This window comes from Rattus norvegicus, chromosome 16 (assembly GCF_036323735.1).
Source record: "Rattus norvegicus strain BN/NHsdMcwi chromosome 16, GRCr8, whole genome shotgun sequence".
In the NCBI taxonomy this organism is placed as follows: Eukaryota; Metazoa; Chordata; class Mammalia; order Rodentia; family Muridae; genus Rattus; species Rattus norvegicus.
Genome location: NC_086034.1, coordinates 71,621,815 through 71,762,566, shown reverse-complemented (window position 1 = coordinate 71,762,566; position 140,752 = coordinate 71,621,815). Strand labels below are relative to the sequence as shown.

General features: G+C 48.4%; 4 protein-coding genes and 3 long non-coding RNA genes across 16 annotated transcripts; 4 read left to right on the top strand and 3 right to left on the bottom strand.

The window, feature by feature from the left end:
* Positions 1-25,567: 25,567 nt before the first annotated feature.
* Positions 25,568-42,081, top strand: Erlin2 (ER lipid raft associated 2). 3 transcript variants are annotated; one of them, XM_008771324.4, is made up of 12 exons: positions 25,568-25,856; positions 27,239-27,360; positions 29,377-29,458; positions 30,802-30,848; positions 31,252-31,313; positions 31,429-31,554; positions 33,525-33,598; positions 33,741-33,799; positions 34,370-34,461; positions 35,572-35,661; positions 38,472-38,551; positions 38,893-42,081. In XM_008771324.4, the coding sequence occupies exons 2-12, from the start codon at positions 27,254-27,256 to the stop codon at positions 39,091-39,093; spliced, it is 1,020 nt and encodes a 339-aa protein (XP_008769546.1). In that variant the 5' UTR covers positions 25,568-25,856; positions 27,239-27,253; the 3' UTR covers positions 39,094-42,081.
* A 2,759-nt stretch (positions 42,082-44,840) lies between these two features.
* On the top strand, positions 44,841-57,503 carry Plpbp (pyridoxal phosphate binding protein). Of its 2 annotated transcripts, none has more exons than NM_001107320.1 (8): positions 44,841-45,184; positions 47,468-47,575; positions 47,654-47,689; positions 48,212-48,287; positions 52,103-52,237; positions 54,380-54,522; positions 55,330-55,428; positions 56,197-56,434. In NM_001107320.1, exons 1-8 carry the CDS (start codon positions 45,086-45,088, stop codon positions 56,326-56,328), a joined length of 828 nt encoding a protein of 275 aa, NP_001100790.1. In that variant the 5' UTR covers positions 44,841-45,085; the 3' UTR covers positions 56,329-56,434. The 2 variants fall into 2 exon arrangements, with proteins under 2 accessions (NP_001100790.1, XP_063131512.1); XM_063275442.1 differs by lacking the exon at positions 44,841-45,184 and adding an exon at positions 46,359-46,464 and having other exon boundaries at positions 56,197-57,503.
* LOC120097504 (uncharacterized) lies at positions 57,159-60,443 on the bottom strand. Its single transcript, XR_005494962.2, has 2 exons — positions 58,586-60,443; positions 57,159-57,702 (listed from the first exon to the last, which is right to left on the bottom strand). It is a non-coding gene; the product is annotated as an uncharacterized LOC120097504 (long non-coding RNA).
* Positions 60,444-69,614: 9,171 nt separating this feature from the next.
* On the bottom strand, positions 69,615-72,641 carry LOC134482406 (uncharacterized). Its single transcript, XR_010058452.1, has 2 exons — positions 71,386-72,641; positions 69,615-69,862 (listed from the first exon to the last, which is right to left on the bottom strand). It is a non-coding gene; the product is annotated as an uncharacterized LOC134482406 (long non-coding RNA).
* Positions 72,642-88,291: 15,650 nt separating this feature from the next.
* Adgra2 (adhesion G protein-coupled receptor A2) lies at positions 88,292-126,753 on the top strand. 6 transcript variants are annotated; one of them, XM_006253295.5, is made up of 20 exons: positions 88,293-89,003; positions 102,890-102,961; positions 113,712-113,783; positions 114,095-114,166; positions 114,337-114,408; positions 114,912-115,075; positions 115,417-115,630; positions 116,426-116,590; positions 117,122-117,320; positions 117,877-118,026; positions 118,137-118,298; positions 119,053-119,277; positions 119,462-119,678; positions 120,984-121,183; positions 122,302-122,429; positions 122,686-122,809; positions 123,268-123,413; positions 123,816-123,905; positions 124,130-124,263; positions 124,369-126,753. In XM_006253295.5, exons 1-20 carry the CDS (start codon positions 88,612-88,614, stop codon positions 125,400-125,402), a joined length of 4,032 nt encoding a protein of 1,343 aa, XP_006253357.1. In that variant the 5' UTR covers positions 88,293-88,611; the 3' UTR covers positions 125,403-126,753. The 6 variants fall into 6 exon arrangements, 5 of the variants coding, with proteins under 5 accessions (XP_063131953.1, XP_003751665.2, XP_017455865.1 ...); XM_063275883.1 differs by lacking the exon at positions 123,816-123,905 and having other exon boundaries at positions 88,292-89,003; XM_003751617.6 differs by having other exon boundaries at positions 88,292-89,003; positions 124,130-126,753.
* LOC134482405 (uncharacterized) lies at positions 103,016-105,559 on the top strand. The gene is made up of 2 exons (XR_010058451.1): positions 103,016-104,301; positions 104,852-105,559. It is a non-coding gene; the product is annotated as an uncharacterized LOC134482405 (long non-coding RNA).
* Positions 126,658-136,421, bottom strand: Brf2 (BRF2, RNA polymerase III transcription initiation factor subunit). 2 transcript variants are annotated; one of them, XM_063275441.1, is made up of 5 exons: positions 136,287-136,421; positions 131,162-131,499; positions 130,203-130,262; positions 128,903-129,224; positions 126,658-127,902 (listed from the first exon to the last, which is right to left on the bottom strand). In XM_063275441.1, the coding sequence occupies exons 2-5, from the start codon at positions 131,313-131,315 to the stop codon at positions 127,188-127,190; spliced, it is 1,251 nt and encodes a 416-aa protein (XP_063131511.1). In that variant the 5' UTR covers positions 131,316-131,499; positions 136,287-136,421; the 3' UTR covers positions 126,658-127,187. The 2 variants fall into 2 exon arrangements, with proteins under 2 accessions (XP_063131511.1, NP_001019944.1); NM_001024773.1 differs by lacking the exon at positions 136,287-136,421 and having other exon boundaries at positions 126,660-127,902; positions 131,162-131,383.
* Between the last annotated feature and the right edge of the window lie 4,331 nt (positions 136,422-140,752).

The following is a 140,752-nucleotide window of genomic DNA, read 5'->3' as shown; positions in this document are numbered from 1 at the left end:
AGAGCAGAACCAAGCTCCCTCCTGTCTTTCAGAATCTCTTCAGGGAAAAAGATAATTCTTGTGCCCATGAGGCCAGAATAGAAAAACAAGGCTGTATAAAACATGCCTACAGAAAGAGTAGGCCAAGAACAGAATGTTCACCTCTCCTGTATGTCCCCACCCCCAGGACCTCAGCTTCTTTGTCCTGGGGAGACAGGGGGGAGAAGGGGAAGAGCATGCCAAGCCTAGTGACCCCCTGGTCTTTGCCAGACCAAAGGCCATCATAGGTAGGGGGGGTCAAAAAAAATTCCCTGAGGCCGATTACCAGGAAGGGAACTAGGTACTGGGAGCACGTGTGAGCAGAGCCTCGTTTCCAATTCAGGACTGTCAGGCGGTGATTAATGACTAACAGCCATGGAGCGGCCTTGATTGCCAAGTGCCGTATTGTTAAGCCTGACATTTAATGAGGCCGGACACAACTCCAGCACAATTCCACACCATCATCTGCAAATAGTGCTCGACGGACTTAATTGGTTAAGTATTTGTGTGTGTGTGTGTGTGTGTGTGTGTGTGTGTGTGTGTGTGTGTGTGTGTTATGCGCCTGTTCATGGGGGATATACAAGCTGTCCAAGGGTGAATTTGTCTTCAGTGGGCAGTGTGGTTCTCTGTTTTAATATGCAGGGCTGGGATATCGCTGTGAGGGTTGGTATGAGGGCCACAGCATTGAATCTGCCCACCTATACACTATAACCTCTGCCCCTTGTGTGAGGAAACCTGCCTACCCAACCCAACGGTATCAGTGCCCGGCTCCTCCCCACCACCGCACTCTCCTTGCCAGTGTCTCTGAGGGGCAGCTGGGAGCTGGCATGTTTGTGAAGTTAAAATACATGAAAGGAGATTGAAAGGAGAAGTTGTCTCAAAGTGGGCCAGCATCCAGGGCTCCCGAGAAGCTACTTTTCACTGGACTCAGATCAATGGCGCCTTGGCCTGCTTCGCTGGGCGGTTCCTCCTTTGCCAAAAGAAAACTATGTCACCCCCCCATTCCGGAACCAGGGCTCTCTCTCAGGAGATGGACTGAATCCGTCTTATTGTTCTAGAAACTACATCCCAGGCAATCGGGCCTGAGAGATGGGTCTGGCATAGATTCTTTGGGCCAACTGAGAAAGGTGACATGGGGTTTTGGAGAGAAGATGTTGGCTCCGGAGGGCAGATCAATTCCGGGAACCCGTGCCTACAGGGTACCGGCTCCGGTCTCATGTCTTACAAGGACAGATGGAAGTGAATGGCATACAAGGAGCTAGCCATCTAGCTGTGGGGGGATAACAGATGGACATGTGGGACAGCCTAGACAATGTGTGCTAAGGAGCACATGACAGGGAAAGATGGTGTGTACCATAAGGGTGCTTGGGGAGGCCAGCAGCTAGGGCTGGGGAAAAAAAAACAAAACAAAACAAAAAAAAAAAAAAAAAAGCAGATGTAAGGGGATCTGAAAGGTGGGAGGCACTAGGGGAGCTCTGAGAAGGCTGTCATCCGAGTGATGACTTAGGACCATTAGTCCCCGTTTAATTAATCCCCATTAATTAATCCCCACTGGACACCTTAAAACCCTGTGCCCCTAGCTGTAGAATCTGCAGCATCTGCGTGGCCTGGGACCTTGTTGTAAGGCAGACTCCAGGACACTACCCTAGACCCACAATCCCACAGCTGTAATTTCATGTCAGCCCCCAAAGTAACGGTAACAGTGTATACATTGTAGACCGTAGGCTAGAGGAGAACGTCTCAGAGCTCTGGCTGAGAAGCGGTATGGAAGAGAAAGCCTGGTCCAGAGAAACCTGGAAGAGAAAAAACAAAAACAACAACAAAAAAAAACCTCTGTGGAGCAGATGTGGGGTTGCTTGCCTGGAATCCCAGCCTCGGGAGGCTGAGGCAAACGGAATGTTCAAGGACAGCATAGGCTACAGGAAATGGAAGGAAGAAAGGAAACGGGGATGAAGAAGAAAACTGAGCAGAGGGAAGGGAGGGTGAGCGCAAATGTTGGAGAGAAAACTTAGTCCTGCTCCTCTGGCTACACTGAGATTCCACTGAGGGGCTCTGTGAGACAGTTACCCTTTGCGCTGAAGGGCTAGGGTCAGGAGCAGGGGCAAGCGGACTTTCTCCTGTGGGTGTCCGAGCTCTGGCCTTTGTTCCAGTCCAGCGGTTGGAACCTAAGGATCCCATGCTGAGAAATTCAGCTCATTACTGAGGCCTAGTGTAATTACTGCCAGCTAATGTTCAGCCCTTTAGGCATTCCTAGCCTCCGCTGATTACCCTGCTCCAGCCCCTCCAACTGTGCTGTGTGCCTCAGAAAAGAATTAACAGTTAGCATTTTCCAACTGTGACTTGCCTGGCTGCTCTCCCGCTGTGGTTCAGTCTGCTGGTTCCATTGGACCTCAGCCTCTGCTCGCTCAACAGCTGCACATGCGCGCTTAGGGACTCTTCCCACTAGGCAACGCTTGTCTCCCAGTAATACAAGATGCTCCTGGGACTTCCATCCTGCTGCCACGCCCCTTTCCGGAAAGCAGGCTGAAATCCAGAGCCTTGGTTCTAGTTCTAACTCTGAATTCCGAGTGATCACGCCCCATTACTGGCCTCTAGCTTCCTCCTTGTAGGATGTTAGGATTTGATTGAAAGGTATCCCCGCAGACTCGCTGTCCTGGTGACAGGCTTTGAGAAGACGGCCAGACCCTTTAGGAAGTGGGCTTTAGGAGGTGACGAGGAACGAGCCTCTGAAAGTTATAGCCCGGACCGCTAGTTCCAGCCAGTCTCTGCTTCCTGGTCAGACATCATGTGAACAGTTTGGCAACAGACTCGTGCTGCAATTCCTGCCCGGATGAACTGAAATCCTCAGCCTCTCTTCCTTAGGTTATCTCCATCAGGTGTTTGGGGACAGCTTTACAAAAGTAACCAGCCCTGACTTCGTGGATACACTGTAGGGACGGCATGCCAATGGTTGACTTTCAATATCCTTCCAGCAGTGATACCCTGACTTTATTAGGGGATGGGTTTGAGAATACTGAAATGAGGGATGTTAAAATTCACTAATGCATCTTTTTACTTATTTTTTTCAATGGTTTTTTATGTGCATTCCTTTGTGACCTGCGTGTGTGTCTGTCAGATTCCCGGGAACTGGAGTTACAACAGTTGTGGAACTGGAGTTACAACAGTTGTGAGCTGCTATGTGCTGGAAATTGAACCCAGGTCTTCTGGGTGTTCTTAACGGCTGAGCCCTCTCTCTAGCCCCCACTAAAGCATCTTTAAAGAATACTAGCACCGTCCTGGGGAGACTCACTCGCTCATTCACTAGAGTGCCCTTCAGTGTGTGGCTGGAAGAATCCTATTGTTTACATATTTCCATTTTCCTCTCCTTTTGGGAAGGGACATGAGGGCAAAGAGGGCAGTTTCTATGGCTTTATGCACCTCTCAGTGACTGACACCCACAGAAGCCACTCACAGATGTTGTTTACATGAGGCAGACTGATTGCCCTCCCAGCTGCTTGTTCACGTAAGTAGAATCATTAGAAGCTTAACAGACAAGTGGTCAACTTTGCTCCTTAAGAAAGTAGTCAGGCAGTGAGTTCAAGGCCAGCCAGGGGTACAGAGTGAGTTCTGGGATAGCCAGGGCCACACAGAGAAACCCTGTCTCAAAAAAACTAAAAGGAGAGGTGGGGGAAGTAAAGAGCAAAGTAAACACTCATATGTATGTATGTATGTATGTATGTATGTATATGTAATGTATGTATGTCTGTATATGTAATGTATGTATGTATATGTAATGTATGTATATGTAATGTATGTATGTATATGCAATGTATGTATGTAATGTATGTATGTGTGTAATGTGTGTATGTGTGTATGTATGTAATGTGTGTATGCATGTCTCAGTTCTCTGGAAGATGACTACATTAATTTAACCCTCGGAATTAGCTAGAGTTGAGCCATGCTGGTGTGTGTACACGCTGGTGATCACAGCACTTTAAACCATCAGGAACACATAATGATATTTTGTCTTTTACAAGAGACTATGCAATGAATGGCCCCTTAGCTAAAGGTGCCTGCCTTCCATGAGCTGGCGTGGTAAGTTTGATTCCCACCTAGAAAGGTGAAAGAAGAAAACAAACTCCACAAAGTGTGTCCTATACAACACACACACACACACACACACACACACACACACACACACGAAATATACTAGAAATCATTTTATTTTAATTACCTTTCAAACCCATCGACTGGTGCTGTTCCCGTCCTTGGCCGGAGAAGTGTCTTTCTACAGTTGCTGAGACTAAGGGGCTGCCAAGTGCTCCCCAATAAAGAGGATATCTGTACCAACCCCTGAAAGGCTCAGGGAACACCAAGGTGAATGGAAAGGTACTGTGAAATGCTGTCTTCTAGACATGGTGTGGCCAGTGCTCCTATGAGCTCACTGAAGTATAGTTATCTACACAGGGTCAAGCCAACGGTCAGTCAACACTGAGTACACAGGATCAACTGGACTCAAGAGAGTCACAAAGAAGATGGGAGAGCACTTGGGAGGTCGGTGTGTCAGGAGATTCCTGAAGGGGAGTTGGGAGAGAAGAGTCAGGGGTTGAATATGATCGAAATATATTTTATACATGTAATGAGATTACGGAGTAATAAATAAAAGATATTAAAAATATTTTGGCACACAAAAGTGATCTTAAAGCTTTATTAAGACATCCAAATGGAATTTCTAATGCTGCCTTGCCAATTAACATCACACTGGCATGCCCACAGTTTAATTCCGCTCCCCAGGTTCTTACTGAGGGTGCCATGGGCCAAATGCTGGCTCAGCAGTCAGGGAAACAGAGAAGCAATGGTGTCACATGATGGTCTGTTTGTTTGTTTGTTTCAGACAAGGTTTCACTCTGGAGTCCAGTCTGGCCTCCAATGCACTCACTATAGAGCTGAGGCAGGCTTTGAACTCTCTAATCCTCCTACTTCTGCCTCCCAAGTGACCCCATCACTTGTGTACACAGCAGGACATTCAAAACGGCCATTTTGAAGGATGTGTTCTTTTTGCTCCAATCCAACTTCAAAAGAGTGTGGCTTACGGCTTTCTGTACTGACAAAGACAAAACTTCAGGCACTGATGCAGACAGGAAGTCAGTTTTCAATCGCCGTGATAAAATACCGAAGATGAGTTAGCTTACAAAGAAGAAAGTTTCACTTTGGCTCCTAGTTTCAGAGGGTTTAGTCCACGGTCCCTTGGCCCTGTTGCTTGGGCCTGTGGTGCATAGCATACCAAGGCAGGAATGCATGACAGAGGCAGCCTGGTTATTTCATGGCAGCCGTGAAGCAGAGAAAGTGGTTAGGTTCTCGGTTATCCCCTCAATGGGCGTACCGTCAGTGACCTAGGTTCTTCCTACTAGGTCCCACGTCGTAATGTTTCAGCCACCTCCAGTAGCCCCACAGGTTGGAGACCAAGCCCTCAACATGGGGACCTTTAGGGAACATGTCGGGTCCAAACTATAGCAAAAGAGAGTATCTGCTGAAACCAGCCCTGGACATTGAGATTTATCTAGTCAGGCCAAAAATCTAAACGAAGGGCCAGAGAGAAGGCTTGGTGGTTAAGGGCACTGTGTCAGACAGCTTACAACTGCCTGTAACTCCAGGTACATGGACGGGACTCAACACCCTCTTCCGGACTCCATGGGTTACCTGCATATACACAGTGCAGACACAATCACAGAGATATACACACATGTGTATGCCCATAAAATAAACCTTTAAGAGATATAAGTGACAGGTATCTTACAGGGAAACCCCAATGAACACGGACTTCACACCTATAGATACTGAGGAGGCTGAGGCAGGAGCATTCCCAAGAGTTCTAGACAAGCCTGTGCTACACAAGGAGCTCCAGGCAAGCCTGAGCTACAAAGTGAAGCCACGCCTCAAAGAAAAAAAGGATGTGACTGCTCCAAAAGTCAGACTTCATGGAGTTGCCTAAGCTCCACATGTTTGCAAAAGAAAGAGATCAGCTACTGTCCTGATCTTATTATGTACCTCCAAAACCCCTTTGCCTATGCCCAATTTAGCAGCCAAAGCGGTCTTTGAATACCACAAGTTACATCATGCCACTCGCTGGCTAGAAGCCTCCGAATAAAAGCCAAGTTTCCCAAAGTGGCTTCTGAGGCCACACATGATCCCACAACCTGCCCCTTCTCTACTTTCTCCCACCATGGTCTTCTTCACTGGCTTGGCTGCCGGCCACATGGTCTCCTGGCTGTTCCTCAAACCTGCTAGGCCTGCTCAGACTTGAGGCCTCCACTCCAGCTGCCCCCTCCTGGAAAACTTCTCTTGAGTAGCCACTTAGCAATGTCTTTGTTTCCTTCAAGTCTTTCTTCTCAGAGAGACCTAGTCTGACCTGTTTATTACCTCCAGGAACGGCTCCTTCTACTTCACGCATTCCATTAGCTGCTACAGAGCCACTCACCCACACACTGGTCTCCATGCTCACAGACGCTACGGAGTTTGTCTGCTAGTCACTGTGTCACTGTCCCCCGTGTCTCCCCGTAAGAACCTATGCTCAGAAGGGCCAGTATCTCCCTTCATTTAGTAGACACACAAACACCCAGAATTGGCCCTTAATAAATCTATGCCAAATCGGACTGGATTGGATTAAACCAGATTAACTTGCATTGTATTGAATTGCATAACACGGTGTACGGTGGCTGCTTTTCTGTTTTTAACGCCGTTAAGAACCAACCCAGTGGTTCCAAGCACTGAAGCGTCTCCTGGGCAGCCTACGACACTTGGCTTGGGAGATGCGCAGTGCCACTGTGGGTACCCAAGAGGAACTGGTTCAGGACTGAGGAGGAGAAAGGGCAGAGGCTGCCCTCTGCTTCCTCAGTTATACCATCTCCTTGTCCCTAGCCCAAACATTCCAGACCCTGCTTGCTTACCACTGCTTCTCCACGGACTGTGGCACCCTTGCCTGATTGCCCCTTACCCTAACTCCACCCACCAATGCTCAACTTCAACCCCTCCTCCATGCCGTCAGTAGTCCTGGCTTGCTCACAGCTTTTCCCCCTCTCAACCCTAAAGAACCTACACCCTTTCAACCCAAGCCTTAAAGAAAAAACATATGTGGGGGAAAGGAGGATATGGGACTGGAGAAGTAGCTCAGAAATTAAGAGCACAGATCAATCTTTCTGGGGATTCAAGTTCTAATCCCAGTAACCCCCCCCCCCGTACCTCAGTGCTATCAGCAAGTCCTGATCCAAAGGGATTTGACACCTCAGGTCTCTGCAGTCGTTGGTCCTCACGCACACAATCCCACACACAGACCCACACACATAGACATTATTAAAAATAATAAACCCATCTCTTAAAGGTGTGTTTTGTGTGTGTGTGTGTGTGTGTGTGTGTGTTAACTCCCCAGATAAGAAGCACACTTTTTGTTCCTTCCATTATGTAAAGAGAAACAAGCGTGCTACAGGCAGTGGCATCGGTGAGCTAACAGGCAGAGAAAAAGAGGAGATATTTCAGGGGAGGTGATCCCTAGCATGAGAGAGAGAGAAAGTAGAGAAGGAAAGAGACAGAGAGAATTGAAGTATGTCCGTATGTTTATATGTATGTATGGACATATGTATATGGGAATGGAGATATGGCTCAGGCAAGAGTATATTTTCAAAGTTCCCCCAAAGTGATTGTGATGTGTATCTGGGGTCAAGGACGGCCGTGGGATTACAGAAAACAAGGAGCAATTAGAGAAATGAAGTGTGCAAAGGCTTGGGAAATGGGCCTCAGTACTATAGTCCGCCTCGCCTTCCTCTCCATTTTAGTCTTGCCAGAGGAAGCTCTATGGATCAACCATGGACAGAAGCTACTGTCATCTTCCAAAGCTCTGAGGAGTAGCAAGAAGTTGTTCATGAAGAGAGCTGATGCGGCAGAGGCCCAGATCAATGTGAAACTCCGGGACACCAGAAGGTGTGGAGGAGTGGAGGACTATTTGCAGCCACTGGAAACTGGGTTGCAACCTCTCTCCTTCCGGGCGGTAGTCGTCTTACTCTCCAATGCCTGCCGGCAAATCCAGAGCATGATAATTATATGAGGCCAGTGTTTTAGAACCTCTTGGCTAACCCTCACGCCCCTCTTCCCTCTGCTATGCAACTTCGCAGACGTCCGATGTCCTCCCTTCAAGTGGCAACTTGTTCCAAGTGTTCTGAAGTGTCTTCAAGTGACTTTAAGAATAGTACAGTCACCTAGATGGCCTGCAAGAATTCTCGGCTCCCTGCTTTCCTCCTCCGTGCATATAACCCAGAGGGACAGAGGAGGCAGCCACATTGAGTTGACCTGAGGGGGTGTGTAACCTCCATCACCCCTGCTTTCCTTCTTACACACCAGATACCACCCCTCACCATATGCCCCTACTAGGAAGGAGGCTGGAAACAAAAGGGCCTCTGGGAACGGGAAGGATGCAATGGAAACATGGAGACAGTGTTTTCCTGAGAACAGACCCTGTCTATTCAAGAATGGAGGGTAGGGGCCAAGCAAGGGACACAAACATGCATTTGCTGGCATTCTGTGGCCGAGGAGGAGGAAGAGATGGTGCCAGGGGACCCGGGGAAGGTGTGGAAAGGTGGCTTAGAGAGATGATACAAACCCAGACCTCGTGGCTGCCAAAGCCAAGCCCTGTATCCCACCGGGCACAAGGCAGGCTCTGGGGGCCAGCTCCTTTCAACTTTCTCCTTCCCCTCTGATCCCTGGACGCAGACTCACTGCCAGGCTTCTGGGCTCTGACTGTCCTGTGGCTTCTCTACACCGAAAAGGGTCCTGAAAACACCACGGGAGAAGGGACCAGGGTGCCGTAGGGACCCACACATCTACTCAGAGGTAACTCTAAACTCCAGTGGGCCACAGGAGGGGGGTAAGGGAGGGGGTGGTGAAGTTTTTCCACTTCCATTCGAAACTGTCAGGCGGGTGATTAATGACCAACAGGTTTGGAGTCGCCTTTTATTGCCAGATCAGTATTGTTGCCCGTGACAGCTAATGAGGTTGGACAGGCTTCTCCACACTGAGCTTTATGGAGCCTGCTCCCTCCCCTGCAGAGCTCACAAGCCTTGCCAGCTTTTGTGCACAGGAATGTTCAAGCCCTACCCCCCTTCATTCCTTCAACACCACTTCCCCCAACTCCCCAACTACCAGCTCGCCCAGAACCTCGCCCATCTACAAAAGGAGCTGCGTAGTGGGGCACTGGCTTGCCCTGCTGGAGATACCCATCTGTGACACCTAAGCCCCTAAGGCCGTTCCCACCCTAGGACCAGAAGAAGGAAGAGGAATAGAAGACAAACAAACACGGTAGCCTAGGGGATGGAGGTCAGAAGGCTTGCTCTAGACAGCTGCATCTGGTTCTATCACCCTTGACAACCACCCCAGACAGCTGTAAATCTCAAGGCTGACTTTACGTATTCACCATGTCAGTCGGCGATGGCTTAAGGGGGTAAAAATGCAGAAGCAATCGGAGTGGAGAAAGAAGGCTTAAAACCATTAATAAAAATTTCTGGAGCTGGGAGCCGAGCTCAGTAGTTGGACACTGGTTTCGTACGTAACATGAACAAGTCCTTGGCTGCCATCCCAAGAACTGAAAAGGTGGGGGAAGAACTATTTTAACCCTCACCTTAATCTAGGGTCCACAGAGCCAGGTTTAAGTTTAGAAATCAAGATGGCCCTTGTCTGAGGGTTAAGACCTTAACGAAATACCAGCCTTGTTTTCTTCTCTCTTACAAATAATATTTACCTTTGTGCTGGTCCACATCTTGATATGGTTAAGCATGTGCTTGCCTGAGGTTTAATATTTGAAGGAGTTGGAGCAATGTAATAAGCAAACAGCTTAAAAGGACCAGAAAGACCCCCTCAGCCTAAAAAATCTATTACTTTTCAGTGTGATACAAATGCATTTTGCTTCTGCTTAGAGCAATTTCCTAGTTTGCTCTTATTAAACCGGGAGACGGTTTAGCAGAGTTCTTGATTTATGAAACACATACTAGATTCATTAAAACCTTAAAAGATTTAATACATTTTATCAGGACATTAAATCTGGACCGGCTTTTTAAATCAAACACCTGCCATATCTCATTCCCCACACCCTGTACGCTGGCTCGAGAATACTGAAATGCAGACTGACAAACATTATGGGTGTTTCAGGACTGATTTCGGAGTGCATTAAAGTCTTCCCTCCCCAGGATTTACAGCCCAGCCTCTCCCCAAGCTTGATCTTCCCCAAGAACAAGTGATTCCTCTCTTTGGAATTTGCTTCAGTTAGGATGGGCTGAGATACGTACTTGCTACCTCACACTAACGTTCCGTCTCTCCCATCCTCTAGTCCAGTGGTTCTCAACCTTCCTGATGCTGAGAGGCCCTTTAGTACAGTTCCTCACGTTATGGTGACCCACAACCATAAAGTTATTTTGGTTCCACTTCATAACTGTAAGTTTGCTACTGTTGTGAATCGTAATGTAAGTATTTCCGGAAATAGAGGTTTACCACGGGGGTCGCGACCCACGAGTTGAGAACCAATGCCGTAGACTGGGTTCTGTGTTTGCGGGTTCTATAGAAATCCACCCTCTCAATAAATCATCTTCCTCTAGACTTCCTCAGGAGCTCTGTGGATTTGGATCTTCAACACGCCCCCAAAGGCCCGTCGCTAGCTTGTGGGAGTGGGGAAACCTTTTTAAAGCATGGGGCCTTGAAGAATTCTGTCGCTTGAGAAGTACTCTCAGAGTGGGTCCTAGATCCCTGCTCCCTTCCTCTCCTCTCTCCTTTCTGGCGCCATCCCAGCTAGCATGAGGTACAGTGATGTCCTCCCTCCATGAGCGCATGCCCACATCGCAGCCCTTCTCAACCCACGCAGAGCCACATCGCTGCAGCGCATTCCAGCCTGTCTCACTTGAGGCAAGGAGAGGCTGCCTTCAGATTCTTAGCGCCTCACTTTTAAAACCTCTCCACGGTGTTCCTCAGCAGGGACACTTTTGTGACAAGACGTGGGCGTGGGGATGAACATTTGGCAACACCTGGGACATGTTTGTTGTCACAACTGGGTGAGGCAGAGTGCCACTGGACTCTAGGGTTAGACGCCAGAGTTACTGATCCAGGTCTTACACTGGACTGGTCAGCTCCCTACTCTATATTTGTCGATGGTCAGAGAAGGGAGAATAAAGAAGTACCCTGTCTAAAACCGCAACAGTGTGGAGACTGAAGGACTCCACGATAGCATCGTTGCAGGTTCGTTCTTAAGTTTTCCGTTGCCGTGACAAAAATGCCTGAGACGATCAACTCAGAAGAAAGACAGAATTCTTTATTTGGGCTCTTGGTCTTAGAGGTATCCATTGATGGCTACCAGCTCCGTGGATTCTGAGCCTCTGAGAAGGCAAAGTTTTCTGGCAGGGAGCAAGTACATGAGGTAGCACAGCTGCTTACCTTATCACAGTGGTCTGCAAGCAACTAGTGTTTATAGCAGAGCCCCTCCTGGAAAACCCATGCATCTGTGAACCCAGTTGGTGTATGTGGTGACCTGTGGCCATTGCTGGGAGTAGGGTGGCTATCAGCATCTGGCTGAGCCATTGATTATATCAGAGCCTACAGGATCCACTCACCTCCCAAAGGCCTCCACTTCTATACACACAAACTTGGGCAGATGGGAAAGTCTAGCAGCAAGTATGAGGGGCTCGTCTTTCTTAATGTGCTTTTGTGATGTGTCTCAGAACCTAGTCTCTTTTCCTACGCAATGCCACTGTGTAGGAATAACTTCTAGACAGTTCTGGAACTTTTTAGTCAACTGTTAATGGATGGAGAAGAGCTCAGACTCTAAAAACAACCCCCCTCAGAGGTCTAGGACTGAATTTTTGCTAGGAGTAGGTTGTGGGGAGTGTAGTACCCATGTTGTTCTTAAAGGTTCTCATGGTGAAAGTTTTCCAGGAATCAGAGAACCACTTCTTTTCCTCCCCCAGTTCTGGTCATGGTCAAATCTGTTACACCAGTGGCTATGTTTTTTAAATAGCTATAGTTTTAACCACGGTGAGCACGAGATCACGTGTGGCATTGGCAGAGAGCCTAAATCAGATGAAAGTGGTCTGGTCTCACCTGGGCAGCTGGAGTACGGGATAACTTGCTGGTCATTGGTGGGAAATGTGTAGCTGTTAGCACTGGCTTTAGCTTTTTCAAGCAAGCAGTATGGCTGACACAACAGCGGGCCATCAATAGTTTCAAGGTTCAGTCTAAGTGTCAGAGTCAAATTGTGGCTTAAAGCTAGTGCTTGTTTCAATGAACGTTGCTTGAATTAAACCAGATTTCTATCCCGATACGGTGACTTGCTTCCAGGTTACAAGTGTACAGGAGAAAGTATTGGATTTACAATTGAGTGATTTTGCTCAAGATTCTGAAGTATGCCTAAGATGCTTTGGGCATAGAATAATGTTAGAAAGAGCTGTGGAAGACAATAAGAATTAGAATAGACACACACACACACACACACACACACACACACGTATACAAATGCACACAGACACAGACACACAGACACACACATACACAGACACACATACACACACATACACACACATACACAGACACACATACACACACAGACACACACACACATACACACACGCATACACACCTACACACACACGTACACATACATACACAGACACACATACACACACATACACAGACACACACATACACGGACACACACACACACACACACATAACACATGTACACATATGCACACAGACACAGACACAGACACATAGACACACACAATATATATCAAATACATTGAAAAGACTGGAGATGTAGGTAGGGATCACATTTAAAAGTCTATATGATAAGAAAAAGATTTTGAGTTGTTTTCATGGAGAATCTATTATTGCATATTTAAGTAAAAAAAAAAAATACAAAAATTAGTTGAGCTCCAGCCTGGTCTACAGAGTGAGTTCCAGAACAGCACAGGCTATATAGAGAAACCCTGTCTCAAGAAAGAAAAAACATAAAAGATTAAGAGCACGAAGCCCACTGTGAAGGCTGCGTGGACTGAAAGGTAAGAGGCCGAGTGGATCCCGGAACTCTGTTAGTACAGGTGACGGCGATAACCCCAGGGACAAAGCCATGGGCTGAATAGAATAAAAAAATAATTAGAACTCTGTGACTAATTAAAGCAGAGCAGAGCAAGAGAGGGGCTGATAGATTTGGGATGTGGCTTGATGGCAGAATGTTTGCTGCCCATGTAGCTCTGGGTTCAAGCCCCAGCACCACAGGAAAAAAAATCATAATAAAGTAAAATTGAGGATGAATGGACCTTCAGCTGTTGAATGAACAGCAGTGATGTCTTTCATGGAAAGAGTATGGCTGAGGAAAACAAATTTAAGTTTTAGGTAGGATTTGTTCGTTTCTACCCAACTTCCAAAGGATTGGTTTCCTAACCTATGCCTCATGGGTATCAATATTCACTGGGGTAAGGCCCTATATTTAATACCTACCACCACCCATTTTTTTCTAACATCCCCATAGCAGAGTTGGGAGTCAGGATGACCAGAAATGTCAAAGGCCAAGGAAACTGAAAACATTCAGGCCAATTAGCCAAGAACTTCAGGCTAAAAGAATGTTGTTTCTGACCATCTTCAACCTACATTGTAGACCCTGGCTATGCCTGCTTTCTAGACACTTGTTATTCCTTGTCCGCCTGATTCTCCCTGAATACAATTAACGGACTGAGTGGGTTTCATGGTAAGTCTCCAACTCTAGATGAAATTCCCCTCAGCAGTGCTGTCCACATGCAGAACATAGATGTCTCGCGAAATAACTATTGCAGAGCCAAGAAATACAAACTCACGCAAGGAAAGAGTGCATACTGCATAGATCCCTTTCTGTGAAACTCTAGAAACCATAAATACAAACCAAGAAGGACGTAAGGAAATCTGTGAGTCTCTGGGAGAAGGACGGGGCTGCCACAGAGGAAAGTGGGGGAAGAGACTGAGAGAGGGTGTGAAGAACTTCAGAGGCCATGCTTGCCTTCCTTATCTTGATCGTGGTGCTGTTCCACAGACAGTCACGTGCCAAACTGAAATAATACACTTTACGGTCAGCTTCTTGCTACAGTCCATTCACCCTTTGTCCCCATAACAGACAATCTGCGATCATTAACCTGAGGGGTTTACTCTGACTTGTAGTTTCCGTTCCTGGTCGCCTGGTCAGCTTCTTGTTCTTACCTCAACAAGGCTGCAAAAACATATCATGGAGTGATCTCTATCATTTCGACCATGATAACTCTGGGATACCTTTTCACAAGGAACTTCAAGAAACATCACGGTCCTGTGCAAACATCTGTTTGTTCTTGGAAAGCACCAATTGGGAGCTTCCTAACAAGATGTAACACAGTCCGAAAACAGCCTCTTTATAATTAAGAATATTATTTCGCGGTGCTGGGATGGCGCCCAGGGTCTCGTTCACACTAAGCATGATAACACCCCTCCCCAGGCATCCAGATTTTCAGCAATGTTCACCCAAATCTTGACCTGGAGATCAAATGTTCTGAGAGAAAGATGGCTTCTACTCTCTCTCTTTTAGAGCTTACAGAATGAAAGACCTAAATCAGATCAAAAAACTTTTCCTAGCAACTTCTACTTTTTTGTGATGTCAAAGAATGGAAGGAAGACTGTGAGGGTTGCCTTGCCCTTTGGAGTTCGGCCGGTCACTAATTTTTAAGATGAGCTCTGGCTGTGCAAGCAGAGGCTGGCTCTCTCTTAGCAGGGGCCTGCTCACTAGTGCATAGAGTGATAAATGGACCAACCAGACAGCACCCCAGAGACGGGGAGACGGAGACTGCTGGGAACAGCATTAGACTCTTAACCTGTTTGTTCCTGTTTCGACCTTGGGTGTCATCCAAAGGCTGGTGTGTTGAAGGCCTGGCCTTTAACCTGTGGCATTGTCAGAAAATGGTGGAAACTTCAGTAGGTGAAGCCTAGTGAAAGGAAGCTAGGTTGTTGGAGACATGCCCTTGAAAGAGACAGGCCCACACCTTTCTGCCTCATCCACCACACTTTCCCCATACTGCACTAGCCTAGAACAGTTCCGAAGTCACAAAGCCAAGTGACCAGGAACGGAAGCTATAAGTCAGAGTGAACCCCTTAGGTTAATGATCGCAGGTGTTCTGTTACGGGGCTGAAGGAGGAATGGCCTGCAGCAATCTACGAGGACAAGACAAACGCCACCATGTAACTCATTCCCAGGCTTTACAGCGTAATGCTGGCAGTGTCCAAATTAAAGACGCACAGTCTCCGACCACCTTCTACGTTCCTGAAAGGCCGCGTGTGAAATAAACGGTGCGTGTGCCTGAGTCTGTATGTGGATGCCGTAAGCTCAAACACTTTACACCTAGTTTTACTAGAAACAAAGAAACAAATGAAGAGAAAAGGGAAAGAGGGCTGGCAAGATGGCTCAGTGGGTAAGGGCACTTGCTGTGTTACCCTGGGGACACAGGCCAACCCCTCACGCCAATGTAAAGGTGGAAGGAGAGAAGTGACTCTGCAAAGTTGTCTTCTGATCTCCACACATGCACGATGGCACACAGACACACGCACACGCACACGCACACACACATCGTGCACATGCATGTGAGACCAACAACAATTTTTAAATATAGAAGTCAAAATTAAACTAGAGATCCTGTGGAGTCTGGGTTTGCCTCTCGCCAGCTCTATGGTTGTGCTGGATAGTTTTATATCAACTTGACGCGAACTGACATCATCTGAGAGAGAGGAACCTCAATTAAGAAAATGCCTTCATAAGATCCGGCTATAGAGCAGCCTATAGGGAATTTTCTTAATCAATGATTGAGGGGGGAGCGCCCAGCCCATTATGGGTGGTGCCATCTATGGGCTGGTAATCCTGAGTTTTATAAGAAAGCAGGCTGTGCAAGCCACGGGGAGCAAGCCAATAAGCAACACCCCTCCATGGCCTCTGCATCAGCTCCTGTCTACAGGTTCCTGTCCTGCTTGAGTTCCTGTCCTGACTTCCTTCAGCGATGGGCTATGATGTGGAAGTGTAAGCTGAATAAACCCTTTCCTCCCCTAGTTGCTTTGGGTCCTGGGTGTTTCATCACGGCAGTAGAAACTCTACTAGGACACTCTAAGACAATAATCTAGTCTCTTAACTTAAATATTTAAGCTCAGCTCACTCTAGTATGCAGTTTTAGAACTAACCTTAAGATTATGTAAAATAAGAAAGCTTAAGTCATGAGGCCTTCCATAGAGACAGTACCCAAAAGTGTTTCATGAAATCTAATTGGTAAATACTTATTATAGTACAATTGCCAAGACCCTTATCTCTTCTTCTGATAAAAGATGTCATTTTAAATGTCTTAATTTGGTGTGTGTGTGTGTGAGAGAGAGAGAGAGAGAGAGAGAGAGAGAGAGAGAGAGAGAGGTGTTTGTGTGAGAGAGACAGAGAGACAGAGAGAGACAGAGAAAGAGACAGAGACAGACACACAGAGAGAGAGAACACCATGCAAAAGTAAGAGGACAGCTTGTAGGAGGGAAAGGATTCTCTTTCAGAATGCATATTTCAGGAATTGAACTTGGGTCATCAGGCTTGGCAGCAAGCACCCTTACCTGCTAAGCCATCTCTGCAGCCCCAGACACTTTGATTATTACTCAGTAGGACATAACTCTAAGCTTACCCTTCCCTCCTCCTCTGTCCCGTAAGTGATCTGAATGCTTAAGCATGTAAGAACATAGTGAGAGCACCAGCCAATTCCAAACCTGTACTTTACAAACACTTTCCTTCATCCTCAAGGTAATACTAGAAAGTTTGTGCTGTCATTACCCCCATTCTGCAGACAAAGGAATCGAGACACAGATAGGTTAAGTTGCTTTCCCAGGGTGACACAGCTAATAGAAAGTGGAAGCCACAATGTCAAGTGAGATGCTCAGTCTGATGGGTCCCGGGTGTACCTTACTGCTCTGTGATGCAAGCTTTCAGAGTGCATTTTGACCCTGTGTTGAAGAAATCATCAGGCGTACCTGCTTGCTAACCTGCAGTGCTGGGTCTCTTGGGAAAGCGCTTTGCTCTTCGGACTGCTCAGTCCTTTACCACATCCTCCCTCAGCCCACTCACAGTCCACCCTGCAGTTTAACAAGAAATTCTCAGATTCCAGTAAATATTCTGTGCTGCAGACTGAGCCCATGTATTAGGTTGATAAGCCTCAGTATTTTTCATTTTTTATATACATTCACTCAAACTATATTTTGTAAGACAGGGTTCCCTATGTTTGCCTGTACTTTCGCTCCCCCTGCCTCAGTTTACCAAGTGCTGGGATTACAGGTGTGTGTCGTTATGCCAGAGTCTTTCAATTATTAAACGGTAAGCATACCTAGTATATGAGAAGAATATAACTTTCTAGTAGGATCAACCAAGAAAATGGCCGCCTGTGTCTGTTGTGTGCTAGGGCAGAGGGTACAGTGACTGAGAAAAAGACAGGCAATCATGGTGGTGGGCAGTTCCCTGGACAACACCACATAGCCCATTTGTGGGCTTAACAATATAATGCCTGGAGAGGAGAATTTGGCCAATCCCAAATTCATGCCTGGAAAATCTACACTTTGCATAGGAATGTGTAAGAATTAGGTTTGTCAGGAGAAACAGAAGATGAGAATTCAGACAGCCTCAGACAGCCAGAGCAGGCTCTATTAAATGCCAGAGGGACAGAGTCTCAAGTTCTGACTGTACCCTGGACAGGGCACAGGACCCAGTCATTCAGTGACCAGAGTTCAAGAGAATGTGATTGTGTGCTTCAAGCTAGGAGGTTTGTAGCTTAGGGGAGCAGGAAGTTGGGGTTCTTTAGGGCAGAATGTGAAGTTAGCCAGTTCCCTTAGATAAGGATCTGTTGTCTGCTTTTGCAAACACCTGTATCTGGGGTAGAGGGCGGCTGCCTTTTTGCTGTCCCCAAACACCTTGCTTCCTGGAACTCTGAGCTAGGTAGGTTTGAAGACCTTGGCTTTGGCAAGGGATGGGGGTCCTTTATTCTAGACTCTTTCTATATAAAAAAAGATAGTGGCTTCTGTCTAGCTACTTCCTGGCAATGGGGAGGTGTCATTCTAGGGTCCTGGTTCTGAAGTGACTAAAAGAAGTATTGCTTTTATTTTGACTTTTGTAGTAGCCCAAGTGTTGGCAGCAAGATGGTCCAAGAGAAGTTTCTATTCAAAGTTTAAGGGGATGGAGAGGAAGGGGGTGAGTATGGGGAGAGCCAGGATGGGAAGTACCCAAGAGTCCAACCAGAGGACGAGACTCAGTAGAATTTTTGTACCCGTTCCCTAAGCCTTTAGGCCCCCATCCCTTACAAGCTTTGATTTACTAATGTAAAAAGAAGCCTCCTTCCTGCAAGAAAGTGTGGCTCCCTCCGCGGGCTAAGTTAGGAGGTTCAACCCTCAGTGCAGGCACCAGAGTCAAGTTGATCTTGAATGGTGTCAACCAGAAAATTGAGTTAAGCAGGTTAGAATATAAGGCCCCAGTAACAAATCTAGAATAATGGAGAGGAAGGCCCCAGGATTAAAATAACAATCATAATCATAACAAACGACCATCTACACCAGCAGTTCCTAACCTGTAGATCACGACTCCTTTGGGGGTCAAACAACCCTTTCATGGGGATTACCTCACATCATTGGAAAACACAGATTTTTACAGTACAATTCGTAACAGTAGAAAACTGCAAGGAACATAATTTTATGGTCGGGGGAGTCTCACACCATGAAGAACTATATTAAAGGGTCACAGCATTAGGAAGGTTGAGAACCACCGCTCCACAAAGACAGGCCGTTATGGCATCGTCAAGTAGGAACCATTGAAGAGAACAAATAGCTGGGCAGTGGTGGAGGACACACCTTTAATCCCAGCACTCGGGAGGCAGAGACAGGAGCATCTCTGAGCCAGCCTGGTCTACAGAGTGAATTTCAGGACAACCGAGGGGCTAGGCTCAAATCCTAGAGAGCCTGTGATGACTGGCCAGAATCAATAGTAACAGAGTCCAAAAGGGGAGAAGGAGGCACTTTCATCCCTGTCTCCAAATGCCCCTTTTGAGTCCCCAGGAAGGAGACTCAGAGGGGCTGGTGAAGTTTTTTGGGCCACACCTCTTCTCCCTCCGGCAGTGTTGTCTTCCTCACCCAGGTGTGCTGGATCCAGGCGATGATTCCGTAACTTAGTGTTTGAGTGACTGTCCACGGTTCAGTGTGCTGGGCTGACTGGCCCTTTGGGAGAGCATTACATTTACTTGGACCTCCCTGAGAGACTTCTCAAAGAAGCAGCATTGACCTCTCAGTCCTGAGATCAACTTTGCTAATAGGAGGGAAACTGAAGACCGTAGGATAAAGGCATGGCCAACTAGACTGGCATGCAGGACCCAAACCAGTCAGTAGGCTTGGCTACAAGGTTCCTCCGTTTACGGCATCATCATATGTCAGTTTGGGGGTGCAAAGTAATTGTTATTTGCCTCTCCGTTGGTTTAGAATGTGGGTACAGACTCCAAGATCCTGCACTGGGCAAGACAATCCATTCCCCTGTCGTGTGAAACGGGCGAAGCAATTCATCTTCCTGTGGATAAGAAGGGGTTATCACTGGTCCAGCCCACACTACTGGGGACAGGAGCAATAGACTCTGGTAAATCTTATTTCCCATGCGTCCTTCTCCTGCATTGAGGTTAGCATGCAACTTACTCGGATGGGGTATCGGTGTCCCAGCCAAGGGAGAGGGCACTACTTGAATCTAGAGGTGTCCTGTCATGTGAGTACATCAACAATCATTCTTCACGTGTAAGCGGTGTAAATGTAACCTGTCTCACTCAATTGTCTTATTTAAACTCCCACAAGGCTGGTACTCGATCAATTAAAGTAATTTATCTCTAAAAACTTTAGAGCCTTGACAAATAACATTCTTTGGGGCTGGAGACATGCCTCAGTAGTCAATAACACTGCTCTTCCAGAGAACCAGGTTCGATTCCCAGCACACGCACGGCAGCTCACAACTGCCTGTAACTCAAGTTCCCAAGGATCCAACTCCCTCACACAGACATGCATACAGACAAAACACCAGTGCACAGAAGAAGAAGAAAAAACAAAATAATAACACTCTTTGAATCTGTAACAAAATAAACTTTAAATTACACATCCAACCCATAAAGAAGTTGGGAGCCTCACTTTCAAAGTGAAGAGTTTTGGAAGGTCAGCATTTGATATTATCTTTACACCAAGCAAGTGTGTGTGTGTGTGTGTGTGTGTGTGTGTGTGTGTGTGTGTGTGTTACAGGGTTTCTCAGTAGCTCTGTCTCTCTCAGAACTCTCCCTGTAGACCAGGCTGTCCTTGAACTCAGAGATCTACCTACTTTGGCCTTCTGAGTGCTGGGATCAGCGCCAACGCTGCCCAGCATAAGCACTCTCATTCTCATCATAAATAATATAATCATAGGAGAGATAATCACCGTCAAGCTGGTTTTCATAAGGATAAAATATGGGGGTTGTGGGGTAGAGAGCACCAGCTACTCTTCAGAGGACACGGGTTCAATTCCCAGCACCCACACCGCAGCTCACAACTGTCTATAACTCCAGTTCCAGATGGACTGTCTTCCTCTTCTGGCTTCCTTGGGCACTACATGTGCATGGTGCATAGACATTCACACTGACAAAATACCCATGCACATAAAACAAAACTATTTTTTAAAAAGAACAAAAATATGTACAATTAATAATTAACAAAGTTGCCTCAAGACATCCTCCACAGGTCTTGTGTGACTTACTTGGATATTTTGTACGTTTGCTTTAAACTTTTATGGTTTCATTTGGTCTCACAGATCCTGGGTGAATGAGTTTCCATATTAACAAGGGCTTTAGACATACCACTGGTTTTGGATGAAGAAGCATTCTTTAAACTAGCAGGGGGAAAGTTGTCAGAACTAAAGATCTTTAATGCCAACCTGTAATTGTAGCCTTAGATGGCAAGTCACACTGTTCATGGTTTTTAATCTCATTACAAGTCACTACCTCTGGTTTAGCTTTTGTTTTGTTTGGGGTTTTTCTTTTTCTTTCTTTTTTTTTTTTGCCAATTTCTGGAAACATTCAGATGTGTTAGCCTTTTTTTAATACTGTCAGACATGATTATCAAACTTACTATCTATCGTGAGAAATTATCCCTGGAGAAAAATTAAACACTATCTATTTATGTGCAATAGCTTTGTCATTCCTGCATAAGGGGAGGCCCCGTCTTAAGTCCTGTGTGTGTGTGTGTGTGTGTGTGTGTGTGTGTGTGTGTGTGTGTGTTATGTACATTTGTATGTGTGTATGTGTGTACATGTGTGTGCACATGTGCATATGCATATGCATGTGTGTTTGTGTGTATGTGCCTGTGTGTATGTGTATGTATGTGTATATGTGCATATGTGTATATGTGTGAATGTGCATGTGTGTATGTGTGTGTGAGCATGGGTGTATGTGCCTGTGTGTATGTGTGTGTCTATATGTGCACATGTGCATGTGCATATGCATGTGTGTATGAGTGTACGTGTATATATGAGTGTGTGTGTGTGTGTGTGTGTGTGTGTGTGTTAGTTTTTCCCCAAAACATTGAGGCTCTGTGTATTGCACACAACAGGGTGGAATGGCCTTGTCCATTTCTTTCTCCTATGAAGGATTAATAATATATAACCAGTCCAGCTGCAGTCATTTCAGGCAAGCAGAGCTGAAAGTATAAAGATGACAGTTGTTAGACTGAGAAGACACTGAGCGACACCATCTTATTATAAGAAAGCTGGATCTAAGTTATATATGGAAATACAATACAAAAAACTTAGTCTGTGAGGAAATTTGGAGGCAGACGTGTTTTTGTCTGAAGCCTGTGGGTCAACCCCATCTCCAGAGTGAGCTTTTACCAGCATATGACATCATCTAAGTCAGAAAGGGCATGTTTAATGACACTGAACCCAGCAGTTCATATTGGACAGGATACTCAGTGCGGAGCCCAGCGACCACTAGACAGACGTAGAGTTGTCCAAATGACTCTTATCTGTTGGGTCTGAGGGAGATCTTGGTCACAGATCTTGATGACAACAGGGTCACCTCTTCCTGCTTCCTGCTCAGATAGAATCTGTTAGGGCTTCCTTTGTAGAAGGCTCTGACCTGCTGTGCAAGGGGCATGCATGCACAAACTGCTTCTTCAAGCGTTCCTGTCTCCCCTTTGGACAGGTTGAAAGGTTTAATTATAGTCCATCCTTCAGCTGCTCAGTGAGGAAGTGGAGGATGCGTTCACAGTTCAGGCATGAAGTTGCTTTCCTTATTCCTCCTGGTTCTCAGGATGTCGTTCCAGTCCCTTGTCCATCCTTATGAGAAGGAAAGGCGACTACGCTGGTGGTATGGCCCGCTGACTTCTTACCAGGTTGCCTCTCCTTGTAGAGAACGTTTCTTAAGCCCCGCCCCCACGACCTGACGACTAATCTTCACTCTCTTCTCCAACTCTTGCTCCTAAGTGCTTTTCAGAAATGGTGACCTCGCAGGTGGTGCACCAGACACAGTATGTCTGCCCCTGGCCTTCCTGTGCACCTAGATTTTCAGTCTCTTCCTCAGCAAGCATAGACGAGAATTTGATAGAATCGGTGGGGACAGGAAGGACTAAGTAAGGGGTTTAGGAACGAGATTCCCAGACTCCCGCACTGCAAACCAAACAGCAAACTCGAGGCTTGTGGTATGTGAGAGTGCAGCAAGGAAGCTGATGGACTGTGAACATGCAAGCTCAAAGCACCAGGACTTGGTCCCAGGCTTCTTAAACCTGAGCCCTTCGTACCTGTGACACCATCTTGTCAGCCTGTTGGTGTTGACTTGGAAATTGGTAAATGGAGCTGCTTTTACACCGAAGAATAGCATGCTCTCTGGAGAATGCCCTGGCCTACGGGAAAACTGAAACAGCAGAAAGAAGCAGCTTGCCTCAAGGCTCACCATCATCCCTTTCTAGGAGAGAGAGAGAGAGAGAGAGAGAGAGAGAGAGAGAGAGAGAGAGAGAGCAGTTTCTATTCAGGACCTTTTCAGCTGTCCACTGAAAAGAGAGCCAAGGAGCAGCAGAAGTTCCAAAAGAAAATGGCTGAAATGGAAGCCTGGAAAATGCAGTATTTATTGGAAGACGGAGGGAGGAGAACAGAAAGAGGAGAAGTTAGCTGGGCTACGGAAAGAACTAAAGCACAAAGCAAGGCCTATGTATGTCTGTGCACCATGTGTGTACAGTACCTGTGTTGGCCAGCAGAGGGCATCAAAGCCCTTGAACTGGAATTACAGATGTTGGTGACCTGTCCTTTGGGTGCTGGGAATCAAAACAGGGTCCTCTGCAAGAGCAGCTGGTGCTGCCCTTTGATGTTTTCAAATCAGTCAAACCACCTTTCTTCAGAAGTCACATCTTACTGGGGAAGTGGGTAATTTGAGAGGAAGGTACAGGAACTTTCCCAAGCAAGGTTGTCCTCAAAGGAGAGTGTTATGTAACGTTTTCTGTCAATACACCCTTCCACATTTCATTGGCTTCTTCTCCAGACACCATCCAATTACAAAGGTTGTATCTTCAACCAGAGTATCTTTACCCAAACCAAGTGAGCTTTTTAAACATCAGGTTTATATAAAATCTTTTTCAGGGAGAGGGGGTTTTGAGGGACAGCCTGAGTTTGATCCCCTGAACCTGTGGTGGAAGGAGAGGGGGTGGGGAACCTTTGACATTTGTCATCCCATTGCAAGCATTTTGTCAAGATATTTGATTGGAACATGACAAATTGAGGCCAGCAGTTTTGGTTGTCAAGGGGATATCAGACCCAGATCAACATCTAACTTGAGGCCCAATTGTCTGGAAAAATGTTTTTTAAGCAAGCCAAGACTGTCTTTGGGAACAGAGGCATTACTGCCCATGTTCTTGGGTCTAAAAATGGGCCAAGGCCAGTTTCCTGCTCGGAATGTCCTCCAGACACACAAGTTTCACTGGAATTAAATTCCCAAGTGTTTCCAGAGAGAAGAATGAAAGACTCCTGAAGCAGGGTCAAATTCCCAAGACACTGATGCAAACAAATGGGCCCTTTACCCACATGCCTGCTGAGCAGAAAAATGGCTGATGTGTGTATGTGTGTGTGTGTTTGTGTGTGTGTGTGTATGTGTGTGTGTGAGAGAGAAAGAGAGAGAGAGAGAGAGCAAGTGTGTATGTGCATATGCATGTGTGTGTTTGTGTGTGTTTAGCTCCAGAAATAGCAAAGGCTGGCCTCTGGGGTACAGGAGGTCTCATCAGAGGATAAGAGCAAGAAAGTTTACCAGACTGCAAATGAGGGCTCCAGACTAAAGCCTCCATTCCATTCCCATATCAATGAGGCTATTAGGAAATGTGGCTCCAGACTGGGCGATGTCTCCAGTAAGGGGCCTGACCTGCTTTCTGTTTAGCCTTAGTGATCTCTAAGGGCAGAGTGGTGCTTGGAAGGGAAAGAAAGTTGAGAGACCGGAGATAGGATAGAACAGAGGTGAAGAAGGGCTTCTGGTACGGATATGTAAGAATTGTTTGTAAGGAGAAACAGAAGCTGAGAATTCCAATGACTTCAGACAGCTGTGGGAGGCTTTATTTAATGCCTGGGATAGATTCTCTAGTTTGGACCACACTCTGACCAGGGCACAGGACCCAGTCACTCAGGAACCGGAGTTCAGGAGAATACAGATTACATGCGTGAAACCTTGGGTTTTGTAGCTAAGAATCGGGAAGCTGCGGGGGTTCTTAAGGGGCAGAAGGGGGGAGTTAGCCGGTTCCCTTAGACAAGCTGTTTTTGAAACTACAGGGTCTGTTGTCTGCTTTTGCAACCACTGGGTGTCTGGGAGTGGGGGTGGCTGCTTTTTTTCAGCTGTCCCCAAACATCTGGCTTCCCAGAACTTTGAATTCAGTGTCAGTGCCTTGGCTTTTGGGAGAAGACAAAGGGTTCCTTCACTCTCCTTTCCCTGAGTCCTAAAATCATCCAGCATTGACAAATGGCCATCTACTGTATGGAAAAGCCTTCTCATTTACTAGAAGATGGAGTTAAAGTGGGCACTTCCTGGCCTGCAAACAAAATTACCTCAGTAGCCAGTTTAGAAATTTCCTGCTAAGGAAGCTGCTTGGGGATAGAGTGCAGCCACGAAGCCCTTAGTTCCACCCCCAGGACAAAATGGTAGAAAAGGCCCAATATGGATGCTCCAACACCATACTGCTGCAGGATGAGGTCATCTGAGGGCTTTAGGCTAGTAGACATGTTTTCCTCATGGTCCACAATACTCGGGGGTGCAGATGGCAGACAAAAACTCACTGTGGCATGTGTTAAGCAAGACAGGAAGCCCGAACTATTAAGGAAATGCTAAGGAAGTTTTCAACAACTGCTTTTGTCCTCGGCACTCACAGAATTCAGAATCCGTTCATTACAATCGAGACTATAATTCCTTGTTAATTACTTTATGTTGCTGTGGGGACCTCAAGGCCAAACAAAGCTCTCAGAAAAGTATAAAGAGCAATTCAGAATAGGACTGTTGACTGGCGACGTCATAATCTGCACTTTTGGAAGTTTTTTCCCTTCGGCTGGTGCAACAGGAAAACCACGAGCAGAGGACGAGGACGCTGCATTGCACTGGTACCGGCTCCGGAAGAAGAAAGAAATCCAGCTCGACTTGAAGCGAAGGAGGATCTCTAGCAATCTCCAAAACCAGAACCTTGGAAGGCGATACCAGAGCCGTAGTGTCCGGAGCCCACTCTGCCAGCCCTAGGCACCTGTGCCTTGGACATCCAAAAACCAACAATCCCAGGTCTGCAGCCACCGAGCCGGCTCGCGCGCGCCCCCTGGCGCCACCGCCAAACACTACCGCTCGTAGCGCGAGGGGCGGGGCGGCAGGACGAACCCGGGGTGTGGGCGGGGTCTTTCTTGCGCGGACTGATGGCGTCATCGGAGCGACTGGCCTGGAAGGAAGTAGCGTGCTGAGGGGTGTGGCGGTTTCTACGGTTGTACGGGGGATCAGACGTGTACGGAGCGCCTAGAGGGACAGCCTGGTACGCGGCCCCCGCCCCTCAGTGCACGTTCGGCCTCGCTGAGGCTCGGGGGCTGGAGCTGACGTGCTGAGCTCCAGAGCTCTAGCCCCTACAGTCACTCAGCTCGCCCACCCGGGAGCAGAAAGAACCCCTGTCTGTCCAGTCCCCTGTCCACGGGTCCTTAAGCGGGTCTGAGCGGAAGCTCTTAGACGTGTTGCCTCGCGGAGGAGGGCGGGGAAAGGGCAAGAGGTGGCGTGGGGTGGTAGTGAGGACATTTGCAGAGAGGACACTACTGCTGCTCGGTAGCTGAAGGCCGCTACGGTAAAAAAAAAAAAAAAAAAAAAAAGTTAGATCTGAGAAGTGGAATCCGTACCCTGCGCCGGTGTGCCCGTCCGTCTCTGTAGTTTTTCCAGACCATTCAGTGTTCAGGAAATGAGTTTCTACATGTAACTCTGGCATCTGGGTACCTGGACGTTTTGGATCCTTGTCCCCAGGAGTAGACCAAAGTCTCCAACCTGAGACATCCCCAGTTTCCTATAACCGTGGGGCTCGGGGGCAAAGGATATGACAGAATGTGTTTCGGTTTTATTAAGAGGTCTGTCCTGTTTAAATCCAAAGGAGTAACAGGGGCGGTGGATGACAGACCAGAGAATCTTACGTCGGAACTCAATTGCTGCTGTCTCTCTCCCTAGAGTCCCAAGGGAATGACTGGTGGTTTCCTTCGAAATGGCAGGCAATTAGAAGTAGGAGGCTCCGACCAGAAATACATGGCCACAGCTGCCTGTCGTTTGACATCCTCTGTAATTTGGACCAACACACTGCAGCTGCCTCTCTTCCTTACTAGTAAAAGTGGCTCCATTGACAACACATTAACAGAAGTGAGGAGAGGGCTGTGTTTTGAACTCTGCCTAATTGGCACGGGATATCCCTTAGGTATAGCAGTAACTGGAGCTAGTGCCTCTTCCCTTCAGTGAGGGTTATACTCCTACATTAAGGAGCGGAATGGTGACTGAGAACAAGGATCTGAGTTGTAGATCTGGCTAGTAGTGTGTGTGTATGACAACAGGCTCCCAGTGAATCACTTTTCGTGGTGAGCTCCTCACAGTGGTGCGGCAACTGTCCTGTGGGTCAGGCCACACATTGTCGAATATCTTATCTCTAGGATACAGGTTCACTGATGGCTCAATTGGGAGCAGTTGTGGCTGTGGCTTCCAGTTTCTTTTGCGCATCTCTCTTCTCAGCTGTGCACAAGATAGAAGAGGGACATATCGGAGTATATTACAGGTAAGGCAGAGGCAGGTGGCTCCTCTATAGCTTATAAGCCAGTGGCCATGAGTAAGGGTACAAGTGTGTCTTTAAGTTTGTAAATTTAAAATTGTCTTTAGTGTTTTAAGGTGATGCTAATGTAGATTTGTGGGTTTAAAGGCAAAATCTGAAGGAACCCGTGCTCTTCCAAGATCATCTCTGACATACTTTTCTCTTGCATTCCTTGAAGAACCTTGTCTCCACACTGCAAGGCTGCCTCTCCAAAAGTTGGCATAGTCCCAATTCTTGACAGCAACTTGAGAAGTGTCCTTTGCTAAGTTGAGACTATTTTAAAGTGAATATTTCAAAAGAAAAAAAGTTTAAAGGCTCTGCAGGATGATTTGTATCAAGGAACTTTCGGGGAGTGACTCCTAAATAATCTTGAGTTACTTTCTTTCCCATGACTTCTGTGACCAAGGTTTTCATTTTCGGTTTTAGAAGGGGAATTTGCATGACTAATTGTTTGGTTTGTGTTGGTGAGAATCAAAACTCCCAGCTAATGCATGCTGGGTAATTGTCCTACCACTAAATATAACCCCAGCCCTTGCTGTAAGCCTGTATGACACCAACACCCCTTCTGAGACAGGATCTCACTGTGTAGCTCTAGCTTGCCTGGAATACTTTACATAGACCAGACTGACTTGAACTCAGATCTTCCTGCCTCTGCCTCCCAGGTATTAGGATTAAAGGTGTGTGTCGATATGTTCATCTTGACCCCCTTTCTTTATATACTTATTTATGGACTGCCAATAGCAAGCTCTAAATGATCATTAGAGTTGTAGTTTCTAACATACTCAAGATTCTGAATTTAAAAACATATATTGAAAAAGAAATGTAAACTTGTATTGAGTTTCCTCTCTTTGGTAATTTATCTCTAGCATCTGCTTTCATGTTCCCCCAAAACTTTGAATTTTGTCACTCTCATACAACTTGACTAGAAATATATGTCAAATATATATTATATATTTTATATGTATTGAAATGACTAAAATTATTCTTGGATCAAGTATAATGATTCAACACCAGTAATTCTACCACTTGGGTTAAGGCTAAGGCAAGAAGAGTTTTAGGCCAGCCTGGGCAACATAGCAAGTACTAGGCAAATCAGGGCTATGTAGCAATATCTGTCTCAAAAATGGTGAGATATCACAGGCCAGTCCCCAGATAATTCTGGAACTTGGCGAGGTAGAGCCCAGGGAATTAGCCTTTTGCTCTAAGTCGGACTGAAACTTGTAAAGCTCCTTCTCCCTTCAGTTCCACTTGGCTCTTCTAGCATGCATTCTTCGTCACTTCCTACTGACGTATGTTTAAGGAGCAAAGTGAGCTCATAATGTAGTACTCATAATGGTAGAGTACTAGAATGTGTGATGCCCAGGGTTCAACCCTAGCACTGCCCCCAAAAATAATCTTTTAATTGCCCATGTCACCGGATTCTAGCAGACATGATGCTCGTTGAAACTGGGGGGACACTCTGGTGACCACCACAGGCACAGCAGCTCTGACAGACTTCTCCCCAATCAATTGTAGCCAGGGATTCTGCTGTCTTTGGCTTACTTCAACCACGCACTTACTTCTCTAGTGGGAAAGTCTAGCCGATGGTCTTTTGTTTCCATCAGGTTTCCTAGACTGTTGAGACAGAAGAGAGGGGGAAGGGTAAACATGTCATTCTACCATAAATCTTTATAGGAATGGAGATGGGCGGTCCATAAGTCTTGTTGTAGGCAGTGGCTCTCAACCCTCCTAATGCTGTGACCCTTTAATAGTTTCCCGTGTTGTGATGAGCCCAACCATACAGTTATGTTCCTTACTACCTTATATCTGCAAATCTTGCAACTGTTATGAAGTGTAATGTAAATGTCTCTGTCTTAAGTGACCCCTGTGAAAGAGTTGTTTGGCCCCAAAGGGGTTGCGACCCACAGTTTGAGAACGACTGGTCTAATGGCCCTCTCTTGAAATTCTGAACCTGCCTTTCTTGCCTTTCTCCCTCCTCTACAGAGGTGGTGCCCTGCTGACCTCCACCAGTGGCCCAGGTTTCCATCTCATGCTCCCGTTCATCACATCCTACAAGTCTGTACAGGTACAAGTGGCTTGTGTGGTATGGCTGGATCATTACAAATCTGGGTTGTTGACTAATGCACAATGTGAGGTTAGTTAGACATAATGCCTTTTCAGTGACTGACTTAAGGCCTCTCTCTCTCTCTCTCTCTCTCTCTCTCTCTCTCACACACACACACACAGAGAGAGAGAGAGACAGAGAGACAGAGACAGACAGAGAGACAGACAGAGAGACAGAGGCTCCTACACCATATCACTTGATCATTGAAATGCTGAATGAACCCATTGCCTCACTTTGTCAGCCCCAAGTGGAAATTACTCACTTTTGAGGTGGGGCTAAAAAAGAATTTTTTTCTATGAATTTTTAGAAATAAAGTCAAGTGGGTGTGCATATTAAATCACAGGTTACCATGACCGAAATAAAACATGGAATTTTGCTTGTACTTGTTTGAAATTCAAAACTGTAAATATAATTTCATGGGGAGGAAAGTTGGTTGGGTAAGGGCCAATGCCATGTAAATTAGAGTAAGATAAGTTGTAGCCGACCTCCTCCTGACTGAGGTAGACTAAAGTATATCCAGCTAAGATGGGGCTGGAGAGATGGCTCAGCGGTGAAGAACACTGTCTGCTCTTCCAGAGGAGCCTGGTTCAATTCCCACATCCACAAGGCAGCTCACAGCTCATTGATGTCTGTGACGCCTGTTCTAGCTGATCATCGTATTCTCTTACATGTGCAGGCGAAACAGCGGTGTAAATAATAATACAAATAAATTATATATAAAAAGTGTATCCAACTAAGAAACTTTTAAGGCAACCCAGCAAGGGACTGGGAAATGTCACACAGAGGTAGACGCTAGCTTACACCAGGCCCTGAGCTCAATTCCCAGCACAAAAGAGTGAAAGAGAGAAAATTGAGTTAACCCAGCAGAACACTCATCTTCCCTTGCGAGTTTCTTCCCTTTGCCTTGCTGTGTGGACTTCACAGTACTTTGGGTAGCTTTTTCTTACCTGAGTCTCACAGAGATGCTGACCAGGTACTACATTCTGAAACAGCTCTAAAGGAGCCTCCTGCTTCAGCACTAGTAAAGTACGCCCTTCAGGCTCCACACTGTCTTTATTTTGTTTTTAATGATCCTGCCCGTCCATATGTGCTTCACATACAGTGACACAGGCGTAGTCACTTTTGCTTGGTTTCAGGTTACAGCCTGTATAGGGTACTAGTTGGGACAGTAGTCATGTTTAGCAAGAGCAAAGCTCAATCTGATCAAGCCACCAGTTATGATGACAGAAGCTTTGGGCCTTCCAAATAGTAGGGGGCCCCCTTGTCGCTGCCCATTTTACATTAGTTGTTTCCTCTGTCTCCAGACCACTCTCCAAACGGATGAAGTGAAGAACGTACCATGCGGAACCAGGTAAAGTACCAGAATAAGGATGGTGAACCGTAGCCGGTAAGCGAGGAGAGACTGGTGGCCACAGTGAGAGACAATGTGAGGGAAAAGCAGACTGGAGTGAAGCCCGGATGAGAGACAAGCTTCAGGCACCCAGTGCACTCTGAAAACTTATCATTTGCTTTGTCAGAAGATACTAGTGGCTCAGAAGATAGGAACTACCCTTGCTTTCCTGACATTGCAGAGGTCTTACTGTTTCCTCGTGCAGGTCAGAAGTCCTGCACACCTGCTCAGAGGCATGAGCCGCCTCACATTCCACAAACACTGTCCTCCTCCTGTTCACTCACATGTCTTAAGTCATCTCCTTAGGAGAGTTCACCAGATTCCAGCGCCCTGGTAACATCTTTGTCGCTTCTCCCTCCAATAGTGGTGGTGTGATGATCTACTTTGACAGAATTGAAGTGGTGAACTTCCTGGTCCCACATGCAGGTATGTCTTGTCACGTGTCCACACACCATATGTCTGGGTCCCACGAGAACTGAGAAGGTTCTGAGAAGTGTGAAGACTCGGCTTTTCTTATGCTGAGCCCTCTCCTTCTCCACAGTGTATGATATAGTGAAGAACTATACTGCAGACTATGACAAGGCCCTCATCTTCAACAAGATTCATCATGAGCTTAACCAGTTCTGCAGCGTCCATACACTTCAGGAAGTCTATATCGAGCTGTTTGGTAAGAATGTGGTGCCATTCCCTCCTCTCCCTGAGGCGAATCAGGCTTCGGCAGCCCTCTGTCTGTGTGCTTCTGAGTCACCACACCACAGAACGGGGGCACAGCAGCCAGCCACCAAGAGGGTTCCAGATAATGTCAAGAACAACCCAGCATAGTTGTCTATACCTGTGATCCCAGCATTCAGGAGGCTGAGGCAGGAGGAAAGCAAGTTGAAGGCCAGCCTGGGCTACAAAGTAAGACGTGTTCTAAATAAATACACCCCCACCCCCACCCCCACCCCCCAAAAAATAAAAGAAGTTAAGAACCACGGGAAGACTCTTGGAGTAGTCACACATAAGCACTGGAGGAAGAGTGGATATAGCAGCTACTGCTGGCCTGCACAGTGGACTAGAACAGAAGTGTCCTCACTGCCCTGGAATATTCTGTAATGGTTTCTAGACGAATCTTACAAGGCTTTTAGCCTAACATACTCTTTTTTTAAATTTTCTCTTCTCTCATACAATACATCCCATCCATAGCTTCCCCTTCCACTCCTCCCAGTCCCACCCCTTCTTACCCTCTCCCCTAGATCCCACTCTCCAATGAGTCTCTGCCGAGAGAAGAGTAGGCCTCCCTCCCAGAGACATCAATTAAATTCGGCACAGTAAGACAAGTCACAGTCCCCCACTGGGGCCAAGAGCAAGAAAAACAAGAGAGCTGTTGCAAGTAAACGGCAGAGCTGCAACCAGACGCCTTCCTACTCTCCTGCCCTGTCACTTAAGTGTTCCTCCCACTGAGTGCAGGGAATCCAGTGTTGTGTGCTGAGAATGGAGGTGCCTGCTTAGTTCTAGAAGTGAGGAAAGAAGTGTAGGTTCTTAGACTTCCACATCAAGGTCTATCTTTAAGGGAAGTCAGAGCAGGAACCTGGAGGCAGAAACTGAAGTAGAGACCGGGGAGAGTACTGCTTCCTGGCCTGCTTTTCGCGCTTCGATCTGTGCATTTTATAGAGCCCAGGACCACGTGCTCAGGGGTGGCATGCTGCACTGTGGTCTGGGCCTCCCACGTCAATCGTGATCAAGGAAATGCCTCAGTAACAGGCATCGGGTTAGCCTGGTGGGAGCACGTCTTCAGGTGAGGTCCTTCTTCCCAGGTGTCTCCAGTTCGTGTCATGTTGACAAAAATAAACTGCATGGTATTTATTTCTTCTTGTACTCTTAAGCCCATATCAGGCGGAGGTGCTAATTTTATGCTTTCCCTCAATACTAAGAGGCTTGTGAGAACATATTCACATATAGAAACATGGCAAGTCCTTGCCTACCATAGGCAGGTGAGGATAAGTAATTTTAACATTGTAACAATCAAAACATAGTAATTAAGGAGATCTCTCTCTCAGGAAGGGGTGGGGGGAGCCAGCCCAGTCCCAAACCAAAGGCTCATGTTTTGGTTGCTAGTTAGCTTCTGTGGTCCTCAGTTTGAAATCCATGAAAGTCAGGAAGGAAACTCGCTGTTCCTCAGAGGCTGTGACTCTGCGACACTAACAGTGTGATTCTGCTCAGATATCCCAGCCTGGTTCTGCTGACGTTTTCCTGCCTCTCAGTGAGACCTCAGTGGTGGAAGGCAGGAAAAGCAGGCCCAGGCCAGAGAGGCAGCTCTAGTGTTGCAGTTCACAGGAGGTCAGTGATGCCCGTTGAGAAGGCTGCTCAAGGAATGTTGTAAAGTTGGTTTTGTTTCTTAAGCTTAGGCCCCCTGAAAGGTGTGGTTGATGTTTTACACAATGAGGGGATTTTATTTTGAGGCCAGAGTGAGGGATTACTTCTGTACTTCACCTCCACGGAGGACTGCTGTAGGGCCTCACCTTAGGTTTCTGGCTCAGGTGTGTGCACTGTGGGGAAGACTACAGTGAGCTAGTGGTTTTGCTGCTGCTTTCCCCACACTCTTCTCTCCCCACCTAGACAGTTTAACAGCTCCATTTGTGTCTTTCTTGACTCCAGATCAAATCGATGAAAACCTCAAATTGGCTTTGCAGCAGGACCTGACCTCCATGGCCCCTGGGCTTGTTATCCAAGTAAGCATTGCCTCAGTGAGAGTACACTGTGTGCTCTGTCTCACGGGATGCTCTGTTAGCACAGTGACACCCAGAGCTGTCGGAGCTTCTGTCCCTGACCATTTTCATCTTCCCACGAGTTGTTGTTTGTGCCTTTCTTCAGGCTGTACGAGTGACAAAGCCCAACATCCCTGAGGCAATCCGCAGGAACTATGAGTTGATGTGAGTATGCCCTGCCTAAGCCCATGAGCGCCCAGCCCAGCTCAGAGCCACATGCTGATTCCTTCTCCTTCCCTTGCATGTTAGTCTGCTGTACCATAAGGTTGGGTGGGCACTCAGGGCCAAGAGATGCTCTGGGGGGCAGTGGTGCTCTTTAACAGGTGAGAGAGAATCCTAGCCGTGGAGATACAGGGACAGACAAGCACGTTTCCTGGCAGGTCTACCTTATTAAAAGTCATTTGTGCTCCGGTTCTTTTGCTCTGAGAGAGGGTCTTGTTTAGTGTCCAGGCTGTGCAAGCTCCTATGCTTAAGCTCTCCTTCCACCTCAGCTTCCTGAGTTGCTGGGACTACAAGCAACTAAAAGAAGGCCGTATGATGTGTGACCAGTCTAAGGACTGAGCCACTGAACAGCCTTGCATGGGAGAACAAAGACTTCCGCATGTGCGCATGCACGTGTGTGCTCTGACTGAGGAGTCAGAGTTGGGTCTCTGCAGGGAGCACGGCGTTCCCCAGCACCCCGCCCCAACACACACACACACACAGAGTCTCAAAGCTGCATGCTTTTCCCTCCAGGGAAAGCGAGAAGACGAAGCTTCTCATTGCGGCCCAGAAACAGAAGGTGGTGGAGAAGGAGGCGGAAACGGAGAGGAAGAAGGCCCTCATTGGTCTGTACTGGTTCTCTAAGCCCTTTCAGAGAAGAAGGGTTGGCAATGGTGGGATGGCCAGGGCATGGTTAAGTCCCTCAGAATGCTTCTGATGTGCTGGGGTGGCCTTCATACCCCCAGGAACCAAGTGGACTTTATCAGATCATGGACACAGAGAGTGGGTCTTGAGTATTTTGTATCTCTGAAGTAGAAGGGCACTTTTCTTAATAGGAATGACTACTGTTCACCGAGAACTTCATATGTGAAATAATTCAATTGCCATATCACCTCCAGAGGAAAGTACCACCATTTGCTTGGATTTCTTGTTCATTTGATGTCTTAAATAATATTTTATTTATTAGTCTGTGGGGTGGGGTGGGAGCTGGGGAGATGTGCCTTTAAGGAGGTGCTCGTATGCCCTGGCACAATTGTGGAGGCGAGAGAACAGCTTCCAGGATGCTCCTCCCACTGTGTAGTGAGGTTGCACACTGCCTGGCAAGCACGTGTACCCACTCAGCCATCTTGAGGTACTTGCTTTGTTTCACTGAACTCAGATTTGTACACACATCCAAGGCCGTGTGGCAAATAAGAGAAAGCATGGGGGCTCCGTCAGCCTGAGCATTTTCTAAAGAAGGGTCAGATAGAACTTATCTTTAAAAGGCCGACAGGGGAGAGAAGTCGGGTTGTCTCCCTGACTTCCCCAAAGCATGCTCTTCTCCTGGGTCAGCTCCTTTGGTTACTGTTGGATGCTGACACTGTGCTCCTGTGCTCACTGGGACATTCGTCTTTGCTCAGGTGTGCCCATTGCAGCTGCCCTCTGTGGACTTGGCTCTGTCTGAGCAAACCCATTCAGGTATTAGGGCACTCAGATCAGGAGCAGGTACAGTCATTCAAGGTCTTTTGTTTTTACGTTTTTGTGTGTAAGTGTGGGCACATGCATGCCATGGTGCTTCTGTGGAGGCTAGCGGACAGCCTGTGGGAACCAGTTCTCCTTCCACCATGTGGGTCCTGGGATTGAACTTGCACCAGCAGGCTTGGCAGCAGGCACCTTTACCCACTGAGCCACCTCACCTCCCTAGCCAAGCTTTTGACACGTCAGCACTAAGTCATGTCTCCACTTTATTCACTCAGAGGCAGAAAAAGTGGCACAGGTTGCAGAAATCACCTATGGGCAGAAGGTGATGGAGAAGGAGACTGAGAAGAAGATTTCAGAAATTGAGGGTGAGTACTCCTGATGCCGTGCTCGCCTGATGGAGCGTGTGGCTGAGTCACTTCTATTCCTGAGCTCTTTAGTCTCTGTTTCGGGCGTTGTGGTGTCTATGAAATACTAGCTGTCCTCTGCTTAGACTCAGGGGCAGAACTTTGAACCAGTGTTGACAGAAAGCAGCGGAATACAGTGCTGGCTGTGTTGATGATGCACTGGGCATTTTCTTGGGAATGAAATGGCCCAGTAGGTAAACGTGCTTGCTGACAAACCCAAGGACCTGAACTGGATTCTAACAAGCCTCAGGGTGGAAAGAGAAAGCCAACTCCTGAAAGTTATCATCTGACCTCTGCACACTCACCTTGTGTGTTTGCACATGCGCACACATTAAAGGTTTATAAGTAACTACCGAGATAGGGCTGGGAGCACGGGTGTCTGTCAACCCGGCATGGTAACAGTTTCCGAGAGTCTCGGCACCTAGGGTAAGGGAGAAGGGGTGGTGGGTCAGAAGACATCTGGGCTACAGAGCAAGACCCTGGCCCAAACAAGAAAAGAGACAAGAAAAATAAGAGGAAGAGAAGGAAACCGTCCCTATCTGTTGACCTGGAGCTTAGTCTAACAAGTATCTTCGTGCGCTCAGACCCTGGACCCAAGCAGCAGCTCTCCCCGTCTCTGTTACCTCTTCTTTTTTTTTTTTGGTTCTTTTTTTCGGAGCTGAGGACCGAACCCAGGGCCTTGCGCTTCCTAGGCAAGCGCTCTACCACTGAGCTAAATCCCCAGCCCCGCTGTTACCTCTTCTTAAAGCCCCCTAGAGCGGGCTAGAGAGATGGCTCAGCAGTTACGAGCACTGACTGCTCTTCCAGAGGTCTTGGGTTCAAATCCCAGCAACCATATGGTGGCTCATAACCATCTATAATGAGATCTGATGCCCTCTTCTGGTGTGTCTGAAGACAGCTACAGTGAATTTATATATAATAATCTTTAAAAACAAAACAAAACAAAACAAAAAACCCTCTAGAACCAAGCACGTTGAGACACACTGTCATCCATAGCAACACCTTGCAGGGGAGAGGGATCAGCTGGTTGCATGTTTTCATCTTAGAGTTTGCTCTCTCGGTCCACTCAGACATTAAGTTAGCCTTAGTGCATGTGCAGCTCTGGAGCTGAGAAGTCTTGGTCACTAGCTTCCTGGCCATTGCTCAGCTGTAATCCCCTCCCAAGCCCTCACTTCCCCACTACCCTCACCTTGCTTGAAGTAGTGCATTTTGTCAAGTGACTTCCAGGACAAGGTGGAGCCTCATGGACATCTTCAGGCCACATTGTTCTGTGTAATTATACACTCACTGTGGAGCCCGCAGACTCTGCAGGGACCTACTGGGGAGCTGATTAGGATATCACAGATCCGTGGGCTCTCACCAGGGAGCTCTTGGTAAAGCAGTGCTTTCATTTCCTGTAAATGTTTGTCATGTGGCTGAGAGAGACGCAGCTGCTAAGAGTATTGCTCTTGCAGAGGACCTGAGTTCAGTACCCAGTGCACAGATTGTGCAGGTCACAGCCACTTATAAATCCCACTCCAGAAGGACATCTGCCCTTACAAGCAAGCACATTATCTCACACCGATACACATAATTACACACAGATACACCCTTACTGGGGTGAAGTAAAACGCCCCAAAGGAGAGTTCAGGGTCTTTTTCAACAGCCAACACTGTAGAACTTAAGGACTTAAATTTTCCTGGCATGGCGACCCCCATAATCCCACTACTGAGGAGGTGTAACGAGAAGAATTAGAGTTCTAAGCCAACCCAGATTGCATAGGAAAACTGTCTCAAAAACACCAGCAACTAGCCAGCAAGGTGGCTTAGCAAAAGCTGTCACTTCCAAGCCTGGCAGCCCGAGTTAGATCATGACAGGATCTCTTCTCCTGATCTCCCTAAGCTGTCCTCACACCTCCACACATGTGCCAGGCTGTCCATGCCCTACCCCCTCTCAATAAATAACGTAACAATGAAAAGGTTTTAGTTTTTTTAAATGGTGGAAAAGAAACAAACAAACAAACAAACAAAAAACCCATAAAACAGCATCCCCAAATAGTGTCCCTGAATATTTCCTTATGAATGTGACTAGAGTGGCTGGCACATTCCCAGCCCATGGGGCTCAAAGCAGAGCTGTGCATCATCTCTGAGCAGGGAGGGAGGGTTACTACTCCATGATGCCATGAGGCAGGTCTGAACCAAACGGTATCCCTCTGGACCAGCATGCATAAATCTAGAATTAGCCAGCCTTATCACTGTTAGAAATTTGGGGAAAATGAAGTCAGAAAGGGACTTGAGCTCTTTTACATTTGTGGTATTGAGTCTTGGACAGACCCATGGCAGGCACAGCAGTGCGTGTTTGTAATGCCAGCACTGGAAGGCAGAGTCAGGGAGACACCATATACCTATCATACCGTCATATACTGTGAAACCATAATGTACTAAACTGAAACTCTTGCTACATTGTCGCAAAGGTCTCAGGTTACTTTCTTTTAGAGAAATGGTTTCTCTGTACTAACAGGAAGTCTGCATAGTCCAATGCTAACCAAGCTATAAGGCGAGACCATTTCAAAAACAAAACACACATACAAAAAAGCGATCTCTCCAAGGTCATGGAGACCAGAAAATGTCTTTGTTGGCTTTTTGTTTTCTGCAGTGCCAGGAATGGAACCTGGGCTTTATGTATGCTGGGCAAGTGCTCTCTATACCACTGAGCCAGCCCCCAGACAACAGGCTTCTGTACCTTCCCATGGTTTTGTGCTTGATCCAGTTCCCTGCACCCTTCACCCCTAGATGCTGCATTTCTGGCCCGGGAGAAGGCAAAGGCCGATGCTGAGTGCTACACTGCTCTGAAGATCGCGGAAGCCAATAAGGTAAAGGCCTGACCCACCGTCCTGAGGGTGTGCTTGCCTTTGCCACCCACTACCCGAGCCTCACAGCAGAATGAGGACCCCTCTGCTGTGGGAAACAGGCACTTCTCTTGTGTGGGAAGCCTTAATAGAAGCTTCATTTTTGTGTTAAACACGAAAACTCTTGAAATTGTTGCTACTCTGTCATAAGACCTTAGATTATTTTCTCTTGGAAAAAAAAAGGTTTCTGGGTAGCAGGAAGGCCATCGAAAGTGGAAGACACATATCTGTTTGACAGTTATCCTCTCCAGATGAAATTCCTCTATGGTGTCCTCTCCCCTAAGCTCTCCACTTTTACTTCACAGCTCAAGCTGACCCCAGAATACCTGCAGCTGATGAAGTACAAGGCTATTGCTTCCAACAGCAAGATTTACTTTGGCAAAGACATCCCCAACATGTTCATGGACTCCGCAGGCGGCCTGGGCAAGCAGTCTGAGGGGCTGAGTGACAAGCTGGGCTTTGGCCTAGAAGACGAGCCCCTAGAGACAGCCACAAAGGATAATTGAAGAAAAAGACATGTGTGCAACCTCTGATTGTGCAGCTTAGAGAGATCTTTATTTTTTAAGATGAGACAGAGTGCTCCTCCTCTCCACACTACCTTCCTTGACTCTTCGTTACTATGGTTAAAAAAGGAAGAAATGACACAAACTTACCCCCTTCTGGGAAGGGGGGAGCAGATGGAGAATTGGCTTTGGTTTATTTTTAATTCAGGTAAGTAAGTTGTATGACTCCTGATAAGGTGTGTACACCATAGATTTGACCTCTGACCTGCAGACACCAACTTTGTCACTTTGAAGCTGGCTTAACTGAGGATACTGTCAGTAGGAAGAGGGAGAGTTGTCGTGCTGCCTCCTCATGGCTTGATTTCCTTCATGGGAAAATGCACTCCGTAGTTCTCTCCCTTGCCTCTAATGTAGGCAGTGTCTGCATGTGAGGTTCATAACAGAAGGGGTGTCTGCTGTGGAACATTGGCTGCAAAGAGCGTTGGCCTGCTGGGCTTTGACTGTGAGTGGATTACTCTAGAGTTAAGCTGTCTTGAGCCCTTTCTAGGAAGAACTTGGTGCTAGGTTTTGCAAGGTTTTCTACACACTGTACTCTGCCCTAGTGTTTGCTGACTACGTCTCACCGCAGCAGGGCTCAGTCACTCCACACGCTCCTTTTCAGTACTTCCACCTGATCTGTGATTTGATTTCTTCTTAAATAATCTATTCATCAGTTCTACTCAGCATTAAGATGGGAACAAACAGGCGCTGTACTAGCTGGTGACCTGGCTCTGTATTCCTTCCTCATTAGCACTGTAGTACTGTTTGGCTAATTATGCATATACTTTTGAGACCAAACATCTTTATCATTATGGAGGTTCTTCACTAAGAGCCCTTAACACTGTGGAGCAGAAGGGCCCAGCCAGTAGACATCCAAGTAGTCGTGCCTATGGCCTGTGCTGGGGTTTGTCTGACACACTTGTAAGAGCTTTTAACTCCGGCAGCAGCCACTTGAGAGTCAGCTCCAGAGTGGCACAGTAGATGTGAGGCAGAGCCGTGCCCATTCCCTGTGGGCCACATTGAATCCCCGAGTTTTGTTTTTTGTTGCTCATTAGGAAAGCAGTGAGCCACCCTAGGAAATTGAGAATGGGAAGAACAGATAGGAAAGAAAGGTATTTCTTATCCCGAAATTGGGCTGGGGGCAGGAGGCTCCTCCATGGCCTGTGAGCACGCACAGAATACCTTTGTGGAGGGCAGCTATCCAGTTAGTTTGCAGACATGGCGGAACCCTGTACAACCATGACTAGCTCTAGCTTAGGACTTGGCCTTGTTCACTAGTCCTCTACCCAATCCTCTCACACACACAAAACACCTACTGTTCTCTTAGGTGACTACTATAAATGATATTTTCTGGCATCAATTCCCATCTCATTTTTGGTTTTGTAAGTCAGGCCAGTTTGCTCTGAAGTGACACCAGGCTTGTCAGGCTTCAGGTATTTGGGAAGCATCCAGTCTGCCCAGAAAGAGGCAGAGTTCATTGTGCTTACTTCAGATGTCCCCTTCTTTGCCCTGACCCCTCAGACTGAGACTTCTCAGGCCACGGACCCTGGCCACACTCTGTACAAAGCTCTTACAAGAGTGTTTTTTTCCTCCCAAGACCAACTCATCTTCCTCCCACTTGTTGCTGCTAATCATTTGAAAGCAACATGCTGTACCCAGCATCCTCTTCTGCATGAACCTCAGAACACTACTTGAGTGGAGTCAGTGCAGGAGTCAGGGTATCCCAGCAAACAGCACCCTCCTAGCCTGAAAGTCTTCTGTGACTGACATTCTGATAGCTCATCCCTCCATCACGAAGAGCCACGATAAAGTCCTGCTGCAACTGCTGCTTCCCCGCCCCTTTGATGTCACTTCTTTAACAAAACATGAATGTTCCCATGTCATAGCATAAATCCAGTAGCTGTTCGTATCTGTCACAGCAGTAAAATCATGGACCGCAGATGTCTTTTAGCTTGGGATACCTAGCCCATCTGTCTTTGTGACCTTGTTTTTTGTAATACTATAAAATCTGATTGTAAAGAATTTGAATTCTAAACATATAAAATGTGATAAGCCTGCAGTTTTGTAGGCAGTGAAGTCATGGCTGCTATTTTTAAGTAGAACTTCTATCAAAATAAGTAACTGTTTGTAAAATTCAGTTTTTGTAGGACTTTCCCAAGGCACAGCCACCTTGGTAGAATGCTTCTCACTCACTAAATGTTGCAGAAGCAATTCATATTCCATAGTTTTTACTCACTTTTCAATATATGGTTAGAATGTTTGTAAGGAAGCTGAAGTTTAATAATTTTTATATAACTAAAAATAGGTGTGGAGGGCTCAGTGTGGTTACTGAGGAGGAGAAGGGGGAGGAGGGAGAGGAGGAGGAGGAGGAGGGGGAAGAGGAAGAGGAGGAGGGGGAGGAGGAGGAGGAAAAGGGGGAGGAGGGAACCTGACTGAGGCCGAGTAATGAAGTGCTCTGAAAAGGGAAGTGTTTGTTTCCTAACCGATCTGTGGGGCTGTGTATCTTGGGAGGTGAGCTAGCCACGCTTACTGACCTGGGCTGTCATCAGTCAGACTTGTGTAAACTGTCCCTGGACAATAGCTACTCTCTCTGTGAACTGTACCTGCTCTATTGTCTTCAGTGGGGTTCCAGCCACTGTTTGTTTCCTTATAAAAGCTGTAACGGGCAATCATGTGTTTGTAGTTCCATTCCTTTTTATCTCTACTTCTGTGTAAACTGGTGATTGAATAGTTAAAGCAATTTTTTCAGTGTGCCCCAAGGGTATTAATGAGCATTTATAACTGAGAAATGATTCTTGTTATATTAATTATTCCATAAATGATACTACTAGATACATTACCTTGGGTTAATAGCTCCAGGATTTGTTTCAAACAACACAAAAGGTCTCATGTGAATATACTTATATCTTGGATTTAATTTCAGTCTTGCTAAATAAAATGTCTTTGTCTTTACTTTTTTTATTAAAGTAAAAATTACCAGTAGCTACTAGGACAGGCGATGGAAATCAAACTTCCTTCCTAGGCTTTCCCTAAAAACATATCCAGGTGATATGTTCTTACCAGCATGGTGTTACACGCCATTAGCCCCAGCACTCAAGGAGGAGGATCTGTTTGAGCCCAGCCTGGTCTGCATAGTGAGACCCTGTCAAAACCAAACAGAATTAACACATTGCTGCCCTTCTCTAGTTGACCCAACCTCATGTGCTGTCAGTTTAAGTAGGTAACTCCCACTCTGGCTCTGCCAAACTGCCTAGCCTAGTGTCACTAGATAAGTGCTACTGTCAGCTAACTTCACAACTATATACATCCCCAACATTCCACAAAACCAACCTTTATAGAAGGACTTCCACTTTATCTGAAATTCACATTTAACTGGTCTTTTCTTGTAAATAAGTTTGTTTGGGTTTTTGTCTGTTTTTAATGTATATAGTAGAGGGTGTTTTGTCTGCATGTGTGTCTGCATACCACATGCATACCTGGTGCCTATGGAGGCCAGGACAGGGCATTGGATTCCCCGAACGGGGCAGTTTGTGACGTGTCCTGTGCTGGAATCAAGCAGGGTCCTCCTGAGGAGCAGCCACCTCTCCAGTCCCTCCCCTGCCACCATAGTTTTCATTGTTGCATTTTTCTTACACCATGCTTTCCTTGTGAAAATGGCTCCTTCACAGTTTGCATTTTGACCATAACCCTCCATACATTATCATCTTAATCCCTTCCCCTCCCACCAAACTTTTCTTCCCTTCAAGTCCCTCTTCCTACTTTATAAAAAAAAGTTCACTAAAACTGAGTTTTTAGTGAACTATGTTCTTTATTATTTATCTACTCCCTTTATATCCCAAAATCAGTCCTTCTCTCTTCCTTCCTCCCCCTTAGGAAAGGACAGCCTCCCCTAGGTATCAAAATCTCTCTCTCTTTCTCTCTCTCTCTCTCTCTCTCTCTCTCTCTCTCTCTCTCTCTCTCTCTCTTTCTCTCTCTCTCTCTCTCTCTCTCTCTCTCTCTCTCTCACACACACACACACACACACACACACACACACTTTCATCATCATCATCATCATCATCCTGTTTCCCTACTTTTTTTAAAACTAGGGTTGCTTGCATAAGCCTGACCTAGGAGTTACTTGGGCAAGGGTAACTTCCTAATAGCAACACTACTGAGAAATATGGCTCCCCCTCCCCCAGCAACCACAACTGTTCCACACTCCTCAGAGATTGGCAGGGCCTCATGAGCTCCTCCCTCATTCATGGTGGAATGCTGATGCCCCAGTCGTGTCCAGGTGGCCATGTTGCCGTTGGTACTGGCCACAAGAGCCTTGCCATACCCAGAAGATGGAAGCATTTCACACCACCCCTCCCTGTCCTCCGGCTCTTACTCCCCCTACCCCACATCCCCCTCTTCCAAGATGCTCTTTGAACCTCGAAGGAGGTACTACAGATGCTCTTGTTAGGGTTCAATAGTCACTTAATTTGAACACTTTGACCAGTTGTGACTCTGTTAATCATTACCCATTATAAGAAAAACAGCTTCTTTAAAACCAAGGCTGGTCAGCACTAATCTATGGGTATAAATATTTAGAAGGCAATTTGATGACTTGTCCATTTAGCAAAGCAGAAGTAGTAGGTGTGTGGGTGTGTGTGTGTGTGTGTGTGTGAAAGAGACAGGGATGGGGTGCGCTACCCTAAATCTATGTAGTATTTATAGGTCTCATTTTTTTATGTGTACATACATATCTATGTATACATCCCTGTGCATGCACACATGCTCAAGTGCCCTGGCATTCACGTGGAGATCAGAGGACAATCTGTAAGAGTCTGCTCCCTCCTCCTTCCATGAGTTTCAAGGACCCAACTCAGATTATCAGACTTAATCACAAGCACTTCTGACCCCTGAACTATCTTATCATCTTCACTGTTTTGAAACAGCACGTCTCTTCAATTTCATGTGCATCCCATCCTTCATGAATCCTTTTAACTTGAGCCACGTGTTCCTTGCTGCTGACTAGTTCTTTCCAACTGCAGTGGTAACAGCAGCAATGTATCAAAAGGCATTTTCCTTCAGTATCATTACTCCTAAAGTCTAGGATGCAGAGAGAGCACTTACTGTGCTTACGAAGGTTCAGAACCCAGCACCCACACATACACTCATCACCTCCAGGGGGTCTTATGCCCTCCTCTGACCTCTGTGGGCAGTTCACACAGAGACATTCAGGAAACGCCCACACAACATAAAAATATAAAAATCTTTAAAAAGTGGGGGCTGGAGATGGATCAGTGGTTAAGTACACCTGTTGCTCTTGCAAAGGACCAGGATTCTCTCCCCAGCATACACATGATGGCTCACAACCATCTCTAACTCCAAGTCCAGGAGATCCAGGCCACGGCACCACAGACACGATGGTGCACATAAATCCATGAGGACAAAACAAGTCAACACACATAAAATGAAAACAAATATTTTCTCAAATAGCCGGGTGGTGGTGGCATACGTCTTTAGTCCCAGTACTTGGGAGTTCCACCCTGGTCTACAGAGTGAGTTCCAGGACAGCCAGGGCTACACACAGAAACCCTGTCTCGGTTAAAAAATAAATAAACAAACAAAAAAACGAATGATGAATGAATGAATAAATGAGGGGAGGAGAGAGAGAGGGGAAGGGGAGAGGGGAGGAAAGAGGTAAGGAAAGGAAAGAAAAGCGGAGAGGAAAGAAACGGAAGAATGAAAGTTACTTTAATATCTCGGTTTATAGATAATCCCGGCCCGCCCACCTCCCTAACTCGCTGGGCACTAGTGCTTTCAGACTTGGTAACCTCTGCCCTCCCCAAGATGGCGCCCGCCTGGGCCGCCAACCTCTGTTGAGGGAGGTGGCTTGGTGCCGAGCGGTGATTGGACCATTCAGGAAGGGGGCGGGACCGGAAGGTGGTCTCCTTAGGTCTCGGGTCTTCTGGGCATCCTCTAGGGAATGTTGAGAGGTGGCAGCATGACAGCGGAGCTGGGAGTCGGGTTGGCGCTGCGGGCCGTGAACGAGCGCGTCCAGCAGAGCGTGGCGCGGCGGCCGCGGGTGAGGACCGGCGGTAGGGGACTGGGGCGGGCTGAGAAGGGGGACACCTGCGTGGGTCCAGGTGTCACGGTGACGCAGAAGGGGCTCGGCGATCTGGCCTTGAGGATCAGGACTTCCTGGAGGGTAGCTTGGTTGGAGAAAGGTGCTCACTCGTGTCCATGTGTCTCGCCATGCGTCATTGCCCGTCACCACGGTACTAGAGACCTCGGAGGGCCATGTCCACCCGCGATCACGTGCGTTGCGGCGGCGGGGAGCTGTGGTCTAGGTGCGAGTGGACTTGACAAGATTTTACCTCCACAGAGCAGGAGGGTGCTGTCATGTGCACAGTCACAAGCATTTGTTGTTTTGGTATGGTTGTTTTGTTCCCTATTGGACTTCTTATATAGACCGAAGCCAGTATCTGCTTTTCTCCATGCAAATTAAGCTACATTTTGTGAAACGAGACAGAAAAAAAGCAAAGACCTTTCCTTAATATTTATGGTCTCAGATTTCAAAATGATGCCTGAAAACCGAAGGCCGAATTACATAGCCTTCTCTTAACTGAGGCCTGGGACATTACCTGTTAACTAGGGGGTTGGGGATTTAGCTCAGTGGTAGCGCGCTTGCCTAGCAAGCACAAGGCAAGCTGGGTTCAGTCCCCAGCTCCGGGGGGGGGGGGGGGGGGGGAGCCTTTGGGTTCCTCATAGCTGAAGAAAATGAGGTCAAGCCTGGGGAGTTCCTACCTCCTTCCTGGTCCCAGTGCTCTGTTTCTTCAAAGAAAAATCCCGGGATTTCCCTAATGCAGCCCACTCCCAATTTGTCTCTGGAAGCCCCAGTTCATCAACGTGATACTAGGACTTAGACACAGTTCATGAGACAGTGATGACCCAGTCCCTCAGAAGGAAGCAACAGGAAACCTTGTGGTAATTCTCCAAGTCCTTGAGAATACTGTGGTTCTATGAAAGTCTCAGACACCGTGGGTTACATGAAGACAGATACGTGGGGATTTGGCTGCGGCTGAAAGCAGGGAAACCCCGGCATTTTATGTAACGGATGTGGAGAGACTTTGGATGAATCTAATCCTGAATACAGAATTGTTTGTGTCTCATTGTCAGTTCTGCTATCTGTTGGTTGAATCATAGACTGAACGATGCACTGCGTGTCCTTATCTCAATTGCTCCTCTTCCAAGGTGAATGGAAGCGTTATTAGTAATTACATCAGGACCAAAATGAGTTTCTAAACTGTTCAGAAGCCAGAAGTGACCTTCCTGCTGAACAGGATGTTACCTTCCCTTTGTGAAGTAATTGATGGTTGGGATTTTGTTTTACATTTGTTTGTATTGGTTTGGTTTTTTTTGAGGGGGTGGGAGGTTGGGGTGGGGTTAGGTGCTAGGGATACAACTCAGAACCTCACAAATGCTAAGCAGACCTTGTGCCACTGTTACTGTTCCCTCAACCCAATAAACTGACTTGTGTGTGTGTGTGTGTGTGTATTTGCATGTATGTACAAATGCATGTGTGTTTGTGTTATATGCATGTATGTACAAGTGCATGTTTGTGTGCACACGATATACTCATACATGTGCAAGTGTACGGGCCATGAATGCACGTGTGGAAGCCAGAGGTTAATGTCAGGCATCTTTCTCTTATCACCCTCCACTTCGTGTTTTGACACCCTGATCCTGGAGCTAGATAGCCAATACGCCCCAAGGAGCCACCTGCCCCCTCTCCCTGCCCCCAGCGCTGGGATGACAGACAAGGGGTACCAAACTTATTATATAGATTATATAAATTATACACTAAGGCCCTCATGCTTACATGGCTACCATTTTTTCACCGAGCCATCTTTGCTGCCACAAACCTCCAGCGCTGGTTTACGTGAGAATTGTCTGGAACACTAAAGAGGAAATTGGCAGGTAGGGTTGGAGCTCCCTAGAGGAACACTTGTCTAGTGTCCCCAAACCCCAGAGCTCTATATCCAGTGCCACAAAAAACAAAGGAAAGGGGAAAATGGATCTTATCATTGCCAAGCTGAGATCTGTGCTGATCTATTTTTATAAGGTGTGTCATTTTGTCATTGTTTGTTTGTTTGTTTGTTTTGTGAGACAAGGTCTCTGTGTAGCCCTGGATGTCCTGGAACTCATTTTGTAGACTATGCTGGCCTCGAACTCAGAGATCTGCCTGTCTTTGCCTCTCAACTGCTGGGATTAAAGATGTTTGCTACCACCACCTGGCTCTACAATGTGTGTATTTTCGGGACAAAATGCCACACATTCACTCATGTGGCCTGCTCTTTCTTTGCAGGGTCTCCCAGCCATCCAACCCCGGCTAGTAGCGGTCAGCAAAACAAAACCTACAGAGATGGTGATTGAGGCCTACGGTCATGGCCAGCGCACTTTTGGAGAGAACTATGTAAGATTCCTCTTACAAAGAACCTTTGGGAGAGCTGTGACTACTGGGCTTCTAACTCATTCTGTTCTTGCTCCTTAGGTTCAGGAACTACTAGAAAAAGCATCAAACCCTACGGTACGTAGACATAAGAAGTGTTGATTTCGTATAGAAGTCTTAGCTCTTAGCTGAGACCTACACCTGTGTTGATGGTAGGATTTTAGAACAGAAAGCTGGGCTCGGAATAAAAACGTCCATATTTCTATTGCACCCTAAATAATTCTGGGCTAGCTCTTCTGTCGCTGTTCAGACATGATGTTCTCTTGTGTGGCAGTTAGTGAATAGTGATTTTAGGAGAACCTTGGAGATTTGAAAGCATAAACCAAAGGGTTCGGGGATGCGGCTCAGTGGTAGAGGGCCTTGAAAACATAAATCACTTCTGTCTGTAATGGACCATTTCTGAAAAATTCAGTGAGTTGATGGGAACGAGGAAGGGAAACAGCGATAGGCTTAGATGACTCCGAGTTTCGTGTCTCAGAGGAAGACTGGCTGAAGGGAGGGCGGCAGCTCATCACTCCCAGGAGAGCACAGGCATGAAGGGCATTGAGCCCACAGAGCCTCCATAAAAGCTCTATGAAATGGTTCCCTTTTTCTCTTCAGCTTCTGTCGTCATGTCCTGAGATCAAGTGGCACTTCATTGGTCATTTGCAGAAACAAAACGTCAACAAGTTGATGGGTAAGACAAGACTCTCACTCTGAAGGCAGGCCTTCTCTGTGGCTGTGTGACATACACCGCCTTCTGAGTAAGCAGCTCGGAGAGCAGCCCCAGCCCACCATTTGTGTCACAGAATTTCTTCAGTGAAGCATAGTCAAATACTAAGAATGAGGTGCAAGGGCTGGAGGGTGTGGCTCAGCAGCAGAGTGCTTGCCTAACATTTACAAGGCCCTAGGTCAGTCCCCAGCACCATAAAAAATAATTACTAATTACAGAAAGATTTAACCTTGTGACTCGAGGACCTCAAGTAAACCATACTTAGTTCTGTCAAGGTATCAAAATTTAAAAAACCTCCTGGGGTTTTTTTGGTGGGGAGAAAGGGATAGAGAAAGGCAAATTGTGTGTATAGCGATCAGAGCGACATAGAGGAGTTGGGTCTTGCTTTCCATTATGTGGGTCCCAGAGATTGAACTCGACTGTCAGGTGTGGTGGCAGGCACCTTTACTCACTGAACCATCTTGCCTCCCCTGGTATGTATTTTCCTTAACAGCTTTGTCAGGGTAAACTTGAAAAAAGCATATCCAACTACAATAAAGTACACAGACTGAAAGTATCTGATTGGACCAGTGTTGACAGAGGATTACAGCTTCGAACTGGTCCAATAATTAAAATATCAGCCCCCTCCCCCACAGGCTCCTTCCTGTCATTTGCTCAAGCGCTGCTCCTGGTCTGTGCTGCTGCTGTCATTTCCACAGTTCAGGAAAGGTCTTCCTTCTTTTCATCCTGATCCAGCGTTGACCTTTATCACGGCGTACGACCCTTCCATCTCCTATTCAGTAGTTTCCACTGTACTAACACGTCACCATGTTTCCATTCGCACTGAAGGACTTTAGGTTACTGCTAGCTTGGGGAATTACAACTAAGCTGCTATCCAGACGTGATAGCACAAGCCAGAATTCCCAGCACCCGGGATTAATAAATCAATGTAATAAAAAATAAACAAAATTCAGACCATTCTTTTTTCACACTCTCTCCTCTCCACTCCAGTTACTTCCTTTACTGTTTCGGAGCTCTCTGCTTGTTTGTCTACATTTCTTCTCTGGGCACAGTGACATATGACACTAAGCCCAGCACTCTGGAGACAATGGCAGACAGATCTAATAAGTTAAGAAGACAGAGCTACATAGACCCTGTGTCAATAAAATTAAAATAAAGGGGCTGGAGAGATGGCTCTGAGGTTAAGAGCACTTTCTGCTCTTCCAGAAGACCTGGGTTTAGCTACCCAGCATGCACATGTCAGCCCACAACTCTTTCTAACTGGAGCTTCAGGCATCCAGCAGCATCTTGGGCCTCCTTAGGCACCAGGCACAAACGTGGTGCACAGACCTATAGGTAAAACATCCACTAGCGTAGACTTAAATTAAACTTTTGTAAATAAAATTAAAAAAAGAAAACTTTAAGTAAAAATTCCTCCTATGGTTCATCTTGAGTTTTATTTGTTGAGACATGATCTAGCTATAGGGATAGGATGGCCTTGAGCTCACCATGCTCCTGTCCTGGCCCCCTAAATGCTTGGTAGGCACATGCCACCATAATCAGCTTAAATTTTTTTAATTAATTGTTTAGATATAATAGCCACAGAGTATGAAGTTTAAACATGTAATATATGTCTTGACCCCAATGCTCAAGAAGTTTCACAGTTTGGATCTTCAATTTTTATACTATAAATTCTAAGACCACCACAAAAATAATACCACAAGGAGATATGGCTAATGAATGCATAAAATGATGTAGTCATTACTGAATTAGTCCCACAGGCAGGGAAACAGTAAACTAAGGCTCGAGAAATTAAACAGCTTGCCCAAGATTAAGCACTAAAAGGAATCAAGGCTACACCTGTCAGGAGAATTCTCCCCACTGCTACCCCAGAGCCCCTGATCATGGCATGTGTTTGGAATGGGGTCCTTGTCTGCTTTTTGTTGCTGTGATCAAGACAATGAACAAAAGCAACTTAGGAGGAAAGGGTTTATTTGGCTTATACCTCCATATCACTGTCCATCACTGAGAAGCCAAGGCAGGGATCCAGAGGCAGGAACTGAAGCAAATGCCATGGAGAAACGTTGCTTACTGGCTTGCTCCCCATGGCTTACTCAGCCTGCTCTCCTATACAGCCCAGATCACCTGCTCAGGGATGGCACCACTCACCGTGCGCCGTGCCTCCCTACAGCATCATTAATCAAATGGCACAGATTCTTGCTTATAGGCCAGTCTTATGAAGGCATTTTCTCGGTCGAAGTTTGCACTTCTCACATGACCCTGGCCTGTGTCAAGTTAACAAAAACAACAAAACAAACAAAACCGACCAGCACAACTGGCTTTGCCATCATAAAGAATGTTGTTAGCTAATGCCTAATGTTAGCACTCAGAGTTTGTCATACGATTTGAGTTTAGGGAGGGGGATATTTGTTTCTGCTAGACTTTTGAGTCTCGTTAAATACATGGAAGAAATGACTTACTGTCCTTATTATCTTTTCCTCAGTTCTGGGTCGGTTTCAGTCAACTTCTCATTATACCTCATCCTGTGAATAGTTGCTTTTACGTTGATGGTTTGGTTTATCATTGTTTTTCTGAGACACAATCTGACCAACTCATGCTGACCTGGAATTCACTATATAACCTAGGCTGGCCTAGAACTTGTGGTGATCCTCCTGCCTCAGCCTCCTGAATTCTGGAACTGCAGGCATGACCACTAGCACACCCAGCAACATGTATTTCACACATAAATTTGTCTTATTCAGTTCTGGCTATTTTTACATCCCTACAAATACTTCTGCAACATCGTTTACATTTTATTGGAACAATTTCATCCTTTTAGGGTTTTGGGGTTTTGTTTGGTTGGTTTGTTGTGACAGGATTTCTCTGTGGTCCCTGGAACTCTTGGCAGACCAGCCTGACCTCGGACTCAGAGATTTGCCCCTGCCCCTGCCCCTGCCCCTGCCCCTGCCCTTGCCCCTGCCCCTGCCTCCCAGTGCTGGGATTAAAGGTGTGTGCCACCACTTTAGGGCTTGTTCCTACTACCAGTTGGTGTATAATCAGGTCAGAGCTGAGTTTAGAATTAATTATTTACACTACCAAGGCATAGCCTTCCTGTACTTGTGTCTCCATCCCAACAAGGCTCTGGGCTCAGTCTTCACCATGGAAGAGGAAAAAAGGAAAAAAAGCAAGGGTGGGAGACAGGGAAGTAGTTAGCTGACTGCCTGGAAGATTCCTGTGCTCGGCACAGTAAGCTGGTAGGGTTGTGCCATGGTCCTTTATCTGTGCCAAGAGTCATAGTTCATCTTCACTGAAGGCAGCTTTGATGACCTCACTGACTGAGCATCCGGTGGGAGCTATTCTGGTGTCCCTGTCGAATAAAGAGACCCATCCCAGAAAGTGTAAGAACATGGTATCTCTCCAGGCTAGCTCTTGGCTTCTGGATAGCCTCTGTCCTTTGTCACTTGACCTGTTTCACTCAGTTTGAACTGAGACATAATTAGATCGGGCCTGCTATTCAGAACCTCAACTACCAACTTTCTGAATCATCTCCCTACTCATGCAGCCTGATTGTGGTGTCTTATGTCTCCCTTATCTATCTTTGCTGGTGGGATGGGGCTTGTCTGCCTTTGAGCTTCATGTCTAGCAAGCTCTCGTGCACGTCTTCTTGGCCAGTCATGAGATTTAACTGTGCTTTTCTTTTCCTGGAGTACTTCCTCCTCGACCAGATCAAAGGTTTGCTGCGTGTCTCCTCTGGCAGCAGGGAAAATGAAGGCTACTCCCTTCCCACTTTCTCTTTTCAGCCGTCCCCAACCTCTCTATGCTGGAAACTATAGACTCCGTGAAGTTGGCAGACAAGGTGAACAGTTCCTGGCAGAAGAAAGGTTCTCCTGAACGACTGAAGGTGATGGTGCAGATTAACACCAGTGGAGAGGACAGTAAGTGACTAGGCCTGACCGTGATGTTTGCTCTCCTAGATGGCCGAGACTCAGGTAGAGTGTGAGTGTAAGCGTCTGAGGATATTGGGGGGAGAAGCTCTAGCCTTCTGATGAGCTGCTTTGTCAGGATTTACCAGTGTGGTGATCCAATATAATTCTTTTGTTTTTATGTCTGTGAGAACACTGTAGCTGTCCTCAGACACTCACCAGAAGAGGGCATCGGATCCCACTACAGATGGTTGTGAGCCACCATGTGGTTGCTAGGAATTGAACTCAGGACCTCTGGAAGAGCAGTCAGTGCTCTTAACCGCTGAGCCATCTCTCCAGCCCAATATAATTCTTTAATATATCCCAGCTTGTTAGGTATTAATTTTGAAGAATTATAACTTTGAAGTTCTGGAACTTATAACTGGAAATTCCCTCCTGGAGGAGATTGAGAATTACATGTGGGATACTTCTTAGGTCTCAGGAAAATTACGCAGTGCTTCATTGGGCAAGAATAGAAGGAGTTGCTGCTGAACAATGAGTGAGTGTCTCACGGGGCCTGGCCTAGCAGTGTGGCCGTGAACTACAGAGGAGCCTGGCTCTGACATCAGACAGACGTCTGCTTGAGTGCCACCACTCTCCAGCATTGGAACTTTCAGTCAGTTACCTAACCTCTCTGTACCTGAGTTTCCTTCTGTGGCAGTGGCGTCGAGGGAGTGGCCATTGTTAGAAGGGTGTGATGAGGCTTCTGCACAGTGATATGGAACCCTGGACTTCTCCTTTGCTCGCTTTTTGTTAAGAGTGAATGCCAGGCATTTGCTTACAACCATCTTCCTGGCGCTCACATGTAGCAGATCTTGGCTTGAAGGAGCTCAGTGTAGACATCTGTTTTCCAGATGTGCCCTGAAGTCAGGTTGCCTGGGCTCAAATCTCAGGTGCACAGTTCTAGTCCATAGCCTTAGGAAAAGACTGCTCCCGCCTGTCTTAATTTCCTCTGAAGACTGATGTGGGTAAGAACACTTAGAGTTGCTGTATGAAGTGAGAAGTCGTAGGGCTGGCACAGGGGTCAGCAGATTAACAGTTACTATTACTTTGCATGTTCCGTGACTGGCTACACGCATGTAACTGCAGAGCTCCAGCGTGTCTTTACTGCATTTCCTGACAAGGAGCTGTGATTGGCCTTAATTAATAGCAGGAAAGTTCCTCCCTGATCCCCTTCATAAACGGGGGCAAAGGCAAAGCAATATTAATAGTCCTTAAAATACATAACAAATCACTTGCTGTTGTTCCTCCAACCGTCCTTAACTAGTAAGTAAACTCTGCAATTATACAATCCCACTTTATTATGTGCATATGACTTAAGTTTGCAGCTCTATTAATAAATTGACAAAACCATAAAAATGTCAAGTTTAGAAAAAGGTTCTGAGATTCATCTAGGACTTTGGCGGTGTGACCCTCCCTAGTGTCCCAAGACATATTCATTCCTTTTCTATTTCTAAACACCATGACCAAGGCAACTGACAGAAGGAAAGGTCTGTGCAATTTATGGTTCTGGAGGATAGGGGCCCATGGTGGGGGAGCGTGGCAGCCTCATCAGAAGCTCAGGCCTCACATCTCGAACCGCACTCATGGAGCAGAGGGAGGACTGAACGACACAGGACTTTGAAACGTCACAGCCGGCACCCATGATGTACTCCCAGCAAGGCAGCATCTCCTAGGCATATCCCAACAGTGCCAGACACTGGGGACCAAGCATTCAAACATAGGAGCCTGTGGGGGGCACTCTCATTCAAACCAACACACATTTTTCTTCTGTTTTGGCTTCCCTAGCCATTCCCAGCTAAAATCCTGTGGGGTGTGTCTTAGGGGTAGCACCCTGTGTACACAGAACCATGGCTTCCGTCTCTGGCACTAAAAATAATACAGTAGACTCCTGATGTGGGGTAAAGAGAAGTAATCTGGAGAAACAGAACCTGTGTGGAAGAGGGTCCGGCATGAAGGCCCTCACATACACAGTCACTCGTTAGGGTCAGGGAAAGTCACTTCGCAGGCTTTCAGCTGACAGCCACGTCTGTGGTAAGGAAGGGATGAAAATGGAGCCTTCTTCTGGCTAGTTAAGATGTGTTGGTGTACACATTTCTGTTTCTTTTTATGAAGGTAAACACGGCCTTCTGCCCTCAGAGACCGTAGCCGTCGTGGAACACATAAAGGCCAGTTGTCCCAACCTGGAGTTCGTGGGTCTCATGACCATAGGAAGCTTTGGGCATGATCTAAGTCAAGGACCAAACCCAGACTTCCAGGTACTGGGGATGGTTGGGGCGATGCTCTTATGCCAAGGAAGGCATCATGGGACTTCGGGTCAGCCCACACACAGTAGGCTGTGTCTAGCATCGGCATGGCCCAGGCTTGATCCCAGCACTGGTGGGGTGCAGGGCCAGCTGTGTGGTACGTCAGCCACCTCTCAGAACACAGCCTGTCAGGCTCGATGCTACTCCGCCTCTTCCGGACTGTTCTCATAAGGAAAAGACAGAATAGGCTCCCAGACACCCACACACCTTCCTTAACCCAGTGTTCACTTGGCTAATACAATTCTAGAGCATCCTTTTTCTTCCTTTCTAGTGACTGGTATCTTTACTGTTGTTGGCTTTCTTTGTTTTTAGGATGTTGTTGGATTTTTTTTTTCCCACTGCTTAGGATAGAACTCAGGGTCTGGAGTATTCTGCCACTGAGCCACACCCCCGGCCCTGCTAATTTTCTTGAAAGTTGAAGATGTAACTAAAACTTATAGCAACTTCTGGTAATCATTATACAGAATCATAAGAATCATGAGAAATAGAGTCAGCAGACACATTTTGGTTTAGTAGTGTTCGTTTTGGTGGGTTTTGTTTTTCTCCTGTTTTGTTTGGTTTGACTTAGTTCGGCTTGGTTTGCTTGTTTTAGAGACAGCTTCTCTTCCCCGTGTATCCCAGGCTGGCCTTGAACTCAGGATTCTCCTGCTCGTCCCAGGTATTACAGGGAGCAGCACTACTGTGCCCAGCAGAGCTGGTCACCTTTTGTCGTCATTGGAAACAACAAGAATAAAACGGTAACGCTTGTGTTTTGCACAGAGGTTGCTGTCCCTGCGGCAGGAGCTGTGTGAGAAGCTGGGCCTTCCCGTGGAGCAGGTGGAACTTAGCATGGGCATGTCAGTGGACTTCCAGCACGCTGTAAGTGTCCCTGCCGACGCCTCGCCCAGAGGCAACTGACATCCCCCTCCCCACACCGCTTTAACCTGATTTTGATTTTAAAGGCATTTCAAACATGAGTCCTAGGGCATCGGCTATGGGACAATAAGCACAAACTGAAATAAAGTACGGTGTTAGCAACTCACATACATGAATTTCCACGGTAGGGAAGAATCACCAGGTGCCGTGACGCCCTCCTATACCCAGCCCTGGAAACAGTCCAGAGGGCTGCTATTGAGTTTCAAGTCAGCCTGCTCTACACATGTTCGTACAGGCCAAGGCCACATAGTAAAAGCCTGCCTTGAAATAATAATAACCGTTCTAAAAAAAAAATCAAAGTATAAAATTGCACTTTTGGAATATCATATATATTAAAACCATGTAAAAATTCTAAAAATGGAGCTTATTTTATATCAGTTAGCTACAGGGTTTTTCCATTTGGCCAGTCACAAGCCTTTGGTCAAGAGCTAAAGGGCAGCTTTTTGTTATACTGCGCTGTCCCCCGCACCTACATTCCTACCATCCCGTGGCCCTGTATCTCTAAATGCAGTTGAACTCCCCAAGCACCGTGTAAGCTGAGGTCACTGCCTTTCTCTTGAAGACTGCCAGAAAGTAGCCCTACTCTGGTCAGGGACACCAGAGCACCCGCCATCCTCAGCTGCAGCTTGGTCGTTCCTTATGCAGCCCCTGGGTGGCTGGAAACAGACTCAAAAGCGTCTGACACTCTCCTCGCTTGCTTCCTTCCCACAGATTGAAGTAGGATCTACAAACATCCGTGTAGGAAGCACTATTTTTGGAGAGCGGGATTACTCAAAGAAACCTGCCCCAGACAAGACTACGATAGACCTGACAGCCTCAGTGCCACTGGTGCAAGGACAGTGAAGCCAGGACAGCTCAGAAGCTCAGCCACACACAGCCTAGTTCATTCTGGTGTTCCGCATGTCCCCAGTCACACTCTTCCGTGGCCTATAGAGCGCGCTGAGGATTACACGTGTTGATGGGAACCACCTGTGCTTAGCTTCTGCCGTAGCAAGCTCGGTTCAAGCAGTGGCTGAGGCTTGGATTTGAAGAGTTTCGAGACTTCAGAACCGACACCAGATTAGTAGCTGGGACCTGAGTTTGATTGAACACTGCCCAGGGATACCCAACCCTGTGATTGCCTGAGCCTGGGTTCTTGTGTGTTGTGATGTCTGTAATCGAGAAAATCAGAGGGATTCCCATTGGGCATTTAATAGAACACCCTGCTGTTCCTACAAGTCCCCACTACTCTAGAATGAGGTGGTTTCTGTTCCCAGTTTCCATCCTGGCCAGTAGATGTCTCCAGTGGCACTGACCTGCAATTCCAGGGTAACTTGTTAATAGCACTTGGGCCTTTCTTGCTGAAAAGGCAGGACTTGGAGGTCCACTAAGGACCACAGTGGTGGAAAGTGGGCGGCAGGATTTCTTCCCCACCATAACTCTTTCCTGGTTCCTAGCAAAGACTGCCCCACTGGGAGACAAAAGCTTCCAGTTCTAGCCCAAGGTTTCAACAAGGCCTCACTTGCTTTTCCTCTTCTGGGGCTGTGTCCCAGGCATATTTACAGCTACCCCAGTACACACTGTATCTACAAGCCAGAATGTTGCGGGCCCTGGTTGTTCACGATGCCGTAAGAGCTTCAGAAGTGAGGAAACAGCTGGGCCCAGGAGCACTTGTCCATAACTCCGGCATCCGCGGGGTGCAGGCAAGAAGATCAGGAGTTCAAGGATAGACAAAGGCTAACTGAGCTATCTAAAAATAATAATAAGCCAGAAAGCACAATTCTGCAGTAATCCCCACAGAGCTCCAGTGCTTATATCCTGACAGCTTTTTCTCTTGTTTACTCCAGCCCTCATTCTTCATTTAACAAACAACTTCAGGACGCGCTGCTGCTGGATTTAATTTCCAAACCTAAGCCACTGTGATTCTTGTTCTGTTTCCATCAAAGCTAGCGTGGTATTTCAGCTTGTTAAATACAAATGTGAGCTTGAATTATACCATCTGTGCCAACTATAAAGCCATTAAAGGTTTATTTTTATGATCTGGTGTGATGAGTGAATTGACATGGGGGGCATTGGAGCCGACAGGAAGCGTCTCGTCTGGTATCGTGCCTGGCTCTGGAGAGGCCCATCCTTACGTCAACGACGCACCAAAGCCACACCATATATAACAAGAATAGTTCTGAACTTCGTGAGTGAGAAAATGTCTTCATAGAGCTTCGTGACATGCCTGTAAACACACTACACAGAAGGTGGCAAGTTCGAGACCAGCCAGGGCTACATAGCCAGTATCATGCCAACCGGCTTGTATATTGAGACCCTGTCTCAAAAAAATGAAGTATTTGGCTAGTTGGGAATTGGGAAGGTTCTATGAAACTTTTGATTGCCTCTAGATGGCGACATTGGCTGGCCCGAGGAGCAGGCAAATGCTAACACTGGCTAATCTGAAAAGTACACATATTTGGCTCCTCTGTCAGCAGTTTATCCTAGTAGGGCCTATCCAGTCTTTCTCTCTTTATGAGTAGAAGTGGAGGGCAGGGAAGACATGTTCGCCCTGGTGACACATGGGCTAGCAGCCTCGGGTGCTTTTGCCAATGTTACTTCTGTGCTGACTTGATTAAGGGATCTGAGGGCAACTCTGGAAGCGTTGGAAAAAGTGAAATGGCTAAGCAATAAAAGATCTCCCTGGCTTGGGCCTGGGGATTAAGAAAGCAGCAGAGGGGAAGCCAGGAGAGAACTTTAGTCCAGATGAAGGAAGGAAGCCAGACTCTATCCATGATGGGATGGCTCTCTTGAGGAAATTCAGCCAGGCTATGAGACTGTCTTTTGTTTCATGTAAGGCAGCTGCTTGGGTTACTCCCAGATTTTAATAGCAGAAGTGACAGCATCGGGGAAAGTTTAGAGTCAGACCCACCCATCTAGCCATGCAGAACTAACGACCCCTCCCTGACAGCCCATGCCCTGCCCTGTGTGTGTGTGTGATTGTGTGTGTGTGTGTGTGTGATAGTGTGTGTGATTGTGTGTGTACACGGGCGGGAGTGCATGCATCCCCTATATTAAGAATCTCTAAGGAACGACAGATAAAATGAACATAGCACATATATGGATTTATAGGGTGGCTTACAGGCTGTAGTCCAAATAGTCCATCGGCAGACCAAGCTAGACCAAGGATCCAGTAGTTGCTCATTCCACAAGATTGGACACCTCAGCGGCGCAGGTGCTGGAATCCCAGGGAAACCCTAGAGAGCTGCCCGTTTTCGATCCACTTTGGAATCCCAAAAGGAAGTAGGCTCTAATGCCAGCCAGCAAAGGAGTGGCTCAGAATAGATGAGCTGGCCAGAGAGCGTGGGGCAGGCAGACAGAAAGCACAAGCTTCCTTCTTCCACATCCTTTTATGTGGGTCGCCACCAGGAGGTGCGGCCCAGACTTAGGGTGGGTCTCCTGACCTCAAAAGATCCCAACTTAAGTGGGTCTTCCCACTTCAAATATTCAACCAAGAGTAATCCCTCACAGGTGTGCCCAGCTGCTTGGGTTTCAGTGACCTCCAAACGTTGTCAAGTTGACAACCAAGATGAGCCCTTCACATACCCTGAATCAAGCATCAGGTTTGAGAGGCTCCAGAGGCTCTGGTAAAAGAGTCCATACACACGGACACATACCCAAACCCTTGTGATAAAAGCCAGGGCCTAGTATACTGTGTAAAGTACAGAACCATGAAGCTGCACCCTGGCCTTTACCACGCGCCTTAATTTTTTACATGCATTAATTAGATGCAATAGCAGGCTTCATTATGATGTTTCATGCATGTACAGTGTAGCTGTGATTAAAGGATGAAATCCTTATCTATCTTCATTCTAGCCCATCCTAGCACCCACATAACTGACATGGAGATCTGATAGGTTTATTAACAAGCTGCAAACCTAAACTGGACAGGTTCTGAACTATTCTAACCCAAGTAGGATGTCAACACCCAGATAAATGCCCTGTTACTTGCCATCTGATCTTGCCCTGGCTTGCTCTGGTCCATGTGTATCCTCATGGCAAATCCCTTGGTGACTTGCTCCTGGACACTCTTGTCTTATCGCCACCTCACCACACAGTCTGTATCTCCCCCCCCCCCCCTGGCTGGGATCATAAGTCCAGCCTTCCTAGCTCCTTTACCCAGTCACAGGCTGATTGGCTCTTTATTACTCAATCAGAGATAATTGGGGAACATCCTTTAGATAACATTGACACAGGAGACAATCATGACAATGCTAGTGGCTGTACTGTAACCAGATCTCTGGGCTCAGAAGTCAGCATCTGCATATATAGTGCGCAAGACCAACCCCCAAGAGTATAGCATGTATTTTGATCATATCCACCACCCATCAATCACCCTCTTTGGCCCCTCCCACTCATCCACTTATTCTTCCCAACCACTCCCTTCTACCTTCATGGCTTTTTTTTTCATTCATCACATTTCTAAAAAAAAAAAGGAAGAAAGAAAGAAAGAGAGAGAAAGAGAGAAATCCCTGCATCCCACCACACACCCATTTTAAAACCTTGGCAACCTGTAAGTCCTCTCCCCTGTATTCTGTCTCTTTAAAAAGAAAACGGTTAAGCCTTTTATTTTACGCTTATGGGTGTTTTGCTCAAATCTGTGCATACACACCACATGTGTGCCTGGTGATCCTGGAGGTCAGAAGAGGGTCAAATCGCTGGAGTTACCAATGGTTGTGAGCCACCACATGGGTGCTAGCAAGAAACCTGGGTCCTCTAAACTAGCAACAGACGCTCTTAACTGCTGGACCATCTCTCCAGCCACCACCATTAAAAATATTTATTTTAGCTGTTCGGTGGTTGTGTACCCCTTTAATCCCAGCACTTGGAAGACAGAGGCAAGTGGATCTCTGAGTTTAAAGCCAGCCTGGTCTGCAGAGTAAGTTCTAGGACAGCCAGGCTACACAGAGAAATGCTGTCTTGAAAATATATATGTATATGCAAATGTATGTGTATATATATTGCATATATATTTGTGTGCATGTCTATTGGCTTACATGTGCATCTATACACTGCATTTGTGTAGTGCTTGTGGAGGCCGGAAGAGAAAGTCAGATCCCCTGGAACTAGAGTTAGATAGTTTTTAACTATAATATGGGTGCTGGGATTCAAACCCAGGTCCTCTGCAAGAACAGTCAGCATTCTTAATGCTACAGCCAGCTCTCCAGGCCCCCTTCCTTTTTTTTAATTGATGTGTGTACATATGTGATAAGTGGGGGAATGCCTTTGCTGTGTGTACTGTATTTGTGTCAAGATAAGAAGCTAGCCTTGTGTGTGTATATGTGTGTGTGTGTGTGTGTGTGTGTGTGTGTGTGTGTGTGTGTGTTGTGGTGTCTAGCTCTCACCTTGTTTGAGACAGGGTCACTTCATTGTTCACAGCTGTATATACCAGGCTAGCTGGACCACAGACTTTCAGGGATTTCCAGGTCTCTAAGTCCCATCTTGCAATAGGAACACTGGGGTTACAAAAGTATGCTACTATGTCTGGCTTTACATGGGTTTGGGGGATTTGAACTCACATCTTCATGCTTGCATAGTAAGCACTTTATCCACTAAGTCAGCCCTGTGTTCTCTCACAACTGCTCAATTTAGGCAATCTATAAGTATCCTTCTTTTGGATCTAGCACTGAGGCTGGGGATAGACACACACACACACACACACACACACACACACACACACACACCGTGTCTAAGGACAGGGTGATGGTGGTGGTGATTTTCAGTAGTAGTAGTAGTAGTAGTAGTAGTAGTAGTAGTAGTAGTAGTAGTAGTAGTATTTGGCAGTGCTAAGATTGGCACCCTGGTTTTTCTCAGGCCTACCACCAAGTCACACACAGCTTCTGTTGCTAGCTTTAATTGGTGATAAGCGGTGTGTTAGATTTTTCTAGAAAAGCAGTACACATGTTTCAGTCCATTGTGTTAGTTGAGAACTGATGTATCTTAATACAGAAGCAGAAGGGGTAAGAAGGAAGGAAGGAGAATTAAGAGGAGAATCTGCCCGCCCCCATCATCCATCCCATTTCCCAGTATCTACATCAGCCTGCCACCAACTCACTTCCCTGACTCCTACATCCCTCCACCAGATCCATTCTCGCACAGGCCACAGGGACCAGTGTGTACAGAACCACCCCCACCAAACCCCCTGGGTTAGAGCAGCAGTGACTTCTCCTGTTACCCAAGACAGGGGAGAAAAATGAGGTTCCACAGGACACTCACTCTGGGCTCTGGAAAACAAGTGACCCGTATGCTTCCCACCAACGCTTCGGGAGAAAGGGACGTTCCTGAGAAGGGGGCTGGGTAGGGTGTTGCCAGGGTGCAATTGGAAATGCTTTGCTGAGACTGGCCTTACCATGAAATCAGTTGGATGCTCTTACATCATCCTCATGACTAAGGGCCAAGGAATCCAAACCACCAGCATCCTCCCAAATGTTTTATTAATCTGCCTTCTCTGGAGGAGCACAAAGAAAGGGTTTTTTTGGGGGGGGATTGGTTTTTTTGTTGTTCTGGGGAATCTAACTCTGACCCTAGCACATGCTGAGCAAGAAAACCACCATACTCCCAGCCTGAGGAAACCATTCTCTCTCCCAACCGTTTTGTATCTACTTCTGTCTCCTATGCTCCTGTATGTATTTCTTTTAGTATTTATAATCACAATGTGTGTGTACGGCGTTTGCACGGTTGAGCGCACGTGTGCCTATGGAGATCAGGGAACAACTTGCTGGAACCAGCATTCTACCTCCTTCCACACCGATCCAGGGGTCGAACTCAGGTCATCGTGTTTGCTCAGTAAACACTTCTTCCCATCGAGTCATCTCACCAGTCCTTAAGTGGGCTTTTACAAGGCCCTTAGACTTAAGTTCTCCTTTAATGACTTAAGCGTTCCAAGAGGCCTCAGAACTAACACTTTCTTCCCTACAGAGTATCGCACAGGTCAGGAGAGCTTGGAAGGAACCAGAGACGCAGCATCTTCCTTCCATTGAATTCCTACAAGCTTGGGTGACTCCGAGATGCCTCAGCAGTAGATAGCGCAACTTGGGTAAGGAAGCGCTCCTCAGCTCTTAGTGAACTGGGCTACCCTGGGCCGGTTGCATGGTAGAGTTGCCCCCTATCGCCATCCCACGGTGGCCTTGTTCTGCAGCCTTGGAGCTCAGCTCGACTGGGCTGCCAATTTCCAAAATAAAATCAACGTGTGACCTTATTCAGCAGATGTACCAAAGAAACAAGCACAGACCAGGGCCAATTTTGAAGCCAAAAAGGGAAGATGAGAAGAGAGAGAGAGAAAGAGGAGGGGAGAGAAACTTGGCTGGACATGAAAGGTAATTTGTCCGTCTGTTCCCCATTAGGCGCAATTCTCTCGAAATCTGCAGCCTCAACATAATTCTCTTGACCAGAAACTCTCCCGAGAGATAGTGTCGGAGGGAAAAACAAACAGCGGCAGCGTGCATCTTCTGACAGCAAAGTCACTTAAAAACCTATTTGGGGGACAAGATGTCTGCATATCAAGGGAGGGCACTCTGTAGCTGGCTACACATATCTACTCAGAGACAGAGGGGGACAGGAAGAGGGGCCTAGAAAGAACTGAGGAGCAAGGGCAAGGCTGCCCCAGGAAGCTAACTCCCATGTCTCTTTACCCTGCTGTCTGCCTTTTCTGGACCTAGACTCAACAGTAGATTCCCATGAGGACTGAGACTGGAGCTCGCGGTAGAGTACGTTACCAGGCAAGCACAGTCCTCTGGGTTCCATCCCTGGCCATGAAAAACTGAACCAAAACAAGTAAAGAAACCCCACAGAGCTCTTTTCAGCAGCCTGAAAGGAGAAGAACTCAGGACCATTTGGAAGAAAGGGGGCCCCCACCTGTGATAACTCCACTTTCCCTTTTCCAACAGGCCCAGGAGCCAAAGGGCAAGAACTCAGCTCTCCCGGGAACAGCTGCCAGTTCCTCAAACAGCTGAGGCCTTTTCTCCCCAAGCCTGTTTGTCTTGCCTTCGAGCATTAGGGAAGCAGAGCCCATCCCACCCATACGAGCCCAGTGGTTCTTGGCCAGAGGGAGGTGATACAGGGCAGGGCAGGGCAGGGCTGGGCCACCTTCTGTGCTCAAGTTTCTAGGGCAGGCATCCTGTTATAGGAGAGACCCCTTTTAAAGGAAGAAAAACTAATCAGTAGAAAGAAGCGAGACTCTCCCCCTGCCTTTAGGACTTGTTTATTACTAGGATATCTGATTTCAGCAAAGGAAGCCAGCTCCGAAGCAAGGTTTTTATTGGCCATGAGCAAGAGGAATTCAGGGTTTGCTTTTGATTCGGCTTCCCCTGAACTCAAAGCACCGAAGGGTGCTGCTTTGGATGGGATAGCTTGGTTGGGGGTGGTGGGGAGTAGCCACTCACTGTCGCAAATAGCAGCAACCCGAAAGTTCCCTTTGGAAGATGGGTGTGAAGGGGGGGCATCCAGAAGGGACGTTGGCCTCTAAGGATTCCAGAGACAATAGTTCACAATGCCTGCATCTGGATCGTGGTGAAGGACTGCCCCTCTTCTCCGTTGAGTGGGGAATGCAGGAGGCCTGTCTTCTTTGGATGAACTCAGCCTTTCTCCAGACTACCCAACATCGAGGCCTCTGCAGTCAGGCCTGGGCTTGATGGTTTCAATGTGTTGGGAAGATAAAGCCAGAGATTGGAGACAGCCTCTGCCAACTGCACTCCCCAACTAGAATGGGCTCTGTTCAGGGGAGGGAGGTTCCTGCTGGGGCGCAGGCTCCCCAGACTGTAGAGAGGTGCTGCTGTGCAGGGTCTGTGGCACCAGACTGACGGCCCATCTCCTCCTAGTCCTGCACCACCATCTTACTTCCTCAGCCTTCATAGAAAACACTGCCCACATGGAGGAAACTGGAAAGTGCCTCACCACTTTGGGGTCCTTGGATGAACCTAGCCATCTCTCCCTTTCTTTTTCCCTCCTCCTCTCCTTCTCCCCTTCTCTCCCCCTCCTCCTCTTCCTTCCCTCTTCCTCTTCCTCTTTCCCCTCCTCTTCCTCTTTTTCTCCTTCTCTTCCTCCTTTTTCTCCTCCCCCTCCTCCTCCCCTTCCTCTTCCTTCTCTTCCTCCTTTTCCTCTTTTCCCTCTTCTCCCTCCCCCTCCTTCTCCTTCTCTCCCTTCCCTTGCTCCTCCCCCTCTTCTTCCTCCTTTTCCTCCTCCCCTTCCTCCTCCTTTCCTCTTCTCTTCTTCCTCTTCTTCTCCTCCTCTCCCCTTCCTCCTTCTCCCCCCACTCCTTCCTCCTCCTCCTTCCCCCCTCCTTCCTTTTTTCATTTCTATTGCTCCTTTCACCTGCTTGTCTCTCTGGTTCCCATTGCTTTCCCCCCTCCACCGTTCACTAAGTCAGCTGCATTCTGAGAGGCCATAGCCCACATAAGGCCCTGGTATTACTTCATTGCTTTGACCAGCACCTTTGAATGAGGCAGGGAATGGCCAGCACCATGAGACTGCTGCTATAGGCATGCTGGGATATGGGCCTCAGACTGAGATTCTGGTGGGCAGCCACTTGTTGTGGGGGATGACTCTGCCTGCATCTGACTTCCTTCCTGTTCTAAATCCATGAGGACTGGGAAGTGGCTGGTCTATGGAAACAGCTGTTCTTTCCCGATTGGGATATGTGTTGGGTCCTTCCAGAACCTCTGTGGGCCTCCTTATGTCCATCCATAAACCGTCTCATCTTGGAAACAAAGTATGTGCCCTGTGCTGGTGTTCGCTCTCTGCAGCATGCCAGTACTCACCTGTGAGGCCCAGGGCCCCTTGGCAGTCAGTGGGCCATTTTGCCCTCTAAGCTGAGGCCCAGAGCCTGGGGCAGGGGGTGGGGAGAAGGGGAACAGGGCTCTCACTGTGTTCACTTTAAGGAGCCCAGTCATCAAAAGGACTTTGTACAGTAAGTTAGAGAACATACTCCAAGAGGAGCTACAGGAATAGAAAAGGCAGCCTTGCCAAGTGGGAGTTACTATACACACATGCGCAGCCCATGCTCAGACACACACCCAGCCATACCATACACATATGCACACAACCACAAGCACACTACAGCCCATACACACACATACGTTCACAGCCGTGGATATACATGCATGCTCAGACATGCACATAGACAGCCATGAAGAAACACATAACATATATACCCACAAGTGCACATATACACTCACATGTACACACACATACATAATGCTATCAAAAATATTTGGCCCCAGATACACATGCACATATACATACATATGCATGTGTACACACAGCTACACACATACACACATGTTCAAACACAGTCAAGGACGCAAGTTGCAATGGTTGCTGGAAGACTGAAGTCAATATGTTTGAGTGTGAACAGCAATCAAATAACCTTAGGCCAAATTCTTATTGATAAGTGGGGCTTAGGTATCCGTATCCCTAAGTAGGGGCTGATGTCCCAAGCAATATGACATTGTGACCAGCCCCTGGCACATATTGGAAGGCAAGGTGACACTCACCCTACTGCCTCAGCGGCTTTGCCCTGCCTGCCTGGGATCTGCAAAGAGAACTAGAAGGCGAGCTTCAATGGGAAAAGCAGATAAGAAGCTCACAGATATGGCTGCCTGCCTGCTCGCCTGCCTTCATAAGTGAAACCTGAAACTGTGAGACAGAGGGAGAAAAAATCCAAAGTCCCACATTCTGCAGTCTCCCAGGATGGGTCACTCATGGATGACCACTGACATAAACAGCTAGGGGGGGCTGGGGGGGGGAGTGGAAAGGCTGTGAGTCCGCTCAGCTGCTGTCCAAATATGGGCATCCAAGCCTTCCCTTTGGTCCTTCCAGCTTAAAGCAGCCAAACCTAACTCTCGGGACACAGGGCTGGCAGTGCAGCTCAGTGGCAGGGCACTTGTTCAGCATAAAGCATTTGTCCGTGCTCAGCGCTGCAAAGCAAAAATCAACAAAAAGTCTCACCAACCGGGACATATAAACAGCAAAATCACCCTGGCACAAAACACGCTACGGGATTCTAGGCTCCAGCAAACACTCAGCCCCTTTCATTGCACTGCCCAGGCTGGGGAGAGAAGTGCCATTAGGTTCCACATGGACACGGATTTTCACACCAAATTGAAAATCAAAACTCCCAGGCTGCCAACCCCCTTGGACTGCGTATTAATGGAGGTGTTTGTCTGAGTCCCATGCATGAGAGTTTCCTGTGCTCCTTCCTGGCTGGGTCATGGCTGTTGACAAACAGCTGTAGTGACTTGGGGAAAACTGGCCAGCACTTTATGGAGGGACCTCCAGCTCTGAGGGAGGTGTAGCCTGGTGGGGTGCTGAGACCTAAAAGCTGGATTTGAAAACGGCCCACCACTGCTGCCGCTAGTGTCCTGGCTGGTTTTAGGTGAACTTGACACAAGCTTAAGTCATCTGAGAGGAGGGAACCTAAATTGAAAGAAGAGGCTGAAGGCAAGCCTGTAGGGCATTTTCTTAATTAGTTGAATGGGCTGATGTGCGAGGACCCAGCCCATTTCAGGTGATGCCATCCCTGTGTTCTGTAAGAAAGGAAGCTGATAGTTTACGGAGCTCCAGGACAGCAAAGGCTATGCAGAGAAACCCTATCTCAGGAAGGAAGAATGAGAGAGAGAGAGAGAGAGAGAGAGAGACAGAGAGACAGAGACAGAGACAGAGACACAGAGACACAGAGACAGAGAGAGAGACAAAGACAGAGATGGAGACGGAGACAGGCAGAGAGACAGGGACAGCAGGTTGAGCAAGCTATGAGGAGCATTCCTCCATGACCTCTGCACCAGCTCCTGCCTCCAGGTTCCTGCCCTGTTTGAGTTCCTGGCCTTATTTCCTTCAGTGATGAACTATGAAGTGAAAGTGTAAGCCAAATAAAACCCTTTCCTCCCCATTTGCTTTTTCATCATGGCGTTTCGTCACAGCAACAGAAAAGTAGCTAAAACAGGTATCTGGATCTCCAGTGCGCCGACCCTCGTCCCTTTAGTGGCTGTTTCAACAAAGAGCAGAGAAGGAAGAGCAGGAGCAGTTCGCAATGTCAGTTTCCAGGGAGCAGAATGGAGAGGGGACCTTTGTCCTCAACTATAATCTCTTCTCCACCACTTCAAATCAAATCTGATGCTGGCAACCGGAAGTAGGCTTAGGGCCAGACAAGCTTTTCAGACCCACCAACCTCAACTCATATACACGTCACAAATAGATATCTACCCCTCACTCTTCCCCACCCCGACGTGGGCCAGTGTTCCAGGACACCCCCAGACACTCTGGGTTTGCTATGTTCTCTCCCCAATCCCATCTTGAGATAAAGCCTACAGCTTTCTCCTCTGTTGTGTGACTTTTCCTAGAAGGACTGAACAGATCTCCAGCCACCCCAGATAGGACATGGAGAGTTCATTGCAAGTCTAACTTAGTGAACCAGTGAGTTTATTGAGGAAGGATGGGCAGCAACTGCATCACCCAAAAACCCACCCCAACATGGGTGGTAACTCACGAAAGCTGTGTACCTAGAGTCCCTTGACCAAACTGGCAGGCAGCTCAACCAATCTTTTGCAGTGTGCCAGTCGGTTCTTTTCAATTTAACATGGGTTAGAGTTATCAGAAAAGAGGGACCAGTTGGGAAAATGCCTTGTAAGATTGGCAAGCCTGTGGGGTATGTTCTTAATTGGCGATTGGTAGGTGATGGCTCAGTCCTTTGCTATGGGGGTGCCATCCCTGGGCAGTCAGTCCCAGGAAGAATTAGAAAGCAGGCTGAGAAAGTCACGGGGAGCCCACTCTTCCATAGTCTCTGCTTGAGTTTCTGCCTGCAGGTTCTTGACTTCCTCGCTGATGGACAGTGGCCTTGGTGAAGCCGAAGGTGAAATAAACCCTTTCCTCTCCCCAAGCTGCTCTTGGTCATGGTGTTTTACCACAGCAATTGAAATCCTAACCCAGCAATTAGTCACTATTTGCATGAGCTCAAGGGATGACTTCATGAGTCTTGGACTTTTCTCAGCTCTCAGTACATTTTGTGAGCTTTCTGGGTCTATGTCTTCTCTCACCTTGAGAAGGGGATATTTCAACTACTCCCAGGAAGTAGTTGCACCACCTACTAAACCACCTTTAAAAAAAATAGTCATTATACCTGGAGGCTGGAGAGATGGCTCAGTGCTTAAGAGCACTGATTGCTCCTTCAGAGGACCTGGGTTCAAATCCCAGCACCCACATGGCAGCTCACAACTGTCTGTCACTACAGTTCCAGGGGATCTGACCACCTCACACAGACATACATGCAAGCAAAAGACCAACGCAGATAAAATAAAAATAAATGTAAAAAAATCATTATATATTGAGTAGGTTCACCTAGAAATCACAACCTTGAGTGTTTTTTAAGATTAGCCTTTTTATTGTACCTTTTATGAATCTTTAGTGATTCTTTGAGAATTTTGAGCATCTATACCACCCCCCCAACTCCTCTTACAACTACCCTGTCTACCCTCCCATCCTCTCTGATTGAAAATGAGGACATGACCACACCTAGGTATGGTTGAAGAGAAACGTTTTGTTGTAAATATGAGGGACAGAACAGCCAGAAACATCTGGAAGAGTCCAGACTGAACATGGCCAGCAGGCTAGACCTGGCCATGGCAGGGGAGGAGGGCAGGGGCAGGAGAGAAAGAGATAGAGAGAGGGGAGAAGAGGCCGTCGGGACCAAGAGAGTGCACACTGAGAACCAAGAGAACCAGGAGCACTTAGCTGAAGTGTTATCTAGGGATCTAAAGCTGAGGGAAGAGAAGTCCAAGCCCTGGGCTAGAGAGGTGTAGGGTAGAGAGGGAGGTCAGACGTGCTGGGAGGAGCCACAAGTACTCAATGAGTCTTGTCCCAGGTCTCTTTGGGACCTGATTCTTCCCTATATAATTTGATTCTTCTATTTATCTCCAGTCCTGTTGGTGTCAGCTGACTAATCTTGGTCTGCCCTAGATGGGATTGACCTACTGGAGGAAAACTGACCCCCCCAAAACCCCCCTCACAGCAGTTATCAAATGTCAATGGCTCCTCGGCTAGTATGAATTTCCTGTCGACCCCACTCCCTCTACCGTGTGGCTTCAGCCTTTGTAGGTAGGTGTTGTGCACATTGCTAGAAGTTTCTATGTACAACTGTGCTTTTGTATTCAGAAAACACTTTTTCTTTGATGGTATCTCCCATCTATGCTCTAATCTTTCTGCTACTTCTTCCTTGAGGATCCCTGAACACTGAGGGAAGGGTGTACTATGTATGTCTCTTTTAAGGCGGAGCTCTCCACAGTCTCTTATCCTCCATGCTGTGACCAGTTGAGGGTCTTCATGTCAATCAGAAGAAGCTTCTTTGGTGGGGGTTGAAAGATGCTGTAATCTACAGATAAAGCAATGTATTAGTAGGAGTCATTTTAATACTATGTCCATTTAGCAGAATAATAGAATTGGGTTCTCCCCTTAGGTCTATGACCAATCTAACCACAGATTCTTCACCTCTTTAATAATGCCAGATAAATCTAGGTGTGGTGGTATGTGCCTTTAATCCAGCCCTTGGGAGGCAGAGGCAAGCAAATCTCTGAATTAGAATCCAGACTTGTCAACATAGTGAGTTTCAGGGCAACCAGAGCTACAGGGAGGAAAACCAAAGAGCCAGATAACAATGCTACCTGAGTCAGAGAGTGAATGGTTACGCCTCTAACATTTATGCCACTGTTGCACCCGTGGGCATACCTCCTCAGGCCAGTCAGTCATTGCTGTAGTTTTCAGGGTGAGATCAATGATTTCTTTTCTCCTCTGATAGTGAGCATGGTACATTCCAGCACCATAAAAGCCAGCCAGTAAGAATGAAACTTACAGGTGAGTACAGCCTGATCTCTCCATGTGACTCTAGTGTCCCTTATTAGTCATGCTTCCAAGAGTGGCCAAGACGGAGGGAAAAGGGACGACCACCAGCTGGCACAGAAAGGGGTCGTTGGCACGACATGCCGTTTACACACAGAACTAAACAGATAAGCATAGAGTCGCCATTTTAGCTAGAAGTTAGCAGCTGAAGACGGAGAGAGAGAGAGAGAGAGAGAGAGAGAGAGAGAGAGAGAGAGATAGGGAGAAGGGGTATCATTTAAAAAAAAAAATACATGTACATGCTCCCACCAGACTGGGTACCTGGTGTATATGTGTGGTGGTGGGGTGCTTGGCCTGCTTCAACCTAAGAACCAGATGGTAGAAAACAGTTTGGTAAAGCCAAGACTGTCAGGGATGAACAGTTTTTTTGTGGCGGGGGGGATTGCCCTGCTCTTCTGGGATTTCCCCCAGTCTCCAAGTCTAGCAGGAAATGGGCATCCTGCAACATCCAAGAGCAGGTCTGGGGCTGTATCTATAGGTGTTCCAGGCAGGGGGCCTTGACGTGGCTGACAGAGGCTTGCCCTCCAGGGAGATGACAGTATCGCCACCTAGTTTCTCTGCCACGATACAGCTGTTCTTAGCCATCTTGTTGCAGTTTGCCTGAGATTCCTGCTTGATCCCTGCTGGCTTCTTCCCATAGCCCCTGTGGAGCTGGCAAAGCTAGCTTTGCTCTTATGGCTGCCACCTCAGGGGCCCAGAAGATGGACACCAGTTCCTCTATCTTGCTTCTGTTGCATCACAGAGAAGACTACTGAAGCGCTTGGCTGGCCGAACGACCCGATCCCACCATGAGAGACAGTCTCTCTGGAGGCCACATTTCCCGAGGTGAAAGTGGGATGAGAACGCAGACCTGAGCCCCAGCAGCTGTAGCTGGGTTCTGACTGAACCACCCCCTCATCCTCCATCTTCCCCTGCCTGGTGTTTCTTAACTTCATCGAATTGATAATCACAATGAACATCACTGAACCAACCCTAACCCCACCCACCAAGGTGGCTTACATTCTCTTCCGGTCTTCCACAAGTCTTCCACAACCGGAAAGCCTCAAGTCTATTGCTGAGGAAGACTCTGCCCTCCATCTTTTTCGTCTCTTCCTCTCGGCCACCGCTGCTCCGACCTCAGGGACCTGAGTGATCTGCACATATTGGTGTCTGTCCTCAGTTGGGCCTCTTTACTGTCATGGGGAGAAAAGCTCTGGGGACCCTGAACAGATCACGGACTTCCCAAAATGGATGAGAAATTAGTTCCCTAAGGGCACCCAACGTCAGTCCTCCAGAAAAGGCCCTTCCTCTGTGACCTCACCGGGAGGAGGAGGCAGCCTCTTCAGGGCGCACTTATACCAACACTTACCCAGCCTTTACCTTGTCCTCTCTGCTCCTCGAACCTGACTGTTCTGTGTAAGGCAACAGCTCTTCCTGTCCAGGGGCAGGCAGAGCTTCAGAAGCTCCCGACTGCCTGAGTTCATTCCATTTGTCTTTTTAGTCATCTTACTGGGACTCTCCTTTTGTGCCGCCAGGGAAACCGGAGGCCTTCTGCTCCAATCCTTCCTCTAAATCTATCCTTCCCCCTTTAAAGCATTTCCCATGGGTTCTAACTATAACCATCCATGTCCTTCTCCGTTGAGCTGAGGAACCGCTCTCCTACTAATCGGTCCATTCCATTAAGGCACTGAGCATATATTTTTTCCACTCTCTTAGCAGAGTCAAGAGCCCAACTTCACTTGCTCCCCAGAACGTATCCCCCACTATTTTTGTTTGTTCTTTGTTTTTGTCTTCGGTGAGTGTGGAAGAAGTGGGGAGGAGAGACAATCTTCTTGTTACCCGGGCTGGCCTAGAACTTCTGAACTGTCTCTGCCCCTCTAATGCTAGGATTTTAAAATGCACCGCACCAACTGGCCTTAGGGAGTTGTTTGTTCGTTTTTTTTCTTGTTTGCTTTGTTCTTTCTTTCCATTGTTTGCATGTAACCCTGGATAGCCCTGAACTCCTGATTCTTCCTACCTCTACCTTCCAAAGGCTAGGATTAGAGGGAGGTGCAGCCATGCCTGGCTCGCACCAGATTTGGATGTCCACCCAAGCCCCAGGTGTGCTTATGACAACTGACTATATGTGGGTCCGAACTGGGGTTGGTTTGACCAAATTGTTGGAGCTGCTCAAGAGATGCCAGGAAAAACTGGATATTAACATTTGCTGAGGGGTTGGGGATTTAGCTCAGTGGTAGAGCGCTTGCCTAGCAAGCGCAAGGGCCTGGGTTCGGTCCCCAGCTCCAAAAAAAAAGAAAAGAAAAGAAAAAAAAACATTTGCTGATTTGAACATCTTTTTTTTTTTTTTTTTTTTTTTTTTTTCGGAGCTGGGGACCGAACCCAGGGCCTTGTGCTTGCTAGGCAAGCGCTCTACCACTGAGCTAAATCCCCAACCCCACATTTGCTGATTTGATGAAAAGATTCCATGGGCTCGAGATGTCAGGGAAGGGCTAAGAGCTCCTCTCTACCTACTCAGCTGCTTGGAACCTTGACAAACTCATCCATTTTGGGCTTTATAGTGACGTGGCTCCATGGGCATGATCGATCAAGACATTGGTTATTAAGTTAACCTCTTACCCACTTCCCAGGTGGTGGACAGGACATGATGTTCCAGTCCATTGATCCTTGTCCTGGTCTTTCCTCTATCCGATCCCCTCTGGGAGCTGTCTACTGCTCATTCAACTCATTAGCATACAAAAAGACTTATTTCAGAGACTCCTAGGATTTTAGAGTCTATGCCAGGAAGTGGGAACAAGACCAAATATTTATATCATGGTGTCACACTGAGCTCCACTTTCATTACAAACATCTTAGTTCCTTCGACCTCCCTCCCCATTTCACCCCTCTCCTCTCTAAGACAGGGTCTCTCTGCGGCCCTGGATATCTGGTTACTCTTTGTGTAGATCACATTGGCCTTGAAGTCATCGAGATGTGCCAGCCTCCTGAGTGTGCCACCATGTGTGGCTTGGTTTTAATTTATCTTGACTGCTGTCAGCACCTTCTGGGCCTAAGACTCTTTATTTCTCAGCTGGCCTGAGGTGTTGCTTTTCTTACTTTCCTGGAAGTCCCACTTCTTCCACACTTGATGGGTCCCCAAGAGAGGGTCAATTTAAATCTACTTCACAGCCCACAACGGTGGTGGTGGCATATGAGTGTAATTCTATCACTGAAGAAATTGCCTCAGGGCCTGGAAAGGCCTCCGTGGGCAGAAGTTCTCAACCCCCAGAACAAACCTGGAGTAAGTAGAGAATCTACTCGAGAAGTTCGTCCTCAGACCTCAACATGAAAACCACGTATGTTCTCCAGTATGAACGTATCTTTGAAGGTAGAAATGAGCAGAAAGATCTTAAGTATGAGGCCCACCTGTGGTGCACAGTAAGAAGCCCATCGTGAAAACTTCTCAAGGTAAACAGGGCTGGAGCATAGCTCTGTGGTAAAGGTCCTGCCTAGGATGTAGGATGCCCTGAAATGTAGCTCAATGCCTAATCCTGTTCTCTCTGTCTCTGTCTCTCTCCATACATAGATTCCTCTTTCTAAAGTTCTCTGGTCCTCACTTCTAATGAGAACAAAGTCTAAAGTCCTTCACTTACCTCCATATGTCTCCAAGTCACTGTGACCAGCCCTTACGTCTCTCCTGGTTCTTGTTTCTGTCTTGCACCCTCCACCTACCCTGGCCCCCACTCTTCCTTGAACACACCGTGCCTCCTGCACTAGCTGTTCTTCTGCAGTCAATGCCTTGTCCCTACCCCTTCGTTTCTCTAGAAATCATCTCATGGACACTTCTCCAGACAGGCCTTGCCCATGTTCACCATCCCTTACCCTGGTGGACTTCAGTCCACTTGTCTTTTCTTCAGCTACTAGATCGTGCATATCTAGTGGGTTATTTGCATGTTGTCTCTCGTCCTCTTCTGTAATATTAGCCACATGAAACTACACTCTGATTCACTGCTGTGTCTACAGTGCCTGAAACAGTGTCTGGCACACCATAGATGCTTAATCAATATTGTTTATATGACTGTATTTGGTTATAACCTCAGCAAAGACTGTCGATCATCCAAAAGAAGTTTTCACCATTATTTTTGGGCACTAATAGCCAGGTGGTGGTGGCCTATGCCTTTAATCCCAGCATGGACAGGAGGATCTCTGAGTTTGAGACCAACCTGGTCTACAGAGTGAGTTCCAGAACAGCCAGAGCTACACAGAGAAGCCCTGTCTCAAAAGCAACAATAATGAAGGTAGCCTGAAATATATAGAAATAAATGAAAGAACTCTTAGGTTGGATTATTATTGTGGGACACCATACTAGGAGGGCATGAACAAAAACTCTACTTGCCCCAGATAGAGAACTGACAATGGACCAAAGTATGGTAAGCCAACTTGGTAAGCCAATGAGTTTTATAGGGGTTATTTACAGGAGCCTCGGGGAGGGGTTATTTATAGGAGCAGAAATGACTCAAGGACAGTTTCATCACCAAAGTCCACCCCACCATGGGTGACAGCTCACAAAGTGGTAAACCGGGACACACTGTAGCTGTAGGAAATAGAACACGTGCACACAGTTCTCAACGTCTCGCATTTCCACAGGGGTCATATATTAGATGGCCTGCATAGAAGATATTTACTTTATAATTCATAAAGGTAGCAAAATTACAGTTATGAAGTAGCAACAAAAATAATTTTATGGTTGGGGGGTCACCACAACATGAGAAGTTGTATTAAAGGATCACAGCATTATGAATGTTGAGAACGACTAGTTAGAGATCATTCTTTGAAGGTTGGTCTGCAAGGCTCAATAGTCCTTATATATGGACTCAGGGAGGGTGGGACCTAGTGAATCTGGTCAGTTTCAGGGACTTCCTAAAGCTTTCATGAGCTCTTTACTTCGTGAGTTTAAAGTGTTTCCTGGTAGAAGGGAATATTTCACCTCTGCTTAGAACATCCTGTTGCTTCACCTGCCTGTAAACACCCTGTGTCTTAATGAGCTTCCCCCTTTGATGAAAGGTTTAATCACTATGGAAACTGTCACACAACAGGTATAGTTTAGTAGTAAGGTGTGTACTTAGCATGTGCAAGGCCCTAGGTTTCGGCTCCAGAAGCAGCAACAACAGAAGCCCAACTCAAAACAAACAAACAAACAAAAACAACTAAATGACTAACACGTATGATAAACCTGGAAAGAGCAAACCAAAACTAAGGCCAAAAAAAAAAAAAAAATCAGTCAGTGAACCAAACAAATAAATCATTTTCTAGGAAGAGCAGGCCTAGAATTCCAGCTATTCCAAAGGCTGCCTAAGCTACAGAGTTAGTTCGAGGTCAGCCTGAATAAATTGTTTCAAAAAAAAAGAGGAGAGGTGGTGTGGCTCAGTGACGGAGCATTTGCCCTGCATGCTCAAGGCCCCGGGTTCAATCCTTAGTACTGAGGGGAGCACGTCGCCTAAGCCACCACTACAGTGCTGCAAACCTGTAAACACAGAAGCCGGAGGGCAGCTATAAGATGAGGCAGCAGCATGGTCTACATAGCAAGACCTTGTCTCAAAACAAACAAACACCCACTCGAGACATTCCAAGCATTTTAGAATCTCTGTCAGGAACCAGAAACTAAAACTAAATGTGTGCCAGGCGTGCCTGTGCCTCACCGTAATAACATCAGCGGCCCCAGCAGTGGGTGGGAGCGGGGCTGGATGGGAAGGAACTCCAGTCTGAGACCTTGCATGTATATGTGTGCAAGCATGTGGTGTGTGGACGTGCAATGCTTGTGCCATGGCAAACGCAGAGAGGTCAGAAGACGACTGTCCCAATCTTTGCTTCCGCTGTGGGTTCCAAGGACCGAACTCGGGTGTCAGGCTTGAGTAGAAAGCACTTTTATCCATGGAGCCGTCTTGCCAGCCTCTTCTCATCCTTCTAACTTTTAAGAAATTGATTCCACGCATAAAGGAAAGCCATATTGGTCTTTCTGAGCCTGACTTATTTTTGTTTTATATGACATTCTTCAATTCTACAAATGACATATTTCTTCTTTATGGTTGAATGTGTATATGTATTCCACTATATATTATATATATATATGTATATGTATATATATGTATATATGTGTGTGTATACTATGTATATGCATATATGTATAGAGAGAGGGGGGTTGAGAGATTATTATATAATTAATAACATTTCCTCTTTCCTCTTTCCAAACCCTCCCATATACCCCATCCCTGCTCTCTCTCATATTCATGGCCTCCTTTTTCTTTGTCGATCCGTGTGTGTGTGTGTGTGTGTGTGTGTGTGTGTGTGTGTGTGTGTGTGTGTGTGTGATGTTACTCATTTGTATGTTTTAAGTCTCACCATGTGGTATTGAAGAACAATTGCTGTGATCTTTCCTGGGGAAGACTATTTCAATCACCACCGGGGCCGCCGCCTCCGCCACCCCCATCCCACCCCCATCCCCATCCCCCACCCATCTCAGTACTCCTTAGCTGCCTGTTGCTCTTTGTTCCGCTTCCGTGTTAGCATATCTATTGGTACCGTCCTTGTTTGGGTCATGTTTGGGCAGCCGTGCTGGTGAGACTTCATGGGCATAGCTTCTGATGTTTCTAGGAGACAGTCTCACAGCAAACTCCCAATTCATCTGACTCTTACAACCACACTTTCTTTATCCATTAATCTATTGGTAGGCACCTAACCTGGTCCGTCACTCAGCTCTTGTGACTAGTACTGCAGAAAGCATGGATAGAAAAGCAGCTTTAGTGCTGCTGTCTTGACTCATTTCGCTGTATATAGAGTATATAGCCAGACTGTATGACACTTCTGCGTTTACTCCCACACCCCTTTGAGGAAACTCCGTAGTTTATATTCTCACAAAGGGTGTTTGAGTTTCTCTGCACCGTCCTCACCTACATTTCTCTCCATCTCTCTTTCTCTACCTCTCTACCTACCTGCCTCCCTGCCTCTCTCCTTCTCTTTCTCCCTCCCCCCAACCCCTGTTTCTCTGCAGGGTTTTACTGTGTGCCTCTGGCTAGCCTGGAACTCATATGTAGACCAGGCTAGTCTCATATTCATAGAGCGCCATCTGTGTCTGCCTCTTAAGTGCTAGGATTAACAGCATGCACCACCCCATCTCTCATCTTCTTTAAGACAAGGTCTCCTGCAGCCCAGGCACCTGCAAACTCTCCGTGTAGCCAAGGGTGACTTTGAATCTTTGGTCCCCCATCTTCCTACATCTACCTGCGGATTACTGGGATTGCAGGTGTGTGCCACTGCGCTAGGTTTATGGGGTCCTAAGGATTGAACCCAGGCCCCTTGAATGCTAAATTAGCAGTCTACAGCCGGGAGACATCCCTAACCCTGCTGATTCTTTCTTCATGAGAGCTATTATGACGGAAGTGAAGAGGAGTCTGAACATAGCGGGTTTTTTGACACACGGTCTCACTGTATAGCACAGGCCGGTCACAGGCAACGTAGGATGCCTCAGCTTCTAAAATCACTCGTGTATAACACAACGCTCATTGTCAACTCGGCAGAGTTTTTATTTATATCCCCTTGATGCTAAGGATGTCGGGTATTTTCCTATGCATTTAATGACCAAAGCATTCCCAGTTCTTTATCTCTCTATTAGCTGGATAATTCACTCTTCTGACCTGTGTGTTTAATTTTTTGAGGTTTTTTATATATGCTGGATATTAATCCCTTATCAGATGAATGGGATGCAGAGCTGTTCCTTCCGTCTGTAGAAATGGATCTAATTACAACATTTCCCCTTCCCAGCCCTCCCGTTATAGCCTCATCCCTTGCTCCTTTTCACTTTCATGGCTTCCTTTTTCTTTCTCTTTTTTAAAATGTATTTATTTATTCTATATAAGTACACCGTAGCTGTCTTCAGACACACCAGAAGAGGGCATCAGATCTCATCACAGATGGCTGTGAACCACCATGTGGTTGCCGGGAATTGAACTCTGGACCTCTGGAAGAGCAGTCAGTGCTCTTAACCGCTGGGCTGTCTCTCCAGCCTGGCCTCCTTTTCCTTTGTTGTTATATGTGGGGTTTTTTGTTTGTTTGTTTGTTTGTTTTGTTTTGTTTTGTTTTAATTCTGATAATCGTTTTCTTTGCTGTGCAGATCTGTAAAGTGTGATACACTTCTATCTGTCAATGTTTGTAATCTCCAGGCTTGTCAGATTCCTACTCAGGAAGTCCTTACTCTTAAAACTTTTTAACAAGAGTTACTATTAGTCATGTGTGAGTGTGTGTGTGTGTGCGTGTGTGTGTGTGTGTGTGTGTGTGTGTGTGAGAGAGAGAGAGAGAGAGAGAGAGAGAGAGGAAAGAGAGAGAGGAGAGAAAAAGAGAGGGGAGAGAGAGAGAATGCCCAAAGAGGCCAGAAGATGTCACATCCCTTGGAATGGGTATTATATTTAGCTGGGAGTAGCCCAACATAAGTGCTCAGAACCAAACTAATCCTGCAGGAGCCAGGATTCTTAATCCCCGAGCCATCTTTCTAGTCCATCTCACTTATATCTTGAAGCATTTCCTTCTAAGAGTGTCAAAGTTTTGCATCTTGTGTTTGGGTCTCATATCAAAAACTCTGCCCAGTTTTGAGTTGGTTTCTTTGTAGGATGAGAGACAGGAATCTAGTTTCGTTTCTCCGCACATGGTATCCAGTTTTTCTAGTGCTGTTTGTTAAAGCTTGATCTTTCTCCCCGTGTTTATGCTTGACAGCTTTGGCGAAACTCAAATGGGTAGTGAGACATGGACTTGTTTCTGTTTTGCTGTTGCTGTTCTTTTTTCTAACCCAGTTGTCTATACAGTTTTGTGTGCGTGTATGTGTCTGTGTGAGTGTCTCTGTGTGTGTGTGTGTGTCTGTGTATGTGTGTGTGTGTGTGTGTGTGTGTGTGTGTGTGTGTGTGTGAAGTAATTTTAAAGCTGCCAATTGCCTTCCTTTTCTGCTCCTACTTTCCTCAGCCCTTTTTGGTTTTTTAAATCAGCATCCTCTGCCTGGCTAAACTGGCGTACTCATTTTATAGAACAAAGTATTGCCCGATTCTAAAACCACAAACACATATAAAAGAGAGCAGGGTTTTTTTTTTCAAAACAGAATGACAAACAAAAGCCAACTAAACTTCTTAAATTAACTGTGTTGTATTTATGGGTGTTTTTTTCCCCAACTGTTTGTATTTAGGTGACATTTCTTGTAGGTCAGAATGGCCATCTATCTGAGGCTGACCTTGAACTCCTGATCCTCCTGCCTCTACCTCTGGAATGTTGAAATTACAGTTTATATGTTTCTAGAGACGAAACCCAAGGCTTTGCCCATGGTAGGCAAGTACTTTATCAACTGACCCACGCCCCAACTCAGTTATGGCTTTTTTTTTTTATTTTTATTTATCTAATGTATATTAGAGATGGTTGTGAGCCACCATGTGGTTGCTGGGATTTGAACTCAGAACCTCTGGAAGAGCAGTCAGTGCTCTTAACCACTGAACCATCTCTCCAGCTCAGTTATGGCTTTTGACATTTAATTTTATCCTCGTATAAAGAGAAGAAAGAACAATAGAAATTCGAGATCGGAATCCACTCTCAGCTTCTGCCAGGAAGGTCCCAACCTTTGCTGTGCCACCTCAGGTGAATCCGGCTTGAATAAAGGCAGAGTGTGAGCTTTTCCCTGGGAAACTCATGTTATTTCACATGTGGCAGCATTTGACTGCCAACGAGATGTGCTCGCCAGTGGGTAACTAGCTGGGTAGCCTAGGTTCAGTTCTAATGAAGGCGCATGCCATGTTGCAAACTCTCAATTCATATGTGCTCCAGCAAGGTACAGGGCAGTGCAGAGGGCACAGACAACACAACTGCCCTCTAGAGTCTCTGGAAATAGGTCTGGCAGGCATCAGCCATGGGCCTCACTGTGGCTTAGAGCTAATTGGAGCAATGGTCCAATACCACATACTTATCAAGCCAATGACCTGCCATTATTCTGTTGCCAGGATCCTGCCTCTGAAAGACAACAAACAAACACAGAAGGGTCTTAAAAACCCAACGGAGAAAATGTGAGTGGCCTGGGTATAGGCTTCAGCTGACAGGAAGATCAGACAAGGCTGGGTCACTGGGAAAACGATACTGCGGTGGCTTCGGGGGCCCCTGTGTGCTTGTGATCTGTATGTGTATTCTTTCATCCCACAACCTGTGGAGCATGCTAACCAAATGCTCTACCATTGGGCTAGACCCTCAGCCCCCAAATTATAAATTCATTTTACTCATTTTCCCCTTTTCCATCCTTTTATGTATTTCATTTGTATGTGTTTACTTATTTTATTTTATTTTCATTTTTTTGAGGATGCCAGACATAGACTCTGCTACTGAGCTACACCATTTGGGACTTCATGAGAGCTTGTTTGTCTCCTTTTAGGGTTTTGTTGTTGATGATGATGTTGATGTTATATTTGTTTATTGTTATTTTATGTGTGCAAATATTTTCATGTATGTATGTATGTATGTATGTATGTACACCATGTGCATGGCAAGTGTCTTCATACACCATATGAGGGTGTAGGATCCTCTGGATTGGAGTTAAAGAGGGTTGTAAGTGGTCATGTGGGTCCTGGAAACTGACCCCAGACCCTCTACAAGGGCAACACTGCCAATCTCTCCAGCCACCGTTCTTGAGAATTTTGAGACAAGACCTTTGTTTCAATTAGGGTTCCTATTGCTGTGACAAAACATCATGACCAAAAACAAACAGGGTTTACATAACCTACACTTCCACACCACAGTCCATCACTGAAGGAAGTCGGGACAGGAACTCAAGCAGGCTGGGAACCTGGAGTCAGGAGCTAATGCTGAGGCCATGGAGGGGTGCTGCTTACTGGTTTGTTCCCCATGGCTTGCTCGGCCTGCTTTGTTGTGGTACCCAGGACCACCAGCCCAGGGACAGCACCACCCACAATGTGCTGGACCATCCCACATCAATCATTAATCAAGAGTATGCCTGATAGACTTACTCCCAGGCAGTCTTAAGAGAGCTTTCATCAATTGAGATTCTTCTTCCCACATAACTTTATTTTATGTTAAATTGAAAAAATAACCTCACATACACATAAAATAAAAACATATTAATCTCTTTTTAAAAGTATTCTGCTGAGAGAGAAATCCAAGCAATGAACGTACACAAAGACACCCATGGGAAGTGAAACACTTGAGGGGAGCCTTGAAACCTTTGTTGCTCCAGAAGCTCATAGAGAAGGGCGAGTAAGAAAACTCTGCACTTTCTGGGGTGTGGTGATGTGCCCCTGTAATCTCAGCACTCAGGAGGTCGAGGCAGGAAGATGGGAAGTTAGACACCAGGCTAGAACGATGCCTTGGCAGTTAAAAGCATTCGCTGCTCTTATAGAGAACCTGAGTTTGATACCCAGAACCCACTGTGAGCGGTTTACAACCACCTGTAACCCAAGCTCCAGGAGGAACCAACATCTCTTGGTTTCCACAGCGTGTGTGTGTGTGTGTGTGTGTGTGTGTGTGTGTGTGTGTGTGTGCATGCACATTTTTTTTTTTAAATTTTCAAGACAGGGTTTCTCTGGGTAGCCTTGGCCATCCTAGAACTCACTCTGTAGTCCGGGGTGATATTATGTTCACAGAGATCTACCAATGTCTGCCTCCTGAGTGCTTGGTTTAAAGTTGTGCACCGCCCATGCCTGGCAGCACGCACACATTTTTAAAACATTAAAAGCAAAACAGCAGTGGCAAACACCACCAAAGTTCAAGATCACCTTCAGCCACACATTCCTGCTACAAAAATAAATTTTTGGCCAGGTGTGGTCATACACATTTTTAATCCCAGTACTCAGGAAGCAAAGGCAGGTGGATGTCCATGAGTTTGAGTCCACACTTGCCTACACAGCAAAATCCAAGCCAGCCAGAGATACACAGGGATAACCTATCTAACAGAAAAAAAAAAAAAAAAAGATGGTGTTAGACCTGGGGCTGGCATGTGTGCCGCTCAGCGACAGAGCACATGTTTGTTCTCAGACTCCGGGTTCCACCCCATCGCTGGCAAAATGTATGTATGTTCTTGGCTTCTGTTCAAATCCTAGTTGTTTTCATTTGCTATGAAAGTTTGGTGTCCCTTGCCCCTTAGTTTCCAATCTGTTAAAATAATCATCTTCGGGGGTTAAAGATGGCTCAGTGGTTTAGAGCACTTGCAGAGCAATCCTGAGGTGCAGAATTTGGGTTTCAGCACCCCTGAGTAACCCTAACCCCTAACCCCTAACCCCTAACCCCTAACCCCTAACCCCTAACCCCTAACAGAGAGTCACCCTAACCCTAACCAACAATGCCTCCCTGCATGCTGATAACCCATGCCCTGGGATGTTTGGATAAAGGAGGGTCACTGGAACGTGCCAGCAGGAATGCCAGATTCCTGGTAACTAAGAAAATGTGAGTCTCGGTTTCAGAGAGACCCAGACCCTGTGTCAAAGCAATGGGCAGAGAGTGCTAGAAGAGGGTGTCTGTCTGTCCTAGCTTCTTTTATTGCTCGTAAACACCATGACACAAAGGAGCCTGGGCAGGAAAGATCTTACTTCACCTGACAGCTTATACTCCATCATGATGGGAAGTCAGGACGGGAACTCAGCTCCACCTCAGGGGCACAAAGCAGAAACAGAAGCAGAGACCGCGCCCGAAAGCGGTGGCTTACTTGCTTGTTCTGCATGTCACCTTGCTCAGCCTACTTCCTCATATCACTTAGGATCACATGCCCAGGGGGGGCCATCCACCGCTCAGTAGGCTGGGCCCTTCTCCATAAGTCATTAATAAAAAGAAATGCTGGGCTGGAGAGATGGCTCAGTGGTTAAGAGCACTGACTGCTCTTCCAGAGGTCCTGAGTTCAAATCCCAGCAACTACATGGTGGCTCACAACCATCTGTAATGGGATCTGGTGCCTTCTTCTGGTGTGTCTGAAGACACCTACAACAGACTTATACATAATGAATAAAAAAAAAGGCTGCCTCCAGGATCCCCTTTCCTCTCTCTCCCCCTCCCCTCCTCTTCTCCCCCCCTCTCCCTCTCTCTCTCTCTTCTCCTCTCCTCTCCTCTCCTCTCCTCTCCTCTCCTTCTCTCACAACAGGGTCTTCCTACATCGCTCTGGCCATCTTGGAACTTACTCTGTAGACCAGGCTGTCCCTGAACTCAAGCAATTCTCCTGTCTCCGAGTGCTGGCTGGGATCAAAGGCAGGCACCACTTCACTGGCTTCACATTTAGCTTCCTGGAGGAGTCTAGCTTGTGCCAAGTTGACAAATAAAAATCAACAAGCAACTAACCAGGAAAGTGTACAATACCCTCTTCTGGGAGTCACAAGCAAACCCACACAAACATGTCACACAGAAACACACATACATAGATAGATAATGGATAGATGGGTACACAGATAGTTTGAAAACAACAACAAAATGTTCAGTTGTCCTCCCTCCGTCGTGCAGACGAACGAGCCAAATCCTATCTCTTCTTCCTTTGAGGCAAGCTCCTGGGACACACTCCAGGCTACTCTACAACTCAAGGTTCTCCTGTCTTCTAAATGCTGGAGGTTCAGTCATGCTGCCAGGTTAAACTCAGAAACTTTTAGATATAATATTTGTACGTGTTTGTGCAGAACAGCACACCAATTTTGTTTTTGTATTCAATATGTAATTGTCAAATTAGTGTAATAAGCAGTTCCCAAGCTGGGTATGACACACGCCTGTAATCTCAGCACATGGGAGATGGAGACAGGAAGAGCAGTCGTCCGAGGTCATTTGAGGCCAGCCTGGGCTACATAAGATCCTGTCTCAAAAGAACGAAAAGCGAAAACTAAGAGCACTTCTGTACTCCTTACACATTAATATTAATAACTCCTATGGACTGGTACTTTCACAGCTATTCTGAAATATGTCATCTAGGCCGAGCATGTAACTAAGTAGAAGAATTCTTGCCCACCACGTGCAAGCCTTACATTTGATCCGCTGTACTACAAAGGAAAGACAAAAGGATACCATAGACTATGATAGGCAACAGCTATCCTGCTGTGCTACAGGAAATCAGAACCAAGGTGCCTAGCGACGGATCAAGAAGGAAGGGGAGGAGGAAGGAAGGAAGGGGGGAGGTAAGCTAGTGTACGTGAACTCTCAGACATATATGGACTTGGGTTTCCTAGAAACAGGTGGGTTATCATCTCTGCTCTTGGTCCGTCAATCTTGTATGTAATCATAGCTTTTGCCGAAAGGTCTAAGTATAGTGAGGGGGAATGGTATGACGCAGTGGTAGAGCATTGTAGGAGGTGTGAGGCCCTGGGTTCAACGCTCGTGCACACGCGTGTGTGTGTGTTGTGTGTGTATGTTGTGTGTGTGTTGTGTGTGTATGTGTGTTGTGTGTGTATGTGTGTTGTGTGTATGAGTGTGTGTGTTGTGTGCATGTGTGAGTGTGTGTATGTGTGTGTGTATGTGTGTGTGGTGTGTGTGTGTGTGAGTGTGTGTATGTGTGTGTTGTGGTGTGTGTGTGTGAGTGTTGTGTATGTATGTGTTATGTGTGTGAGTGTGTGTGTATGAGTGTGTGTGTGTGAGTGTGTGTGGTGTGTGTGAGAGAGAGAGAGAGAGTGTGTGTGTGTGTGTGTGTGTGTGTGTGTGTGTGTGTGTGATGCAGACTAAGTCTGTGGAGAAAGTCTCTTGTCACATAAACCATCTAAACCTGAGGTGAATACAAATGGCATTGGCATGATGTTGAGAGGAGATGCGCCATGGTATGGGCATTTAGCACACGCACACACGCATATATTTACATTGAATGCACACAAACATTACATACATGGAATGCATGCATGCATACATACATACAATGATTTCTTACATTTCTTGAGACAGAAATTCAGATATCCTAGGCTGGTAGCCAAGGCCAGTCAAGGCCAACTCTTGATCCTCCTGCCAATAACATATATGGACTTGGTCAGACTCCTTAACTAGGTTGCCTGAGAATAGGAATGAAGTGTGAGTTGCCCTTCTATTTCAAAAGAGAAGCCTGGGGTGGGGTGGGAGATAGAGTGTGGCACGGTGCTTGCCTCACAAACATAAAGCCCTGGGTACCATGTATCCCCAGCATTGCATAATTGAACAAGGAAGCACACTCCTGGGATCCCAGCACCCGAGAGGTATGGATAGGAAAGCCAGGAGTTCGAAATCGTCCTTAGCTCTACAGTGAATTCCAGAATATTCTGGTTGGTCTTGTGTGTCAACTTGACACAAGTTAGTCATCAGAGAGCCTTCGATCGAGAGCATGCCTCCATGAGATCCAGATGTAAGGCATTTTCTCAATTAGTGATCAATGAGGCCATGGCATGGGGGTGGTGCCATCCCTGGGCTGGGTACTATAAGGCAGGCCAAGCAAGTCACGGGAAACAAGCCAGCAAGCAGCAGCCCTCCATGGCCTCTGCATCAGCTCTTGCCTCCAGGACTCCAGCCCTGCTTGAGTTCCTGTGCTGACTTCCTCTAGTGATGGACTGTGAACTGGAAGGGTGAGCCCAATTAACCCTTTCCTCCCCGGCTTGCATCTTGGTCACGGTGTTTCCTTGCAGCAATTGAAACCCTAAGACACAGGCCAGCCTGGATACATGAGACTCTGGTTGTGTTAAAAGACACAGTCACAGTAAGTTCCCCAAGTAGCAGAGTAGGTCAGCAGCCTTTTAACACGAAAAGATTGTACACGCACAAGTACAGGCAGGAGAACATGACTTCGAGGGAACCTGTTGAGCAGTTCAGTGGGGCAGTTAGAAAGGATTTCAAAGGCTGGAGAGATGGCTCAGCGGTTAAGAGCACTGACTGTTGCTCTTCCAGAGGTCCTGAGTTCAATTCCCAGCTACCACATAGTGGCTCGCAACCATCTGTAATGGGATCCGCTGCCCTCTTTGGGATTTGTCTGTAGACAGCTACAGAGTATTCATAGAAAATAAATAAACAAATCTTTAAAAAGAAAAAAAGAATTTCAAAGGGGAGTGACCATTCCTGCTCTTCAAAATTCAAATTTTTCCTCCCTATATACAAAATGGAGGTGTACTCCACACTGTTCTTCGTGCAGACGTCAAGATGATGCCATCAGAGTAGACATGCCACAGAAATGTCCCGCCAGGAATCTCACATGCACCTCCCCTCCGACAGCCTGCCAATGTCATCTGTAATGTGTGAGCTTCAGAGGGTTCAAGGGACAGGAGACTCTCTCCTGAGCCTTTGTCTTTTCGCACAGAGAAATCACAGAGAAGCTGTGAGTGGGTCAGAGAGACCCCTCAGCTCTTCCCTATCTCTGGCCCTTGTGGTCTGTGTGCCTGGTCTCTGCCCATCACAGGCCCCTTTCCTGAGGAATGCAGCCTGCACTAGGCCCGTCTAAGGCTCCTGTTGGGAGTGTCCATTCCATTTCTCATTTCCTCCCTTTGCAACCACTATTTATTTATCTTTGGAAGCTCGGGGAAACAGAGCCTGCAACAGGGATTGACCAGGGCCTCTGATGAGGGAAAGCTAGGAAGCTAACGACTGTAGCCATTGGGCCAGGGAGAGGGCTACTTCCCTGGAAAGGAGTTGGGAGATCTGTCTGGCAGGCCACAGAAGGAGAAAAGGCACTGTGCACCCACCCCACAGGGCCAAGGTGGGGTAACTTTGTCAGCACAGAAGGGTCATGAGCAGGAGTTCTGCCCGGGGCCTGAAGCTGGCCAGCTACCTAGCAACAAAGGTTCTTATTGAGTGATTAAAAGGTCATCATTTCTGGGGAAACTGGGACGGCAGCATCCTGGGTCCTCAGACCCCAGCCTTCCTTTCAGTTGGCACTGCTTGTCCCTCTGTCACCCGCAGGCATTGGTTGTTGGTCATCGTTTCTGTTGCTCTTTTGAGGTTCACAGGCAGGCACTTTGACTCTCCTTCCCGGCTGTCAAAGGTCAGCTGTTACCTAGAACTGGCCCCTCTTCCTCCTTCTCACGCTACAGCCTTGTGACAAGTGGGGCCCAATAGATTACACACCCCTAGGTGTTATGTGCAGTGTCAAGTCAAACAGCTCATAAAAGGCATGGCTGGGCCTGAAACCTACACTGGGCTGGTGGTACAGTCTGTCCATACCCTATTATAGATCCCTGGGCCTTCTCTAATTTCCCCCCTTATTCATTTACTGCCCCCCCCCAACCCCCAACACACGTTAACAGGAGGATAGCTTTGGCAGTGTCTGCCTTAACCTTTGACCTCTCCTTGGCCTAATGACATGCACCTCCTGCTGGGCAAGGTCACTGCTCACAGGGTAAGGTCTATGGCCTCCTTGTCTCAGTCTTGTGCCCTCCTGCTGTGGCTTCAATCCAAGTTTGAGGGTGGGAACAGGATTCTGAGAGTCGGCTTTAGATCGGCTCATCGTGTGTCAGGGGGCCAAGGAGAAACCTTAGATCCTGAGCAAAGATCGACCACTAACACGGAGCACCAGACATCTCAAGCCAAAGCCCAACTTCGACAAAAGTCCTAGGAGCGAGGGGTGTGTAGGCTGGATGAGAGAATTTTGTGGAAAGTGATGGTTGCCTTAGAAGTCTGAGCTGGGGGGTTGGGGATTTAGCTCAAAGGGGTTGGGGATTTAGCTCAGTGGTAGAGCGCTTGCCTAGGAAGCGAAAGGCCCTGGGTTCGGTCCCCAGCTCCGGAAAAAAAAAAAAAAAAAAAAAAAAAAAAAAAAAAAAGAAGTCTGAGCTGGGCGAGAGAGTTCTGGCCAGTAAAAAGTCGAGACTGGAGAACAGTCTTGGTTCAGGGTAGGTGACTGGGTACGGGGAATGGGTGGTTGGTTGTTCAAGCTGTCTTTTAAAGGCTTGCTCTTGAAGGAGGGCAGCCGCCTGGCAGGGTATCAGGCGGCGCTAGGGCCTCGCAGAGTGACGAGGCGGTGATGGAGGCGGGCGGGGGCTGGCGGCGGGAGCTGCGCGGCGCCTAGCTGCCCCCATCCATGGCACGGAGCTGCGGCAGGGGCAGCGGCAGCAGGAGCCCGGCGCGATCCGCTAGGTCTCAGCCGCGCGCAGAGCCAGCCGGCCACGCTCAGGGGCCAGGCTTCGGTCGGCTTGGAGCGCTGCGCTGAGATTCGGGCCGCGCCGCCGGGGGGCCACCCGCGCTGCGCTGACAGCGACGCCCGCGTCCCGCCCGGCCCGGGTGCTTGCAAGCCATGCCCCCGGGGCGCCGCAGTGGGGACCCCGAGGCTTGCCTCCGCCCATGGCCCCCCGCCCCGCCCTCGGGCGTCCCGGGCTCCCGCTGAGCACTCCTCTCGCACGCTCGGGTCCCTCCAGCCGCCGAACCGTCCGGCCCCTACGCTGTAGGTCCCCGCGGGGCGATGGGTTGATGGGCGCGGGGGGACGCAGGATGCCGGTGCGGTCTGCGCGCTTGCTGCTGCTGCCGCTGCTGCCCTGCCTTCTGCTCCTGGCTCCTGGAACGCGGGGTGCGCCTGGCTGCCCGGTCCCTATCCGCGGTTGCAAGTGCTCTGGGGAGCGGCCCAAGGGACTAAGTGGCGGCGCCCACAACCCGGCTCGAAGGAGGGTGGTGTGCGGCGGTGGGGATCTCCCCGAACCTCCGGATCCCGGCCTTCTGCCAAATGGCACCATCACCCTGTGAGTACCCTACTCTGTACCGGGTCAGATCAACGAGTGGATCTAAACTGAGAGTTGGGGGGTGGGGGTGCGATATTGCCACTTAGAGGAGTCTGGGGAAAGTTTGAGTCCAGGCGTCTGCCGGGAAACTTGAAGTAGGAGGAAGATTGGAGTTTCCAGAACCCCGGTATGCCCCCCAGAGCGAGAGGCATCGCGGAAGCCTGCTCACCTGCACAGGTGAAGTGCGAATGGACGCTGGAAGGGCCACCCCATATTCCTTGTCCTAGATGGGCTAGCATTGCAGCCTTACGGGGCCCTGAGAGGGTGGGAAGGCTGATAAGCGTCAGGGACCCAGTAAGTGGCTGTGGTCCTCACCACGGTTGAGGCTCCAGAGCTCGCACGACCCGGAGCCTGCTGGCTTCAGACGGCTAGCAAGGCTCCTCTAACTAGGATAACTCAGTCTGCGGTGCCCCGCCCCAGGCCTGCGAAGCTCTGCTCCTAGCCCGGCTTCCTAGGGCAGGAGGAGCTTGAGCTCCGCTAAGCCTGTCCTTGGAATGCAGGCGCTTCTGGTCTGAATGAAACACCCCGTGTCCCAGCTCCTCTTGGGCTCTCTCCCACTGCGCACATTTGGGAAGTGAACTTCGGTTGAGCCCGGTGTCCCGGCCTATTCCTTTTCCCCTATGGAAACAATTTGGCTGTTTATCGATTAATTACTCAAAGATTTGGTAGGAAAACCTGGCTGAAGGGAGGCACGTGCCTCCCGGCCTCCTTCTGTAGTTCTCCTTTCAACTTGGGCCTGATTAAGCCCTTGCTTTACTGGCCACGAGTGCCTGTGCTCTTTAACCCCGAGTCTCGAGTTCCGGCAACCGCACACGGAGAGTCTCCCGGACCCTAGCAGTTTCCTGTGCTGACCATGTGCTCCACGCACGACGTGGAGTTAAGGGTCGTGCCCTAGCGGCGGCTCCTTGCTTTCCTGTTCAGGATCTAGCCCAAAAGCCGTTTCCCTTTCCCTGTCATCCTGACCCTGAAGGCAACCTTTTCTCCAACCACCCCTCGCCCAGAACTGGGGCTGGCTTCATCTTTTCGATTGTGCCCAGAACAATACAGTAAGTCCTCTGGTAGGTTCAGAAGCAGCTGGCTTCCTGGCAGGACACAACTGGTCAGCCTGTGATGTTGGCCGGCTGGCCTGCATTTTCTCCAGCTGGGACGTGTGCCTCACAGTGGAGGCTGTATTTCTTCTTCTCTCCCACCTCGATGCAAGCTCTGGCTTGCAGTCTTAGTGGCTGCTAAGGCTGTTCACAGTAGGTCTGTGTGTAGTGATGTTTAAAGGAAAGTTTGGGCATTCTCCAGCCTACTTAGTTATGGAGGAGAAAAAAAAATGCTTTGCTGTGAGAAATAGCTGGCCAATGTTTGCGACACACAGCTGCACAGCGATAGCTGGGCTGGGGGTGGAGGTAATTTGTGTATGGGCACAGGCTCCAGAGGCTCAGAGGACTCACATGTGTGGGAGCTGTCTCTTGTGTGTCTGTTGGTGGGGATTAGGGAATCCTAACATGGTCAAGGCAGAAGGGAGGGAGGGGAAAAAATAGAAAAGTGGTTTTGCAGGACATCTTAGAATGATTTGGCGTCTAATGCTTTCCAGCCGTGGCTAATTCCCATCGACGCCACTCAAAGGAGCGGGACCAGTTCTTGGTGAGAATATATCATGACAAAGTAGCAGAGGACTTGACTTACCTTCCTGCTCCAGCCCATAAGCCCTTCCCTTAGGAGAGGCTCCTCTCTCCTCTGGGCCCTTCTCCTTGCTGGCTTATAAGTACTTTCCAAAGAGACTGGTCTCCAACCTGGCAGGACCCTGGAAAGGACAGGACAAGGAAGCCAACTCCTCTACCAATCTGGAGTGTAATGGAATCTGAATCTTCCTCTCGATGGTTTTCTCAGTTTTCCACATTTATGATCCTGATGAATTGCCTGCCCTCCAGCAGTCTCTGGAGTGAAAAAACAAAAAACAAAAAAACAAAACAAAGACAAAACAGGATCTCAGTGGAAGGTGGGAAGGAGACTCAGTCCGAGCACACTTATCTTGAGATAAGGCAGAAGGGCTGAAAAGGGGCTGCTGCTTCCAAGGAAGAACATGGAAACCCCCTTACCTTTGAAACCCGTATTTATTGTTATTTTATATGTTTGGGGGTTTGCCTTGCACGTGTATGTCAGTGTGAGGGTGTCAGACCTCGGAGTGATAGACAGTTGTGAGCTGCCATGTGGATGCTTGGAATTGAACCCAGGTCCTCTGGAAGAGCAGTCAGTGCTCTTAACGCCCTGAGACATCTCTCCAGGACCAGGACCCCCCTTTACAAGTGGGAAGTCTTGCTAGGTATGGGGTTGGTGCTTGTGATCCTGGGAGGACAGTGAGTTTCAAGTCATCCTGGGCTACATAGGAAGATCCTGTCTCTAACAAAACATTAGTCTTTTTCTCACACAGATCTTTTTTAAGCTTGTCACTAGGTTGAGCCGCAGGACTTGAGAGCTGTTTTTGCCTTGTGGCTGTGCACTCCCTCCTAGGCAATTGCTTCATTCTCACCGAGGACCTTCTCTCCCCCTCCTGAATGGGTCCCCAGCTTCCAGCCACAGGAACCCTCAAGATAGAAGCCAGGCAGACACTTAGGGCTAGGGCTCAAAGTGCCAGATAAGGTCCCTGTCTGTTAGGGGCCTCCTTTGAGCAGCCAGCCCTGTTTACCTTATTGAAAGATCCTTCCTCCGGGCCGTTATCTCGAGTCTGCCTTCTGTTTTTGTACACTGCAGGTCCCCTCTCCCCCACCCTTTGCTTTGTTTCCCCCATTGGTGGACTTCCATTTGCACTTTTCCAGGAAAGCAGAGCTCTTGGCTTCCTTCCTGATCCATTTCTCACCCCACCCCCAGCCTCACAGCCAGGTCTGCAGGGCAGCTGTGGGCACAAACTCCCAGAGGGAGAGCCTTTATGAGCGCAATGGTCCTAGGGTAGGTAGCTTATGCTGGGGAGGATTGGGAGGATTTTGTTCTGCGTGGGAACCTCCCCAAACTGGGCAGTGGCTAAAGGCCTGCTTTTTCTGGTCCTTAGCTCTGAGAGTTAGAGAGGGGTGGGGGGGCAGGGAGGAGGCTTGAGAGCAAGGGATTCCAGGAAGGGCTGATAATAGATAAGTACAGAAGGAAATCTCCCCAGGAGGACCCCAGAGGACACAAGCCAGTGCCATAAATCTGCACCGAAAAGGCTCTTAGAGATCAGCAAGCCCAGGCCCACAATCTAAGGCTTTGTGGCTGAGGGACTGCTAGGTGGGATCAGTGTGGAATTAGCTCGTAGGATCTCGATGTTTCTACCAGACGAGGCTCTTGCTATTCGGGATCCGGTAGACACAAATGCCGCTTTAAAAATCCATTTCTTTCCCTCTCTCTCTCCAACAGGACCACAGTCCTCTTAACCTGGGAACATTTCAGGCTGAGTGAGAAGGTGCAGACATGGGGTAAATCACTGCTCGTTCCTTCAGAATACACAACCTGCTCAGCCTGAACAGATGTTCCTGTACAGGGCAGAAGGGGCTGTCTGCACCATGTGTCCAGTACTAGGTGGATTCTTACGCTGGGAGTTTGATGGTCCCGGGTAGGGAGAGGTAGGGTCTTTATTGGACCCAGTGCAATGCTCCTGCCTCAGGGAGGTGGCTCATGTGCAAAGATCTCCCTTAGGACCCTCCTCACTGGTCTGGGGATTCAATGCAGCCACCGGGATCTAGTTAGGAGAGTGTGGGGCGAAGTGTGCCAACCACCAAGCACACAGCCTGAGGGTAGTGGAAAGATGCTGGCTATAGGGGCGGGCCCAGCCTGCCTCCCCACCCCCTTCTCTTCTACCCTCTTTCCCCCATATGGTTCTCATAAGGTCTGGGCTCCGAGACAGCGGCCAGAGGAAGTGGCTGTGTACAGAGAGCTTTTGTGAGCAGGGGAGGGGGAGGGGGAGAGTAGACAGAAAGAAGGAAAGAAAGGAGGGAAGAGGCCAGAGATGAGGAGATGAGGGAGGGCTGAGTCTCTTAACACACTCCCAAGCCCTTCGGGCTGAAGGTCTCACCTCCTGAAGTCCTGGACCCTTTGTCTATCCCAAGTGAAGGGCCAAGAGAATCCCAGGGCCTCCTTGACTCCTCCCACCCACCTTCTTGAGGGGCTGTAGGTGGTGAGCCCAGGTGCCAGAGATTTTGACTGTCCATGCTTGGTGAGACAAACCCCTATCCTCCAGACTCCTGGTGCCAGATATTAGGGTGCAATGCACGGTCCTGTTTCTGGAGAGCCCTGTGAAGAGAGTGGAACCACCAGGAATTGGATTGTTGGCCCATTATTTACTGCATTGAAGAGACTATGACCTATTAGGCTGAGTCCCAAAGACATACATATACTTCAGCCCCAAACGGTACCAGGACGGGGTTTGGGAAGTCACTAGGATGGGGCATATTCCTGGATTAAGCAAGATATGTGTAAGTACCCTCTGAACCCTAAGGCCCTTTCTGCAGGCTTCTGTGGAATTGGTGAAAGGTATGACAACCTAGTCCTTGGTTGTGAACTTGAATGCAGGCAAACCAGTGTAATATGAATCGAAGGGAGGTTGACTCTGATATTTGGAGGTCATATTTATAAACTGAGAGACCGTTTCTGCATTTATCCCACACGTATGTCATAGAGATAAGACCCTCCCTCTTCTGCTTCTAAGTTGATCCAGGTCTTTCCACTCAGTTTCTAGCCTCCGTCTGCTTCCTCACCAAAGCCCAGAGAGGGTAGCACACCTCCCCATTGTCACACAGCCTGCCCAGAAGCAGTAACTCTCCCATCACCCCCAAGGGAGAAGCTGTACAGAGAGGAGAGGGGAGAAAATCGAAGGGAAATTGCCCTGGGCTGAGGAACCAGAACAAAATCCGGTGACCATCAGGAAGGGCCGCTGAGAGGGGCTGTTTATTTTCTTTCCCCCAGCCTGGCTGCTGTGTTCTATTTAGGGCTCAGACACTGACAGGACGGAGTTGCCTCCTCCCCTTCCTCCCTCTTCTGAGGGGCCCCCATCCTTCCCAAACTCCAGAACATTCCTTTGCTTTCAGGACTGGACCACAGAGAGGGAGGGCAATGGGGTGGGGGGTGCGAAGCAGAGAAACCGGAGGGAGCTGACCCTGAGGCCCCACTCCCTCAGCCCTCGCCTTCTCTCAGGGAAGACATGATGGGGGCACAACAGGGTATGCAAGATGGATGGGGCCAGGTGAGGGCAAGCTGTGGGGTGACCTGAGGAGGGAGTTGTAGCCTGAGTGGAGGAGCCAGACATCTCCCAGCTGGAAAGGAAAGGAAAGGAATGGGCACCCCTCTCACCCCAGCCCCCACCGCTACCAGGACTCATGCCTTGCTGGTATTGTGTGGAGGAGTCCAAACCTGTGTTTTAGACTGGAGGAGACATCAGCCCCAAAGTGGGAAAGGCTGATAAAGCCTGGGGTCTCCTGTGCTGAAGGGCGGAGGCCCCTCCCTGTCCCCCGTCACCTCTGCAGAGGAATCAGGACAGAGAGACTGGGAACCCTGAAGCTTCCCAAGCTCTTGGGAGGCTTCCTGCTCTCTCATGGTAACAGATTCTCTGAAGTGTGACCCAGAAGCACAGAGCAGAGTGCTGGAGTTTGAACGAATGAAGGGGCTCCAAAAAAATTAGCTCCTCCCCCTCCCGCACTTGAGTTAGGTCTTGGAGACTCAAAGGGTTAGTAGACAGAGGGGAATTTAAAAAGATGTTTTGTTTTGCTTTGTTTTAAAGGTAAGGTTTCACTAGGTAGCAATGGCTGGTATAGCCCAGGCTAGCCTAAACTGGCCATGTAGACCAGGCTAGCCCTGACTTGACACAGCCGGCTCTGCACTGAACTCTATGCCCACTGGGCACCTCCATCCTGGGAGCTCTGCTTGCCCATTCACTCAGCTGGTGTCTGCTCATTTAGCCCCCTGAAGGAGGTGAGAGACAAGCTCCTCCTCCCAAAAGCCTCATAGCCTTAGAGACTAAGAGCATTGAGCTATACAGTGACAGACAGCTCCAAATTAACACTAGGAGGGACCATGAGGGGACTGGCTTACATATATGTGTGGTGGATTGGTCAGGTTTTGCTCCTCTGAGACAGGAGGATGAAGAAGAGCTAGGATTGTACAGTGAGGCCCTGTCTCGGAAACCAGCGAAATGGTAATAGCGAATTAATCCTTTGGGATTTTCTTACTTATTTATATATTTATTTACTTACTTATTGGGTATTAAACCCAAGACCTTATATGCTCCCCCAGCTCTGTTCACATTTTGGAGGAGTACTTTTCTTCCTCTGTGAGCTTGGATCCCACCGATAGGATTTTATATCATGGCAGTAGTCAGCAGTCCTTAAGGTAGATTGAAACTCCCTCCCTCCCTTCCTCCCTGCCACTCCCCTTCTCCCCTGTAGAATGTGCCTCCCTCTACCATGTGTCTGTAAGAACTGAGTGATTGGTTGAAGGAATGGATGGATGAAAGTCTGAGTGTCTGTGTTCCTTGCACTCCAGCAAGAGTGCTGGGACCACAAAATCCCCACCAAGTCTCCTTCACTACTTTTCCACAAACGCCTGAAGTACTGTGTTACAGGTTTCCACCTATAGATTTGGTCCTAAAGCTCAAAATCACATCTTTCTCATATAAACCCAAATATCTTGGTTTTGTGCATTCCTTACCAACTCCGGTGCCCTTGCAGAGATAGATAGAGGAAGGAGGCAAGACCTACAAGAAAAGTTTGGGTAAGCAGATAAGCAGCGGTCAAAATATCAGACAGCTTCCCTTTGGTCTTGGCCTTGACCCATGGCTGTCTTTGGTTTGCTCTGTGTCCAGATTGAGGTTAGGGGCAGTGTCTAGACGGGGCTCTCTAGTACTGGAGAAAGTAGATCCACCCGGCTCTTCTAGTGCCTGAAGTCATCCGGTACTGCCTGGACAGGCTTCCAGCCAAAAGAAGCAGTGGTAATGATGATCAGGAGTGGGCAGGGCACTTTGCATGTCCTAGACACCAAGGTCAAACTCAAGGGGAAACGAAACCATGGAGGGGTAGCCATTAGCCTATATCCTTAACTAAATGCCATGCACATTGGTCATTGATAAAGTATGGCCTTTGGTCGTCATGCAAATGAAGCACTTGTCAATGCTTCCAATTTGTAGCATTTATCTATTTATGCTGGGGGTCAGGCTAGCGCTTTATCAGCAAGTTACACACCCAGCATAGCATTTGTATCCTAGGGGTGATGATTATATTTTAGGTTTCAGGCCCTGGAAATATCCAGAGGCCCCAAGCTCTACACTACAGAAAAATCTGGGAGCTCAGGCTTTCCCTGGATGGTTCAACACAGCTTATCAGCAAACAGACAGCATCCCTCCCCCTCACTACTCAGCCCCCTATTACTACACACCAGCAGCAGGCATTGGTGTCAGGGCCTCCTCAGACTCTACAAAGACAGTGAGGGTCTAAACCCCTGATGCCCTGGGCCCTAGAGAGTCCAGAGTCTGTCGGATCAGAGAAGGGAGGCTTACACACACACACACTGACTTTCTTGGGCACGTGAAAAGCTTTTGGTGCCTGCACATGTTGGTTCCGTGCCCCATAGAGCAGGGCCCATATGAGTCCTATGGGGTCACTTTTGATGTGGGAGTGGTATCTGGTAAGTTCCTGTGGTTACCCAGAGGCCACAAGGGCTCTCAGAGACGCCAGCCACTCACTCCATTGGTGGTTACTCCCTTCTCTGTCTTCCCTAAAATAGGGCCCCAACCCTAAGAGGATTCTGGAATGGCTTTGGTGTACCCAGTATTTGGCCTGATTTCAAACTCTAGAGTAGAGAAGAGGGGACCCCAGGGACTAACCCTCCTTCCCATAGAAAGTTTAAGCTGAGGGCAGGGGTGGGTGGGTGGGAGCAGAAGCTAAAGATGCTTTTCCAGGTCTCTGTGGGGCCTGTAGGGTTAGTGCGGTTGGAAGGGACTCGCCAGGCTGGCTCCCTGTGAGGCAGTAGTGTGAGAGAGAACTATAGCCCCAGGATGGATCTGGCTGGGGAGTTTAAAGAAAACCCAGGCTGGTACTGTATGTGGAATAGCTGGATGAGGCTGTGGGGGACATGGCTCCCTCCTCCACCCAGGCTGCCACCCAGACGGTCAACGATAGTGGGAATGTTTTTCTTCCCATTGGAGAGAGCTGTGTGTGTGTGTGTGTGTGTGTGTGTGTGTGTGTGTGTGTGTGTGTGTGTGTCTGTGTGTGTGTATGTGTGTGTGTGTGTGTATGTGTGTGTGTCTGTGTGTGTGTATCTGTATTCATTCACCCCACTATCAGACCTGCAACTTCTAATTTTTTTGCCTGCCTGTAACATCTCCAGACTTGAGAGTCCGATATACACAAGACCCCGGTTTCCCTGTGTCGGTAAAAACAAATTCCTAGATTCACGCACACTTGAAAACAAAACCAACATCCTGCCAACACTCTGGACGATGCAGGTTTAAAGTAAAATTCCTTGGCTCTCTTGGGGGAAATTAAAGCAAAAGATTCAGTTCCGGGTACTGAGGGACTCAGGCCATAAAGCCAACCATCTGCTGGAGTCTGTCAAGAGTGCTACTGCTGCCTGGAGGGGTAGAGCCCATCGGAGAAGGGTAAAGAGCTGTTGGCCTCATGGCTGCCTGTGTGTGTGTGTGTGTGTGTGTGTGTGTGTGTGTGTGTGTGTGTGTGTAGATCAGAATCATGGGCTCTGCATGTAGAAAATATATGAGTTTTGAGGCTTTAGGGGCTAGCATTTGTGCTGGTCAAGCAAGAGTCATGGGTTGCACCCCCCACTGCAGCTGTGCCCTCTCCCAGCACAAAGGCATATGGAGAAGGAGCCCAGTTACAGGAGGTCTCTGCAGAGTAGGGTGGGATGTGGTCTGGGGCTGGCCAGGCTAAGAGTTAAGTTGTTGTTTGTGTCCAGAATTTCATCCTGGACTGCCTCACGGGCTGGTCCCCGTCTTTTGTGATGCTCCTGAACCCACAGTGCTAGATGGTGCACACTCAGAGAGTGGCTGCTCTGAATCAGGATGTGACGGCAGGCATACGATACGCTCCAGCTTCCAAAGATTGGTCACGCACAAAGAAATAAAGCATCTAATTAATAGTGTCGTTAATATGTTACACGTTGAAATGAAAGGACGTTGTGCGTGTTGGGTTTAATCAGGTTTTATTAAAATTAATTTTTAAGCTTTTAAAAAAAAGAGAGAGACTGATAGAAAATTTAAAATTACACATTATGGTCCGTATTGTATTTCTATGAGCCAGCTCTAAGTTAAAGGTTTGGGGTCTATGAAAGGTTAGAACCATGGCTGAAGGGCCTGGGAATGTGGGGCCCCCATCACCACTTATGAGCCCATCTGAACAGAGAGAGGTCTTTACCTGAGATCTCAGGCTCTCATTTTGGAAATTTGAGAGTAGGAATTTTCTTTTTTAGAACTCTGATTTCAATTCAATGGTCTTTCAAACATTTTTATACATAAAGTAGTTAATTAATTATGTATTTGGAAGCATTTTCAGGCTGGTGTCTGGTGCCTGCAATCCTAGCATCTGATAGGGAGTCACAGAGATCATGAGTTCCAGGACAGCTTAGACTACAAAGCAAGTCCCCCGCCTCCCGTCTCCACAGAGGAGAAAAGGCAGAGGCCAGAGGGATGACTGGGTGAGTAAGAGCATGGACTGTTCTTCCAGAGGACCAGAGTTCAGTTTCAGGCACTCACAGCAGATAGCTCACAATGACATATATATAACTCCAGCTCCAGGAGATCTAGGTCCTCTGGCCCACACAGGTACCTGCACACCCATGCACACACCCGGCCAGCAGATACTCATGCACATAGTTTAAACACAATAACACTTTAGAAAGAGAAGGAAAGCAGGGCTGGCAAGAGAGCCCAAAGGACGAGGGCACTTACCACTACCCCTGAAGCCTGAATTCTCGTCTCAGAGCCAACATGGTAAAAGGGAAAAACCAGCTTCTGCAGCTTGACCTCTGACATGAGTGCATGCATGCACACACACAGAGACACACAATATGCACACACACACATGCACACACACATACATATATGTGTGTGTATATGTATATGTCTATGATATATGTGTCTATGATGTATATATGTGTATGTGTCTATGATGTATATGTATATGATTTATGTGTCTATGATGTATATGTGTGTATGTGTCTATGATGTGTATGTATATGTAGAGCAGGGATAGGATAGGAGGGAAGAAGAGGGAAAGAGAGGAAAAGGAGGGAAAACGGGAAAAGGGGAGCGAGAACATTTTGTCAGTACACTCATTATGTGAGTGTGAGCTTGAGGAGGGCAGAAGCCAAAGTGCAAGAGTCACCCTCTTTGTCACTATATTCATCCTAGGGATGGGACTCAGGTCACCAGGTTTGGCAGCAAGTGCCTCTAGCCACTGAACTGTCCTGCTGGCCCCTAGTGTAAGATTAAGGGGGTAAAATGTTTTTAAAGATGTATTTATTTACTTGCCTGGTTACTGTGGGATAGTCTTACTAGGTAGCTCTGGGTGGCTCGGAACTCAGAGTCACTTGCCTCTGCCTCCCGGGTGCCAGGATTAATGCTCTGCACCACCACACCCGGCCAGAGATTTACCTTTTAAAAAAACCTGTGCCTTTTTCTTTTCTAAAGATTAAAAATATATATTTTATGGTTGTATGTTTGTATACACGTGCATGTGTGTACCATGTGCGTGCCTGCTGCCTACAGAGACCAGAAGAAGGCATTAGATCTCTTGGAACTGGAATTTATTTTGAGAGAGTGCCACACTGTATAATCCCCTCAATGGCCTGAAATTCACTATGTAGACTGGGGTGGCCTCAAACTCAGAGAGATTGGCCTGCCTCTGCCTCTCTGCCTCTCTGCCTCTCTGCCTCTCTGCCTCTCTGCCTCTCTGCCTCTCTGCCTCTCTGCCTCTCTGCCTCTCTGCCTCTCTGCCTCTCTGCCTCTCTGCCTCTCTCTCTGCCTCTGTCTCTCCCTCTGTCTCTGCTTTTCTCTCTCTGCCTCTCCCCTTCTCTCTCTCCCTCTCTCCCTCTCCCCCTCTCTCCCTCTCTCCCTCTCTCCCTCTCTCCCTCTCTCCTTCTCTCCCTCTCTCCCTCTCTCCTTCTCTCCCTCTCTCCCTCTCTCCCTCTCTCCCTCTCTCCCTCTCTCCCTCTCTGCCTCTCTCTGCCTCCCTGCCTCTCTCTGCCTCCCTGCCTCTCTGCCTCTCTCTGCCTCTCTGCCCTCTGCCCCTCTGGCTCTGCCTCTGCCTCTCTGCCTCTCTGCCTCTCTGCCCCTCTGGCTCTGCCTCTGCCTCTCTGCCTCCCTCTCTCTCTGCCTCCCTCTCTCTCAGACTCCCTCTCTCTCTGCCTCCCTCTCTCTCTGCCTCCCTCTCTCTCTGCCTCCCTCTCTCTCTGCCTCCCTCTCTCTCTGCCTCCCTCTCTCTCTGACTCCCTCTCTCTCTGCCTCTCTGCCTCTCTGCCTCTCTGCCTCTCTGCCTCTCTGCCTCCCTGCCTCCCTGCCTCTCTGCCTCCCTGCCTCTCTGCCTCTCTGCCTCTCTGCCTCTGCCTCTCTGCCTCTGCCTCTGTCTCTGCTGTATTACAAGCAGATATGCTCTACTACCCTGGCTAGTGTGGGATTTTTAATGTCAGTGTTTTTCTAATTGGAATCCTCAATCCTCAAACATTCTCTAGTTTCCCACTTCAAGATAACACCCACTTTCCAAGCTTGAGCGCTAACATTCTTTGGGGCTTCTCTCTTTGTGAATGGTAGCTCTGCGCTGACATCCTTATCCATAAAATGAGAAAAAGGGAAGTTTGTTAAAAAGCTCTTCTTTTTTTCCTGTGTCTGAGCTTTTGATTTTCATTTTGTTTTTGCTCTGTCTGTTGGGACTGACCTCAGGGCTTTGCGCATGTTAACTACATGCTCCATATTCTTTTTTTTTTTTTTAAGATTTATTTATTTCATGTATGTGAGCACACTTTCAATGTCTTCAGACACACCGGAAGAGGGCATCAGATCCTGTTACAGATGGTTGTGAGCCACCACGTGGTTGCTGGGAATTGAACTCAGGACCTCTGGAAGAGCAGTTGGTGCTCTTAACCACTGAGCCATCTCTCTCCAGCCCTATGCTCCATATTCTTGGTCTGAGCTGTGGCACAGTTCTGATGTGATCTGCTTTTTTATTTCCTGAGATGGTTTACTCTGTAATGGAAGCTGTCCTTCTTCCTCCTGTCCCAGCTTCCTGCCTGCTAGTTAGAAGTATGTGGCATACAACTGGCACCTTTAATGTGCTCTTTGGAATATCAAGATGGGGGGGGGGGCGAACGAACATGTGTGCGCACACGTGTAGCATTTTGGAAACCTAATAATGTCCCCTAAGTCATTCTTCTGCTAGAAAACATTACCTTGTCACCCTTGGAAGGACTATTAGATTATTAGACCATTCTGGAAGTTGGAAGAGCTCTCCCAGGAGGGAGAAGAAAGAGATGAGGTATCTATCCCTTTTCATTGATCCAGAGACACCTCCCTCTCTTGCTCCCATCCCAGCCAGCATGGGACCTGGGATATGGCCCAGTTGTGGAACACTTACCTAGAATCCCAAAGGTCCTGGACAGTTGGAGCCCGGGCGTCCTTCTTTGCTTCACTCCTCTGAGGCTTGAGGGCAGATCCCTCTGATAACTCCCCTACATTTTCTTCCTGGCCCCTTTTCTCTGTGTACTGCAGAGCACAGAGGCTGTCTACTCCAGAGACGTCTTAAGATCTGTGCTTTGGTCCTCCACTGAGTTTTCCACTAGTAAGAACAGAGCAAAGAAGGGGAACCCTTTGCTTCCCAGGCCAGGGCTGCTTGGAGTTTAGGTTGAGAGTTCTCATTAAAGCTTTCTCATAAGCAATTAACTGGAGGGTTGAGCCCTCTGGCTGGTCTGGAACTCCTTCCTCCTAACAAGAAGTCTGGGACGGGGGAAAGGCTGAGCAGGAGACAAAGATGAGTCTGGGGCCTCTCTTCCCTAGAATATAAACGATAAATAAAACACATGATGGAGGAGGGACTGCAAAGGGGGAGTCTGGTTTTCTATCAGATCTAGGGCTTCAGAGTCTTTCTACGGGGTGGGAAGGCGAGGAGACAGTAACAGTAGAGCCTTGACAATCCAGAGTGGTCATCTTCCAGTAGACTCCTTGACCCCCAGGAGGGCATTAGAAAGCTCTCTTCCACCAGGGTTTCCTCCTCACACCCCTTTCTCCCTGTCTGTGTTTTGTTTTGCCTGCTTGTTTCTTTGCCTTTGAGACTGGATCCCAGGTAGCCCAGGCTGGCCTCAAACTTATGTAGCTGAGGACGACCTTAAGCTCCTGCTCTTTTGCCTCGCCCTCCCAAGCATTGGTATGAAAGAAGTGTGTCTCCCTGCAGGACTTTAGGATTCCTTTTCCATCCCTGACCCGGATGAGGCCAGTCTCCCCATCACGATGCTCTGGATTTTGGATTGAGGGAGGGCTTCTGCAAGGACAGAGCTGTCGGGGGGCATGGCAGGAGCTCAGTGGGGCTGACACAGGCTCCAAGTTGGGAACAAGACATTACAACATCTACTGAGCACTATCTCAAGTTAGGTCCAGTGTACAGGCCCTTCACTGCTTCGTTGGGAGAAATATATGACTTGAGGCTCTCACTGTGGCTAGATTGTTCCATCGGCTTCTCCCATAACCTCCTAGAGTGGCAGGTAGGGTCCCTGCTGCTTAACTCTAGGTGGTGGCATTTACATATTGCCACACAGCCATCTTGGGAACCTGGGTCCTGCTCCATCTGCACTTTGCATTGCCTAGCTTCTAACAGCACGTGTCTGTGTTCTTCCTGTCCCTCCAGGCTCTTGAGCAACAACAAGATTACTGGGCTCCGTAACGGATCCTTCTTGGGACTGTCTCTGCTGGAGAAGTTGTAAGTGCCGGAAGTTTTTGGGCAAGGTGGGGTGGGGTGGAAGTGGGATGCCATGATAGCAAAGGGTAGGAGGGTGACTCTGGGGAGGATAAGGGAGAGGGGGACTAGAACCTGCAGAGCCAGAGGTAGTATAGCACTTGAGGACAGAGCCTGTCAGTCTGGGAGAGGGAGCAAGTGCCTTTTCAGTAGGGACTGCCTAGTTAGTGATCTAGGCAAAATAAGGTCTCTTCCCCGTTCTAGGCAGAGGTGGGGCGAAGGGAAGCTCATTAATGCTCTTTAATGAGCAATTAGCTAAGAGGGCTGAGTGAGCCCTTTAGCCAGCCTCGACCGTCCTCCCAGCTGGCTGGCCCAGCATGAAATGGCTGAGGGAAACTTAATGTGACTGAGCTCTCTTTCCTTCATCCAAAAAAACCAACCAGCAATCAAGGTCTAGAGTGGGCAGAGTCCCGGACTGAGGGTGGGGAGCTCAGTCATTTCTGAGTCCCTCTCTTCCCCCTCCCAATTTAAAGGTGCATTTGGAGAAGTGTCCTTACTCTCTCCTGGAGAAGCCTCAGCCCATACTGATGACTCCTGGAGCTGGTTAGGGGCAGTTTGTGGGGAAAGGTCACTGAGCAGGAGGCGGGGGCCACAGGAGTTAGGGAAGTGAGACAGCAGAAGGCTGAGGGCTCACCTTTGTCCCAGGGCTTGGGGAAGGAGAGATGAGACCTTAATAGGACACCTGACTCAGAGATTTGACTAAGTCACTTAACCTGCCAGGTGAGGGTTTGCATCAACCCATGGCCATGCTTCCAGAACCCAGCCAATGCCATCGCTTTGGGCTCTTGTCCCCACTACACCCATGTTCCCAACCTTCCTCATGCTGTGACCCTTTAATACGGTGCCTCGTGTTGGGATGACCCCAACCATAAAGTTGTTTTCATTGCTACTTCATAACTGTAGCTTTATTTATATGAAAGAATCCTGGGCTCTTTTCTCTTCTGGAGACCGAGTCTTGCTTTTCCACCCATACCCACCCTCTGTAACCTCTGGTGTCCCTCTCTGAGGCATTCCTAATTCATACACTATGGCCCTTGGTCCCTTCTTACACCATTTTGTTCCAAAGCCTTGGGTCAGTGTGATGGAAAATACAAATGGAGAAGGGGTGACGTCAGTGTGGTGCACACATCTCTGTACATGTGACCACAGAGGAGTTTGAGGGCCTCTTTCAGACAAGTCATCAGGACTAGAGAGTTCAAGGGCAACAGAGATGAAGAGTCCACCTAACCGTGATCGACTTTCTTATAAAAGCAACTCCATCCCCCCTTCACAGAGGAAGTGAGAAGCTTGCCAAGCCCACCAAGGTAAAGAGGGGGACCCAGAGTTCTTGGTGGGAGACAAGAGTGGTCAAGTCCATGTGGGTTCATAAAACTCTGATCTGGGCAGGCAGGGAATAGAAGAGGGTCCTGAGAGGGAGATGAGTGCTGTAGGGTGGGGCTGTCTGTCTGTCTTCAGAGTCCTCTGGCTCTGCAGCTCATATTCATGTTAATGACAAAAGGCTAGCCTCAGCTCAGGTCTGAGGCTCAAATGCCATTTACATAGAAAGCAGCACAGCCTGGTCCTAGAGGGAGCCTGGGTCCCCACTCTCTCTCTCTCCCTCTCTCTCTCTCTTTCTTCCTTCCTTCCTTTCTTTCTTTCTTTCTTTCTTTCTTTCTTTCTTTCTTTCTTTCTTTCTTTCTTTCTTTTGAGATAGTCTTGTTATTGTAGCCCAGGCTGGCTCTGAAGCCTCCTGCTTCAGCCTACTAAATGTTGGGATTACAGGTTTACAGACGAGGGAACAAGTTCATTCTTCCACATGTAATTGAGCATTTGGGAATGGATCTAGGTCTTGATTTCTTTTTTGCCTCTGTGCAGCTCTGGCTGTCCTGGAACTCACTGTAGACCAGGCTGGCCTCAAGCTCAGAGACCTCCTTACCTCTGCCAACCAAGTGCTAGGATTCAAGGTGTGTGTACCACCCCCACGAGGTTTTTTAAGTCTTGATTTTAAGAGGGCAGGAAACCAAACATCTCTTTAGGGGTCTTTTGGGAGAAAGGCAAACCTATATGTTTTCCTTCCTGGCACCCATAGTTGAGCACTTCTGTGAATCTCAAGCCACCCTTTGGCATCTCCCATGGCTACCTACTCTCCTTCCTACCTGTACAGAGTACCTAATTAGGCCCTTCTCCCCAGCACCATGAACAGGGACTCTGCAGTGAGGAGGGTCCTTCAGAGGAAGTACGTAGAAGGAGGTCTTGATTGCCAAGTCATTGGGTATTAGAGGACTGTGCCACAAGAAAAGACACAGCAAGAATTTCCAGCTCTGAGGCCTCAAACCTTAGGTTCAGTCTGCAGCACAGAAGGTGTGGTGGCAAATGCCTGTAACCCTTGAACTCCTGAGGACCAGGAGAATGAGACCAACCTGCATTACATGCAAATATAATTATAAATCATTTGCAAAGACCCAATGGGCCCTCAGCTCTTTGGGGATACAGACTGGGTTCAAGGCCAGTCTTAAGATATATTCAATTCTGTCTCAAAAAAAAAGGAAGAAGAAGAAAGGAAGGAAGGAAGGGAGGAAGGAAGGAAGGAAGGAAGAAAGGAAGAAAGAAAGAAAGAAAGAGAGAAAGAAAGAAAGAGAGAAAGAAAGAAAGAAAGAAAGAAAGAAAGAAAGAAAGAGAGAAAGAGAGAAAGAAAGAAAGATGCCTAGAACAGTGTTTCTCAACCTGTGGGTGTCGACCCCCCTAGGTTCAAGCAACCCTTTCACAGGGGTTGCTGAAGACTATCGGAAATACCAGATATTTACTTTATAAGTCATAACAGTAGTGAAATTACAGTTATGAAGTAGCAACAAAAGTTGTTGGGGTCGCTACAACATGAGGAAGTGTGTTAAAGGGTCATAGCATCAGGAAGAGTAGCAACCTGTGCTATAATCTCTTCAGAACTTCAGTGAGGGGGCAGAAGGGCCTTTGGGCAAAGGGCTGTGCTGTGCTCTGCAGGGTAGGGAGAGCACCTAACAGAGCTGGAAAACTCAGGCTCTCTAGCCTGCCGATTGATGAGTGTGTACTCTAAAACATCAGGTTTACATGATTGTGGGGGACAACCAAGTCCAGACTCCTAGGTCAGGCTGGTAAGTCAGACAGGGAAAGATGCTACCGTCTTGAGATAGAATTTCCTCTCGACAAGATATTTTTTCTCCTGAGCCTTCAGCTGATTACAGGATATCCAATTGCCTTGTTGAAGAGGTCTCGTTTAAGGCCAGCTGATTGTTCGTCCTCAGAACACCTCCACAGCGCACTAATGTTAGCAGAGTCTAACATTAGTGGTTTGTTTCTTGCTTTGATGTGGGTATCTCGGTGTGTCGCTCAGGACAGCCTTGAAATGCTACACTCAGACGATTCTCCCCGTAACCAGCTAGTCTTGCAGGTGCCCACCATGACGCACAGCCTGATGGCTGTGTCACTAACCATTGTGCTAGGGTAGGGAGAAGGCCCATAAGTAATGCAAGCCCTGTGTCCCATTCCTGCAGACGGGTAAGTCACTGGGTCAGACGGGGGCCTGGGAATTTTACCCAGCAGGAAGGGAATTCTCATGCTCATCGGAGGTTGGGAGCCAACATACCAGATGACCCCGAGACTGTGGGCCTATTCATCACAACTATGGCATTGTAGCCTGGTGTGTAGTTGGTGTCCAGGAAACACTGATCTCTCTGTCCAGTGGGAAGACTCGGATGTCTAGGCATGGACAGCTGAGACCACGTCAGTTCCATATCCCACGATGTGCAGACATTGTGTCCTATGGGTGGTTTGGGATCTGGTCTGGTCACTGCAGTGGTAATCTATAGGATGTGCCTTACTGGCCACAGGTACTGAGAGCCCATCAGGTCTTTGCAAATGAATGAGAGGGTAGCGTGTGTGTGTGTGTGTGTGTGTGTGTGTGTGTGTGTGTGTGTGTGTGTGTGTGTGTGTGTGTGTGTGTCAGTGTGTCGGTAACTGTGCTGGCCAATCGTAGGCAGTGGATTTGCATGCCATCTGCTTTGAACTCCAGGGTGAGGCTAGGAAAGGTACAGGTAGGCTGACAGAGGCACCAGTGTGGATGTGGGATGGGAGGACAGAGGAAGGGAAGAAGAGTCCTTGCAGAAGTGGATATGTTAAGAGGATTTTCATGGCTCGTGCCTTTTACCCCAGCACTTGGGAGACAGAGTTGGATCTCTAATCTAAGTTCAAGGCCAGCCTGGGCTACGGAGCGACTTCTTGGACAGCCAAGGCCACACAGAGAAACCCTACCTTGAAAAAACAAACAAGAAGAGAGGATCTTAGTGGTGGATCTAGGATCCAGGGGTACCCATCTCTATCAACTAGGTATGATGAACCAAAAAACTCCTGTCTGCCACAGGTAGCTCATGGCCAGCCCAGGGACTGTACAGAAGGACCAGACATGCCTAAATCACTTTTCCTTTGGGTCCCTCAGCCCAACTCAGCCTGTGGCCCAAAGGAAAGACATTTAGGGCAGGAGAGATGGATGAGAGAAACTGACAGAAGCATACGGCAGGGCCAGCTGTGATAGCCAGACATGATGGAACACTTGTAATCCCAGCACTGGGGAGGCAGAGGCAGAAATGCTGTTGCAAGTTCAAGGCTGGCTTAGAACTTACTGTATGGACCAGGGTAGCCCAGGCTAGCCCAGGCTACATAGGTATATAGAAGACCCTCTCAGAACAGACGAATAGAGCATGAGCCTTGCGCTGGTATAAAGAGGCTCAGAATCAAATCCTGTTCTTTCCCTTCGTCTCTGAATGCTTCTACCAGCCTTGCATGACCCGTGTGGAGGTGGGGCTAGGAATTCTTCTCTGAGAGGTTGTTATGGGGATAGATGAATTAGATCTTCTATACCAAGAAGTCGCTCCATAGCCCAGGCTATTCTATATATCTTCTGAGTGTAGGCTTTTCCCAGTGAAGGCTGTGCCCTTCCTTTCTAAAGAGTTCTATACATCGTGAGGTGTCTGCCTGACTTGTTGTGTCCCGTGGTCCCATCATGTGTCTCTTTTGTATGCCAAGGGACATGTATGAAGACCAGAGGACATCTTACTGGAGTCTACCCTTTCTTTCCACCACATAGGTTTTGAGGCTAAGATACAGGTTGACAAGCTAGTGGCAAACACCTTCACCTGCAGAGCCATTTTGCAGACCCTGGTTGTGCCGGGAACCTAGAACTCCAAGGTGCCTCCCTTTGCCCTCTGGAGTACCGAGATTACAGATGCAATCAGCCGTGTGTCACTAGGCCCAGCTTTCGGTGTTGTTTGTGGTGCTGGTGCCCCATACATGCCAAACAAGCAGTGTGTTACAGAACCAACCCCCACCCTCACGTGGAGGACTCATGTCCTCGGGTGCCTTGGATGTTTCTCTGTCCAGATCCCCCGCCAAGCACAGGCAACGGGAACAGGTTGGTCCAGAAATCTTCAGGGCTCTATGAGATGCCTCCATGCCCACCCATGAGACCATTGGACGGACGTGCCCCAGAAGAGGTCAAGGGAGAGGGGGGGCGGGACTTAGTATGAAGAAGGGTACGAGGCTCCACGTGGATGTGGCTCCGCCGAGGCTTGTGTGAAGCTGGAGCACAGGGCCCAAGGAGGGGAGCTCGCTGAGCTGGGGATGATTTGTCATTGCCTAATGAGATTAATGAGCCCTGGGGGCTGGTATGCAGCGGGTGCTGGGGCACTCATTAGAAGCAGATGCTCATGGGAATGGGCCGCTCACCAGCCAGGTGGTTTCCATTAATCTGTGGGCGGGGCCAAGGGTGAGGCCCAGGGCTCTGTCTCTCCATTCCATTCTTGTTCCCACTAACACTAGGGAGGAATGACGCGGAGAAGCTGTCCTGGACTCCAGCTGAAGCCTGCAGGATGGCTAACAAAGTCAGGGGCAGCCCTCTGGTTTGCCCCGGTCAGCATTAAGTGCTGGGGCACAGTGTATGTGCTCAATAAATACCCGTAGAATGGTTTCAGGAGCAGAAGCCCTGGGAGGTGGTGGGAAGCTGAGTGTCTGGGACCATAATGGATTTACTTAGCCATGAGACACCCCCCCAACCCTCCCCCACCCTCCGAGCATCCTCTATACCTGCAAGGGTTCTGGCCAGTCTTGCAGCCAGCCTGCCTGCACTTTCAAGTTGAACTCTGGAAACCTTGTAGGGCTCAGGGCAAGCTGCTGTGTGGCCAGCAAACCTATAATTTGGTTTTCAGACCTACAAGCAGGGAGGTCTGTGGGGGCTAGGAGGAGCCAATTCCGTGCAGCCCTACTCTTCCCTGAATGTGTGTGAGCACGTGACACACACACACACACAGTCACGTCAGCTCGCACTTTACAACAACTCTAACATGATGTAATTTATGTTGCCCATTTAAAGTGTGAGAGATCCAGTGGGCCCGGATACATTTCAGAAAATTGTGTAACCGTTGCTCTAATCTAATTTTAGAACATTTTCATCATCCACAAAAGAAAGAACTTGAATCATTAACTGTCAGTCTCCGTTTCTCTGCCAGACCTAAGCAACCGCTAATATCTTCTCCATTTTTACGGATTTGCCTGTTATGGATATGTCATATAAATAGAATTATATAATATGTAATCTTTTATAACTAGATCCTCTCAGCCAGTGTAACATTTTCCAGCTTTGTCCAGGCTTTATCAGCACTCATTCCTCCTTGTGGGCAAACAATAAATAGCTCATTGACTGAACATGCTATATTTTTAAATCTTCTATTTATGCATTGATGGATACTTGGTACTTTTGCCTTTTATGCAGTAACGATCGAGTTCTTTTGGGAACTTTCACCTGGTGGGCTTTTTTGTTTTGTTTTGCTTCTGCTCGTTTCCAGTTTTTGGAGATGGGTTCCAGATATATAACTGTGGCTGGCCTCAGATTCACAATCCTCCTGCCTCAGCCTCCTAAGTGCCAGGATGGAAGATTTGCATCACTGCTGTGGCCAGCTTTGACTTCCCACACTCAGGTTCTGGAAAGGACACAGAGCGTGACTGCCCTAGGAAGTCTCCCTCCATTTTGCCGTCAGGGGTCCCTTCCTTGATGCTGACACCTGTTGGCAGGAGAAGGGCATGCCTGGAGTCAGGGTGGCCAGTGTATGATCAAGAGTGCACAAAAGGCAATGGGGATAGGGACACACCATCAGTGAAGTGCCTTTGTCCTGGGTCTAGAGCTCTGTGGAAACAGACATGGAATCCATATTCTAGAAACATCTGTGTCCTTCAACTGGTTACTTTGGCTTGCAGCCTCAGCTAATTAATGGAGGATTCATTTAGATAATCTGGAGCAAGGATCTTTAAAAACAAAAAAAAACAAAAACAAAAAAAAAAAACCCCCCTAAAAAAAAAAACAGGGTCTCGATACATAGACCAGGCTATCTCAAACTCATAGGGGTCCACTTGTCTGTACCTCCTGAGTGCTGGGATTAAAGGTATGCACCACCATACCTGGAGTGTTTTTCATTGTGGGATGGAACTTGGGGCCTACACATGCAGCAGGAGCTCTCCCAGTAAGCCCTATCCCCAGCTCTGTGGAACAAGGTGTTCTTAGCCTGGGTTCCACAGCCCTTCAAGACCATGTCCCCACTGTTAAGTGTAGAACACTCTTCCAGGATGGGAGTCCCGACTTCCTCAGCTTTCCCCAGCAATATTATACAGGAAGGGTTCAGAACAGCCAATTGACAAGAGCCTTGGGTTTCTAAATATACAGGTCCTGGGGTAGCATTTCCTCCTGTCCCTGGGGAAGTACAGCCCTGAGCCACTTCCCCTATTCAGGGACCAGGAGACATGGCCTGTCATCCAGACGTCTATTGGACTGTCTGGGTTCAGCCCAGGGAGCAGCCCCTGGTTGGGGCCACTCCTAGGAACCTAACTGCAAGAGACCATCTTGGTCACCTCTGAGCCCCACTTGAGGAAAGGGGGAGAAAGCTTGTCCCTGTGGAAGCTGCCTTGTAGAGAGGGCCCCGAGTGCTCAGCTGCAGGAAACAGGGCAGGGAGAGGGGCTGGGGCCCCAGGGCTGCCTTGCTCCCATCTGCAGAGCATCAGTGGGGCAGGCGGGTGGGGTTCACGGGGTGGGGGGAGGAAATGAGAATAAACACAAGTGAGCAGAGAGGGGAGGGGCGGGGGGCTGCCGCCTCAGCCCCTTGGCAGCCCATGAAGGGAAGTGACACACAATGAGGAATGTGTTTCCCTCTACCCGCCCCTGCATGGGGGTGGGAGGCAGATCCCTGAGAATGGCCAGACCCCAGCAGAGGCCAGGGGGCACATGCTGGATCAACAGAAGAGGGTGGGATGAAAGGGTGGAGCCTGACAGTCGAAGGGGGGTGGGGGGATACACAGGAAGGGCAGTCCTGGGCAGGGGGACTTTCCGCTGTCCTCTCAACTGGGCATGCAGAGAATCTAGGGCCAGCCCAGGCCATTCCACAGTGCTTCTGCCCAGCACTGGGGCACCTCCACACAGCTCCAACTTTCTCTAGGACATTGAGCCCTGGGGTACTAGCATTTCCCTTCCTAAAGGGGACTCAGCATCGTTCTCAGCTTTGGTGTGAGAGGGACCTTACTGCCTCTTGTCTCTCAGCGTTTCTTTCCCCAAAAGGGACTGCACAAACAGGCCCCCTGGTGGGACAGGACAGCACCTCCCTATCCTGGACACCCATTTCCTCTTACCCAGCAGGGACATAGCTCAGTTAACTCTCTCCTGTCCATAATTCAGACCTGTCTCCAAGGCCTTAGACTTACCTGGGATGGTGAACTTTGGTCAACCCCAGGTTGACCCCCAGATATCTTTGTCAGAGTTCTGTCTTCCTCCTCCAGGAGTGGCTCCCCTTTACTCACTGCTTCCTAGCTTCCTAGGCTCTTTCAGGTGGGAGCAGAAAAAATGGCCCTTAGTGCTCTGGGCAGCCTCAGTGTCAGTGTTAGCTTAGAAAAGGTGGGGTCTGGTGGAACCTTGGGTAGGTGGGTCATGATCTGTAGCTCTCCATAGCCATGCACAGCCTAGAGGCTAGTGCAGAAGATGAGTAGGCAGGTACCCAATCTGGCCCTTTGTACAGAGGCCTGCATGCTACATACTGGGCTGATGCCATTAGATAGGCATGTCCTCCTGGTTAGCATGTGGGGGATGGGGGGGACCTGCAGCCAATGGGGAGGGGAGGAGAGGAGAGGCAGGATCAAGAGTTGAAGTCCTGCCTCAGTGGTGTTTGAGCCCCTGAATTGGGAGTCAGGGGCTGCTATGAGATTCACCTGTGGTATGTCTCTTCATGTGCAGTGGGGATGACCCTCAGGAGTCATCACCCATCTTGCCGTGACCTGCTCAGCCCAAGAGCAGCTTCCTTGCCACCTCCTGACAGCAGTGGGGGGTTGGGACTGAAGACATTGCATAGATTTTATTAGCCCTGGGCCTCATCTGGACCTCATGATTGTCAACTTGAGCTTGAGGCTGTACAGGGGCACAGTGTATTGCTCACCTAGCCTTGCTGTCCTCTTCCTCATAGGCTCCAGAGAGAGGGGGAGACGTTGGAGGGACATGGGGAGGGACAGAAGGAGAGAAGGGGGAGGGAGGAAGAGATAGAGAGGGAAGGAGAGAGAGAGAAGGAGGAGGAGGAAAGGTAGAAGGGAGGGAGGAAGGGAGGGAGAGAGAGAGAGGAGAAGGAGGAGGAAGAGGAGGAGGAGGTGGAGGAGGAGGTGGAAGAAGAGGAGGAGGAGGACAAGAGAGAGAAAGAGGGAGAGAAAGAGAGAGAGAGAGAAAGAGAGAGAGAGAAAGAGAGAGAGAGAGAAAGAGAGAGAGAGAAAGAGAGAGAGAGAAAGAGAGAGAGAATGGGAACGCTAGCTGTTGGAATACAATAAATGGAAAGCTCCCCCTGATGGGTAGGTATAGCTGTTTTCAAAGGCTCCCCAGAACAGCTCTGTAAGATCTGGAGTGGCTCTGTTGAAGGACCATGGGAAGCCTAGTCTTCTATTTCCTGATGCAAAGCTTTCTCCATCCCCTGTCCCTGTTCCCCATTCAAAGCCCTTCCTCTCCGTCTCTTGACTCTAGTATCATCTTTAGTATGTTGACATAAATAAAACACAGCTCTTGTCCCAGAGGAGTAAGATGTAGTTGTTTCTGAGCCACAGGTGGGTAACTGAGATCGGGGAATGGATTTCACTTGCCCTGAATGACGTGGAAGGTGTGACCTAAACTTTATAGTCCCAGAACAAAGTCCATAGATCAAAGCACATAGCAAATTAGTGAAAGCAGGTAGCCATTACAGCAAAGTGGAGAGATCAGCTGTTCCGGGCCTCAGATGCTCTCTGAGGACATTCTTAGCTTTGGGTCATCTGCTTAGTCACAAAGGTCTTTGCTGATAGTCAAAAGGAAGTTTGGCTGAATACAAAGTGGCTATTAAGGGAACTAAAGATAGCCCAGGATAATTGTGACTTTGCATTTGCAACACAACTCTGTGTCATCATTAGGCAAACAGCTCCTGAATTAGTCTGCCGGGGCCTTCATACAGATCTGTTGTTCATGGGACTTTAGCTTACAAATGTTTCTCTGACCTGTACAGAGAGGTAGAAGAGACCAGTTGGGTTGGGAGTGTAAGAAAGATGACTTGGAAAGAAACCAAGTCCCACAAAAAGCCAGAATCTGGGTTGGCAAAATATTCTACCCAAGGAGCAGTGCAGCCCTCAGACAGAAGTGTGAAGGTCTCCCCACTGCTTTCCACAGGGACCTGAGGAGCAATGTCATCAGCACCGTGCAGCCTGGAGCCTTCCTAGGTCTGGGAGAGCTGAAACGATTGTGAGTGGCATGTCTTGCCTACCCTAATCCCAGCCCTCTCCTTATCCACAAAGAAATTCCCAGATCCCACAAGCAGCCACCCCTAGTGCCCACCCTGCCCTGTCCCTTCTCAGATACCAAGCCTTTACTCAAGACATTGGCTGGGGCCAAACATGGAGGTGGTTTCCAGCTTGCTGTGGCATTGGGCCCAAGCCTACTGCCCACATAATCTCCAGCTGAACGTCTCTCTCAGAAGAGAATCTTTACCCTGTTGTATCTGAGGACTTGCTGAGCGTATGTGTGTGTGTGTGTGTCTCTCTCTCTCTCTCTAGAGATCTCTCCAACAACCGGATCGGCTGTCTCACCTCAGAGACATTTCAGGGCCTCCCTAGACTTCTCAGACTGTGAGTGATAGGCCTTGGAAGGGAGAGGGGAGGAGGGGAAGAGCTGTGGAGAGGGAGGGGAGAACCTGGGAAGAAGAAGACTGGGCCAAACCATTTCTCCTTCCGTCAATCTACTGGCTTGGCCCAGGGGGTACCTCAGATCTCATCTCACCCTTCCCTGTACTCTGCAGAAACATATCTGGAAACATCTACTCTAGTCTGCAACCTGGGGTCTTTGATGAGCTGCCAGACCTTAAGATTGTGTGAGTATAGGGGTTGGGGATTTAGCTCAGTGGTAGAGCGCTTGCCTAGGAAGCCCAAGGCCCTGGGTTCGGTCCCCAGCTCCGGAAAAAAAAAAAAAAGAGATTGTGTGAGTATCTTTCACAACACAGGAGCAGCCCCCTGGTCAGAAAGCAGACACCTGGAACCAGGGGCCTTGGAAGGGCAAACCTCAGCCCTGACCTTTACCCCTAAAGAAACTCCCCAGTGCAGTGAGCAACCACCTTACCTGCCCTCCACTCCACACTGTCCCTTCTCAAACCCCCATTCTCTATTCAACACATTGATTGGGGCCAAATGTGTGGCCATTTCTAGCCCCAAAGGGCAAGCATCATGCCTGTTGACTAGGCAGACTGCCAGAAATGCCCCTAAATTAGTCCTGTCGTGGGCAGCAGAGCACACATGTACCCAAGGTTGTCTTCTCCAGTCCTTGCCTGCTTTGCTTCATCCCTGTGAACCCACGCTGTTCCTTGTGCCTGCCCTGCAGGGACTTTGGTACTGAGTTTCTGACCTGTGACTGCCGCCTGCGCTGGCTGCTGCCCTGGGCCCGGAATCACTCCCTGCAGCTGTCAGAGCGCACACTCTGTGCCTACCCCAGTGCCCTGCATGCCCACGCCCTGAGCAGCCTCCAGGAATCCCAGCTCCGCTGTGGTAAGAAACCTATCCCAGGCCCCAAGAGAAGGTCCCTCACCCACAGCTTGCTAGATCAAGACCTTGCTAGGTCTTTTTGCTTGTTTATATTTTCATCTGGCCTCTCCTTCTGGGTAACACCACCCTATAATTCTCTTGTTTCCCTTTTTTTTCTGGGAGGACTCTTTCTGATTCCTTTCATTCCCAACCAGAGATCACTAGAGGCAGAGGGTCTGGGCCTACGCTGTGGGATCCCACTCTTGCCACGAGCTGCCCATTAAGGACAAGTATGGCAGTGACTGGGGCCACTCACGGCTCACGTGTGCCTGAGCTCCGGCATCACCCCGATGTCTCACGCACAGAAGGGGCTCTGGAACTGCATACGCACTACCTCATCCCATCCCTGCGCCAAGTGGTGTTCCAGGGTGACCGCCTGCCCTTCCAGTGCTCGGCCAGCTACTTGGGCAACGACACCCAGATCCACTGGTACCACAACGGGGCCCCTATGGAGAGCGACGAGCAGGCTGGCATCGTCCTTGCAGAAAACCTCATCCACGACTGCACCTTCATCACCAGGTACAGGCTCTGTTGTCCCTTTCTAGTGGAGGGCATGGAGACAGGTAGCACAGTCACCATTGCCCTCCAGACATGCTCCTGGGAGAAGGAGAAAGAGAAGCGGGGAGGGGAGAGGGGAGGGGAGGGGAGGGGAGGGGAGAGAGAGAGAGAGAGAGAGAGAGAGAGAGAGAGAGATTAAAGAGAGCTAAGATGCAATCATAAATGGGTTTGAATAGAGTTTAGAACTAAATCCTCACTGCCTTCTGATTGGAGGGGCTTCCACCATGCCTGCAGTGCCCCTCCAATCAGAAGACGGTGGGTATGGACGCAAATGGATCTCTCATTCCATTAAAGCAAGGACCTGAGCTGGTATCCCAGATGGGCTGTCCAGCGGGGCTTGGAAGGGAGGCAAGGCTAGGCCTGAGAGCACTCACCAAGTGTCTTAGTTTTCTTTCTGTTGCTGTGATAAGCACCATGTGCAAAAGCAACTTGGGGAGGAAAGGAAGGGAAGTCGGGGGCAGGAACCTGGGGGCAGAAACTGAAGCAGAGACCATGGAGGAGCACTGTTTCTTGACTTGTTCCTTCCATTCTTTCTTAAACATCCCTGGACCACCTGCCCAGGGGTGACACTGCCCACAGTGGGCTGGGCTTTCTCACATTGTACCTGGATAAAGAAAAGGCTCCTATGATTGAAGTATTTTTTCAGTTGAGGTCCATCTTCTCAGTTGACCCTCGCTTGGGTCAAGTTGACATGATGGTGACAGTGACGGTGATAATGACCAGAGCACAAAGCCAGCTCCCCCTCTTCCCCCGCAGTGAGCTGACCCTGTCTCACATCGGCGTGTGGGCCTCAGGCGAATGGGAGTGCTCCGTGTCCACAGTCCAAGGCAACACTAGCAAGAAGGTGGAGATAGTAGTACTGGAGACCTCTGCCTCCTACTGCCCTGCAGAACGGGTGACCAACAACCGTGGGGACTTCAGGTTGGCTGCTTCTGCTTTATAAATGGCCGCCTGGCCCTTGTCCCTGTCCCCAGCCCTGCACCTGCACCCGCTGAGAGCACAAGTGACCAGGGCCACCCACTTGCTTTCTTCCTTCAGTCCCAAGGCCTCCCTTCTTGTCACTTAACCCACAATCTCGCTGCTACATCTCAGCAAGATGAGCATCTTTTAATTGCTTCCTCCCACTTTGGTATGCAAAAAGCTTTCCCGAAACAGGGTCACACTTTAATGTTCTAGAGGCCCCAAAATAGGGGGGGGATCAGCATACTGTCCAATTAGTGGCTGAACGTGTCTGAGAACCCAGATCTCTGCCTTGCATCCCAAGCGTTTGCCTGCAGTAGCATTGTCAGAAAACAGAATGTGGGGACTCCTTAAGGTCTGCCAGGATACCCTTTACTGAACCCCTCACCAAGCCCCGGGGATCTAGTGTCACAGTCCTGGGTTGGTGTTGGAAGGGGGTGGTGTTTGTCTCAAAGAGCCTTGGTCATAAGAGTTTCCTGTCTCTACCACTAGGTGGCCCCGAACCTTGGCTGGCATCACAGCTTACCAATCCTGCTTACAGTACCCCTTCACCTCTGTGCCCTTGAGTGGGGGAGCCCCGGGTACCCGAGCCTCGCGCAGGTGTGACAGAGCTGGCCGCTGGGAGCCAGGGGACTACTCACACTGTCTGTACACCAATGACATCACTCGGGTGCTCTACACCTTTGTGCTGGTGAGGCTGGGGCGCCCCCAAACTTTGATTCCTGGAATTGGCTGGGATGGAGCCTGATGCCCTCGTAGGGGAGGCTGTACCTCGGTGTGCTTTAAGAGCGGGTATGGCTGTCTGGCATAGTGGTGCATGCCTTTTATCCCAGCACTCAGGAAGCAGAGTTCAACCCCACTCTGGTCTATGTAGTAAGTTCCAGGATGACCAGTTATGTAGTGAGACCCTGTCTCAGGGGCCTGGGGGGTCAGGGGTAGGGTAACAGCAAGAACTATGGGCTGATACCTTTTTTTTCCCTTAGTGCTTGTCTTCTCCCAGGGTCAGGCCTCTCCTCTGTCTTCTCTATCCACCATCCCATTGGTTTACAGCCTTCCCAACCTTAGGCTAGTGGTGCTTGGCTTGAATAGCCTAGAGTTGTGACTATCAGGGACTCATGTGCGCTTTTGATCATGATGGTCTCAGTAGATGGTCTTGGTTCCTCTCCTGTGTTGGTCCTGGGTTCCAGGGGCTAGTTCTAGAACAGAAAGGGGAAACCAGGCTGATCTTTATCCCCCAATGCCCCCAGATGCCCATCAATGCCTCCAATGCATTGACCTTGGCCCACCAGCTGCGCGTGTACACTGCTGAAGCTGCCAGTTTCTCAGACATGATGGACGTGGTCTATGTGGCTCAGATGATCCAGAAGTTTTTGGGTTACGTTGACCAGATCAAAGAGGTGAGATTCAACGTATCCTCCGGGACCCCTGGAAGCTGTCTCAGGCCTCACACACACTGAGTCCCAAATACCACCCCTGCCCATAGTAACAGCCTGCCTTCCTCCCTCAGCTGGTGGAGGTGATGGTGGACATGGCCAGCAACCTGATGCTGGTGGACGAGCACCTTTTGTGGCTGGCCCAGCGAGAAGACAAAGCCTGCAGTGGCATTGTGGGTGCCCTGGAGCGAATCGGAGGAGCTGCCCTTAGCCCCCATGCTCAGCACATCTCTGTGGTACCGTAGGTTGGCGCGGGAGGGACCCTCCAGGGGCTAGCAGTGGGGGAGGGGAGCCTGAGAGTAGCATCCACAGAAGGGAAGTGCTCCCCTTTCCCCAGGACACGTAGCAGGCTCTGGTAGCGGTGGCAAACACAGCTCAGCTGTGAACCGTCAGAGCAGCATGAAGGAGAGGGGGATGCCACGGTGACACGGTGTGGGCCTTTCTGGTTGGGGGCTGAGTTGAGGGTTAGCTGGTGGAAATGAATAGGAGTGCAGTGGGCGTGAACACCGGAAAAGGGGAGCTTTGTCCAGGTACTTTCAGTGGAATGAGGAGTGCCCCAAGTTTACTGAGGGACAGTGACATCTCTAAACTGGTAGAATGAATAAATACAGTAGATCATCTCCGTATAAGATGTGCTAGACACTTGGGGACTTATGGGGTGGGGGGTAGACATGGATCCTGCCTGACAGCTGAGGTGCGGGCAACAGAAGTAGAAGATAGCATACGGGAACAACAATGCCTTCAAGAGAAGAAGACCCATGACTGGAAGACGAGCGTGTGTGCACGTGTGTGCACGTGTGTGCGCACACACAAGCACACAAGCGTGCACATAGATGACTCCATGGCACACGTGAGACTTTCCATGCTCTGAAGAGACAGTGAAGAAAAAAGGATAAAGGGAGATCTGAAGTAGATCTGAAGCGAGGAAACATGTTTTGCGCAGGAGACCACAATCTCTCAGACACTGGGTGACGAGTTCCTTCTTCCTAGAACTCAAGGAATGTGGCATTGGAGGCCTACCTCATCAAGCCTCACAGCTATGTGGGCCTGACCTGCACAGCCTTCCAGAGGAGGGAGGTAGGAGTGTCAGGAGTACAGCCAAGCAGCCCTGGCCAGGATGTCCCACTCGAGCCCGAGGCCCTGGCTGATCAGCAGCTTCGATTCCGCTGTACCACTGGGAGGCCCAACGTTTCTCTGTCATCCTTTCACATCAAGGTGGGCACCAGGGGAAGGGAAGGGTGTGGGTACCAGAAGCTGAGGAGGGTGGCGCTGAGAGGCAGGGGTCAGGGGGTGGGGAGGTGGAGGTTGGAGGCGGACGACACAGGAGACAGGAAGGGGCTGGGAGACATCAAGGCCCAGGGATGCTGAGTATCTCTGAGGACCTCCTATGTCCCCTCAGAATAGCGTGGCCCTGGCCTCCATCCAGCTGCCCCCCAGCCTGTTCTCAACCCTTCCGGCTGCCCTGGCTCCCCCAGTCCCTCCAGATTGCACCCTGCAACTGCTGGTCTTCAGAAATGGCCGTCTTTTCCGCAGCCACGGCAACACTTCCCGTCCTGGAACAGCCGAGCCTAGCAAGAGGCGTGGTGTGGCCACCCCAGTCATATTTGCAGGAACCAGTAAGGGACTAACTTCCTGCGCGTCTGTCTTGCCCCTTTCACCTCCGTGGCTCCCCCACTGCCCTGGTACAGTTAGCAGAGGATAGCAGAAACCTTACCATTTTTTTCAAGGAAGGGTAGGAATGAAGATGTCCTATAAGGGAAGGTATCAGAGGAGGTTAAGCTTAAAATGACATGGTTTTACGTCCCAGACAAGGGCAGTCTTATAGTCTAAGCATTTGACGTATCAGAAAGCCTGCAAGCACGTAGCCTCACTTCCTTTCCCTCCACACCAAACCCCTAGCTTCTTACATTGCCATACAGTGCTTGCCTGGTTGGGCAAGCAATAGCTCCTGAGCTCAGTGTGAGCTCGTCGTGGAAGCTTAGCGCTGCCTTTGGTGTTAAAAGGAGGGAAAACATGAAGGTCATAGCCTGCCCCATAGAGGCTGGTGCCTCCCTGAGTAGTGGAGTATTTAAATGATGCCCTCTGAGCTATTCCAGCCAGAGATTCCTCAAATTGATAGACCAGCAGCCCTCGTGAGAAGTGTCTGAAAAAGCAAGACAGCCGTGGCATTGCGGTTAGAGGTGGGACTGACAGAATCAACCCCAAGGGGTAGTCAGAACTTCCAGACACAGCATACAGGCTAGAGACTAGAGCAGGAGGGATAGCTGTGAGGGAGGAGGAGACACTATCTTGTTGGCAGTCTGTTCCCCAAGAACTGAGTGAATCACTGTAACCCTGTCCTTAAAGAGCAGCTTCTCCCCCACCATCTGCCCACTTGTGTCTTTCTGAGTCCCTCCTTCCTTCCAAACTCTGGCTTTGCTCGCCAGGCAACCTCCATCTACAATGGAACCCATACTGTCATTGGGTTTGCCATCTGAAAAAAGCCACTAGACACATCAGAGTCCCTTCAGGCACCATCGATTTATCATAACATATACCTTCCTCTACATGCCATGCAGGGTCTCCTGTGTGCCATGAAGGTGTTGCCGTCACCACCCCAGGAACCCCTCCTGTTCCTAAAATGGGCTCTTTCCAGTCTTGGTGGGAACACTTGTTAAGTACCTAGCCTGTGCCAGCTTCTGGTGGGCCGAGATGTGATCGAGCACAGACAGTGGTGCCTGTTCCCTTAAGGGTGCACACTTCAGGCTGACAGGCACCGAGCAAGCCCTCAGCAGTGGTGTCTCACCTGTCTGTCTGGCTATACTGAACTCAGACTGTATCTAGTTCTGCCCCGAGGTCAGCAGTGTCCCCGCATGCCCCGATCACTCTGCAGCCTTCCTGACAGCTTCATGTGTCTACCTGGACCTTCCTCGTCCCTACAGGTGGCTGTGGTGTGGGGAACTTAACTGAGCCAGTGGCTGTGTCACTGAGGCACTGGGCTGAAGGAACTGACCCCCTGGCAGCCTGGTGGAACCAAGATGGGCCTGGAGGCTGGAGTTCCGAAGGCTGCAAGCTCCGCTTCAGTCAGCCCAACGTCAGCTCCCTGTACTGCCAGCACTTGGGCAACGTGGCTGTGCTTATGGTGTGTGTAATAGTAGTGTGCAGAGATGCGGGGAGGGAGGCGGGGAAATATGTGTGGGAGATAGGGACTGGGCTACTTTGATCACTTGGAGCCACAAGAAAATACAGAAAGGACAGCAGTCTTGTGCTCTGTTGATGCCAGAGTTCATGGGAAATGACCCTCTAGCCTCTTCCAGGACCCTCCATCTTTCAAGAGGGATCTGGAACCATCTAGCGTTGGCCTCGGGCCCCTTTGTTTTTTGGTATGGTTTGTTTGGTTTGAGTTTTGTTTTTTGTTCGTGTGTTTGAGACAGGGTTTCTCTGTGTGGCCCTGGCTGTCCTGGAACTCACTCTGTAGACCAAGCTGGCCCTAAACTCATAGATCTGCCTGCCTCTGCCTCCAGTGCTCAGATTAAGGATGTGCACCACTGCCGTTTGAGTGGTTTCTGGTTTTTGAGCTAGTATTTCTTGTAGCCCAGCCCACTATATAGCTGGCCCTAAATTGATGATCTTCTTGCTTCTGCCACTGTGCTAGAATTGTAAACGCCTGTCACCATGCTTGTTTTGACCTGAATTCTCCTAGTTGAAAAGCAACTTGGGAACATGCCTAGTGATCCCTTCCCTCGTCCCACTCCTCACACAACTTTTGCTGATTTTGCACAGATACATAGCTGTATCAAAATCTTCCTCTTGAGTTTTCCTTTCTTATGATTTATTTGTTTTTATTTCGTGTGCCTTGGTGTCTTGCCCGCATGTATGTCAGTGTGAGGGTGTTGATCCCCTAGAACTGGAGTTACAGACGGTTGTGAGCTGCCATGTGGGTGCTAGGAACTGAACCCAGGTCCTCTGGAAGAGCAGCCAGTGCTCTTAACCATGAGCCATCTCCCCAGTCCCCATAACCCTTGAGTTTTCAACTGGGCATTTGAAAAGAAGCCACCAGAAAGGCAGAACACTATAAGGGGCGAGGCAGGCAGTGTTCCCTGAGGCCAGCTGCTTGAGTGGCTATCGTCACACTTATGTTCTACCTACCAGACGCACTGAAGCATCAGATGTGGGTTCAAGACTGGCAGGGGTCAAGACAAGAGAAATTGGCTTAGGGACAACAGAGACGACTCCGTTCTCTCACTCCCTCTTTCCTAGGAGCTGAGTGCATTTCCACGGGAGGCAGGAGGCTCTGGGGCTGGGTTGCATCCTGTCGTGTACCCCTGCACGGCTTTGCTGCTACTCTGTCTTTTTTCCACCATCATCACGTACATCCTGAACCACAGGTGAGAGGTGCTCCAGGGAGGAGGGATGATGGGGAGGTCTCGCCCTAGACTGGCAGATGGTTCTCCTTCAGGCAGACCCACGTGACCTGACCAGGCTCTGGAGTTGGACAATCTATTGTGGGGGTGGGGGCAGGGAGATGAAGGACTGCTTCCCCATTGCCTAGAGCGCATGTCTTCCTCTTTTCAGCTCTCCCGGGGATCTTGACCCTGTGGGAAGTTGGATAGCTCATTAATAAAAGACTCTTTTCTGAGGCAGCTCCATCCACGTGTCCCGGAAGGGTTGGCACATGCTGCTGAACCTGTGTTTCCACATGGCCATGACTTCTGCAGTCTTCGTGGGCGGTGTCACTCTCACCAACTACCAAATGGTTTGCCAAGCGGTAAGAAGGGGATGGGGACTCTAAAATATAGAGTAGCTTCAGAGGAGCAGGGGATCATAACAGCAAAAATAAGGTGTGCATAGGGGTAGCCTTGGCTCCTCTGTTCTTGGTGCTTGCATTGTAGGCTGGGAAGGGGTGGTGTGGAGAGATGACAGGACTGGTTGGGCTAGCTCAGATGGAGCTAGCTCTGAGATCACCTAAGATGGGGCTGCTAGGTGGAGAGTGGGGGTGACAGTAAGGCCTTGTGCCAGCCAGACAGCTATGCCTGGGCCCTGGAGAATCCCGGGGGGGGGGGGCAGATGGAAGCAGAAAGGTCACCTACCAAGGACCAGTGTGATGAGTACCCGGGTGGGCTGCTGGAGACTTGGGAATAGTGAGAACATGCTCGGCCATTGACGTTCCAGGGTGTAGCCCAGTCAGCTGCTCAGGTCCCAAGCCTCAGTGCCTTGACCTTGTAGGTGGGCATCACTCTGCACTACTCTTCGTTGTCCTCACTGCTCTGGATGGGGGTGAAGGCTCGAGTCCTCCACAAGGAGCTTAGTTGGAGGGCGCCCCCTCCAGAAGAAGGGGAGGCAGCCCCGCCTGGTCCTCGCCCTATGCTCCGGTAAGTGCTTTCAACTATCAGCTGTGTGAAGGGCCTCAAGACCCAAGAGGGGTGATCACCCTCCAAAGGCAAGGGGCCAGCTTCTCGAGCATGACAAGGGTTAGGGAAGGAGGTGGCGCCAGAGAACATTGGGCAAGAATACTAAAACCATCCTTCACTCTGATTGCTTGGGGATGGAGAGAACAGCTTTGGTTCTTGTTTCTTAGAACAGTTCTTAGCCAAGCTCTGAAGAAGCTGCCCGACCCTTAGGGGCCTTATCTACCTGCCCCACCCTCCTCCGCTAATCACACAGATTTTAAGAGAACGGAGGAAAAGACAGAGACATCAGTTTGAGGGTTCTAAGCATCTGGTTCTCTTATCTCCGGTGGTCCATCACTCTGACCTTCAAACCCCGCCCCCCAGGTTTTATTTGATTGCTGGAGGGATCCCCCTCATAATCTGTGGCATCACCGCTGCGGTCAACATCCACAACTACCGGGACCACAGTCCCTAGTGAGCACCACTCCCTCCTGCCTCAACACCACCATCTTCCTGCCCAACTTTCACACCAGCCCCATGCCTGCTGTTCTGCCCAGCCACAGAGCCCCTGCATGCTGACTAAGCCAGGTCCTGCCTCACCTCTCTACTTTCCATATCCTACCTCATCAACTACCCAGCCTGTGCCCCACCTCCAGGACTCTCCAAACTCTTCATCCACTACCTCTGTCTCCCCCTAGTTGCTGGCTGGTGTGGCGTCCAAGCCTTGGTGCCTTCTACATACCGGTGGCGTTGATTCTGCCCATCACCTGGATCTACTTCTTGTGTGCGGGCCTTCACTTACGGGGTCACGTGGCCCAGAATCCAAAGCAGGGTAACAGTAGGCTCTCTTTGGAGCCAGGGGAAGACCCGAGGGGTTCCACCAGGCTCAGGAGCAGTGGCGTCCTCCTGAGTGACTCTGGTTCTCTTTTGGCTACAGTTAGCGCAGGAGTAGGGACACCTGCGCCCCCAGAGGAAAGTGATGGCGTATATTCTCCTGGAGTCCAGCTGGGGGCGCTGATGACTACGCATTTCCTGTACCTGGCAATGTGGGCTTGTGGTGCCTTGGCGGTGTCTCAGCGCTGGTTGCCTCGAGTGGTGTGTAGCTGTCTGTACGGTGTGGCAGCTTCAGCTCTGGGTCTCTTTGTCTTCACGCATCACTGTGCCAGACGCAGGGATGTCCGGGCTTCCTGGCGCGCCTGCTGTCCTCCTGCTTCACCTTCGGCCTCCCACGCCCCACCCCGTGCCCTGCCGACTGCTGCGGAGGATGGATCCCCAGTGTTGGGGGAGGGACCAGCCTCTCTCAAGTCCTCCCCAAGTGGCAGCAGTGGCCGCGCGCCGCCGCCCCCCTGCAAACTCACTAATCTGCAGGTGGCCCAGAGTCAGGTGTGCGAAGCAAGTATGGTTGCCCGCGGGGATGGAGAGCCAGAGCCCACCGGCTCCCGTAGTAGCCTAGCTCCCCGGCATCATAACAACCTGCATCATGGGCGCCGAGTACACAAGAGTCGGGCCAAGGGGCACCGAGCTGGAGAGACTGGTGGTAAGAGCAGGCTCAAGGCATTGCGCGCGGGCACGTCCCCAGGAGCTCCTGAGCTGTTGTCCAGTGAGAGCGGCAGCTTGCACAACAGCCCGTCCGACAGCTACCCGGGCAGCAGCCGCAACAGCCCCGGCGACGGCCTTCCACTCGAGGGTGAGCCTATGCTTACGCCGTCGGAGGGCAGCGACACAAGCGCCGCACAGATTCCTGAGACGGGGCGACCCGGGCAGCGCCGCAGCGCCAGCCGTGACAACCTCAAGGGCAGCGGTAGCGCGCTGGAGAGGGAAAGCAAGCGCCGCTCTTATCCGCTCAACACCACCAGTCTTAATGGCGCCCCCAAAGGGGGCAAGTATGAGGATGCCAGTGTAACTGGTGCAGAGGCCATAGCGGGAGGTTGCATGAAGACCGGCCTCTGGAAAAGCGAGACCACAGTCTAGGGCCAGATTTAGGATGGGCGGGGCACGCCGGCTTGTTACTCCCAAACCCTGGGTGGTCCGAGCCGTCTACTGATACGTATGTAGGTTTAAAGCGGCGGTGCGGATGGCTGCCCCAGGGTTCATCATCTTTAGTTACCCAGGCTAGGGAAGGGGGAGGCAGATGCTTGCCACTACTCTGGTGGGCTATCCCTCAGCAGTAGCGACAGACAATCCCAGATCCGTTTTGATGGCCAAGTTTTTGGTATCCTCCCAGGTAGGGATAAAACCTCCATCAGCCCCTAGGGTGACTCATAAACTGAATGGAAGAGCCCAGCCCAGGCAAGCTCAGGAAATGAGAGCCCTGGGAACTTCGTTCTCCACGCCAGCCTGGGAAGGCGTCCTGTGACTGCCAAGATCCCAGGCCTCTCCCTGAAGTTTGGGCTTGGGAAACCGTCCTAGCAGGTGAGCCAGGGGGCATAACAGGTGCTGCCTTTCAGATTAACTATGCAAGGGGATGGGAGGGGTAGGGCAGTGTGGTAGGCAGCTCTCGAGATCAGCTAGTGCCGCGGGAGGGGGGCAGGTGGGAGAGGTGCACAATTAGGGAGACATAACTATGGGAGTGGTACAGTTCTCCCAGCAGAGTTCATAGCAAACCCTGAACTCCACACACCTGAGATGTTGCCAGCGGGTGCCTTTAGACTCAAGGGGAGGGAAACATGATTGGGTCTCACATAACCTATACCGTGGTCTGTAAGTGGCTCCACTTAGCTGCTCAATTATAACACCCACTGCCTGTTCTCAGCCCTCCAACTCCAGGGGACTGAGGGGACATGCCTCCATGAGGCTCCTGTGGCAAAGCCATGCTAATAATCTGATTTCTAACTCGTTAGAAACCTAAAATGCCAAACCACCTAACTCACTGAAACCCAACCAAGCTGAGGCGGCACCTGGGTCCAGGCTGCTCGAGAGCCCATTTTCCTCAACTTCAGATGCCTTTTACTACCGAACCACACGGAAGTAGAGGAATCCCTGGGCCCTGAGACGGAGCAGGGAACCCAGGAGAGGTCAAGTGAGAACACAGGGCAGGGGAGAACCCACAGTGAGATGGTCCCATTATTTATGCTTGCTGCACAGACGATATTAGAGGAGAAAGCTTTGCGTGATTCTTCCATATGCTGGCTGCTGTTTACATACCCTGCCAATGCCATAGCACTGGAGAGCTTTTTGCAATATGCCGGGGAAAGGGGAGGGAGGGAATGAAGTGCCAAAGAAAACATGTTTTAAAAGCTCTGGTTTTATACAATAGAATGTTTTCCAGCAGATGCCTCTTTGTTTTAATATATTAAAATCTTGCAGAACTCTCTGAGCGACAGCTGTCGTCCACCCATGGTCCTTTTGTTAATGATGGAAAGGAGCTTATGAATACTGGAAACCACTAGAGCCTAGGCCAGGCATGGCCAGGAACTGCTCCTGTCATGGAACGGTGGATACTGCTCAAATGCCAGCTTGTTCACACCAATGCATTTACTGCACACTAGGGTAGAAGAGAGCTGGACAGATTCCTTAGCGGTCTTAGGAAGAATCCATCCTTGGATCCTTGGTTACCTGCACCAAAGGTCAGGACGTCCCCCACAGACACCGCACCTGCCTCCCACCTTCTCTAGGACCTTGGGTCCATTAACAGACTGCAAGCTACTCTTGGTTTCTTTAAAGAAATATCCAAAGGTCACATACCGTCACTTTATGCAACACAACAGGCCTGTTAGAGATTGCAGTCACAATTGAACACACCTTCCAGAATGGGCATCATGGCGGGTTAGGGACACTCATGGCTGCCCGGCTAGCAGCTTGGGCTCTCTCAAAGTCTCTAACTTCCTGAGGGGTACGCAAATATTGCTCAATCTCACTATCAGAAATGTCCTCATCTCCAGTCACTACAGAATCAGGGGGCATGGTATGGGTCCGCTTGGGGGGCTTCAACATGCAGGGTGGGAGGAGGAGGGCAGGACTGGCGGGACGTTTCCTCTTGGGCAAATCGAAGGTACTGTCCCCCACCTCTTCCTGCTGTCCTCGTCCCTGCGGCTGCTGCTGCTTGGTCTCCACTTCTGCTGTTCCATCCTGAAAAGCCATTCGGACCAGCATATGGCGGTGCTGGAGAAGGTCACCAATGTGTTTCACCACCGACCGCTTATCAAGTCTTAGCACTTGTAGCCAGGCCAGCTGGCTGGCCATCTGAAGGAGCACGGCCAGGAGCTCCTGCAGGCGGGAGGCAGCTGGGTAGGGCAGGTCCACATTTGCCAATTTACAAAACCGGGCAAGAGAGCAGGTCAGCCGGTCTGAAGGCCGCAGAGACTGCCATGCCAGGAAGGTGGCTGCAGTGATGATCGGCAGGGGATGCCGTCCAGTCACTAGCCACGTCTCATTTGCCAGCTCCACCAACAGCAAGGTTCGAGACAGCATCTTGTCTTTGTCCTCCACGTATTTGGCTGGCATGGATGGGGATGCTTGGAACAGTTTGAAGCTGAAACAACCAAAATGAGGGTCAAGTGAGTGATAGCAGTGCCCCTTCCAGGGTGAGAGGCATCGTCCTCCCAAGACGGATCAGGAAGCTGTTTGGTCCACGAGACACCACAGCTTGCTGTGGAGAGGCTGAGAGAGGGGCAGATGCTTGCCAGGTGAAGGGCACTAACATAGTTGAACACCTTCCTATCCACAGGTCACTGACTCTACACAAAGTGTGCTGCCACCTGCATCTACTTAGGATGTAACCAAAGTTTCCACCATTACCGCTCTTTTGCTTTTTGGTTTTTTTAAACATAGGATCTCATCATGTTGTCCAGGCTAGCCTAAACTCCTGATCCTCTTGCTTCAGCCACCCAAGTTCTGGAATTAGGAATGTGCGCTACCATACTTGGTCAGCCATTTTGTGGTTTGGTTTTAAAGTATACTAGTGAGAAGAAAACTAATTTATTAAAACAAAACAAACTAAGTCAGGCTAAGGAGAGTGGTGCAGACCTGTAATGCCAGCACGAGGAGGATGGGCAAGATGGGTCAGACGTGCAAGGGCGGCCTGGTCTGTATGAGACTCTGTCTAAACAAAACAACGACCAAAGCTCCCAGTAGAACCAGAGCCTCTAACCTGTCCCACCATTAACTAGCATCTTTGGACTCCATAGAGAGGTGATCCTGCTGGAACAGGGCCTCTGCACCATGACACATGGCCCCTGCCACGTAATTCCAAGGACTGCCATTCATAAAGCAGGAATGGGCAGCTCAGCAGTGCTATGCCAAGGCTCGCTCGCCTCTAATTACCACGCTCCTATGGTGGGAGGGGGACTGGAAAATTCCAGTATTTGAGAACTGTATAAGCAGTATTAGCTTGCATGAATTGTATAAACAGTAGTAAGCACAAAATTGGAAAGACCCCCACATGCTTTGAGACAGGCGCTGGTACAAAGCCAGCCACCGGTGAAAGAACGCACAGGATACATCCCAACCCAGTGTTCCTCCTCGACAAGTACCTGCTGCAGTAAGACTTGACCAAGTCTGCCAGGCACAGGGACGGCACGTCCAGCCCCAGAAGCTTCACTATCTGCATGTAGGTGCTGGAAAACACATCCAGATCTGCATACAACAGAGTGCAGATGGCTCCCATGGTGAGGGGCCAGTTATGTTGCCGACAGGTGATTAAAACACAGCATCCGACTACCACTTCCTTCTTCTGCAGCCTAGCAGCGCGGATGCCAGACAGCTGATACGCCTTTTGGTAGTAGGAGACTGCGGTTTCCTCGAACGTTAGTGGCAACTTCAGAATTCGACACAGGTCTCTTACTCGACGGAGATCTAGGAAAACACACAGCAAGCAGAGAGGTCAAAGGATAGGGTACAATTGCTAGCAAGTTCTGCTAGGGCTTAATTTAGTTCTGCTAAACATGCCACACGTACCAGATACACAAATAATATGCCTTTCTGTGCTAATATGTCACATGCTATGGCCATGTGTTTTGTGGTACTGGAGCTAGCCCGGAGACGCTCAACCACGCTGGGTAAGCTTTTTATCCCTAAGCTGTGCTCTTAGCCCTTTAGAACGTGGTCCTTCCAGTGGAACAGAGCCTTTGTAGGAAGGGCACATTCCACCCCCACCACCTTCGTGTGAGCTACTTTAACTTACGGACAAGGCAAAGTTTCTTTCTTTCTTTTTTTTTTTTTTTGGTACCGGGGAACGAACTCCAAGCCTTACACACGATAGGTACATATCCTATCACCAACCTACCCCTAGCTCCAAAGTCATGCTTTTACTCAGGCTCCCTGAGGCTACTTTAATCCCTGTGCAGACCCAAACCCTCCTCCCTCTTCTATTCCTTTTGGCTTTTTAAGACACAGTCAGTATGTAGGCTGGGCTGACCTCAAACTCTATCCTCCTGCCTCACTCCCAGAGTGCTGAGCTTGTAGGCACACACATTAATAACTATTCTCCTGAAGCCTACCTTACACCAGTAACGCTAAAAAGCAAGGCCACACAGATGGACCAGGTCATCAAAACAACTGTCTTAAAAAGCCACAGTGTCATAAAAGGTTGATGCTCTGGAGGTGGCCCAGAGTTAAAAAGCGCTTGCTGCTCTTGTACCTGAGGTTTGCTTTCTGGATAATCCAACACCCTCTTATAGGCACCAGGCACGCACATGGTGCACATACATACTACATACATACATACATGCAGTTAGAACACCTAGCCACATAATATCAAAATAAAATATTAAACAGCGACATAAATACAAGCAAAGCTGAAATTTAAGAGAATAAAAAAGGTTTGATTCTTACCTCGTTGCTGGCTGCGGCTAACTTGTTCGTTTTCCCCTGTGCTTCGAGAATACGTCACTTCTGTAAAACGGCAAACAACAAATTGCATAGCTGGCCTGATTGTGTACATCTACTTCCACCTCAGAGAAGATACCCACCCATGTAAAAAGTAATATGACAGAACTATATTTAAAAAAAAAAAAAAGCGGCACTGACAATCCCGGTTTCCAGTTACTTCTCTGATACATTCACTCTTGAGGGCTGCACGAGTCAAGAACTAGACTGCTGCGAACAGTTCATGTTGTGGTGACCCCCAACCATAAAATTATTTGCATCGCTGCTTCATAACTGTAATTTTGTTATTGTTACATGAAGACTGCATTAGTTATAGAACAAAAAGAATTATGAATTACATTATGAATCATAATGTGAATAGCTGATATGCGGGTGCTCTCAGGTGACTTTTTTTTTTTTTTCTTTTTTTCGGAGCTGGGGACCGAACCCAGGGCCTTGCGCTTGCTAGGCAAGCGCTCTACCACTGAGCTAAATCCCCAACCCCTCAAGGTGACTCTTATGCGAGGGTCCTTGGACGCCACGGTTGAGGACCGCTGTACTAGAGCAATGGTGTGGAACGCAAAGAAAGAGCATTTTGCCCTTAAGTGCTAAGATAATGGTTCATGTTCTATTTCCAAATAATTTACCAGCACTCCTTCAACACTGACCAGGTCCGACGAGATGAATGAAACTTCTTTCCTTTCATTCATTCACCAACCAGTATACCCACCAAACGCCAGACACCGCAGTAGGTACTACAAAAATAGATGTACTGCACCCTCCTCCAGTTAATTTGTTTACTTAAGGCAACTTCTCCCACATTTAACTGTACGCTTCACCAAGAAAGGGAGGAAGCTAGGAAGAGGAATCTGGGTTTATGGACTACACCGCCCAAAGCTATCCCGGGGGCCCAAGACCAGTAGCACCTCTGAGGTTGCCCTCGTCGCTGAAGGTAGTAGTAAGGACCCCTTCGGTGACCACGCAGCCGCAGTCGGAGCACACCAGCTGGCTCTGCGAATAATGCGAATCTTCCACCAGCTCAGAGGAGCCGCAGTCTGGGCAGCGGCTTCCGTTCGGCATCTCGCCGTTTGTAAAGTGCCGCAGTACGGCCAGACACCCACTCCTAAGAACTTATAACTGGTCAGCAGTAGTACAGTGGAGGGACGCTTATTCCGGATGCATCTTCCTCTTCCGGTCAGCTGGCCAATCGACTGGCAGTTTGCTCCGCCCCTCAGCTCACGCCACTTCCGATCCGTTCTGTGGACTCGGGTAGAAACCGGAGTTGGAAAGGGAGGTTCCTGGGTTTAACTGTGTCATAGGATATCTGGTGTCTTAACCACACGCTTATATATATTATCTAATTTATCATTTATTTTTAAACTATCATGCTTATGTAGCCCAGGCTGACCTAGAATACTGATCCCCCTGCTTCCGCCTACTGCTGGTAGGATTACAGGTTTGCGCCACCATACCTGATTTAACCCCTTTTAAAAAAGTGGAACCAGTTTCTCCCTTCCTATGTAATAAGGAACGTTAAGCTTGATCATAGTAGTAATAGATCACTCTGCAGTGAGAGAGCAGATTGTGTTGTACTTTTCGGACCTCCCCATACTAAGTCTGGGGACTTCTCTCAAAATCTGTTTTGTTGTTGTTTTTCAACTATAAAATGGGGGAATTGAGCCGGACATGGTGGTACACACCACATCCTAGCGCTTGGGAGATGGAGGTAAGGATGATCAGAAGTGGTGGCATACTTCTTTAATCCTAGCATTTGGGAGACCAGCTGTTTTGAGACCAGTCTGGTCTACATAATTAAGTTCAGCCCAGCCAGAGCAATTTAGCGAGAACCTGTCTCTAAATAAATACAATAAAATGAATTAAAATCTTGAGGCTTGGATATCTTCAGAGAAGAACATGCAAAACTACAGTTCTCGCCACAAAGAGGCTACACAAAAGTTTGTGCATCAAAGAGGAGGACTAGAGCCCAGGAACGGATGCATGTTTCTCCAAATAACACATAGAACTGTATAAGAGGTTACACGAAGATGGCGTTAGTTATAGAACAAAGAGAGCCATATGTCATACAAAGATGGGGGCCACTGGTAAGCATGTCACAGGATATGGAAAAACCTTTTCCATGAATTTCTGGTGCTATCTGATGACATCAGAGCTTCTGGATTGGTAGAGGCTAGAAGTTGGCTAAGGATACATTTTAAGTTGTTGGGTTTTGTTTTTGTTTGTTTGTCGTTTTTGTTTTGCTTTTGTTTTGAGACAAGGTTCACTATGTAGCTCTGGCTGTCCTGGAACTCACTATATATACCAGGCTAGCCTTAAACTCACAGAATTCTTCTTGCCTTTCTCCACCTCCTACTACATCTGGCTCTCTCTCTCTCTCTCTCTCTCTCTCTCTCTCTCTCTCTCTCTCTCTCTCTCTCTCTCATACATGCAGCTAGGCATGTTCTCTCTCCTATCTCCCCTTCAGCTTTTGGCAAACTTAAAGATACAGGCTGATTCAGACATGTTTAAACCTTGAACTTTGAACTATCCTTGTGACACCTTCAATTCTGGCACTCAGAAGGCAAAAGCAGGCAGATTTATGTGAGCCCAAGGATAATTTGATATACATAATGAGTTCTAGGCCAGCTAGGGCTAACTAGACTCTCTCTAAAAAAAAATTTTATATATATATATATATATATATATATATATATATATATATATATAGGCTTTAATATAGCAAGCTTGTCGTCCCAGCACTTGGGAAGTAGAAGCAGCAGGAGAATCAAGAGTTAAAAACAAGTCTGGGGGCTGGGGATTTAGCTCAGTGGTAGAGCACTTACCTAGGAAGTGCAAGGCCCTGGGTTCGGTCCCCAGCTCCGGAAAAAAAAGAACCAAAAAAAAACAAGTCTGGCGGGCTGGAGAGATGACTCAGTGGTTAAGAGCACTGACTGCTCTTCCAAAGGTCCTGAGTTCAATTCCTAGAAACCACATGGTGGCTCACAACCATCTGTAATGAGATACGATTCCCTCTTTGGTGTGTCTGAAGACAGCTCAATATATGCATATACATAAAATAAATAAATCTTTAAAAAAAGAAAGGAAAAAAACCAGAGCATATGCGTATGCAGACATATACATATAAATAAAATAAAAACTTGAAAAATATAGGATCCTATGTATCGAAGTATGACCTCAAATGAGCTGTGTAGCCAAGGATGACCTTGGAATGTCAGCTTTGCTGTCACCACCTCCAAAGGGCAGGAATTACAGGCATATGTCACCACTCCTGGCTAAGAGTGTTTTTTTTTTTAAGATTTTATGTTTAAAGTGTGTGTGTGTGTGTGTGTGTGTGTGTGTGTGTATGTATGTACACATATGTGTGCAGGTGCGTGTTCATGAAGTTGCCCATACTACAGAAGTGGGAGAGGGGTCCTGAGCCTCTGTTTCTGGAGTTACAGGCGTTTGGGAACTACCTGATGTAGATCCTGAAAACACAGCTTGGCTTTTTGTAAGAACAGTAGGTGCTCTTAGCAGCTAGGCCATCTCTCCAGCCTCTGAGATTATTTTATAAACCAATCCTAATTGCACTCACCGGGCTAGCTCAGCAATAGAATACTTGTCTATCAGGACCCTGTGTTTGGTCCAACAACAGCGCACACAAGTTTTTTAGAAGACAGGATCTGGGCTGGAGAGATGGCTCAGTGGTTAAGAGCACTGACTGATCTTCCAGAGGTCCTGAGTTCAATTCCCAGCAACCACATGGTGGCTCACAACCATCCCTCTTCTGGTGTGTCTGAAGACAGCTACAGTGTATTCATATAAATAAAATAAATCTTTAAAAAAAAAAAAAGAAGACAGGATCTAAGGGTTGGAGATTTAGCTCAGTGGTAGAGCGCTTGCCTAGCAAGCACAAGGCCCTGGGTTCGGTCCTCAGCTCTGAAAAAAAAAAAAATAGAAGCCAGGATCTAGCTATATTGCCCCAGATAATATCAAACTCCTGAGCTCAGTGCCAGGTGGTGGTGGCAGCCTATGCTTTTAATCTCAGCACTCCGGAGGCAGAGGCAGGTGGATCTCTTGTCAATTCAATGCCAATCTAGTACATGGAGTTAGTTTCAGGACAGGCAGGGCTACACAGAGAAATCCTATCTAGAACTAAACAAAGAAAAAACAAACAACTCTCCTGGGCTCAGACAATCCTCCTGTGTCCACCTAAGAAGGGAGGATTACAGATGGGCACTGCTGTGTCAGTGAGAAGGCTTGAAAGTTTTAGAATCGGTTGTGTCTGGAAAAATGGGGGAAAGCCAGTTAAATGCCAAGAACAACCAGAGACTTTTAGAAGCGCAGGGACTCACTGGCACCAGGGCTTTAAGACTGTGGAGAATCCCTGCTTCTCGGGCTGACGATGGAAAACGTGCAAACTTTACAGATGGTTGTTGACTCATTTTTAGCCTTGCATTGGAGGGGCAATGTGAGACCAAACAGAAAACTATTGTACAGAATTAACTCAAGATAGTGTCTTACTAACTTCTTCATAAAACAGGTCCTCTTTTAAGGAGTATATCTACCATCTTTAGAAGATCAATATATTTTCTTTTTTTTAAAAAGATTTATTTATTTTATGTATATGCATATATTGAGCTGTCTTCAGACACATCAGAAGAAGGCTTTGGATCCCATTATAGTGGGTTGTGAACCACCACGTGGTTACTGGGAATTGAACTCGGGTCCTCTGGAAGAGCAGTCAGTGCTCTTAACCCCTGAGCCATCTCTCCAGCCCAGATCAATATATTTTCATGCAACTGATAAACAACAAACCCAAAAGAGAAACTAGGCTTATTCCTCAGAAGAGCCCAGGTGATACAATGACCATGTTCATGGTGAATCCTCAGCTAGAAGAACTGAGCCTTGTGAAGACAGCTTTGAGTAGGCAAGGTTGGCTGCTCCTGTGACAGTTATAGTCAGGAGTGAGACGCAATGGGCTTCCTTTGTACCTAATGAGACCGTGCGTTCCCAGAATTATAGTTGAGAAAAGGGGCAACTTGCTGACCAATGGTTGTACTTTGTCTATACCCCAGCTGTTTGACCTTCCCTGCTTTGATGACACTTCCCTCTAACATAAATTTGGAAAGAGGCCTTGCAAGAATATGTGCACAGCAGACACTTCTTTTACACCTTTATTTAGAAGAGCAGTAGTAGTGCGCACCTTGGGAGGCAGAGGCAGGTGGATCTCTGTAAGTTCCAGGCCAGCCTGGTCTATTGTTAAGACATAGAGATGCAGCTCCCAGGCAGGGTCAAGTTAGGACTGGTGACAGGTGCAAGTAGGGGCTGGAATGCTGCCCTTGAGAAGAAAATGTTTTTCTCACTTGGCCTTAAAATATGTTCTGCCGTGTCCTGTTTCTGTGGAAGCCGTTCTCACGCTCTCTTGGTAATAGCGAGTATACTTTGATAATAAGAAGAGGGGTAATTTGGTATGTGAATATTTTGAGAAGAAATCTTTGTTTAATCGTATTTCTTTGTTTAGTCTTGCCTCAGTTGTTCCTGGTATCGTGGGAATAGCAACCTTATGGTATCTTGCCAAAATGGAAATTGTAGTAATGCATATTCATATCTATATAAGGATTAATAAAGCTTGCAACAGTGTGCAGTTGCTTCTGCCTTTGCTCTGCATCCCCTGTGTCCTGGTTGTGTGTGACCTACCCAGGGCCCCCAACTCATTAGATGTTGACAGTCTACAGAGTGAGTTCTAGGACAGCCAGGGCTACAAAGAGAAAACCTGGCTTGAGAAACAAAAACAAACAAAAAAAGTCCTTTTATTTATGTATGTGTGTCAGTGTAATTATAGGTCACATGTATGCAGATGCCGGCAGTGGCCAGAAGCATCGGATCTCCTGGAGCTGGAATGGCAGGCAGTCAGAAGCTGCCCAGAGTGAGTGTTAGGGATGGAACTCGGACCTTGTAAAAGAGCGACAAGTACTCTTAACTAGAGAGCCGTGTCCACAGCCTCAGTAAAAGGATTCTTTGAAAGAGTGGCCTGGGTGTGGTGGCACATACCTTTTCTAATCCCAGAACTTGGAAAGTAGAGGCGGACAGCTCTTCATGAGTTCTAGTTCAGCCTGCTCTACACAGTGAGTTCCAGGACAACCAAGCTGGTGGGGAACTGAGGAAGGACACCATGGATTGATCACTGGCATCTGCATGACACAAGCACAGGGTTAGGATTAGGGACACACACACACACACACACACACACACACACAAAACAGTCATACACACACACAAAACAGTCATACACACACACAGACACACACACAGACATATACACACAGATACACACACACAGACACACACAGATACACACACAGACACACACAGACACACACACAGACAGATACACACAGAGACACACACACAGATACACACATACACACACAGACATACACAGAGACATACACAGACACACACACAGACACAGACACACACACACATAGATACACACACACAGACACACACACACAGAGACATATACACACAGATACACACAGACACACACACAGACACAGACACACACACATAGATACACACACACAGACACACACACAGACACACACACAGAGACATATACACACAGATACACACACAGACACACACACAGACACAGACACACACACATAGATACACACACACAGACACACACACACAGAGACATATACACACAGATACACACACAGACACACACAGACACACACAGACATATACACAGACACACACACAGACACAGACACACACACACACAGACACACACACATAGATACACACACACACACACAGACACACACACAGAGACATATACACACAGATACACACACAGACACACACACAGACACAGACACACACACATAGATACACACACACAGACACACACACACAGAGACATATACACACAGATACACACACAGACACACACAGACACACACAGACATATACACAGACACACACACAGACACAGACACACACACACACAGACACACACACATAGATACACACACACACACACACACACACAAACACACACACAGTGAAACTGACTCAGATCCAGTATCTCTCCCTGTCCCAGATCCCCTACCCTCTGTCAGCGAGCTTTTTCTATCACTGACAGGTGCTTGGGCAGGCATTTCTTCTAGATCTTTCCTTCAGAAAGGATGATCCTTTTGTACAGGAATTTCCTGTCCTCAATCTCCTGTCAGGGCTGAACAAAGATAGGGGGAGTGGGAATGACAGGATGGGAGGACAAGGGATGGTGGCCACTGGCCAGCTCAGTAGGTGAACTTACTAATTTGACCACTGCTTGTTTAACTTTTTAGATTTCCATTTCTTCTTCATGCCTGCATGCTTCTCAGACGATTTCACTGATGTTTTTATTCAGATCTCAAAAAGCAACGCAGGCAACATTAGAAATAATAGTGGGTTCTCAAGAGTATTTTTAAAGTTCTTGAGACAGGGTTTTCTTGTGTCCTAGGCTGATGTCCACCCGTCAGTCGTCCTGATTCGGTCTTGGAGTGCCGGGGGTCACAGGCATATTCTGCTCTGAAGTCATTCTTCCATTGCTCTACAGAACGAATCAGATTGCTTGCATCCGTCACGGTATGCAGTCCTTGAACTTCAGTACATTTAGGGGGAAGGGAGGGTTTTGCAGAACGAGGATGTTCCACTTTCTCCATTGTTCAAAGAAGAAGAGCAATATCATAAAGTCTCTCGCCTGCAACTCTAAGGGTCAGAGGAGTGGACACAGGTAATGGACACCTAAGTGACAGGAGAGACTTCTCAGATAGATCCAGGACACACTCTGCTGAGTCAAGCATGCCTAGTGGTTCTCCATCTCCTTAGGAAGGAATCGGTGTGTTTGGAACTGTTTTCCCAAGAGCATATAGGACGTCATTCCTGGTACTTCTGGTACTTCCTGTCACCTACTCTTCTGAGAGCTACTGGCCACCCACGGTGGTGTCTGTTTTATCTGAGGGACTCTTGAGAGAATGCCACAATGGCTATATTAGACCTACTGGGGAAGGACGCATGAAGAGGTAGCTTCTGACACCCCAGGGAGAGCATGCTGTCCAGGCATGCTCCCTGTGTATTGCCAACTTGGAGATCAGGGCTTTTCCTAGAAGGGAGACCAAAAAGGGATGTGCTCAAGAAGAGGCTGGTCTGGAGACAAGGAATCCCATCCACCTGGGGCTAGCTACATCCATTCTAGCACACGGTCTATCTGGTCTGTCCCATCTTTCCTATGATTGCAAATTCCTGAGGCCTGATTATCTTTGGGGACGACTAACACTGTGTAAAAAAGGTTTAGTTGCTATGAATAGCAGTCCTGGATGGGCCTGGGAGAAGCATTAAATAGATGGAATTCCTCAGATCATCTGTCTAGACCCTTCTAATCTAGTATGAGTCACCAGTGAGGTTTGTGACCCAGTCCCAGCTATGCTTATGTTCCTCTCTGCTCACTTGACCGCAACTTTGGGACTAGGCCACTTTCGTTCTGAGGATTCTCATCGTCACTCCGATCCTGGCTGACCCATCAGCCTTTTGAGCTGTTTCGACTGCACTTCTCCATTACGTGAGCTCTTTAGTGGACACTCATCCTCCGACATTCTCTGACAAGAGAGCCACAGTGTAAAGTATGGGCTGGACTCACCTAGGTCTTAGCCACCTTTCCCTTTTGTTTACACACACACACACACACACACACACACACACACACACACACACATACACACACACACACAAGAACTCAAACTCTCACACATAAGCTCACACATGCATGCGTGCACACACACAGGGAATGAGGGAGAGAGAAAGGGAGGGAGGGAGAGAGAGAAAGAGAGAGAGGGAGGAAGAGAGGGAGGGGAGGGGAAAGGAGGGGCAAAGTGGAGGGGAGAGAAAGAGTAATATGCTGAAGAGAAACATGCCCAACTTCTTGAACATCCAGAACTAAAGACATCTGTTGTTAAGGTTTTACCTCTTCTAGTCCAGGCTGACTTCAAGTTCATGATCATCTGCCTCAGCTGGGATTTCTGTGTGCCACCACTCCTGGCTGACATGTGATAGATAAGAAGTGGTCATAGGACCCACTTTGCTGCACTCAGCAGGGATACTAGTCCCTCCTCCAGACTTCTCTTCTGGGAAACTGTCGATATTCTGGTCTTGTGTGAAGTTTCTGAGGGGATTAAACTATGTGGACTCCATTTCCCCAGTCTGAACTATTTTCATAATTCCATAGAATCAAAGAACATTATCTCCTTGCCCCAATAGTGGTTCTAGAATAGAGGGTGATAAGCTTTTTCTACAAAAGGTCAGATAGCAAATATTTTGGATTTCAAAGACACGTTGGACTGTGCGGAAACCACTTGACGCTTCTGTTATAAAGTGAAAATAGCCAAAAGCATAAGTTACCATGTACATAAATGAGTATGGTTCTGCCTTGTGGATCTCCTGTGAACACTAAAGTTTGAATTTCATGTAATTAATACCATCATTCTGATTTTTTTCTTTAAATCACATACATCTACAAATCCCTCTCGGCTTGAAGGCTGTATGAACACAGGCGACAAACCAGAGCTTGATGGCCGCTTCTCTAAACCACAAAGTCAGATAGGATAGGAAGTCTCAAACTCCTGGGCTGCACTCATCCCCTGCAGGAGTCTTGGACACTTCCTGTGCAGCTGTGACTATAGGTACATGACGCCACTCCGATGTGACTTAGGCAGCTGAAGGTCTCCCGTCTCTAAGTCTGTCTCATTTGTCTAGTAGACTCAACATCCGCTTTGACCAAAATTAGGAGTAGCTTGGTGCCTCCCTTTTGCAGTGAAGGTGCAGCCTGAATCTAGCATTCATCAACATTCGTGAACAAAGGCAGCTTGCTTGACTCTGTGGAGGCCGCACCTAGACACGTTTTCTGTGCAAAAGAACAGAGAATCAGAATGCTGAGGACATTTACCCTTGAGCTTCTGGTTGTGGGAGATGCTGGGTCAACTAAGCCAGTTTGGGGTCAGAACTGATGGTCAGGATGCCCTGGGAGGCCAGACTGTAGGGATCCTGAAGATGGTGCTGAAATGGGAGCCCCAAATACAGGGGTCCATTTGTTTGGCTATTACTCTCAAGGGTAAGGACGGTTGTGTGCTGACACTTTGTTTGGGTTTGGTGAAGGACGGGCAACATCCTGCAAATGTTTTCCAAGGGTGGACTGATACCAGAGCCCTCCAGTAGCAGATCCCCTTGGTGGCCCATAGGTGGCAGTCACGCTTCAGAAAGGACCTGGCTTTCCTTGGTGGGTGGATGGCAGCTGAGGGGGCCGGGTGTGTCTCTCCCTTTGAATCTTATCAGCCCATGTTGCAAAGTACTGATTGCTGTAAATTATGGTCATCACGAGGTATGTTCAAAACAGAAGCACTGTGTGATGGTGTTAGAGCCCCACTGTAGGAGCAAAGAGCTTGGTGTGATCAACTGGAAAAGGCAGATCT

Bases quoted from the DNA above. Each gene is read 5' to 3' on its own strand.
- Erlin2 (XM_008771324.4), top strand. From the start codon at position 27,254: ATGGCTCAATTGGGAGCAGTTGTGGCTGTGGCTTCCAGTTTCTTTTGC. The intron at 31,314-31,428 runs GTATGTCTTGTC...CCTTCTCCACAG, and splicing joins CTTCCTGGTCCCACATGCAG to TGTATGATATAGTGAAGAAC. The intron at 34,462-35,571 runs GTCTGTACTGGT...TTATTCACTCAG, and splicing joins GAGGAAGAAGGCCCTCATTG to AGGCAGAAAAAGTGGCACAG.
- Plpbp (NM_001107320.1), top strand. From the start codon at position 45,086: ATGTTGAGAGGTGGCAGCATGACAGCGGAGCTGGGAGTCGGGTTGGCG. The intron at 47,690-48,211 runs GTACGTAGACAT...TTTTCTCTTCAG, and splicing joins AAAAAGCATCAAACCCTACG to CTTCTGTCGTCATGTCCTGA. The intron at 52,238-54,379 runs GTAAGTGACTAG...CTTTTTATGAAG, and splicing joins TAACACCAGTGGAGAGGACA to GTAAACACGGCCTTCTGCCC.
- Adgra2 (XM_003751617.6), top strand. From the start codon at position 88,612: ATGGCCCCCCGCCCCGCCCTCGGGCGTCCCGGGCTCCCGCTGAGCACT. The intron at 114,167-114,336 runs GTGAGTGATAGG...TGTACTCTGCAG, and splicing joins CTCCCTAGACTTCTCAGACT to AAACATATCTGGAAACATCT. The intron at 119,278-119,461 runs GTGGGCACCAGG...ATGTCCCCTCAG, and splicing joins TGTCATCCTTTCACATCAAG to AATAGCGTGGCCCTGGCCTC.
- Brf2 (XM_063275441.1), bottom strand. From the start codon at position 131,315: ATGCCGAACGGAAGCCGCTGCCCAGACTGCGGCTCCTCTGAGCTGGTG. The intron at 129,225-130,202 runs GTAAGAATCAAA...GTGTTTTCCTAG, and splicing joins TAGCCGCAGCCAGCAACGAG to ATCTCCGTCGAGTAAGAGAC. The intron at 127,903-128,902 runs GTACTTGTCGAG...TGGTTGTTTCAG, and splicing joins GTCAAGTCTTACTGCAGCAG to CTTCAAACTGTTCCAAGCAT.